Source organism: Hylobates moloch, unplaced genomic scaffold (genome assembly GCF_009828535.3).
Source record: "Hylobates moloch isolate HMO894 unplaced genomic scaffold, HMol_V3 SCAFFOLD_10, whole genome shotgun sequence".
In the NCBI taxonomy this organism is placed as follows: domain Eukaryota; kingdom Metazoa; phylum Chordata; class Mammalia; order Primates; family Hylobatidae; genus Hylobates; species Hylobates moloch.
In genome coordinates this window covers 9,040,049-9,182,374 of record NW_026652285.1, presented here as the reverse complement: position 1 = coordinate 9,182,374, position 142,326 = coordinate 9,040,049, and the positions used below count along the sequence as shown (strand labels likewise).

Below are 142,326 nucleotides of genomic sequence, written 5' to 3'. Positions count from 1 at the left end.
GGGTACTTCAACCCAGAAAATACTGCGACATACTGAACACAGAAGCATATATGAGAATCCAGCTGACTTCTATTAAGACAAACATTAAAGAGATCTGCAAAAATGTACAAATAACGCCACTCGTTACATTTTTGTCTTGGTTTAAATTTTTATTTCGGGAAAAACAAAAACAAAAATAAACTTTTATTTTGGGGCCAGCCACAGTGGTTCACACCTGTAATCCCAGCACTTTAGGAGGCCAAGTCAGATAGATCATTTGAGGTCAGGAGTTCAAGACCAGCTTGGCCAACATGGTGAGACCCCGTCTCTACTAAAAATACAAAAATGTGGTGGTGCACGCCTGTAATCCCAGCTACTTGAGAGGCTGAGGTAGGATAATCACTTGAACCCAGGAGGCAGAGGTTGCAGTGAGCCAATATTGTGGCACTGCATGCCAGCCTGGGTGACAGAGTGAGACCCTGTCTCCAAAAAAAAAAAAAAAAATCATTTCAGGCCAGGTGTAGTGGCTCACACCTCTAAACCCAGCACTTTGAGAGGCCAAAGCAGAAGGATCGCTTGAGGCCAAGAGTTCGAGACCAGCCTGGGCAACACGGCAAAACCCCATTTCTACCAAAAGGAAAAAATAAAACAAAATTAGATGGGTGTGGTGGAGCATGCCTATAGTCCAGTTACTCAGGAGGCTGAGGCAGGAGGATCACTCAAGCCCCAGAGGTTGAGGCTGCAGTGAGCCATGATCATGCCATTGCAGAGTGAGACCATCTCAAAAAAAAAAAAAATTATTTTGGCCTTCCATCACAAAAAAGGGTTTAGAGTCAATAAATAATTTAAACTTACTGACCTGTTAAATTAATTCCTATGGTCACATTACTTTAAGTCAACCACTGCTCCCACTATAGAAACTACCTTTTGCTTCTTGATGCCCACACTTTCCTTCTGGATTAACTTTTCTTCTTGCAGAGGCATATCCTTTAGTAATTTTTTTTTTTTTTTGAGACAGGGTCTCACTGTGTCACACAGGCTGGAATGCAGTGGTGCAATCTTGGCTCACTGCAGCTTCAACCACCAGGCTTAGGTGATCCTTCCACCTCAGCCTTCTGGATAGCTGGGACTACAGGCAAGCACCACAATATCCCGCTAATTTTTTGTAGAGATAGGGTTTTGTCATGTTGCCCAGGCTGGTCTTGAACTCCTGGGCACAAGCAATCCACCCGCCTCGACCTCCCAAAGTGCTGGGATTACAGGTGTGAGCCACCGTCCCAGTCCAAATTCTAGAAAATGTTCAGTTATTATCTTCTCAAATGTGATCTGTCATTCCTTTCTTAGCATTAAGTTTTTCAGTATCTTTGAATGAAAAGTTAAGGTTTTGTCTTACTTTTTTTTTTTTTTTTTTGAGATGGAGTCTTGCTCTGTCACCCAGGTTGGAGTGCAGTGGCGTGATCTCGGCTCACTGCAAACTCCGCCTCCTGGGTTCATACCATTCTCCTGCCTCAGCCTCCCAAGTAGCTGGGACTACAGGCGCCCGCCACCACGCCCGGCTAAATTTTTGTATTTTTAGTAGAGATGGGGTTTCACCGTGTTAGCCAGGATGGTCTCGATCTCCTGACCTTGTGATCCGCCCACCTCGAGCCTCCCAAAGTGCTGGGATTACAGGTGTGAGCCAGCATTCCCGGCCGCCTTCTTACTTTTTAAATCTCTCCCTTTTCTTTCTCTTACTCTACTTTATCTAGAAGATGTGCAGTTGGCTCCACCTGTTCCTCCAGAGCCTTCAATCAAGATCTAGGACTTCATAGTGTTTCGAACCTTCTGTGCTGATACACTAATATTACAGATTCAGTCACTTGAGCAGACAGACTACTTTGCTGTTTTTGGTCAAAAAGTCATGTTTTTCTCCCTCACCCTCACTAGGCCCACTTTCTTACAAAGCAATAGTCCCAGACAGACAGTCAAACCTTTTATCAGCCTGCTTTCACAGACTAGCACCCATCCTGGGCCTTGGCTTTGAGGAATACTCCCAGCTCCAGGCATCTCTGCCATGGAGTTCTCCTAAGGATCTGTTTTACAGAAAGAAGTCAAAGTCCCAGCAAACACTGATTCTCCACTAAGAGCTGGAGTCTCACTGTGAGCCTCACTTGCCACTAGAGCTTTCTCTTCTTTTTTTTTTTTGAGATTGAGTCTCGCCCTGTCACCCAGGCTGTAGTGCAGTGGCACAATCTCAGCTCACTGCAACCTCTGCCTCCTGGGTTCAAGTGATTCTCTTGCCTCAGCCTCCCGAGTAGCTGGGATTACAGGTATGTGCCACCACGCCCAGCTAATTTTTAGTAGAGACGGGGTTTCGCCATGTTGGCCAGGCTGGTCTCAAAGTCTTGACCTCAGGTGATCCACCTGCCTCAGCCTCCCAAAGTGCTAGGATTACAGGTGTGAACCAACGTGCCTGGCCTCTCTTCTATTTTTAGTCATATGTTTTTCCTTTTTAAACATTTATTTATTGCTACATGTTTGAGGCAGAGGAATTGTGTTGAAGTTGAGCTCACCTTAACAGCTCAATCAGAAGTCATATATCCTTTCCACATTTTATAAAAATAGGAATATATTTTATAATTTAATACGTTTTTATTTTAAATTTGTTTTGCTCCCTTTACTATATATGTATTATAACAGGGGCAAATAAATAGCAGAGTCGCGGAAGCAAGGAAGAGCCAAATTCTGATAGAGGAAATGAATTTCACAGAAGCTCTTGCCACATACAAAAAATAAAAGAAAAATAAAAGACTTCACATCATTTCAATCACTTGCTTGCCAGCATCCTAAAATTTTCTGTGGATTCACTGGAATGGGCAGATCACCTGAGGTCAGCAGTTCGAGACCAGCCTGGCGAAACCCTGTCTCTACTAAAAATATAAAAATTAGCTGGGCGTGATGGTGGGCGCTTGTAATCTCAGCTACTCAGGAGGCTGAGGCAGAAGAATCGCTTGAACCCAGGAGGCGGAGGTTGTGCTGAGTCAAGATTGCGCCACTGCACTCCAGCCTTGGCGATAGACCAAGACTCTGTCTCGAAAAAAAATAAATAAATTTTAAAAAATGATTAAGATGGTAAATTTTGTTATATGTATTTTACATAAACATAAGAAAAATATACCTGAAGATATCATCCAGGCAACCAACTTTTTTCTTTAATAAGAAAAAAACACTTTTGATTTGGAATTTGTGAGGTGAAAGGACTAACAGTTAATATTTAGACTTGCAAAGAAAAATAAGCATAGTAATAGTAATTGTGGCTACAAAGCAGAATGTAAATATGTTACAATTCATGAATAAAACCACAATAAACTTTCATACAACATTCACATAATATTATTTAATATTACTACAAAAAAGTAACCATGAATAAAATAAAAAGACACCTTACCATTTAACTCACCAGAAAATAGGGGGAATACGAAAGATGCATAGAGAAATGTGTGCAAGAACTTGTGTCAGTGGCTGGGTATGGTGGCTCACGCCTGTAATCCCAGCACTTTGGGAGGCTGAGGCGGACGGATCACGAGGTAAGGAGTTGGAAACTAGCCTGGCCAACATGGTGAAACCCCATCTCTATTAAGAATACAAAAATTAGCTGAGCGTGGCTGCGCACCTCTAATCCCAGCTACTCAGGAGGATTGCTTGAACCTGAGAGATGGAGGTTGCAGTGAGCTCAGATCACACTGTTGCAACTCTAGCCTGGGCAACACAGCAAGAATCCCATTTCGGGGGAAAAAAAAAAAAAAAAAAAAGAACTTGCGTCAAAATGTTTACATGGTAGCTGGGCACAGTGGCTCACACCTGTAATCCCACCACTTTGGGAGGTCAAGGCAGGCAGATCATGAAGTCAAGAGATTGAGACCATCCTGGCCAACACAGTGAATGCCCGACTCTACTAAAAATACAAAACATTAGCCGGGCGTGGTGGTGCACACCTGTAGTCCCAGCTACTTGGGAGGCTGAGGCAGAGGAATCGCTTGAACCTGGGAGGCGGAGGTTGTGGTGAGCCGAGATTGCACCATTGAACTCCAGCCTGCGCGACAAGAGCAAAACTCCATCTCAAAAAACAAACAAACAAAAAATGTTAACATGGTTATCTCTGGATGGTTGGATTAAGGGTGAGTTCTTTTTTTTTTTTGACTGAGTTTTCGCTCGTTCCCCAGGCTGGAGTGCAATGGCGTGATCTCGGCTCACTGCAACCTCTGCCTCCCAGGTTCAAGTGATTCTCCTGCCTCAGCTTCCTGAGTAGCTGGGATTACAGCATGCACCACCACACCCGGCTAACTTTGTGTTAGAGATGGGATTTCTCCATGTTGGTCAGGCTGGTCTCCAACTCCCGACCTCAGGTGACCTGCCTGCCCCGGCCTCCCAAACTGCTGGAATTACAGGCGTGAGCCACCGCGCCTGGCCTGGTTTCTTTTATATACATTTTTTTTCCTCTGAGATGGGATCTTGCTATGTTGCCCAGACTGGTCTTGACTCCTGGGCTTAAGTGATCCTCCCACCTCTGCCTCCCAAGTAACTGGGATTACAGGCATGCTCCAGTGTGCCTGCCTTCCTTTCTTCTTATTCTTTAATTTTGACCAGTTTGTTCCCCACCTCTTGACCTTTAGAATTCCTGCTCCTACTGCCTAAGACACTCGTCCTGTGCCTTCTTCACATGGCTGGCTCCTTTCGATCACTTAGATATAGCTCACACAAAATTCAATTCCTCAGAAAGGCCTTCCTCGATCATCTAACCTAAAGGAGTCCCAACTCCACCAACCACTATTATTTTACTCTGTTTTTTTGTCTTCATGGCACTTTATCAGTATCTGAAATTAAAAGTTATCTTGTTTAATGTTAATCTCCAAAACTAGAATGGAAGCTCTATGAGAGGAAGGGCTCGTCTGTTTTGTTTACCTAATGTATTTCCCTAGGACCCTGAAACATATTATAGCCCATAATATTGGTTGAAAATGAATATATTTGTGCTAATTTTGTAATCAGAACAACAACAAAAAAATAGCTTCTTTTTTTTTTTTTTTTGAGACAGGGTCTGGCTGTTTTGCCCAAACTGGAGTGCAGTGGTACAATCTTGGCTCACTGCAACCTTGACCTTCTGGGCTGAAGCCATCCTCCCACCTCAGCCTCGCCCATAGCTGGGACCACTGGCATGAACCACCACGCTAAGCTAATTTTTTTGTATTTTTTAATAAAGATGGGTTTTCACCATGTTGCCCAGGCTGGTCTTGAACTCCTGAGCTCAAGTGATGCACCCACCTGAGTCTCCCAAAGTGCTGAGATAACAGGAGTGAGCCAACACACCCAGCCCAAATTCTTTTTTTAATTTTATCAATCTAAGTCTAAATCTAAACCAAATTATTTTCAATAGAGAATAAAGAATAAAAGCAGAAAGACTGAGTTAAAAAAAAAAAACAAAGATTAAACCATAAGATACATTTTATGTACATTTCACTGGCAAAAAAATGTAAAACGTGAGAAACCTAAATGTTGGAGAAGATATGGGTCAATGAGAACTCTATACATTGCTGGTGGAGTAAATTTGATTCAACTACTTTGGAAAAGAATTTGACATTTTCTTTTTTTTTTTTTTTTTTTTTTTTGAGAAGGAGTTTCACTCTTGTTGCCCAGGCTGGAGTGCAATGGCACGATCTCAGCCCACCGCAACCTCCACCTCCCAGGTTCAAGCGATTCTCCTGCCTCAGCCTCCCTAGTAGCTGGGATTATAGGCATGTGCCACCACGCCCGGCTAATTTTTTGTATTTTTAGTAGAGATGGTGTTTCTCCATGTTGGTCAGGCTGTTCTCGAACTCCCGACCTCAGGTGATCCGCCCGCCTCGGCCTCCCAAAGTGCTGGGATTACAGGCGTGAGCCACCGCGCCCGGCGACATTTTCTTATGTTTATTATTTACATATTATCCAGCAATTTCACTCCTAGAAAAACCCTTTCACATATGCATCAGGAGACACAGATAATAATAATTTTTACAGCAGCACTTTTCATAAAGCAAAAGACTGCACATCCAAACATGCATCATAAAGAGAGTGGATACATTCTGGTACATCAGACAATGAAATACTATACAGTGGAAATGAAGGCACTGCAGCCACAAAAAATAACATGAATGAATCTTAGTATAATTTTGTATTATTCCATTTTTTTTTCAGACAGATTATCGCTCTGTCCCCCATGCTGGAGTGCAGTGGTACGATCTTGGATCACTGCAACCTCTGCCTCCAGGTTCAAGCGATTCTCCTGCCTCAGCCTCCAGAGTACCTGGGATTACAGGCGCCCGCCCCCACACCTGGCTAATTTTTGCATTTTTAGTAGAGACAACATAGGGTTTCACCACGTTGGCCAGGCTGGTCTTGAACTCCTGATCTCAGGTAATCCTTCAGCCTCAGCCCCCAAAGTGCTGGCATTACAGGCGTGAGCCACCTCGCCCAGAGCAATTTTTTTTCTTTTTTTTTTTTTTTTTGAGACAGAGTCTCATGCCAGGCGAGGTGGCTCATGCCTGTAATCCCAGCACTTTGAGAGGCTGACAGGGCAGATCATGGGGTCAGGAGATCCAGACCATCCTGGCCAACATGGTGAAACCCGGTCTTTACTAAAAATATCAAAAAAAAATTAGCCAGGCATGGTGGGGCACGCCTGTAATCCCAGCTACTTGGGAGGCTGAGGCAGGAGAATCGCTTGAACCAGGGAGTCGGAGGTTGCAATGAACCAAGATTGCGCCACTGCACTCCAGCCTGGCGACAGACTGAGACTCCATAACAAAACAAAACAAAAAAAGACAGTCTCACTCTGTTCACCCAGGCTGGAGTGCAGCCCAGCTAATTTTTTTTTTTTTTGTGTGTGTGTTTTTAGTAGAGGTGGGGTTTCGCCATGCTGGTCTTGAACTCCTGACCTAAGGTGATCCACCCACCTCGGCCTCCCAAAGTGCTGGGATTACAGGTGTTCCAGTGAGTAAACTGGAACAATTAAACTTAAATGAACACAATCTTCAATACAATTTAAACTTTTGAAGTTATGAGTATCACTTTTTTTCTTTCACATATTTAGATGTAGTCTGTCAGCAATAAAATTAAGGCAAATATATCAGCTGGGTTCACTTAAATTTTTAAAATTGTACCTGGTACCCTTTACTAATCTTCATTAACATCAAGAAAACATAAAAAGTACACAAGTTGTGCTGGAGAGAAGGAAATTACAAGGAAGACACTGGGTTAAATCTAACAACTTATTAGTAAATGAGTTGAAGATGTAAAGTATAATATATAGGCAAATAAGAGTTTTCAGGAAGACAGTACATTCTTGAGAAAATCCTAATGCATGAAAATTTAAGAAAAAGTTCTAAGACAAAATGGGATTAATACTTGTCTTTGGGCCGGGCATGGTGGCTCACGCCAGTAATCCCAACACTTTGGAAGGCTGAGGCAGGTGGATCACAAGGTCAGGAGATCGAGACCATCCTGGCTAACACAATGAAACCCCATCTCTACTAAAAATACAAAAAATTAGCCGGGCGTGGTGGCAGGTGCCTGTAGTCCCAGCTATTCGGGAGGCTGAGGCGGGAGAACGGTGTGTGTGCACCCGGGACGCAGAGCTTGCAGTGAGCCGAGATCGCGCCACTGCACTCCAGCCTGGGCGACAGAGCAAGACTCCGTCTCAAAATAAATAAATAAATACATACATACATACATACATACATACATACATACATAAATACATACATACATACATAATAATTGTCTTCGGCCGGGCACAGTGGCTCATGCCTGTAATCCCAGCACTTTGGGAGGCTGAGGCAGATGGATCACGAGGCCAGGAGTTCAACACAAGCCTGGCCAACATAGTGAAACCCCATCTCTACTAAAAATACAAACATTTGCTGGGCACGGTGGCACACGCTTGCAGTTACTCAGGAGGCTGAGGCAGGAGAATCACTTGAACCAGGGAGGTGGAGGTTGCAGTGAGCCAAGATCATGCCACTGCACTCCAACTTGGGCAACAGAGTGAGACTTCATCTCAAAAAAAATTTTTAAAAAAGAAACCACTGTCTTTGATGATTAAAATACTTTAGAAATCTGAATTACAAATCCCCAGTAGAAAGATGAAAAATGTCACTTAAGTAAAAAGAAATAAAAATTGATTCATGTACACGAGTAAAAATAAAAATAAAAATTAGGCCAGGCACGGTGGCTCATGCCTGTAATCCCAGCACTTCGGGAGGCTGAGGCGGGTGAATCACGATGTCAGGAGTTCAAGACCAGCCTGGCCAAGATGGTGAAACCCCATCTCTACTAAAAATACAAAAAAAGTAGCCAGGCGCGGTGGTGGGCACCTGTAATCCCAGCTACTCGAGAGGCTGAGGCAGAGAATTGCTTGAACCCGGGAGGCGGAGGTTGCAGTGAGTCAAGATTGCACCACTGCACTCCAGCCTGGGTGACAGAACGAGACTCCGTCTCAAAAAAATAATAAAAATTAAAAGTAAAAGTAAAATGTCCCATCACCTTAGGATGCCTCTGTCCTCCACCTTTTTTCTCTTTTTTTTCCTATTTTGGCTGTCTCACTCTGTCGCCCAGGCTGAAGTTCAGTGGTGTGATCTCAGCTCACTACAGCCTCGACTTCCCAGGCTTAAGTGATCCTCTGATCTCAGCCTCCCAAGAAGCTGGAACTACAGATGCACGCCATCGTGCCCAGCTAATTTTTGTATTTTTTTGTAGAGATGGAGTTTCGCCATGTTGCCCAGGCTGGTTTCAAACTCCTGAGCTCAAGCCATCCACCTGCCTGAGCCTCCCAATCTCCTCAACTTCTAAAAGTAAACAAGACCAAAGAGTAAGAAACATATATAGCTAAGTTTACAAATAAGGAGAGAAAAAAAAAAAAGTCCTATTGGTAAATAAACAGTAGCCTAAAATGTTGCATTTACAAAGAACTAAGCATTTTGCTGTTTTTGATTACACGTTTTTGTTTGAAACAGCGTCTTACTCTGTTGCCCAGGCTCAGGTACAGTGGTGTGAACACAGCTCATTGTAGCCTCCATCTCCTCGGGGTTAAGATGATCCTCCAACCTCAGCCTCTCAAGTACCTGGGACTACAGTTGCGCACCACCATGGCTTGCTAATTTTTATTTTTTAGAGATGGGGTTTTGCCACGTTGGCCAGGCTGGTCTCAAACTCCTGGGTTCAAGCAATCTGCCTGCCTCGGCCTCCCAAAGTGCTGGGATCACAGACATGAGCCACCGTGGCCAGGGTTACATGTTCTACTTTGCCATATCCTACAGGTATTACAAGCAAATCTTCTCCCTACAAAATGAGATTAGACTGATTAGACTAGATCTTTAAGGCAACTTCTGGTTCTAATTTCGTACGGTTTTACAAAGACAGTAATTTTAAGTAGGTTTTAAAAATTCAACTCTTAGGGCCAGGTGCATGGCTCACACCTGTAATCCCAGCATTCTGGGAGGCTGAGGATTGCTTGAGTCCAGGAGGTCGAGGCTGCGGTGAGCTGTGATCACACCACTGCACTCCAGCCTGGGTGACAGAGCAAGACCCTGTCTAAAAAAATTTCAGTCTTCAAACCAGATGCAATCATTCTGATCCTAATGTAAAACTTTTAACCCGTAAACCAAAATACAAGCTAAAAGTGTCTCCCTCTCTTGAGGGGAAGTTGGGAAGAACCAACTCAGGTGTCTTGGGTTTCCAGGACTACTAGGGTAGGGAACAGGGATGTTTCTTACCAGTGCCTCATTCTAGAGGGAACATAACAAAGTGAGCCAGAGAAAGTCTTGTGCAAAGAGGCATTGCAAAACCAGCAATCTGGATAAAGATAGAAATAAACTTCCTGTAATCCCAGATGCCCAGGAAGCCGAAGCAGGAGAATCGCTTGAACCCGGGAGGTGGAGGTTACAGTGAGCCAAGATCATGCCACTGCACTCCATCCTGGGGGACAGAGGGAGACTCCATCTCAAAAAGCAAACAAAACAAAACTGAGGCTGCCTAGATGAGGTCAATAAAAAAGTGTCTGTACAGTAGTTCTCCCTTATCTCAGATTTGGCTTTCCATGGTTTCAGTTACCCATGGTCAGCTGCGGTCTGAAAATAGATGAGTACAGTATCATATTTTGAGAGGAAGAGAGACCACATTCACATAACTTTTATTACAGTATGTTGTTATAACTGTTCTATTATTTATTAGCTGTTGGTATTGGTCTACCTTATAAAGTACATTGTATTAGGCTGGGCGCAGTGGTTCATGCCTGTAATCCCAGCACTTTGAGAGGCCGAGGCAGGCGGATCACGAGGTCAAGAGATCAAGACCATCCTGGCCAACATGGTGAAACCCTGTCTCAACTAAAAATACAAAAATTAGCCAGGCGTGGTGGCGCGTGCCTGTGATCCCAGCTACGTGGGAGACTGAGGCAGGAGAACCGCTTGAACCTGGGAGACGGAGGTTGCAGTGAGCTGAGATCGCGTGACTGCACTCCAGCCTGGAGACAGAGCAAGACAACGTCTCCAAAAAAAAAAAAAAAAAAAAAAAGTATAGCCAGGCACGGTGGCTCACACTTGTAATCCCAGCACTTTGGGAGACCGAGGCGGGCGGATCACGAGGTCAGGAGATCGAGACCACGGTGAAACCCCGTCTCTACTAAAAAATACAAAAAATTAGCCAGGCGTGGTGGCGGGCGCCTGTAGTCCCAGCTACTCGGAGAGGCTGAGGCAGGAGAATGGCATGAACCCGGGAGGCGGAGCTTGCAGTGAGCCGAGACTGCGCCACTGCACTCCAGCCTGGGCGACAGAGCGAGGCTCCGTCTCAAAAAAAAAAAAAAAAAAAAATACAAAAAATTAGCCAGGCATGGTGGTGTGTGCCTGTAATTTCAGCTTCTCAGGCGGCTGACGTGGACCATCTGAGCCGGGAAGTCAAGGCTACAGTGAGCTGTGAATAGGCCACTGCACACTGGCCTGGGTCTGGATGATGGGTGTGAGACCCTGTCTCATTTAAGAAAAAAAAAAATTTAGGTAATTTAGAGATGATTTAAAGTATATGGGAGGATGTGCATAGGTAATATCCACATACTACGTCGTTTTCATATCAGGGACTTGAGAATCTGCAGATTTTAGTATCAAAGGGAAGTCCTGGAACCAGTCTTCGGATAACAAGGGACAAATCTAGTTCTTCCTGGGGACTGTAGCTGGGAGCAGAAAACAATTTCTTTTGTTTAATCCACATTAGATTTTTACTTATATTTATTTTGAGATAACAGTCTCACTCTGTCACCCAGGCTAGAGTGCAGTGGAGCGATCTGGGCTCAAAGAGATTCTCCCACCTTAGCCTCCGCAGTAGCTGGGACCACAGGTACGCACCACTATGCCTGGCTAATTTTTGTATTTTTTAGTAAAGATGGGGTTTCACCATGTTGGTCAGGCTGGTCTTGGACTCCTGACCTCAAGTCATCCGCCTGCCTCGGCCTTCCAAAGTGCTGGGATTACAGGAATGAGCCACCACGCCTGGCCTTAGATTTTTAAAAGTAGCACGCAACATTTTAAACATAATGTACTTTTAAGAAAAGGAACAGTATGGACTTTGTACAAATTTCCAGAAAGCAGGTAAAATATTATATACTCTTGGTAATTATGAACTACTGGAGTTAAATATTTTACCTTTTTGTCTCACCACTATTTACTGAGAAACTGAGGACTAAAGTATGCCTTGCCAACACCGTGCCAGCTATCAGACATAGCTTTCTTTGAGGATGGCATCACAGAGATAAACCCACTCAATGTAACAAACACTTACTGCCCACTAGGTGCCAAGCACTACGAATCAGAGGTAAAATAACCTCTTTCAAACCCCACAGTAATAAACTTAGTCACCTATTATGACTATATCCAAGATAGGTCCCTCCCCATCCAAAAATGTTCATTGATTGTTCTGAAATTTTACTTTTGTGATCTCAGTCTGTTGGGATACTGCATTTCCCAAAAGCCTATCTAGGAACTGAAATATTGATGCCGAACACTAATTTATTTATTTATTTACACCTACAACCTGCAGCTCAATCACAATAGCCAATTACTGGATCAACTGCACCAGTCTATTCAGTGGCTTGTTTCCCAACATCATACTCCATCATCTACCTCTTGTCCATCATCAAACCTACCTCTCTGGGATTATCTGGCTTTCCTCCTGTTGATACAAATTTCCGCAAACATCAGCTTTCATAAAAAAAATCCCACACTGGTGATCTACAAGAAAAACTGTCCTGCAGGTGTGATTAGCACAGTGTTTAAATTCTCTTTAAATAAGAGATCTAACTTCTCTAGAAAAAAACTGAAAGCTGGCCACTGTGGCCAAGCAATGCACCCAGCATGAGCCTCATTTGTAAGAGTCACGAGTTCCCCACTCCCCAACTGGCTTGTTTCACCCATTTCTATAACCTATCTGGTTCTTGCAGGTGTTTCAGTTTGCAATCACTGGTCTAGCCTACCTCTATTCCAAACTAAAGCTATTCTTTCACCATAAATAAAACGAGAAACTTTTATTCTAGCAGACATGCCACAGGAAAAATTGCTTTTCAAAAATCCTTATCTTAAACAAATACAGATTTCATTGTTTTGTTGGAACAGTTCTGCCCAAGAGACCTTTGCTATTGTCAGGGGTTATTCTTTAGCCAATCACAAGTACCTGTTCTAAAGATCCTGCTCAAAAGGGCAGTATGACTGAGTCAGGTTTAAATTGCACAATATTCAAATAAAGGCACATCCCTCTAAACCTCTAGTCTGTTTTGATGAAATAAATTAACCCTGCCGGGCGTGGTGGCTCACGCCTGTAATCCCAGCATTGTGGGAGGCCGAGGCGGGCAGATCATGAGGTCAGGAGTTCAAGCCCAGCCTGACCAACATGGTGAAACCCCGTCTCTACTAAAAAATTACAAAAATTAGCCCAGCATGGTAGGGTGCGCCTATAATCCCAGCTACTCGGGAGGCTGGGGCAGGAGAATCGCTTGAACCCAGGATGCGGAGGTTGCAGTGAGCCGAGATTGCGCCACTGCACTCTAGCCTGGGCAACAGGGCGAGACTCCATCTCAAAAACAAACAAACAATACAAAAATTAGCCAGATGTGGTGGTGAGCGCCTGTAATCCCAGCTACTGAAGAGACCGAGGCAGGAGAATCGCTTTAACCTGAGAGGTGGAGGTTGTGTGAGCCGAGATTGCGCCACTGCACTCTAGCCTGGGTGACAGAGCAAGACTCCATCTCAAAAAAAAAAAAAAAAAAAAAAAATTAATTAACCCATTACTAGCAACTCAATTTAGCCCAGCAATTAAGTGCCTCTTTTTAAGTGTTGTGCAATGTGCCAAGTTTTAGGAATGCAACGAACAAGACACAGTCCTGCCTCCGAGGTTGCAGTCCAATATAAACACACAAATTGATGGTAAGTACATAATGCAATGAAAGCATGTATGAAGGTCATCACAGAGGATCAGGGATTTGTAAGAGGGAATTAACTCTAAACTAGTATTTGGCATGTGAGGAAGTGGAAGTTACACAAGTCAAAGTACTAAGGGGCAGAGAGGGTGTTGAGAGTTTAAGGAGAATGGCAAGAAATTATTTTGGAAAGATAAGCAGGAGTCAGATTATGAAGGGTCTTTGAGCCAAGACTTTTCAGAAGTAAACCCTGAGCCTCATTCTTGACTCCTATTTTATCCAAATTTTATCCTAGGAAAAAGGAGTCATTAAAAGAATGAGAAACAGGCCGGGTGCGGTGGCTCATGCCTGTAATCCCAGCACTTTGGTAGGCCAAGGCGGGCGGATAACAAGGTCAGGAAATCGAGACCCTCCTGGCTAACACGGTGAAACCCCGTCTCTACTAAAAATACAAAAAATTAGCCAGGCATGGTGGCACACACTTGTTAGTCCCAGCTACTCAAGAGCCTGAGGCAGGAGAATCGTTTGGACTCGGGAGGCAGAGGTTGCAGTGAGCCAAAACTGCGCCACTGCACTCCAGCCTGGGCAACAGAGGGAGACTCCGTCTCCCCACCGCCAAAAAACAAACAAACAAACAAAAAAACAGGATAGGAAGCTGAAGAAACACAAAAAGGAACAAGGAGACCACTACAATGGCAAAAGTTGGATTCCAGAGCATAGCGAGAGAGAGCTGTAAATGGATGCCTAGTACAATGTGATAAAAAAGGATGCAAATACAGATTTTATAGATATGGTAGGTATCTACAAGTTCACGGCCTTGGCTTTTACCATCTTCATGAATCAGAAAGCCATCAGACAAATGTGTTTATGGCACCAACGGATGAGGAAAAGCAGCGATGTGGAATAGCCAGGGGAATAAGTGAAAAGGGTAACTATCAATTGCTTTATAGCATCATGATCCTAGCAAATATTGAGACATACAGTTATACATTGCTCACTTCCATTGTACATGGTTATAATACATCCACAATGTATGAATATACATTGGTAGAGACTCAGAACCAGCTTTCAGGAAAGTTCCATGAAGAATTCAGAAAGACGGGTGTTCCGTTACTACAAAATACAAGTTTTGTGGTGATAACAAAGGTTTCTGGGCAGGGGAACAATGTCCTATAATTGTGGGGAATAGTAAAAAAATTAAGAAACTTAGTTTGTAAAGTGACCAAGAAAAACAATGGCCTCAGGTATATACGGCTTCCAAAACACTTTAAACTGGCCTTACTGAACATAAGATGGTTCTAGTCTCAACTCACCAAGTCAATAGCTGTCAGGCCCAGTTACAGTTTCTAAATTTTATTATTCCCTGTCACCCAGATGGTAGTGATATGGAAATATCCTGTGGTGCCAGCAAATAGTGGCAGGCTCCAGTGATACTCCGGGTGCTTCTCAAGACACATTGGGTCCAAAACCACAGCCACTACTACTCTAGTCAATGTGTTTTTGTTTTTTGAGATGGAGTCCCACTCCTTGTCCAGGCTGGAGTGCAGTGGCATGACCTTGGGTCACTGCAACCTCTGCCTTCCGGGTTCAAGCGATTCTTCTGCCTCAGCCTCCCGAGTAGCTGGGATTACAGGCACCTGCCACCACGCCCGGCTAACTTTTGTATTTTTAGTAGAGACAGAGTTTCACCATGTTGGCCAGGCTGCTCCTGAACTCCTGACCTCATTATCTGCCCACCTAGCCTCTTAAAGTGCTGGGATTACAGGTGTGAGCCATCACACCCAGGCAGTTGTTGTTTTTGTGCCAAGAATCCCAAGACACCCCAACTCCTAGAGAAAATGTATATGCCTAATGTGGTATTCAAGGAACTTTACACTTTAGACTCCAATGACCTCATTCTTTACAACTTCCCTTCATAAGCCTCATATTGTTGGGTTTTCTCATCTTTCTTCTAACACTTTTTTTTCCAATTTGCCCAAATCCTAACAATTCAAGACCTACTTCAAATGCCACCATCCTGAGATCACACAGATGGAATTTGCTTTCTCCAAATTTTACGTCCTTTGAGGGCATTTTCACTTTGTTACTGATGTATGCTTCTTAGACTGTTGAAGAAACTTATTTGCCTCTCAATGTCTTACTCGATCTCCAACAAACATTTCCTAAGTAAGTCTTACAGATTAAGTGCAGCCTAAACAGCGTCCAAAAAAATAAATAAAAAAACCCCAACCCAACCCACTGTATTCCCAATGTTTCCTTTTTGAGCTGGGGGGTCTCACTGTTGCCCAGGCACCAGTGAGTGCAGTGGCACCATCATGGTTCACTGCAGCCTTGAACTCATGGCCTGAAGCAATCCTCCCAACTCAGCCTCAGTTGCTGAGTTTACAGGCATAAGCCACTGTACCCAGCATCAGTATTTTGCTTTTTGCCTTTTCCTGTGTTTCACACATTCAAGGTTAGCATCTTCTAACTTCTCCCATGACTATCCAGTAAGTCATTACTCAGTTACTCTTGAGATGTTTGGGGCCAGGTTCTTCTTGCCTTCTAACTGATCCTCATACTGCCCACCAACCCACCCTGCCCCACTGCCAACCAACTTAGGATAATCTATTAATCATAAACCATGTATTACTCACCAGCTCCAAGTTCTTCAAAAGACTTCCATTAGAATGACATTCAAACCATGGTCCATTGTGTGACTTGGCCTATCTCTCTCTCCCATCTCCACTCACCCTACATGCACACACCCCCATTCATCCCACCCACCATTCAGAACTCATTTTTTGTTCAAGATGTTATGCTTTCCCATCTTATGGTTTCTGCACACCTACTACCCAAAACACTGTTACCCAATGAGACTTTGTGCAAAGACTGGCTTCTTAAATCCTCAGTTCCAAAGTCTCTACTCAGATGCACTTCCTCTCTACTATGTGCAAAGGATAATATCAAAGCACACTGTGGGCATTCATATATATGTGCTAAATGAAATTTTTTGATTTGCAATAACTGTCTGCTCCCACCATTCCCTGTCATCTAACAAGGTTAGCACAAATGTATAGTGTGTTAGTTCTTTCAAGTAAACATACAGACAATACTGAGCACTTACAAAGTGCCAGGCCAAATTCTTTTACACATATTAACTTGTTTCTCACAAACCTATGAAACTTATGACTACCATTTGAGAAGTAACTTGTTCCAGGTCATATAACTAATAAATAACAGAAAAGCAAGGATTTGGTTGCAAGCTCTAGTTTTATGCTCACTCTAAATCACTGTTTCTTCTGGCTCATCTACCTATCCAACCTCAACACACTATCACATACAAAATATGCACACTAAGCGTGCTCTTTTACCCCTTACTTTTCCTGTAGATATTCTGTATTTAATAAAGATAATTCTTCCTTACAGTTCCCAGGATACAACAAAAACTGCTCAGGACAACTGATGCATATCATAATACCTTCTTAATATATAACTGTTCTGGATACAAATTTAAAAAATGGGCTCAGACAAGTATCACAAATAATAAATGAAAGACTTTATTCATCTTTGTAGATAACAAGCACTCAAAGGTTAATGAGTGAAGGAGATAACCATCTCCTCCAAAGAGGCTCTTAATAACGCAGAAGCAAAAATCTTTCCACTTTTAGATGAAAACAAACTAAAAAATAACTTCAGGCTTCAGATATGGAAATAAAGCACCATTTTTCAAATGGTAGACTTGGCTTAAAGTAAGTAAATAGCCCCAGACCATCTGAAAAACATTTCAATGTCCCTTGTGAGTTCTAATTACATGGCTACATGTTAAGGAACATCTCTCTCTGAACCTACTAGTAAATAAAAAATTATACAGATATATATACAAATGTAGTCTTCCATTTTTCATTTGCACAAGCTTCCAGCTATTTAACCAGGTGAAAAATCAAAGTGACAAGATGCACTAATATTCGCGAGAACTTTAAATTTTAAAAGCTAGTATTTAATTACCCTTAGTGAGCTCGTTTACTTACATTAAAAATTATGCGATCAGTCATGATTTTTCTTTAGACCATTTAATAATATACATGGACTAACATTTATCATGCTTTGTTCAGGACCTCCTTACAATCATATCCCTTGTATGACTTACTCTTCACATAATCCCTTGCCAGTAAAAGTGAAGCCTAAAGATTGACCTGACAGACAGGTCCCTTTACTAACCTTTGCGATCTTGTACCACTTCATAAAATAATGCTTACTCTAAACCACTACAGACCAGTTTGGAAATAAACGGGCCTTTTCCTCAGAAATAATCAATCTTTCCTGGTGTAACAACTGAACACTTCACTTTAACCTTAATTTATTATCACTTTATTATTAATACAACATCCCAGGGAATAGACTCCCAAATCTTATCACCTGTTTTGTTTTTTTTTTGAGACAGAGTCTCACTCTGTCACCCAGGCTGGAGTGCAATGGCGCCATCTTGGCTCACTGCAACCTCCTCCTCCTCCCAGGTTCAAGCGATTTTCCTGCCTCAGCCTCCCCAGTAGCTGGGGTTACAGGCACGTCCCACCACACTCGGCTGATTTTTGTATTTTTAGTAGAGACAGGGTTTCACTATGTTGGCCAGGCTGGTCTTAAACTCCTGACCTCAGGCGATCCACCTGCTTCAGCCGGGCCCAGCCCCTTTTCTCTCAATTTAAAAACTGCTTTAAAAACTGCAAATCAAGTATTGGGTTAGTATCACTTTACTATTATTAACTGATTCCTCTAATATTCCAGAAACAGCGCAAGATTTTTTCCATTTTTGATAGCTGCCTATTGTCAGTTTTAACTGGAGCTGAAAAACAGAAGACTTAAGTAAACTGAAAGCCATCATCGAGTTTTAAAAAGGGACATTGAAATAATTCTTCTTGAAGGTATTTTCTTTAACAGCCACTTATTTCTACCCTGCAAAAAGCTTGAAATATAAAATTAGTATTTAAAGCACCATACAAAATAAAAAAACCAGACAAAGGAGTAAGGTATGTTCCAATTTAATCTTTATGCACACAAATTTGTAAAAAATGTTAAACACATATACATTAAGTCGCAAAAGAGATGCAATAATTATTGCTCACTTTTAAACATTATCTTATATTATGGAAATTTGGCTACTTACTCTCATCACTATTACATGCACTTAAATACTTACCAAATTTTCACTGTTTATTCCTGCTAGGAAAGGACACAATTCCTTAGAAATTTACTTCACTTTAAATCTTAAAGACACAAATTGAGGGTCCATACTTTGTTTAGTGCTTATCTAGGAGAATGCATTGCCACATCACATACTCAGGTATTGACTTTCAGATTTTAGAAAACTACCACTGTTCATACTAAAAAGCATCAGAGTTGACTGTTTTATTATTGGTTCACAAAGATCACAGGATGTAAAAACATTCTTAGCATATGCTGGTTTTAATCTAGGATGTAGTTTAAAACTAGAGGGAAAAAATAATCCATGTGTTACATATAGCGAGGCTAAATAAAGCAGGGCATAAATTAGAAATATACTCAGAAGCTAATTTTCACTGGTGTACGTGGTCTCGGAAACCAGTATTTCTAACTCCAATTTTTCATGCAGGGTTAGAGTGGCTTAAATACTACTTTTGAAATTTTAAGTCTCTCAAAGAAACCCTGTAAGTAACTGGTCTGCATGAAGAATTTTGGTAAACCCTTCTTCCACTCTAACTCCAGCTTACTGCTCATGAATCACTGCAATAACAGCTTCAACAAGAACAGAATGAAGTTCTGGTATCTTAATTTTACACCTATGCAGTGTCTCCAAAGCACTAAGAAAAATCTTTTGGCTGCCAACTAAAAAGAAAATGTTTAAGAACTTTCTTAAATACTAGTTTTAAACATTTATTCCATCTCACCAAAATGAAATAATTTATGTGTTAAAAGTTTTTGTATTTATAGTCTGTTAAGTGAAGGTCAGAAAAAAGTGAACTAGCAAATTAAAAGGGAAATGCCAGGTGGTAAAATAATTTTCTAATATTCTTGATTCAAGTAATATCCAAAGATGTAGAAATTCAGAGTGCTCACCTCTTTAATCAAAGTGTCCTATTTCAGTTAATTTCAGAAGGTAAAATTATAAAAGTATAAAATAGTACTCACCAGAATGGCAGCTTTAAAGAGATGGTTTTAAGGAAAACCATTTCCACTGTATCTACACCATTTCATATACAGATTAAACTGTGAAAGGCAATGAAACTTAAGCCCTTGTGCAATTTTACATTAAAAAACAAGTGGTTATCTTGTAAGATATATTTTATTATTAGTTGATAAATCCATGTTTTAAAATTTAGCAATATGCACAATTTCCATATAATCTGTTTTCACAATGGCTAATCACCATCCAGCTCAAGAGGAATTCAAGATTACTAGTTTTATGGCTAGATCGTCTCAAATTAAACATCACACAAGGTGAAAAGGAAGAAGCCATACATCCTACTATCAGATGAGGATGGTTCAGGCTTGCGAAAATTAGAAATTAACTTGTATGCTTTATTCCTCTCTCCTCAGTGCTTTACGTTTGTTATCAACCTAAAAGCACAACATTTAGAGGTTAAAGGAAATCTTTAGAGGATTGTTCAAACAACAATGAACTCGGGTAGAATAAAAATAAAAAATAAAAATGTTAAACACATCTTCCACGACCCATTATGTCCCCACTGCCCCTCAAAAGTGTTACATGAAGAATCTAGCTACATTTCTTGATGGGTAGTCAACTTTCAATATTAAAAAGGTATGTTATTCTTAGTTCACAGTAAAATAAACTCACTGGTACACCAACAGAATACGTTATAGTTTACAAAAAAAGAACAAAAAAAGGAGTACTTGTATTTACAAGTGTTGCTAAAAGAACAAAAAAGCATTATAAAAACATATTCTAGCTTATGACTGCACACCATTTATCATTTCTAGATGTGAGGAAACTTGCCTTTTTTCTTAGGTTGATTCATACTGTAAAAAGTTAAAAGATGAATGAGAGAACCACCATGAAATAGCTTAAGTAAAACACCCTGGACCCAAAGCCCTGGACTCCATATCATCTATCAGCAAGGGCATAGCCAACTCCAACTGTCTTTTCCTTTTATGTACAATGTATCTACTTAGGTTGAACCACAAGGAGATAACAAAGGAGCAGTATTACACCTTTATTACAACTGGGGTTAGCAAACCTAGATCTACTTTGGCCCAAGTACTGAGTGTTTAAAAGTGTCCAATGGATCTATTATTAGTTATATTAACATTTAAGTAACCGCACAGCTTTCTTCCTTGTGTGAGTTACATGGATATGTTTGAAAAAAATAGGAACATCAGGTACTTACAGATTAAACTAACCTGTACTGGCAGGGCTGTGGGATTTTTCTTCTCTACCAGTAAGTAGCAAATGCTGAAATTCTGCTGCTAGTTAACAAAAACACAAATTGTATTAAACTGAGGAGTTCAATCCATAGTTTAAAAAGTCAATGTGCATTAAATTTCCTCAGAGCCTGATATTAATACATTTAAAACTTTTCCCTATTTTTTTTTTTTTTTAAACAAAAGTTACCTTATATTGGCTATTTAGAATGAGCTAATTAACACTGAAAATCTCTTGGACACATCTCAATTTTACTATGTATTCCAGTATGTGAATTGTGATAGAAATTTTGATTACTCTACAAAGGGGATGGGCATATATCTTAAACATGTGGGGATTTCTAAATTTAAACGAATATGTAGACACACCCCTACAGACAAGCAATTTTTAAAAGTTTTTAATTCAACTTTCGTAAAAATTGATTTTGTCACATCAGAGATTCTCAATTTTAAAAACATGTACTGAGAAGCAAATTCTATTGTTTCTCCTTGAATAAGCAACCAGGTAAAAGGGGGCTTTGCTCAATAACTAGATGCTCTGTATTTTTTCTAACTCAGACTTACAGTAACGGTAGTAACTCTTCCCTTGCTCCACTTGGGTACTTAAGTAGCCTCATTTTATTAGTAAAGACTGGGATATGATGGTGCAAATTTTTTTTTTTTGACCTCTGTGATTGCTAAACTATTTATGAATAAAATTTTAATAAGAAGCTACATTAAAATACTATGGTGAGACCTCAGTAACAAATGCAAATCATGAGCAAGAATGCTGTTACTTTTCAATACATTTAAGGTTCTTAAGTCAAACAACACTACCCAGTGTTCTCTCCCAAATAATCACTATTGGTCCATGTGTAGTAAACTGGGAAAATACCATTCTTCATTTTTATCCAAGTTGGCCATCAATGAATTTCACTTAGTTCCTCAGACTTAACCAATGATGAAGGAACAGATTCAGCCCTAATGCAAACCAACCAACCCAGACACTAACAATGTCAGAGGGCTTAGAAAATGCCAATAAAGGACTTCACCTTTTTACAAACACAGCACACATTACTGAAGCTGTGCCAGATTACTACCTTACAGACCGTTACATCACTTAGAATTAATGGGGGGGTTCCAAGTAATCAACCATTAAGACAGTTTACTCACACGTACCTCCTCTGAGGTTATTTTGATAAAAATTAAAACATAAACATAAACATTCTCATAACTGATTGTATGCCTCTTAAAGAACCTAACCATCAAAGTTTCCATCTAATTAGCCAGTTTGGATTTATAATAGTGTTCAATTTGCTTCAAATAGGAATAGTTCAAATTAGTTTCAGCTAAGACCTACCTCGTTTGGGCTACAAATCTCTGCCTCAATATGACCACTACTTCTGCTTAGTAAAATAAAGACATTTTCCCCTGAGAATACATGAGACTAATTGAACAGATTAAAAGAGATGATTCAGATTTCTCAAACTAATTTAGTTCCAAACTATTACTTTCCAGAGTTAAGAAAATGAAAATTTTTTCAAGACGAAAATATTATGCAAAAATGTATAGAGCCGAGTAAGAAAAATATAGTACTTATTAAAAGCAATTATCTTACTGAAGAATTTTTTTAAATGTTACTTTAAAACTTAATCTATATTCTAACAAAAATGCCAGCTAAAAAAGTAAAGATAGATGTTTTAGGGCTTAAACACTTGGAAAAGGTGGATATATTTAAAGTTATTGGGAAGCTCAAACTGAAGTCCTACTTTCTCCATTTCCTACATATTGGTTTGAATTAGATCCATAATAGGGTGCCTAAGAGCTTAAGATACTAGTTTAGAAAATTCAGGACTAATCACAAAATTAATGAAAATCCATTATGTACATGACCATACATCAAGTGCTTATTTTGTCAAGAAACATCACACAGAAAAGTCAGATGATTTCTTTGCTATAAAAACAAAAAGTTATTATTTAAATGATTCAATGACAGAAATTAAAATACTGAGAAGGGGTTTTTAAAAATGAGTAAACTTTACTGTCATGAGACAGTTAGCATAAGTGGAATTGGGGGAATGTTTACTTATAAAAATCTGCCCTATAGCCAAATAGCCTTATAATTGAATCCCCTTTTAAAGGACTTTTCCATAAAAGTTACAATGAAGAGCAAACAAATTTCAATTTGGAATAACGCAGAAAGATTATTCAATATTAGGTCAATAACGACAACCTTTTAAAAAAGACATTCATGTCTGTATAAATTTTAGAGTATCTACTTCTAGGGTACATGTCTACTTTCATCAGCTTATTCAAACAAAATTTTAACTCAGTTAAAGTGGTGACTTCACCATTTTCTTTCATTTGCCAAGTTTTACCAGTGGATGTTACAGACACCTAAAAACTACATAATTCTCGAAATCTTATTTGTCTGAGTCACAGAATTACAAAAAAAAAATAAAATGGAACTACCTTAGTTCTCTATAGATATTACCTTCAACAGATTATGACATTACTAAATCTTTCCCACCCCCAGTACTCAAGCAGATAAGAGCCTGTATTTCCAGCACACTTTTATCAATTATCACCATTAGAATTAAGACAAGCAACTTAGAAAGATTTCAGCATATTGGGGGATGGTAGGTAATAAACAGATCTCCAATGAAGGACTCTTAAATGTTGATTACTGAGGTTATAAAATAGTCCAATGGAATATTTTGTCATGGAAGCAACAAAATTCTTTAAATATTAAAATCCTATTATAGTGAAAAACATGTTATTTAACAAGTCAAAATTTGTAATTTATTTAATGCATATTTTTTCTTTATGCTTCCAAGAATGAAAACCATATACAAACAATTCCAGGTTTGCTAAATGCTATACTGTTTATTCATTGTTACTGCTCAGAGTAAACTGCTATCTGGATAGAATCGTGGCTCAAACACAAGAAACAAAAGTAATTCAGGTTTGTTTTTGGCCTCTCTTCCAATTCCCTAATGATTCCCTATAACAAACACACACACACAACTTTTCTCACCAAATAAAAGCAAATTTTAGTTGGAAACAAATGTGGATACTTTTCACATGTGCATAAAACACACTGTTCAGTGAGGCTGAAAATGAACCTCAAAATAATCACTCCAAAACCATAGTTTAACATACTTTACCACAGGATCAGGTATCAAATTTCAGTTTCGATACCTGAAAATTAGTAATCCATCCATGCTGAAAGGTCTGTAACACCCAAATTCTGCTGTTATATCAACTATATGGTCTATACCCCCACATACACAAGCACACACATCGACACCACCTTCCCACCTTTACAGGGCTCTACATTAACATTTGCTCTAATGTGGTGAGGCTTGAAAATATTTTAAAATTAAGCATTTCCAGATGATCTTTTAGCCTTAACATTCAATGCATAAGTCGGTGATTAAGAATGCAGATTTTGGCCAAGCGCGGTGGCCCACGCCTGTAATCCCAGCACTTTGGGAGACCGAGGCGGGGGAATCACAAAGTCAGGAGATCGAGACCATCCTGGCTAACACGGTGAAACCCCATCTCTACTAAAAATACAAAAAATTAGCTGGGCGTGGTGGCACACACCTGTAGTCCCAGCTACTCAGGAGGCTGAAACAGGAGAATCGCTTGAATCCAGGAGGTGGAGGTTGTAGTGAGTTGAGATCGCGCTACTGCACTCCAGCCTGGGTGACAGAGCAAGACTCTGTCTCAAAAAAACAAACAAACAAAAAACAAAAAAGAATGCAGATTTTGGCCAGGCGCAGTGGCTCACACCTGTTACTCCAGCACTTTGGGAGGCTGAGATGGGTGGATCACCTGAGGTCAGGAGTTTGAGACCAGCCTTGCCAACACGGCAAAACCCCATCCCTACTGAAAAATACCGAAAAAACAGCCAGATGTGGTGGCAGGAGCCTATAATCCCAGCTACTCGGGAGGCTGAGGCAGGAGAATCGCTTGAACCCAGGAGGCAGAGGTTGCAGTGAGCCGAGATCGCACCACTGCACTCCATCCTGGGTGATAAGAATGAAACTCCGTCTCAAAAAAAAGAACGCAGATTTCAGTATCCGGTGGCATTTCCAATGATTAAACTTATCCTTGAGGTTAAATTTAATAGTTTATGGAGAAAATAAAACCAGTAAGATTTTCCTAGAAGTGAAAGTAGAAAATTTGAATGAAACATTTCTTGCCTCCAAATCAAAAACATCAAATTTTGTCAATTTACTGAAGTGCAATATAACACAAGCTTTACTGAAGTTGTTAATTATGTAACACAAAGCAAATTACATAAAATTGTGTATGAAATACTTATGTTTATTAACACCACAGTCAAACGTGAATATTAATATAGAGCCTTCTCTGCCAAAAGAGTATAAAAATCCTAAGTTTAATTAAATTTAGGGGCCTTCACCAAACTTGCTGCAAGTTTGGGGACATAAATATCCAACAGCCATAAAGCTGTGAAAGCCCCTATAAGGAATAAAATAAATCCCACTTGCCTCAGACTGAACAGGGCAACACTGAGACTCAGCCTCAGCCTGTCCTATGGCAGGGCTATAGGAAGAAGAAAATTTTAATTTTAGAAAAACAGTTCCCAATTAATTTAAAAGACATGCATTAAAATTTTTTTTAAAAAAATCCCATGATCAAGCAAGCAAAAGGAGCAGCTTTGTTTTTAACTACTGTCCACTACAATTCCATTCTTAGCCCGTACTTCTTTTTGTTGGGGAATCCCCCTCCCCAATTAATTAAATTTAATTAAGGTGAGTCTAAGTTCAAAATGTAACTTAGTGGAATAGGAGTACAGCAGGAATATTTTATTCATACCTAATGGCAAATGTGTGAGAGACTACTAAAATACTAAGTATTCAAATCAAGTAATTCCAGCCGCCACTCAAAAATTAATCCTCACCTGCTGTGGTCTTGTTACTGTTACACACTATGAAAACTTATACAACAGAAACTAGTGCCAGACAAATGTTTTCTTGTTTTTCTAAAAGGGGTGGATGTAAGGTAGAGCCAAAGCTGCCAGCCCTACTAACCTTACAGCTTCCTTAATTATGACAATCACAATGCCTGCCTGAATTATCAAGTCCCAAAAGTTGTCTTCTGTGAGGGAAGCTGGCATCCACTTTGACTCAACTTCATCTGTTACTTAAGGAAGGTTGAGTCAGTTAATTATATGAATATAATTTGCTCCGCTCATAATTCAACCACACTATGGACCCCAGAAGCATTTAGATAAAAGGTATTTTCTAGAAGCTTAATTACGTTTGGATGCATGCAAAAATTACACTTCAAATATATTAAATGGCTACACCACCTCTGAGACTATAGCTACAAACTCAGGAACTCATGAGCTTAAGTTTTATGTGTCAATGTCTAACACTTCCAATTAATTTTTAATTAGAATTCTATCCCATATTTAAAAGTTCCATTTTTGCCCATCAGACCTATACAGAGAGCAAAAAACCTTGCTATAAAGTATCAACCTTCTTTGCATAAAATGCAAATAAAGCTTCACATAATTTCTGAAACAGGTCTACTAACCCTATTGAAGTTTGTCAATAACCGTATACATGAAATTCTTGAGAATTTGGGAAAGCATCCCTTACTTATTCTAAATTTAATCACACCATTTTTTTTTTTTTTTTTGAGACGGAGTCTCGATCTGTCGCCCAGGCTAGAGTGCAGTGGTGCGATCTCCGCTCACTGCAAGCTCCGCCTCCCGGGTTCACGCCATTCTCCTGCCTCAGCCTCCAGAGCCTCCAGAGTAGCTGGGACAGGCGCCCGCCACTACGCCTGGCTAATTTTTTGTATTTTTAGTAGAGACGGGGTTTCACTGTGTTAGCCAGGATGGTCTTGATCTCCTGACCTCGTGATCTGCCCGCCTGGGCCTCCCAAAGTGCTGGGATTACAGGCGTGAGCCACTGCGCCCGGCCCATCACACCATTTTTATCTTCAAGATTTTCAACAGAGGTTTTCCTTCAGCAGTATATTAAGTGTGCTGCCAAATCAAAGCAGCATGTATTAATTTTGAAACCATTTAGGTAAGCAGAGGTTCAGAGGGGAAAGTGGTTTGGGACTTGGCTGCTGGCAGAAGGAAATACATTATTGGCAAAATATGTTATGTTTTATTTTCAAACTATGAAAATTTTTGTACCACTATGGTACCATAAGCACAAGAGCCAAAATCATTGAAGCCAAATAATCAGATATTTTAATTTATTTTTTGACAGAGTCTCGCTCTGTTGCCCAGGCTGGAGTGAAAGTAGCTCGCCGCAGCCTTGGAAGGAGGAAGATCCTCCTTCCTCAGCCTCTTGGGCAGCTGGGACCACAGACACACACTAACGCGCCTGGCTAATTTTTAAATGTTTTGTACAGATGGGGTTTTGCAATGTTGGCCAGGCTGGTCTCAAACTCCTGGACTCAAGCAATCCTCCCATCTCAGCCTTCCAGAGGGCTGGGATTACAGGTGTGAGCCACTGCATCCAGCCAATGTGAGTTAAAATAGCATTCAGCTTTATAATACTTGCAATGTTTTGCTTAAAGGTATGACTTTTATCTGTCACATAAATACAAACTCTTTTGTGATGGCTAAATCACTTTTCAATATATTTTCCTTCAAAGTTAAAGCCCTTTTTCTGTACAACTTCAGAGTTCATGTCTTTTATCTATACCTTCACAGGAAAGTTATAAAGAAATGTTACCATTTTCTTAGAAGTCTTAACTTTATAATGAGAAAAACTCAACTTGAGTTCATTATATTAATACTTTGCATAGGTTATTTGATGCCTAAAAAATCATAAAACTACCCTGCAAAAGTAAAGATCAGAAAAACAGATCCCAAAAAGGTCAACAAGAGCTATTATTTAGAGAGGTTGCAACACAAAATATTGAATAGCAGTCATCTCTACAGAAAAGCTCTCTGTAAGAACACAACATTCAAAATTTCCAAGGATAAAAAGTTGCACAGTAAGGCTACCTACGCTTAATAACAGAAGGTGCTCAAATGAATAATGTAATCTTCCAGGAACATAATAAAATTAAAAATTGCCAATCCATCTGTTAACCATCCCAACAGAGACACATTTAGATTCTCAGCATTACACTTAGAATATATAACCCATTAACAGCACAAGAAGCTATTACTGCATGCACCTAAGCTTCTAGAAGTTTGTACCTGAAAAGCTTCTGAGGTCCATGCAGTACTGAGTCTCAAAAATAATCAAAAGGAAATGAATGGGTCTGGCACTAGGCTCTAAACATCTCAGCAGGAAGGAAAAGTGTTAACAGTCGCATTTTAAGTATCTATGACACGTGATGTGTACTGACACCATAGAGGGTGGAAGGGTGATTATAAAGATTTCATACCCATTATGTAATGACTCATGTATCTAAGTTTTTCTCTTAACTGAAACATTAACATACAACTCTATGCAAATTCAGTTTAAAACATGCAGCTAAGAAATAACCTACAACTCAAAGACAGAATCCAATGATATATCAAAACTGCATTGGTAACTATGAATTTTATTACGTGGACATCTACTGTGGCATGCATCTGTACAAACCTTTCAGGCAGTGGTCCACAGCTGGGTTATGAATAAAAAGGCATAAATTTTTCTCTCATTTTATTACAATGAAGTTTAACAGTACAGAAAAGTCACATGACCTTGGTGGGTCAGATTTCTTAAACCCTGCAACATGAGGAACTCTAAATACATTAAATATTGTTACACATTCAGACTTCCAATGTACAAGTACTTGGAAACAGTTACAGCCCTCACCAAGCTAGGTTGGGGACATGAAGTCCAACAGCATCTGAAATGCTGTGAAGGCAAACTTTACAAATAGCAATGTAAGCTTACAGAACTTGCCTTTACTAAGGTGGTATGTTCATGTAATTCCAGCGCCTTCACAATTTAACGAACCAAATTTACTATACTTCACTTCTAAAAACCTAGATGAAACATGAAAAAGAAGCCATACAGTATAAATTGCAACTTTAGGAAAAGTTCCTGCTTTATTATTCCAAATAATTTTTCCCATGTAAAATAAATGTCCAATAGTTCCTGGTATGTGGGAAGATAATGTTTGTTAAAGTCACAATGAAGCCTTATTGACGGAAGCTTGGCTATATAAACAGCACAAGTTGAGAAAAGGTTTAATCTCCAAACCTATTAGACTGGATGAAGTAAGATCAGTAACGGCCACCTTGCGACATTACAGGAGGTCTCATTCCCATCGGAGGTCGAGGAGGCCCACCCTGGTAAGGGGGCACCATTGGCGGTCCCTGCCCATATGGGGGCATAGCACCAGGAAGATATCCTGGCATGCCTTGATGATGACCACCATACTGACCTAAAAAAACAAGAATTTCAAACACAAAAAAATAGATTGTTACGCATTGTACTTTTAAATGCAACATATACTGCAGATAAATTTAATATTTTATGCGTGAACTTAGAAAATCCACTGAATATGAAAAACATAAAAAGAGGAATACCATGAGGTGGCATTGGGGGTCTCATTCCTTGTTGCTGTGGGATGCCTGGCTGTGGTGGCATCATACCTCCAATTGGTCCAACTGGTGGATTACCGATGGGGGCCTGTCCTGGCCGAGGAAGATTACGTTGATACTTAGGTAACTGTGCCCTTCTCTCTTCCTGGGAATAAAAATAAGCGCAAGGCTAAATACTCAAATGCAGAGGCTCATCAAGCATAAAGGCATGCATCTAAAATCTTACAACGTTAAGAGTAATTTTCAAAAATTTACCCTTACATCCCAAACTATTTACTTTTGCCAGACAAACCAATCCAACTACTTAAACTCTAGATACCTTAAAACTTCACCTATTTGTAAACTTGAAGCATGGCTAACAACTTTCCAGGAATTACAAATTGCTTCAACAAGAAACTATCTAATGAAGTATTGTTATTAAATTTTTTTTTTTTTTTTTGAGACAGAGTTTCACTCATTGCCCAGGCTGGAGTGCAATGGCCTGGTCTCGGCTCACCACAACCTCCGCCTCCTGGGTTCAAGGGATTCTCCTGCCTCAGCCTCTGGAGTAGCTGGGATTACAGGCATGCACCACCACACCCGGCTAATTTTGTATTTTTAGTAGAGATGGGGTTTCTCCATGTTGGTGAGGCTGGTCTCAAACTCCCGACCCTCAGGTGATCCACCCGCCTCGGCCTCCCAAAGTGCTGGGATTACAGGTGTGAGCCACTGCGTGCCCGGCCAACATTCTATTTTTTCTTTCTTTTTTTTTTTTTTTTGAGATGGAGTCTTGCTCTGTTGCCCAGGCTGGAGTGCAGTGGTGCAATCTTGGCTCAACGCAACCTCCACCTCCCAGGTTCAACTGATTATCCCGCCTCAGTCTCCTGAGTAGCTGGGATTACAGGCGCCCGCCACTACACACCGCTAATTTTTGTATTGATGAGGTTTCACCATGTTGGCCAGGCTGGTCTTAAACTCCTGATCAAGTGATCTGCCTGTCTTGGCCTCCCAAAGTGCTGGAATTATAGGCCCGAGCCACCATGCCTGGCCATTATCAACATTCTAAACGTTAACTTCATATCAAAATTAATTCATTTATATGGGACTTAAAGGATCTGCAGATCTACTTCACACTTAACGTTTATTCAATTAACATATGCAAACTTATGTTTAACTAAAATGATTTTTAAGAGAGTTAAGAATCTGACTTACTGTCTTCTTTTTAGAAACAGTCTGGAGGAAGGGGAGAGAAAGCATCTAAGACCGAAACATGCAATATCCGTCCACTTTAAGTATTTTATGATTTCTTAAGAATCAGAATGGTAAAAACCACTTAGTAAGCATTAAACCAGATCACAGACCATGTGAGTTCAAATTAACACTTATTTTAAAGGGACGAACTGCTATAATGGCTTTAAATCGAGTGCTGCTCGTAGAAAACTAAAAGCAACTTACCAGGGATATATCCTCATCTGGATGGATCAACTTACTGGTTGCACTAGTTGTTGTAAGTGTAGCAGGCTTACTTGTTATTGAAGCCGCTGGTTTAGCTGCAGTACTATTTGTTGTACTAGTTGTTGAAGCTGTAGACTGTGTATAAGCAGGGAATGTAGGCTTTGGGGGTTCTGTAGTTGTTGCAGGGGTACTATTTAAGGGTTTGAAATCTGTACCAACAGGTCCTTGGACAGCTGCCTGAGCCTGTTAAAATACAATACTTCATCAACAAAACTTCAAAACCTTAAATTAACTATATCTACAACAGTTTAACTTAAAACAAGGCATCAACATTAAATAAAGGACCAAACTTTAAATGAAATTAAAACAAAGTTAACATGTGATAAACACTCCACAAAATTCGAGATAACCCATAAAAATATCAAAAGATGCTGGGTTAAAGTCACACCCACAACACAGCAGTGGAAATAAGATTGTATATTTAACTTGTTAGATGTCTTCTACCTCCTCACCAAAAATTAAATTTACAATGCTTTGTATTTATTCCAGATTGCTGAAATACAGTATCTTATAATAGAGTAGCATGTGTTCTATTTTTAATGTTCTATTAATAAGTTTAGTATTAATCTATCAAACAGCTAAAAAAAAAAAACTACAGAATATGAGTTTAAACTCCAGCTACTAAGTATAACATGAACAATGAGTGTAAATGGTGACACATTAAAAATACATCCTTTAGTAGTATTCTATAAAATCCCCTCCAGATTAACAATGACTGGATAATTATCACGGACAAAATGGTTAATTTAGCAGGATCTTTTAAAGTACCAAGTTATCAGTAACAAATGTGTTACTTTTCATAATAACACACACCTAAAACATGTAGACTAGGCCAACTTTAGAACAAAGCAGTATTAAATTTTCTTACATTAAATGTGATGCATTAAACAGCATAAATCAAAATAGCTTAATCATGCATCAGGCTAACCATTGGCCACTATAATGCATTTACTGCTTACATGCTTTTAACCCTTTAGAACCATAGGAGTTTGGGGTAGTTTTGTTCAGCATGAATTCAAATTTTTAAATACCATTTGACTTATATAGCATTAATTTTGCTTTAAAAAAGTAAACACAGTATATTTTTGGAAAAATATTCATTTTTTAAGTAGGGTCCAAAGGGTTAAGTTATAAAGCCATTTTAACAATTTTAAACTGCAACTTCCTGCGTACTTGTGCTGTGCTAGGAAACAGAGCTTTAGAAGATGCAGACAGACTTTCTGAATTGGATGAAGCTGTACTTGAGCTTGTGACAGGTGTCCCCATCTGTAGCATAAAAGAAAGGAAACAATGAAAAGTCTCCAAACAAATGGGTCAAAATAAGCCATGTGGTAGACTTTTTAGTAGATTGCATATTTGTAAATGCAAAATTTAATGCAATCAAATGTCACTTATTTTAAAAGGCAGGCAGTTAATGCATTTACAATAAACAAAATTAAAGTATGAGCCTCAAAATTTTAATTCTATACCAATAAAACCTAGTTAACTAGTTTCTTTTCTAAAACTACTGTTTTGCATTATTTCAAGAATGATACCTGAAACTGAGAATGATGTACAAATACTGACACTTCAATCCAATTCTGTATCAATGATTCTCTACAAAAGATTTTTGCCAAAAGTTTTACATCTCTCAATACATAAAATTCCCACCCACCATAAAAGCTAGGTTAATGTGCTTAACAAAAAGGCACTTAAAGAAAATGCTTTTAATTTAGCACCCACAAACAGAAAAAAAAAATTTAAAAAAATCTAAGGGATAATCTAAAAAAGAAAACGAATAAACATACATCCTGATCTAAATTCTGAATAAGTTAAATCTGAGTCTACTTAACTCTCAATGAAACAAGGAAAAAAAGCAAAGGTGTTAACCATTATGTGCACACCATATAGCACAGAAGCATCTTTCACTATGCTCTGGAAAAAAAGTTTTGAAAAAAGACCAGTAAGAAATACTAGCGTGCCTAGGTCAAAAGCCATTTACACCATTTTAGCACAAGTGCGGCATTGTAGCTCATCACTGTTCCATACTAGAGGCAGAGCCTGACAAATGATTTGCTACCGTCTTAAGAATGCTCATCTTTGGTGTCCTTCCATTCAGTTTAGTCAGTAAAGGAAAACTTCTAAACACTCCAGATATTAAACTTTCACTAGCTTAAAAAACAAAAACAAAAACAAAAAAAACTAAGAATAAATAGGGTTCACAACTATGAAAAAGTAACATACTAACTTTGGCTCCATTCAACCTTTTATGGGTAGAGGGAATCAGTGTGTAAACATGGAAGCGGATAAGCCACCTTTTAGTATATTTAATATTAAAAATATTGTAAACAAAAAAATTGACTTATGAAAATTTCAAAGACTTCTGTGAACAGTTAACTGTACTTTATCTTTAAATATAAGTGCACTCCTTTTCAGGATTTTCACCTTACCTGTCCAGCACTGGGGAAAAGAGGCTTAGTAACTGGAGGCTGTGGAGCAGGTACGGTTGCTGTTGGTGCAGGTGGTCTATTAAGAATACCTGGCGCTGAAACAGCCTGTGCTTGGGTCATTGGAGGAATTCCAGGACGTGGAACAGGTGGGGGCATACCTGCAGAGAAGAAATGTTTGGGGAAATTGAGTCACTGAAAAATTTAGTGTAGGAAAAAACGCTTCTATACTACAAAGTTATTAACAATTAACTGCTCAATGACTCGACTAAATCCAAGGAACTTAGGCATTTGCCCCATGCAACATTCTTACCTCAAATTTTCCCTTCCTTTGTACTGCTTCAGAATTTTACAAAGTGGAAGATAACACTAGACCCTGCTGCATGGGCAAAACATTTGGCAATTATGCTTACTGGTCCTACTGATTTAGCAAACTTCTTGCAATATATAAAAGAATTATTTCAATCATCTACAAGATACAGATATTTAAATGCTCCCTGAACCCTAGTGCAAATTACAGTAAAAACTGATGAATCAAATATCATGAACAATAAAAACTTTTCCAAAGTTAAACATATCACTACTACATACTTTAAACTTCCTCAACATGACAAAACTTTTAATGACTTCACATTCTCAAATGAACATCAATTATTATTCTATATTCTTTTAAATACCTAAATATGTGTCACAACATAATGTATATGGAACTGCCTGGCAATTATTCATAGTTTGTTGATGCTTTATTTTTCCTGTGTCCATTTACATCAACTATCATTTCAGTACTCTAAATATGCTATGGATTGCAAACACACCAACACAAAAAGCAGGCTAGGGCCAGGCACGGTGGCTCACAACTATAATCCCAGCACTTTGGGAGGCCGAGGTAGATGGATCAGGAGGTCAGGAGTTCGAGACCAGCCTGACCAACATGGTGAAACCCCATCTCTATTAAAAATACAACAATTTGTCGGGTGTGGTGGCACACGCCTATAATCCCAGCTACTCAGGAGGCTGAGGCAGGGGAGAATCGCTTGAACCCAAGAGGCGGATGTTGTGGTGAGCTGAAATCGCACCACTGCTCTCCAGCCTGGGCGACAGACCAAGACTCCATCTCAAAAAAAAAGAAAAAGAAAAAGAAAAAAAGAAAAAAAAAATCTGATAGCCTCGTGTGGCACATCTTGCTGGCCAACCAAATCCCTTTCCTTGTGCTGTATTTCCTGCTTTATAGGCCAAATTCTATATACTTAATTTCCCAGGTTCCCTCACAGCATAATATGTAAGGAGCTAAAGAGCTTCTGGGAAAGTTATTTTGCTTCCAAATAGAAGAAAAAGGAGGCCAAGTGCTGAGGTTCACTCACACCTGTAATCCCAGCACTTCGGGAGGCTGCGGCTGCAGTGAGCTATGATCGTGCCACGGCACATCAGCATGGGTATCAGACCAACACCCTGTCTCCAGAAAAAAAAAAAAGAAGAAGAAGAAAAGAAAATGTAGAGTGCACTACAACCGACACCCCTTCTTGTCTGAGCCGTCTTATAACCAAATGACATTTCTGAGGAAGAAAAGCTAAGGTTAGCAAAGTCAAAAAAGCATGGGTTAATAAATATCATCGAGCCACTGAATCTATCACTTTTTTGTTGACTGAGACAATAAATGCCTACACCTTTTAATATAGTTTGTTGGGGACGGGCACAGTGGCTCACGCCTGTAATCCCAGCACTTTGGGAGGCCAAGGCAGGCGGATAACCTGAGGTCAGGAGTTTGAGACCAGCTGGCCAACATGGCAAAACCCCGTCTCTACTAAAAATACAAAAATGAGCCAGGCGTGGTAGTGGGCGTCTGTACTCCCAGCTACTCGAGAGGCTGAGGCAGGAGAATCACTTGAACCCCAGAAGCAGAGGTTGCAGTGAGCCAAGATCATGCTCTAGCCTGGGTGACAGAGCGAGATTCCATCTCAAAAAAAAAAAAAAAAAAGTTTGCTGGATTTCTCTATTACTTGTCTAAAACATTCCTGACAAATACAAGCGCTCTTAAGTACATGAGATTCAGCACACAGGCCGTGACTCACTTTGGCTGCTTTGAAACCTATCTTAAGTACATGAGATTCAGCACACAGGCCATGACTCACTTTGGCTGCTTTGAAACCTATCATCTATTTCAAACTTCAAGAAAGGGCCAGCCAGGCGTGGTGGCTCACGCCTGTAATCCCAGCACTTTGGGAGGCCGATGCGGGTGGATCACCTGAGGTCAGAAGTTCAAGACCAACCTGGTCAACATGGTGAAACCCCATCTCTGCTAAATACACAAAAATTAGCCGGGTGTGGTGGCAGGCACCTGTAATCCCAGCTACTCAGGAGGCTGAGGCAGAAGAATCGCTTGAACCTGCGAGGCAGAGGTTGCAGTGAGCCGAGATATCTACTAAAATACATTTTTTAAAAAAGGGTCCATATAACACTTCTCACACGAACTTGCAACTTACAAAAATTTTTAAATTTCATTATACCAACGCCCACAGACGTCTAAAAAAACTTAAGAAATAAAGCCTGTACATCATATTAAAAGGAAATTGTCTAACATATCATACCTGGTGGCATTCCAGGCATCAGAGGTGGTATTCCTGGTCCAGGTGGCATCATTCCACCCATTGGCATCATTCTATTAGAAAGCAAATTTCAAGAAACAGTAAGTTAATGAACAACATAAACCATTAAAAAATATTCTGGCTAAAGCCTGAAACAACACTAGATAGAAGACTTGAATCTGACCTCTAATACTGAAATGAATCAAAGCTGAAAGAACACACAACACACTGTAACAATCCTATCAAAATAAACTGTCTAAAACCCAGCAAACTCTTTTGTTTACCAATAAAAGAAAAAAAAATGTTGACAAAACATTTAAAGTCATTGAGAACAAATATACTGTCAGTATGTACAAGAGGCCTCATCTAAAATATGTGTAATGGGAAAGCAAATTCACCACTTCTTCCATTTGGAAAATATCCACACAGAGTATTAAAGAAAAAGAAGAAATCTCTAGCTCAGAGTTGTGTTGGATTTTGAAAAGAAAAAGACTGAATGAACATACCCTGTGAAATGAGATTTTTTATTTGGCTAAGTGCAGCAGCTCACACCTATAATCCCAGAAGTTTTGAGAGGCCAAGGCTCAAGGACTGCTTGAACCCAGGAGTTCAAGACCAGGCTGGGCAAAAAGTGAGCCCGTATCTTTTTAAAAAAGCAAAAATTTTAAACATTAGCTGGGTGCAGTAGTGTGCGCCTGTAGTCCCAGATAGGGGGCTGAGGTGGGAGAATCACTTGAGCCCAGGAGGTCAGGGCTGCAGTAAGCTGTGACTGCACCACTGCACTGTAGTCTGGGCGACAGAGTAAGAGACCCCGTGTCAAATACATACACACACACACACATACTTTTTTTTTTTCTTTTTTAGAGAAAGGAAATACTACCACCAAAATTAAAGACACTCAAAAGTAAAACCAGATGGCCTATTTACAATAACTACCTAACACTAAACCATGACTTAAAAACACAACCCACTTATTTTTTTCCCCTAAAAGAGCTCACCTTCAAATATCAGTGTCCAATTCACTTAAAAAATGACAAATTGGTCAATTTTCTTTAAAATTTTTTAAATTTTTGTGGGTAAATTCAGTTCTTGATTTAAAATTTTTATCAGAAGATTAACTTCTATTAATAGATTAGAAAATTCCATTACATCCTATAATAATAAAGCATGTAATTTCATAGAATATAGTCTTTCTTAAATACTAACCCTTATTATCAGGTCCCATTACTTTCAATAGTTTGGAGAAAATCACTGCACGTTTGAAGTATGTTTATATGGGTCTATTACTATTTCCTAAAAGATGTTTTATTTTCCTTCTTTAAGAGACCTGCGTTAATTAGCTTGCAAGTTTTAGTGAGGAAGGTTAGAAAATTTCTCAAGTCAAATGAATAGATACCATTAAACACACACATAAAAAAAAATGACAGTATGATTATACCTCCTGAATTACATTATGAATGAGATGCTTACATGTTTTCACCGCAAAATGACTGGGTGTATTTTCTCTGATGATGCAATCTGTGAAAATGTATGACAAAATCAAAATCTAACTGTGATTTTCAAAATACAGTGGGAAAGTGTATTGTATACCTCTCACATCCAACAATATTTAAGTAAAAGTGATGGGCACAAGCACCTCATATTCATTTTAGTTTTGATGCTTTGACAAATAAATCATTTACAGTTTCTCTGCTTCTTGTCACAACTACAAAGTGTCACAGATAATTCTGAATCTCAGAAACGCAAATCTATAAATAACCAACTACTTTAATCACAGTAAATGCAATTGAAGTAGATGGTTGCTTACATATACCCTAAAACCCAAAAATCTATTACTCAGAGGCAAATTTATATTCCTTAAATTCATTGGTTGATCCCTTTATTAGACAAGATTTATAGAGCCCATACCTTCTAGAAGCAAAAAATGGAAAGTAACATTTCATTCATATAACATCCAAATTGAAAAAGATCAACTACTAGGCAAAAGCCTACAACACAATTAAAAGAATTTTCTTACCCAGGTGGCATGCCTGGCATAACTGGTGGCATTCCTGGCATCAGAGGAGGAACACCTGGCATTAATGGAGGTATGCCTACAAGCAAGAATTTCAATCAAAATAATAACAAATATTAAAGAGTTAGAGGAAAGAAAGTAATACTTCGATACAATATCAATAATGTCCTAAAAATGTTAGATTTTAAGCAATCCGATGTGCTACCTGGAGGCATTCCTGGTGCTCCCGGTACTGGTGGCAGTCCCGGCTGTGCCATTGGGGGAATATAACCTTGTTGAGGTTGAACAGGCTGTGGCTGAAATGAAGTAGAGGCTGCGGAGTCGTCGTCGTCATATTCATCAGAATCATCTTGTTGCTTCTTTTTTTGACTTTCTGTTAAAAAAAAATCTTAATTATTTCCATAGAGTAAAAACTAAGTAAGTTTATTTACAACATTCAATATTTAAAAACACGTATATGGGTAAAATTAGTTCATGAGATTTTTCTTCCCCAAAAATTCAATTAATACTGCTCTATGTTCAAATGTGTTTTCACCCTATATTAAACAAGGTTAACGTTCTTTCCCTGTCCTATAAAAGGTAAAATGATTATCCTAAATCAGTATTTTTTCTTTTAAATTTTTAGTAGGGTCTTGCTCTGTAACGCAGGCTGGACAGCAGTAGCACGACTGCAGCTCACTGCACTCTCAAACTCCTGGGCTGAAGTGATCCTCCCGCCTCAGTCTCCCAAGTAGCTGGGACCGCAGACACATGCCACCACACTGGACCTTTTTTTTTTTTTTTTTGTAAAGGTGAGGTCTTGAACTTTTGGCCTCAAGTGATCCTACGGCCTCAGCCACGTAAAGCACTGAAATTATAGGAGTCCTTCATTTTCATATGCCTTAACACTTGCTAATTCTATTTGGAATTCAATTATGAATAATAATGTAAGAAAATGGAATGATCCAAATGGTACTGCATATATACAAATCAAGCATGTCTTCAAAAACAGAGCTCAAATTTTAAATTCCAAATAAATCTATCATCTACCATTCAATTTTATCTACCTTATCTATCAAGTGATCAATCAATCGATTTATCTAGATAAGATCTCACTCTGTTGCCCAGACTGGAGTGAAGAATTCACAGCTCACTGAAGCCTCAACCCCCTGGGCTCAAGAGATCCTCCTACCTCAGCTGAGACTATAGGCATGTGCCACCACGCCCAGCTAATTTTTGTATTTTTTTTTGTAAAGACAGGGTGTCTTTCTCTATTGCCTAGGTTGGTCTCCCAATTTCTGGGCTCAAGCAATCTTCCTGCACTGCCTCCCCATAGTGCTGGGACTACAGGTGTGAGCCACTGCAACTACCCTACCATTAAATTTATAATTGAAAATACTAACTCTGGGCTTAAGTGAGGCTGAAAGAAGAATATTATCACAAGGGGAGAGAGATGGTGGCTCACACCTGTAATCTCAGCACTTTGGGAGACCTCAGCGGGTAGACTGCTTGAGGTCAGGAGTTTGAGACCAGCCTGACCAACATGGTGAAACCCCTTTTCTACTAAAAAATATAAAAACTAGGCCAGGTGTGGTGACTCACGTCTCCAATCCCAGCACTTTGGGAGGCCAAGGCGGGCAGATCACGAGGTCAGAAGTTCAAGACCAGCCTGACCAACATGGTGAAACCCCGTCTCTACTAAAAACACAAAAATTAGCCAGGTGTGGTGGCGCACACCTCTAATTCCAGCTACTCCGAAGGCTAAGGCAGGAGAATCGCTTGAACCTGCGAAGCAGAGGTTGTGGTGAGCCAAGATCGCACCACTGCACTCCAGCCTGGGCAACAGAGTGAGACTCCGTCTCAAAACAAAAACAAAAACAAACAAAAATCAGCTGGGTGTGGTGGCACACACCTGTAGTCCCAGCTACTCAGGTGGCTGAGGCACAAGAATCACTTAAGGCTGGGCATGGTGGCTTGCGCCTGTAATCCCAGCATTTTGGGAGGCCGAAGTGGGCAAATCACAACTTAGGGTCTGGAGTTTGAGACCAGCCTGGCCAACATGGTAAAACCCTGTATCTAAAAACACAAAAACCAGCCAGGCGTGGTGGTGCATGCCTGTAGTGCCAGCTACTCAGGAGGCCGAGGCAAGAGAATCGCTTGAACCTGGGAGGCAGAGGTTGCAGTGCAGTGAGCCGAGATCATGCTACTGCACTCTAGCCTGGCAACAGAGCAAGACTCCACCTCAAAAAAAGAAAAACACAAACCAACAATCACTTAAACCCTGGAGGTAGAAGATGCAGAGAGCCGAGATCACACCACTGTACTCCAGCCTCGGCTAGACAGAGTAAGCCTCTGTCTCAATAAAAATAAAAATAAAACTTATCCCAATATTTACCTTGCGTTTTCTGTTCAAGAAGTCGTCGTCTTTCATCCATGTCTTTTTCTGGAATACCTTCCATACCATATATTTCCAATTCTATGTCTGTTCTTCCAGGTATTGCATTTGGTACGGCATCTATTGTTTCTTTATGTACCTAACAACAACAATTTCCATTAGATAAAAGTCTTTTTTAAGAATAATTCCAAGTTAATCAAAGACTGCTTAGTATAAAGAATAAATGTTCTATAGGGAGGCCATGTAGAGCCAACTCCCAGTTTTGCCATTCACTAGTTCTGTGACATTAAGCATGTCAGTGGACTTCTAAGCCTCAGTTTACTTCACCTACATAATAGCTAATTTCTAGAGTTGTTTTTAGGATTAAATATTGTATATAAAAAACACTTGACAAGATGTCTAACACACAGTAAGCATTCAATAAACATTCTTTTACCAAATAATCTTGATTACTTCAATAATTAGCAGTAACTAGTAGTCCTATCCAAATCAGGGATGTTTCAAGTGTGAATTAAGTAAAGATTATGAAACAGCCTCATATTAAGAATTAGAAATAGGCTGGGTGCAGTGGCTCATGCTTGTAATCCCAGCACTTTGGGAGGCCGAGGCGGGCAGATCACGAGGTCAGGAGATCAAGACCACGGTGAAACCCCGTCTCTACTAAAAATAAAAAAAATTAGCCGGGAGTGGTGGCGGGCGCCTGTAGTCCCAACTACTCGGAGAGGCTGAGGCAGAAGAATGACGTGAACCCAGGAGGCGGAGCTTGCAGTGAGCTGAGATTGCGCCACTGCACTCCAGCCTGGGTGACAGAGCAAGACAAAAAAAAAAAAGAATTAGAATATAGCCAAGCGAGGTGGCTCACATCTGTAATCCCAGCACTTGGAGGCCGAGACAGGTGGATCACCTGAGGTCAGGAGTTTGAGACCAGCCTGGCCAACATGGCAAAACCCTGTCCCAACTAAAAATACAAAAATTAGCTGGGTGTGGTGGGGGCTGCCTGTAATCCCAGCTACTGGGGAGGCTGAGGAGGGAGAATCACTTGAAGTGAGCAGAGGTCGCACCACTGCAATCCAGCCTGCGCGAGAGGCAGAGTCCCTCAAAAAAAAAAAAAAAAAAAAATTAGCGGGGCGTGGTGGTGCACACCCGTAATCCCAGCCTGTCTGAGGCATGAGAATCACTTGAACCTGGGAGGCAGAGGTTGCAGTGAGCACTCCAGCCTGGGCCGATACTGCGAGACTGTCTCCAAAAAAAATAAATAAATAAAAAATAAAAAGTCAGGTGCAGTGGCTCACGCCTATAATCCCAGCACTTTGGGAGGCTGAGGCAGGCGGATCACGAGGTCAAGAGTTTGAGACCAGCCTGACCAATATGGTGAAATCCCATCTCTACTAAAAATACAAAAGTTAGCTGGGCATGGTGGCACGTGCCTGTAATCCCAGCTACTCAGGAGGCTGAGGCAGAAGAATCGCTTGAACATGGGAGGCAGAGGTTACAGTGAGCTGAGACTGTGCCACGGCACTCTAGCCTGGGCAAGAGAGCGAGATTCTGTCTCAAAAAAAAAATAATAATTAGAATAGCAAATTTTCTAAGTATAGATGTTGAGACAAGCCTCGGGTTACAAACTAGAAAAGTTACATTTACGAGCAGTATCACTTGTAACTAATGAGTTAGGTGAGGCATTTTACTTTTTTTTTTTTAAGACAGGGTCTCACTCTGCCACCCAGGCAGGAGTACAGTGGCATTATCTCAGTTCACTGGAACCTCTGCCTCCCAAGCTCAAGCCACCCTCCCACCTCAGCCTCCCAAGTAACTGGGACTACAGGTGTGCGCCACCATGCCTGGCTAATTTTTGTATTTTCTGTGGTGAGGGGGTTTTGTTATGTTCCCCAGGCTGGTCTCAAACTCCTGAACTCAAGGGATCCACCTGCCTCAGTGTCCTCAAGTGCTGGGTTACGGAGGTGAGCCACCATGCCCGGCCCTGAGGCACTTTAACATGTTTATTGCAACACACTGAAAATCTGGGATTTTTTTCATTATGTTGTTTTGCTACATAAGTGCTTCTAATCTTCAGATCTGGATAACTTTTGCCAATAATGTAATATCCCTGCCAGTCTTGGTTTCTTCAGGGAGCTATTTTGCTGAAGTAGATGTCAAAGTATTTTGCCTAGACTATCAAGCCTTTCTGGAAATGCTAATGCATGCTCAAGTTTGAGAAACACTCATTTAGGCTAATGACTTAGATATATTTGCCCAAATACTCATTTTTTCTTTCCTCCTAAGACATTTTCATGTATGAACAGAAAAGTAACTACAAAAAGCTAAGTATTTTCTTCTTAGCAATGTATCTCACTTAAAGATTTGAAACTGGGGCATGCAAATCAAACTCAGAAATTATCTTAATATCTGATTGTTAAAAGCTGTTCCTTATGTTGCAATTAAAACATTTATGGATAAAGCAGCTTAACAAGTGACTTAATTACCCTGTTTCCCAATATTTTGCTATTCTTTAATAAATGCAACAGGCATTCTATAAACAATGACATTCACATACACACTAATCTTCACTACATTTATGAGAAGGGCAACAATTAATTTAAAGGTGTATCTATTATGGTACAGCCAGAATTAGATTTCTTGGGACCTTGCCAAGCAAAGTCATAGGGTCTTGGTTGAAAAGACAGGAGCAAGCATTGATGAGAAACTGCAGGGAACCACCTAACTTACTAATAATGTCTTAGGGTTTATCATCTATAAAATTGGTATGATTTAACTGCCAGGCCTATCTCACAGGTTGCTGTGAAAATAGGACTAAATAAAGGCACTTAGACAATTAATAATGTTACTAAGTTTCTCAACTAACCTCCTTGCAGTTTCCACTCCACTTCTCTGCTCTTCATAAAGTGCAACTCCCTAAGAGTGCCTCCGCTTCCTCTCCCTTTGTCTCTTCAAAGCACGGTAATCACACTTCACCCTCACCACTCTTGGCAATCGCTGTTTGTCACATCACCAATGACCTTATTAACCCAGTCTCAGTCCTCTTACTGAACCAGCATTTGACTCAGTTAAATAACTCACTCCTTGAAACACATCATTGACTTCCAGGGCACTACTCTTGGTTTTCCTACCTTTCAATCTCCTTGGATGATTCCTTTTAATCTCCTGACCTTCAAATGTTGGAAGTGGCCCAGAGCAGAGAGCACCTAATTTCCATCCACGCTATAGTACTTACAAAGGACATCTAGTAGCACGGCTTAAACTATCCACCCTTACATTGTATGCTTCCAAATTTCTATCTCCTGTTTTAATTTCTATGAACTCCTGACTTGTACATCAAACTGCTTAGGTAACCTTTTCATCTGGATATTTAATAGACCTCAAACATACCTACACTCAAAATTAACAGAGGACTCCCTTATTCTCATTCTTAAGCCTATTATCCCTGTAGCTTTTCACATCTCGGTATATGCTCAGATAAAACATTTTTGAGACGGGGTTTCACTCTTGTAACCCAAGTTGGAGCCGAGTAGTGCTATCATGGCTCACTGCAGTTTTGTCCTCCCCAGCTCAAGTGATCCTCCTGCCTCAACCTCCTGAGTAGCTGGGACACAGGTACATGCCGCCATGCCCAACTTTGCATTTTTTGTAGAGACAGGGTCTCATTATATTGCCCAGGCTAGTCTCGAACTACTAGGATCAAGTGATTAGTCCATCTCGGCCTGCCAAAGTGCTGATTACAGGCGTGAGCCACTGCACCTAGCCAGACCATCTTGAGATCAACATCTTGAAACCATCCTCAACTCCTCACTTTTTCTTATATCCCATATCTAACCTATCAAACTCTGGTCTCTGTCACCATCTCCTCTTGTCTGGAATATTCCAAGTCTTCTAAACTGGTCTCACTGTACTCTGCACTTTACTTTCAACCCTGCAGCCAGAAAAATCCTTTTAAAAAGTGTTACAGGCTGGGCACGGTGGCTCACGCCTGTAATCCCAGCACTTTGGGAGGCCAAGGAAGGTGGATGAGGAGGTCAGGAGTTCAAGACCAGCCTGGCCAAGATGGTGAAACCCCATTTCTACTAAAAATACAAAACAATTAGCCAGGCACAATGGCAGGCATCTGTAATCCCAGCTACTCGGGAGGCTGAGGCAGAATTGCTTGAACCCAGAGGGCAGAGGCTGCAGTGAGCCAAGATCACGCCCACTGTACTCTAGCCTGGGCGAAAGAGACTCCGTCTCAAGGAAAAAAAAAAAAAAAAAGTCTAACAGAGGCCAGCTGCAGTGACTTATGCCTGTAATCCCAGCACTTTGGGAGGCCAAAGTGGACGGGATCACTTGAGGCCAGGAGTTCAAGACCAGCCTGGCCAACGTGGTGAAACCCATCACTACTAAAAATACAACTCAGGCAGGCACGGTGGTGCATACCTGTAATCCTAGCTACTCGGAAGGCTGATGCACGAGAATCACTTAAGCCCAGGAGGCGGAGGCTGCAGTGAGCATAAGACAAAGCAAAACTCCCTTTCAAAAAAAAAAAAAAGGTGACAGAGCATAGCATACATCTCTATTTAAACCCCCATTTCATTCAGAATTAAAGAAAATGGCTGGGCTCAGTGGCTCACAACTGTAATTCCAGCACTTTGGGAGGCCAAGTGGGAGAATCGATTGATCCCGGGAGTTGGGAGACCAGCCTGTGCAACACAGTGAGACCCTGTCTCTACAAAAATAAAACTTTAAAAATAGCCGGGTATGGTGGCACACAACTGTTCTCCCAGGTACTCAGGAGGCTAAGGTGGAAGGATCATTTGAGTAAGGGAGTTCAAAGTTGAGTTGCAGTGAGCTACGATCTGCACTCCAGCCTGGACAACAGAGTGAGACCCTGTCAATCAATCAAAATAAAATGTTCTTACCCACATAACCCAATATAATAGTTAGCTATGTGACAGAGAAACTGAGCATTTAGATATTTATATAATTTTAAATAGTCACATGTAACTAATGGCTGCAACAGTGAACAGCTGTGGGTCTAACATGTAGTAGGTTCTCTAACACTTTTTTTTTTTTTTTTGGAGACAGAGTCTCTGTCACCCAGGCTGGAGTGCAGTGGCACAAACTCAGCTCACTGCAACCTCTGCCTCCCGGGTTCAAGTGGTTCTCCTGTCTCAGCACCCCCCACCCTGGGGTAGCCAGGACTAGAGGCGTCTGCCACCACGCCCAGCTAATTTTTTGTATTTTTAGTAGAGATGGGGTTTCACCATGTTGGCCAGGCTGGTCTCCAACTCCTGACCTCAGGTGATCCACCAGCCTCTGCCTCCCAAAGTACTGGGATTACAGGCGTGAGCCACCACACCTGGTCAACATTTTAAAATGAGTATTAAATTGTTGTTAAAGTATCTGGAGTGAAAAGGATCTATATAAATTTATCTTTAAACCTGGAGAAACCACGTCTCCCTACCTCCCACCAATAGTAGTTTCCAATGACTGGGTATTTGCTCATCTCATATTTCTCTAAGGTCTAATTTAGCAAAAATTTAGACAGCTCTAGGACTAAGCAAAAGTAGAATAATGTTGAATGAGCCATGAAGGTACTTACTAGATCTTAAAAAATATAAATTACAATGCTCTATTAAAAGAACTTAAAAAACCTAGAAATTATTGTTATTATTATTATTTTTTTTTTTTTTTTGTTAGAGTCTTGGTCTGTCCCCCAGGGTTGGGTTGAGTTGGCGCGATCTCGGCTCACTGCAAGCTCCGCCTCCCGGGTTCACGCCATTCTCCTGCCTCAGCCTCTCCGAGTAGCTGGGACTACAGGCGCCCGCCACCACGCCCGGCTAATTTTTTGTATTTTTAGTAGAGACGGGGTTTCACCGTGGTCTCGATCTCCTGACCTCGTGATCCGCCCGCCTCGGCCTCCCAAAGTGCTGGGATTACAAGCGTGAGCCACCGCGCCCGGCCTATTGTTATTATTATTATTATTTTTTTTTTTTTGAGACAGAGTCTTGCCCTGTTGCTCAGGCTGGAATGCAGTGGCACGATCTCGGCTCACTGCAACCTCTGCCTCCAGGGTTCAAATGATTCTCTTGCCTCAGTCTCCCCAGTAGCCAGGATTACAGGCGCATGCCAACACACCCTGCTAATTTTTGTATCTTTAGCAGAAAAGGGGTTTCACCATGTTGGTCAGGCTGTCTTGAACTCCGGACCTTGTGATCCAACCACCTTGGCCTCCCAAAGTGCTGAGATTACAGTCGTGAGCCACTGCACCCCACCAAAACCTAGAAATTATATTATATATATATATATTTTTTGAGACGGAGTCTCGCTCTGTCACCCAGGCTGGAGTGCAGTGGCACAATCTCAGCTCACTGCAAGCTCCGCCTCCCGGGTTCACGCCATTCTCCTGCCTCAGCCTCTCCAAGTAGCTGGGACTACAGGCGCCCGCCACCACGTCGGGCTAATTTTTTGTATTTTTAGTAGAGATCACGATCTCCTGACCTAGTGATACGCCCGCCTCGGCCTCCCAAAGTGCTAGGATTACAAGCGTGAGCCACCGCACCCGGCCCTAGAAATTATTAAATGAAATACAATTCTGGGCTGGCACAATGGCTCATGCCCATAATCCCAGGGCTTTGGGAGAACGAGGCAGGAAGATGGCTAGAACCCAGGAATATGAGGCTGCAGTGAGCCATAACCATGTCACTGCAATCCAGCCTGGGCCACAGAGCAAGGCCATCTCTTAAAAACAAAAGCAAAAAGTACAATGCTGCCATTCCAAAAGAAGTCCAATAAATAAAGTGCTGAAATTAGCCTAGCCCCAAGCTACAGATAATAACAAATCCTTCAATGGCAGTAAGTAATGACTGCTAACTAAGTATTAATTCTTATGGCCAGACCACCTACAAAATCTAAATCGCTGATCCTTGTTCTCTGCTCCAAGTACTCAGGAAATATTTTGTGATTTCGATCTGTTACCAATCTAACCTAGTAAGGTACTATCAAACTAAATACAAATACAAACCCTCTTTAAACAGAAAAAGCCAGTTTTGTTTATTGTCTTGATGGCTATCGAACAAATTTGTTTTTTTTTAAGGCTGACTGGCTATCTTTTGCAGCAAGTAAATGAACAACAACAAAAAAAACTACAGTTGTCAGAGAAATAAATGATTATTCTTTCTGCCAGGCGCGGTGGCTCATGCCTGTAATCCCAGCACTCTGGGAGGCCCAGGTGGGTGGATCACCTGAGGTCAGGAGTTCGAGACCAGCCTGGCCAACATGGTGAAATCCCAGTCTCTACTAAAAATACAAAAAATTAGCCGGGCATGGTGGCGGCCGCCTGTAGTCCCAGCTACTCGGGAGGCTGAGGCAGAAAAATAGCTTGAACCCGAGAGGCAGAGGTTGCACTGGGCCGAGATTGCACCATTGCACTCCAGCCTGGGCGACAAGACCGAAACTGAAAAAAATAAAAAAGATTATTCTTTCAAGTTGTTTCCAAATCACAAGCGGACAATAAATACAAAAGAAAAATCCTTACCTGCATGCAATGAATAGCTAAGCCAGGTCCTGTATACAATTTCTTGTGACATATATGGCATTTAAAATGCTTTGCTTTTTGGTGCTGAATAAGGATCTTCTCATCATCAAAATCTCTATTACAATACCTGATCAATACTGTTAAGGCACAAAAACAGCCTAATGATGACACTGCCTATAATAAAAACATGGATAACATTACAATATGGGAACAGCTAAAACCAAAATGGTACTGTATAGAAACTCTGCTTTTTATATTTATTACACAATTAGGGACTACACTTGCCATGTTATTTCAGTATTTTCAATTTCCTAGAAGCCCAGCTCTCTTCACCACCCCAAAAAACACATCTCAGTAATCAGCAATACACTTTGTCAAATTCCTATGTTTAACAGAGATGTCGGTGAAACTTTTGTTATATGTATTTCAACATTTATAAATGCACCCTGAGGACAGGAAAGAGTTAAGAAATCCCCAAGGTTCTGTCAAGACAATTACTTCACTAGATATGAAGACGATAGCAATAACTGGATTAGAAATTTAGCAATATTTAGAATCTAAGATTAACTATATGGTGAACAATAATCACATAATTTCGAATGAACAATCCATAAAGTTGTTTCCAATTCCGTATGAATTTATGTTGCCAAGCAATGTATTTAAATTCACAGATCAATAAAATCAATAAAACAGAATTCTTACTAAATCAATAAAACAGAATTCTTACTAAATCAATAAAACAGAATTCTTACCTCACTACTCAGATTTTCCTAAAATCACACTACAAAATTCGTAACCGTATTTAAGCTATTTTTAAAACTGTTACATAAATAAACGCAGTACTGCAACAAGCCGCCTTTACGTACAAAACAGTAAATAAAATCAATTTTAATGTAAAGAATATTAACGCTTCCGGAAAAAGCATTAAATAATACCACACTGTAGTAAGAGTCTTCCTTTCTAATAAGATAGGCACTTTTTAGTCCTACAAAGTTGGGTAACAGAAACTCCACCCTGTGAGAACGCTTCCTGAAGATTAAGGCGCCTCTGAGTGAGACACGGAAGCTAGTTCTCCTCCCGCCCCGAAAAGAAAAAAAAAAAAAAAAAAGGTTCGAAACCGGGGTTGACTAACTTGGTTCTTTACTAAACCGCCAATTCGAAAAAATAAACACAAAACACACATAAAGTAAATAAAAACAGAAAAAGTGGGTGACAGACTGGGAAGCTGTCCCCAACCCTCCATGAAAGTAATAAGCCCATCGCACTCGAAGAAAAGTCCCTTTGTTGAATCGTCACCAAAACAACGGAATGTGGCTGAACAGTCCCTACGGGACACTGTCCATGGCGGAGGGGTCCAGGCCGCCTCCCAGAGTCCAAAATTCGCACCAAACAAGATCCTCCTGAGTCACAGAGTCACACGACCCACAACTGCAAGAGCCTATCGACCTCGGAACTCCGTCGACCTCGGAACCCCATTTTCCTAGAAGCCTTCCCAAGTCCAATCCCAGCCACCAGGCCACCCACGCAGACGCCTAAAATACAAACGCTCCACGCCGTAAGCCAAATCCAGGCCTCCCAGTCCCAGGCCCCACCAACCGGCACCCCAACGCGACCTCGACTTCAAACCGACAAAGGATACCAGCACCATGGCTTCAGCTGCTTCTTCTTCTTGCGACCCATAACTGTGTTCTACCGGCACAGTAAAAGGGAGGAGAAAAGAAACAGGAGACACGAGGCGAAAAAATCCCTCACTTCCCCGATCCAACGGCTACCACCACGTCCCACAGGAAGCAGACACAAAATGGCCGACGGCCTCGTTCCCCGCTCCGCCTCCCGTCAGGCACTGCGGTAGGAGGCGGAGCCAAGAAGGGGAGGGTCACATGACGCAGACCTCCGCCCTGAGTGGGTGGGACTAAGAGGCGCGAAGAGGTGGCAGCCATCTTGTCCGTTTGAGAGTCTTTCGCTTTCGCTGGCTGTGCTTGCGGAGCAGTTTGGGTTTCTTTTGAAAAGGAGCTGGAGCCTCTAGGTACGCCAAGGGGCATGCGGATGGAAAACAGAAAACAAAAAAAACGGAAAAGATTGCCAGTGCAGTTAGGGCCGATCACAAATAAAGATAGAGACAGCGCCCAATTTTAATTTTGTTTCAATTGAACAGTAAATGTTATGTGCCTATTAAATGCTAAACCAAAGAAGTTAGTCTCTGCAACTCGCAGATTGGTGACAGACGAGTACACAACGCAGAGTCCTCAGTGCGGCGTTGGGGGATATGCGAAGTGCTGTAGGACCTCAGAGAGCGGGAGTCCTAGGGCGGCCGTAGTGGTAGTGGTCGTTGGGTTGTCAAGAAAGGTTTTGTTTTTGTTTGTTTTATTTTTCTGAGACCAAGTCTCGCTCTGTCGCCCAGGCTGGAGTGCAGCGGCACGATCGTTGCTCTCTGCAACCTCCGTCTCCCGGGTTCAAGCGATTCTCCTACCTCAGCCTCCTGAGTAGTTGGGACTGCAGGCCCGCGCCACCAAGCCCTCTAATTTTTGTATTTTTGGTAGAATGGGGTTTCACCATGTTAGCGAGGCTGGTCTCGAACTGCTGGGCTCAAGTGATCCGCCCGCCTCCGCCTCCCAACGTGCTGGGTTGCAGGCTTGAGCCGCTGCGCCCGACACAAGAAAGGTTTCTTGAGGAGTCACAGGGAGCAAGCAAGGTAAAGGAAAGGGTATCTCAGTAAGGGAGCAAAGAGTTTAAGTCTTTGAGGTTGGGCACGTGAAAAACTAATCGTGGTAAGACTGGAGCTGATAGCCGGGCGCGGTGGCTCACGCCAGTAATCCCAACACTATGGGCCACGGCCGAGGCAGGCGGATCACTTGAGGTCAGGAGTTCGAGACCAGCCTGGCTGACATGGTGAAACCCTGTCTCTACTAAAAATACAAAAATTAGCCGGGCGTAGTGGCAGGCGCCTGTAACCTCAGCTACTCGGGAGAATGAGGCAGGAGAATCACTTGGACCTGGGAGGTGAAGGTTGCAGTAAGCCGACATCTCTCCATTGCATTCCAGCCTGGGTGACAGAGTGAGACTCTGTCTCAAAAAAAAAAAAAAAAGATTGGAGCTGTCAGTAAAGGTGCTGGTCACAAGAGATAATCCTAGGGAGGCTAGCAAAGGCAGGTTCTGGCGAACCCTAGAAGCATTCTCAGAAGTTGGATTTCATGCCAAAGTCTCTGAGAAGGCACAGAGTGGTTCTAAGAGGGCAACTGGGGGATCATGCAAGTGAGAGGTGGTTAAAAGCCCAGTGCTTGGGTTCATGGTCCACCAGTGCCACTGCCTAGCTGCCTGATTTTGGGCAAGGCACTTAAACTTCATCTGGCTGCACTTAGAACAGAGCTTAGCATATAGTAATAGCTAGTAATGTAAATTATGTGTTACTATTAAAAGCAAAAAATAATAGCAGACATCCATGGAGCACCTACCGTGTGCCAAGCATTGTAGTAAGTTTTAACATTATTTGTCTCAGCCTCTGGGGTATGAGCCATTTTCGTCAACTTGTTAATAGAGATGAGATAAAAGAGACTTAAGAGAGCTGGAATAATTTGCCCAAAAACAAAGCATGTGTGGAGCTGAATTAAATTTGAATTTTAAAGGATCGGTTTAGGCTGGGTGCAGTGGCTCACACCCATAATCCCAGCACTTTGGGAGGCTGAGGCGGGTGGATCACCTGAGATCAGGAGTTCAAAACCAGCCTGGTCAACATGGTGAAACCTGGTCTTTACTAAAAATACCAAAAAAAAAAAAATTAGCCAGGCGTGGTGGGGCACGCCTGTAATCCCAGCTACTCTGGAGGCTGAGGCAGGAGAATCTCTTGAACCCGGGAGGTGGAGGCTGCAGTGAGCCGAGATCACTCTGCTGCACTCCAGCCTGGGCAACAGAGCAAGACTCTGTCTCAAAAAGAAAAAAAAAAAAAAAGAAGTTCAGGCTGGGTGCAGTTGCTCAAGCCTGTAATCGCCGTGCTTTGGGAGACTGAGGCAGGAGGGTGGCTTGAGGCCAGGAGTGTGAGACCAACCTGGGCACCATAGTGAGACCATCTCTATGAAAAAATAAATTAAAAAATGAAAAAGTTTAAAACCATATTGCAGTGTGCTGAATATCCCCCCCAACTGCTTGAAACATAATCACCAATGTGATAGCATTAAGTGGTAGGACCTTTACCAGGTGATTAAATCCTGAGTAAACGGGGCAGGGGCGGGGGGGGGGGGGGGGGGGAGATTAGTGATTTTATTTTATTTTATTTTATTTTATTTTTTGAGACGGAGTCTCACTCTGTCACCCAGGCCGGAGTGCAGTGGCGCGATCTCGCCTCACTGCAAGCTCCGCCTCCCAGGTTCACGCCATTCTCCTGCCTCAGCCTCTCCGAGTAGCTGGAACTACAGGCGCCCGCCACCACGCCCGGCTAATTTTTTTTGTATTTTTAGTAGAGACGGGGTTTCACCGTGGTCTCGATCTCCTGACCTCGTGATCCGCCCGACTCGGCCTCCCAAAGTGCTGGGATTACAAGCGTGAGCCACCGCGCCCGGCCTAGTGATTTTATTAAAGTGCTGGAAGGAACTATACTCTCTCTTGCCTTCAACCAAATGAGGATGCAGCAAGAATGCCCTCATCAGACACGGAGTATTAGTGCCTTGATCTTGGATTTCCAAATTTCCAGACTATAAGAAAATAAAATTCACTGGGTGTGGTGGTGGCTCACCCCTGTAATCCCAACACTTTGGGAGGCTGAGGTGGGTGGATCGCCTGAGGTCAGGAGTTCGAGACCAGCGTGGCCAACATGATGAAACCCTGTCTCTACTAAAAAATACAAAAAAAAAAGCTGGATGTGGTGGCAGGTGCCGGTAATCCCAGCTACTCTGAAGGCTGAGGCACGAGAATCACTTGAACCGAGGAGGCAGAGGTTGTAGTGAGCCGAGATCGCACCGTTGCACTCCAGCCTGTGCAATAAGAGCAAAACTCCATCTCGGGATAAAAAAAAGAAAGAAAATAAAATTCTGGCCAGGTGTGGTGGCTCATGCCTGTAATCCCAGCACTTTGGGAGGCCGAGGTGGGTTGATCACCTGAGATCAAGAGTTCGAGACCAGCCTTGCCAACATGGCAAAATCCTGTCTCTACTAAAAATACAAAAATTAGATGGGCATTGTGGTGGGTGCCTGTAATCCCAGCTACTCAGGAGGCTGAGGCAGGAGAACCCGGGCTGAGGCTTGAACCTGGCAGGTAGAGGTTGCAGTGAGCTGAGATTGTGCCACTGTACTCCAGCCTTGGCGTCAGAGTGAGACTCCATCTCCAAAGAAAAAAAAAAGAAAGAAATACAATTCTGTTATTCATAAATTCCCCAGTCTGTGGTGTTTGTTGCAGCACCATAAACAGATTAAAACACTTTTACTATGAAAGCAATAAAATATTGCTGTTAGTTGGGAGGCTTAGGCAGGAGGATCACCTGAGGTCAAGAGATTGAGACCATCCTGGCCAACATGGTGAAACCCTGTCTCTGCTAAAAATACAAAAATTAGCTGGGCCTAGTGGTGTGTGCCTGTAGTTCCAGCTACTTAGGAAGCTGAGGCAGGAGAATCGCTTGAACCTGGGAGGCAGAGGTTGCAGTGAGCCGAGATCGTGCCACTGCACTCCAGCCTGGCAACAGAGCAAGACTCCGTCTCAAAAAAAAAAAAAAAAAAAAAAAAAAAAATTCCTGTTAGAAATTAAAGAAGGCCTGGTGCGCTAGCTCATTCCTGTAATCCCAGCACCTTGGAAGGCTGAGGTGGGAGAATCACTTGAAGCCCGAAGTTTAAGGTGAGCCTGGGCAACAAAGCAATATCCTGTCTCTATGAAAAAATTAAAAATTAGCAGGGCTTCGGTGGCCCAGGCTGGTAGTGTACAGTGGTGCAATCATAGGACACTGCAGCCTTGATCTCCTGGGCTCAATGGATCCTCCCACCTCAGCCCACGGAGTAGCAGGGACTACAGGGCCATGCCACCATGCCTTGCTAATTTTTGTATTTTTTGTAGAGATAAAGTCTTGCTTTGTTGTCCAGGCTGGTCTTGAACTCCTGGGCTCAAGTGATCCTCCTGCCTTAGCTTCTCAAAGTGTTAAGATTAACAAGCATGAGCCACCATGCTGTGCCTCTCGTTGTTCTAGTGGGTTTATAGCTAAGCAAGAGGAGGAGGCTAGAATGATCCATGCGGCCATGGATTAGAGCTGGAGACACCAGTATGAACTCGTGTTTATTTTAAAATAGATACATAGAGAAATATTTATGGATATGTGTATATACTAAAGTTAGTATAGATACATATATCAGCTGAGAGGGCCTAGAAGCAATAATGTCCCATATCAAGCATACTTGGCCCCCAGATCTTGGTTTGTAATACCATTCTCCAGTAAAAGCAACCTGAGGTCCTTGGAGAAATGGTTGATTTGGACCAGGCACAGTGGCTCATGCCTGTAATCCCAGCACTTTGGGAGGCTGAGGAGGGCGGATCACGAGGTCAGGAGTTCGAGACTAGCCTGATGAACATGGGGATTCTCCTGCCTCAGACTCCCGAGTGGCTGGGACTACAGGTGTGCGCCACCATGCCCGGCTAATTCTTATATTTTCAGTAGAGACAGGGTTTCACCATGTTGGCCAGGATGGTCTCAATCTCCTGACCTTGTGATCTGCCTGCCTCAGCCTTCCAAAGTGCTGGGATTACAGGTGTGAGCCACCGCGCCTGGCCAGGGGAATTCTTTTTGACCTTGAATTCAATGTCCGATCATATCAACCTAAAATTCTATTGCTTTTTTTTCCCCCTGAGACGGAGACTCACTCTGTTGCCCAGGCTGGAGAGCAGTGGCATGATCTTGGCTCACTGCAACCTCTGCCTCCCAGGTTCAAGTGATTCTCCTGCCTCAGCCTCCTGAGTAGCTGGGATCACAGGCATGCACCACCAGGCCTGGCTAATTGTTGTGTTTTTAATAGAGACGGGGTTTCACCATGTTGGCCAGGCTGGTCTCGAACTCCTGACCTTGTGATCCGCCTGCCTCAGCCTCCCAAAGTGCTGGGATTACAGGTGTGTGCCACCGTGACTGGCCCCTAAAATTCTGTTTCTAAGGAATATCCAATCAAATGTGAAAATACAATAAAGACGTGAGGATATATTTTCAGACATGCAAGGGCTTAAAAATTATTTTATATATACCCTTTCTTGGATAATATTGGAGGCAGTACTTGAGCAAATCAAGAGAATAAACCATAATCTAGAAAAAATGGGATTAACAGGGAAGAATGTGAAGAAATCCAGATAAGAATAGAAGAAGGCGTTGTTGGGGGGACTCTATTAGTTCCTTTCTTTCTTTTTTTCTTTTCTTTTTTTTTTTTTTTGAGACAGAGTCTCACTCTGTCACCCAGGCTGGAGTGCAGTGGCACGATTTCGGCTCACTGCAACCTCTGCCTCCCAGGTTCAAGTGAGTCTTCTGCCTCAGCCTCCGGAGTAGCTGGGACTACAGGTGTGTGCCACCACGCCAGGCTAACTTTTGTATTTTCAGTAGTGATGGGATTTCACCATATTGGCCAGGCTGGCCTCAAACTCCTGACGTCGTGATCCACCCACCTCAGCCTCCCAAAGTGCTGGGATTACAGGTGTGAGCCACCGCACCCGGCTGTATTTCTTTCTTTCTTTTTTTTTTTTTTTTTTTGAGACAGAGTCTGGCTCCATGGCCCAGGCTGGAGTGCACCCTGCCTCCCAGGTTCACACCATTCTCCTGCCTCAGCCTCCTGAGTAGCTGGGACTACAGGCGCCCAACACCTCACTGAGCTAATTTTTTGTATTTTTAGTACAGACGGGGTTTCACCGTATTAGCCAGGATGGTCTCGATCTCCTGACCTTGTGATCCGCACACCTCGGCCTCCCAAAGTGCTGGGATTACAGGCGTGAGCCACCGCACCCAGCCACCATATTAGTTTCTTATGGCTGCTATAACACGTACCACCTGGGCACGGTGGCTTACACCTGTAATCTCAGCACTTTGGGAGGATAGGGCAGAAGGATCACTTGAGCCCAGGAGTTCAAGACCAGCCTGAGCAACAAAGTGATACCCTGTCTCTATAAAAAATAAAAATACAGCTGTTTCCTGAGTGAGATTTGGTTTTTAGTCTGGGCAAATGAAGACCATTTTGGGGTTAAATGGGCTCTTTTTTCTCGATTCCTTGATATGGATCTGTGCTGGGGACTGGTCAGCTATTCAAGTACAATGCACCCAGTTTTGGTTCTGTGCCAGGATTAAACCCATGATATTTCACAATTTGTATATGAACCTCGATGAAGTGTTTCTAGGAGATGGTTGCCTTGTAACCTATGTTTTGCCAAATATCTACTATGAGTTTTTCTACCATCCTCATGACTGTGGTAACTCAACCTCTCCAGGAAGTTCTTCTGCTTAAAACTAAAATCAAGTATATCTCAGACTACTGTCCAATCTGAAATGCCTCTGTCATGTGTTGCCCGCAATCAGAATCCTCTTTTAAATGTAGTTGAAATGAGAGATAAGGAAACTGACAATGTTACTGAATGGGAGATAGAGGTGAGGATACCCATTGCAAATGAAGACATGGCAGTAACTTCTGCAATACAATCTTTTAAGAATCTGACTGCTATACTCCCTTCTTCATCAAATGAGTACCTTTATTGCAAGAGAAGAAAACTGTGCTATCCACTTTGATATTGAGAGGCAATTTGGAATCTCTGCCGTGATTCCTTAGGACTGAGGATTTAATGTGCTGTTTTGTGAAAATCTGAGAAGCAGGAAGGGGATTTAATGATCTCAACTGTTGTCCATCTGAAAAACCTAACTTGTAATTTTAAATGAAATGGCAGATTGCCTTCCACTATTCCTTTTTAAAAATAGGAACTGCCCCTGCTTTTAACTTTATACAGTTTTATTTATGAATAAAATTTATACTGCTAAAAATAAAAAAATACACACAAAACACATGCACGCACACACACACGGTGGCTTAAAACAATGGAAATGTATTATTTCACAGTTCTGGAGGCTAGAAGTTGACATGGAGGTGCTGGTGGGGACATACTCTCTTGAAGCCTCTAGGGGAGAAAGTGTTTCATGTCCTCTCCTAGCTTCTGGTGATGACCATCAATCCTTGACATTCCTTGGTTTGTAGACACATCACTCCAGTCTGCCGCCTCCTTCACGTGGCGCTATGGTTTGAGTGTTTGTCCACTCCCAAATTCATGTTGAAATGTAATTACCATTGTAAGACTATTAAGAAATGGGGCCTTTAAGAGGTGATTATAAATTGCCCAGTCTTTGGTATCCTTTTATAGCATCATAACATGGACTGAGACAGAAAACTGGTACCAGAGAATGGGGTGTTGCAGAAACAAACACCTGAAAATGTGAATTGGTGTTAGAACTGGGTAATGGGCAGAGACTGGAAGGGTAGCTGGGATTACAGGTGTGAACCACCACACCTGGCTAATTTTTTTGTACTTTTAGTAGAGACAGAGTTTCACCATGTTGCCCAGGCTGGTCTTGAACTCCTGACCTCAAGTGATCCGCCTGCGTCAGTCTCCCAAAGCACTGGGATTACAGGCATGAGCCACCGTGCCCGGCCTTTTAGTTTTTACGTAGTCATTTTTTTAAACGTTTTCCTTTATGACTTTTAAGTGTTTTGTTATGTTTGGAAAGACCTTCTTCAAGAATTAACAAAATTATCCCACATTTTCACTTTAACAAAATTCATTTTAAATTCTTAACTTTTTGATCAAACGGGTGTCTGTGCGTGCTGGCACTCGCGCAAGGAGGCAGAGGAGTAGCCTTATTCTTTTCCACGTGGCTAGGTAGTTGTGCCACCTTTATCACATAGAAAGTTTCCCAGATGTCTCAAGGGAAAATAAGTTCAAAATAAATGGTAAAAGCTTTTCAGTAAAGGCGAACTCAGTACGCCTGTCAGCACCTGTGGGGAGAAGAGCCTCCCTTTCCAGGCCAGTCCTTGCCTGCGAACCCGGGGAAACCAGCGGAACGCAGGTGTGCGAGGGCCGGGAGCCGGACGAGCCCTGATATCGACGGCTGCACGGCAGCAGGGGAGCGGTTTGGCGGAGACACAGGGCCGCTCAGAGGCCGCCGCGATGCTCCCTTCCTTGCAGGAGTCGCTGGATGGAGATGAAAAGGAACTAGAGAGCAGCGAAGAGGGAGGTTCAGCCGAGGAGCGGAGACTCGAGCCGCCGTCCAGCAGCCACTACTGTCTTTACAGCTACCGCGGAAGCAGGTGCTGGCGCCCAGCTCGGCCTGCCAGCCCGCCCGCCCCTGCGGCCCCGCCCCCGGCCCGCCGCCCGGCCTTGCACCCCACTCCCGGCCCAGCGGCCCGGCCGCTCCTAAAAGCCATCTTCTTCTCTCCCAGCCAAGGTCTCTGGCCTGAAGGGCGCTCCTCGCCTCCCGCTGCTCTTCCCGGCCCCCATTGTGGACTTGTATGCCTGGCCCAACCATGCCTGTGCCCTTCATCTGCCCCTATATCATCCCAGCCCCTTACTCTCGCGGCTGCCCTTTGTTTAGCGCAGTGCCCCGCACGCTCATTAATTTCAGTTCCCGTCCCCTCTCCTTTCTGTCATTATCTCCCCACTTCTCCCATTTCTGTCACACACACCCCCATCCCCACCCTCTGGTTTTCCTCTGTTCTTGCTTCCTCTTTTCCCTCCTTCTGACTGACTTTCCTGGAACCTTCTTGGCCTTGTCAAGTTTGGTTTTTAAAGGAGTTTCCTTGAACCTTCTGGGTATTTAGCCTTTCCTCCACCTGTTAGGTGGCCTAGAGAGAGAAGGGGCTCTTGTCAGCACTGCTGTATGGGTTTTCCTTGTCATGAGGATAGGCAGTGCACTTCCACATTGCAGCATTTTTAGTTGACTCCTTGCCTTACCCTGCTTGCAAGGCCCCCATACTCCTCTTGGTTTAGAGCCCAAAATTGATAGCACTATTGGTTTTGTGGCTTGCAGATTGGCACAGCAACGAGGGGACAGTGATGACGGAAGCCCAAGTGGCACAAATGCAGAAACTCCCTCTGGTGATGATTTCAGGTAAAAAGAGCTTCGCCATAATTCATGCATGTGCTTTCATCTTCCCTGCATCTCTGGCCTGTACATGTCAGTGGATACTCTATTTCCACTGAGCTTTCCCTGAGTCAAACCATCAATTCCTCCTATCCCCTAGGAACCTCATCCTGATTTCCTCATTAGCTGGTTCATTCAAGGCTGGGGCAAACAAATCCACATACTGATAGTGTGCTTGGTGATTAGCCAGAAAGAAATTCTTTTTTTTTTTCCTTTTAAATTGAGACAGGGTCTTGCGCTGCTGCCCAGGCTGGAGTGCAGTGGCATGATCTTGGCTCGCTGCAGCGTCAACCTCCCCGGCCTCAGGTGATCCTCTCACCTCAGCCTCCCCAGTAGCTGGGACTACTGACCACCATGCCTGGCTAATTTTTGTATTTCTGGTAGAGATGGGGTTTTGCCATGTTGCCCAGGCTGGTCTTGAACTCCTGGACTCAAGTGATCCGCCCACCTCTGCCTCCCAAAGTGTTGGGATTACAGGCATGAGCCACCTTGCCCAGCCCTGAAATTTTTTTTTTTTTTTGAGACAGAGTCTTCCTCTGTTGCCCAGGCTGGAGTGCAGATCTCGGCTCACTGCAAGCTCTGCCTCCCAGGTTCACGCCATTCTCCTGCCTCAGCCTCCCGAGTGGCTAGGACTACAGGCACCCGCCACCACGCCTGGCTATTTTTTTTGTATTTTTTTTAGTAGAGACGGGGTTTCACCGTGTTAGCCAGGATGATCTCGATCTCTTGACCTCGTGGTCCACCTGCCTCGGCCTCCCAAAGTGCTGGGATTACAGGCGTGAGCCACTGCGCCCAGCCCCAGCCCTGAAAATTTTAAATCATCAATTATACCTCAATAAAGTTGAAAGATAAAAAAGATAAGAATGTACGCAGGGGTGTGATTATAATGACTGACCATGGAATTAAGGCAGAATAAGGAGAGAAGTGAGATGAGAAACTTGAGAGACTGAAAAAGAGGTAGGGTCAGCGGATTGGGGGTTCCAGTGGAGTCACAGTATTGGAGAGAATGAGCTGGAAAGATAGGAATATTTTAAGCTATTTGATGAGGTAGATCATACTTAGTGACATACATTCCTAGAAGCCTCACCAATAGGGGTCATAAGGACAGCTTTCCCCAGTCCTTAAAAGAGCCCCTGGCTTTGGTACCATTCTGTCTGACTTAATGGGTGTGAATACACTAGTCCACTGGTAAAGAATGTGTGTCTTTCATTTGTCAAGCCTCTCCTTGGCAGATACTAATCTACCATCCGAAGTGGAGCCAGAGCTGCGCAGTTTCATTGCTAAGCGTCTTTCAAAAGGTGCAGTCTTTGAAGGGCTGGGTAATGTTGCATCTGTGGAGCTAAAGTAAGTGCAAAATGTGCTGTGTCCTGAGTTTTTATTTCTGAAATAAATATGAGAAGTGATGAGAAACTCCAAAAGATCAGCTCCTACTAGACCTGCAGAATTTGTCTTTATTCTCTGGCAGCCCGAGCACTGGGCCTCACACATAAACATTTGTGGAATGGAATTAATTGAATGGCAGAGACCCTGGCACCCAATTGCACTTTATTTAATTAGTTTATTTTTTTTTTGAGACAGGGTCTTGCTTTGTTGCCCAGGCTGGAGTGCAGTGGTGCGATTACAGCTTACTGCAGCCTTGACCTCCTGGACTTAATCAGTCCTATCACCTCAGCCTCCCAAGTAGCTGGGACTGCAGGCAGGCACTACTATGCCCAGCTAATTTTTTAATTATTTTAAATTTTTTTATTTTTAGAAATGGGGTCCTACCATGTTGCCAAGGCTAATAAGTTTTGTACTTAGAAGAAGAAAAGAGTTGATTATTAAAACTAAATTTGTATACAGTTGGTAAAGTATTTCCACAAACTTTTATGTAATTTTCCTTCCAAAGGGGAAATATAGCAGATACTCTTATTTTCATTTTCAGATGAGGAAATAAACTCAGAGAAGTTTATGTAAACTCAGGTCATGAGGCTGGTCAAATTGATGGAGTTCAGGCTTAAACATCAGCATTCTTAGTCCAATTCCAACTGTCTTTCCATTACACCTCTACTTTTTTTTTGTTTTTTTTAAGATAGAGTCTCACTCTGTTGCCCAGACTGGAGTACAGTAGCGTGATCTTGGCTTACTGCAACCTCCGCCTCCCTGGTTCAAGCAATTCTCCTGCCTCAGCCTCCCGAATAGCTGGGATTACAGGCATGCACCACCATACCTGGCTAATTTTTGTATTTTTAGTAGAGATGGGGTTTCACCATGTTGGCCAGGCTGGTCTCGAACTCCTGACCTCAGGTGATTCACCCGCCTTGGCCTCCCAAAGTGCTGGGATTACAGGTGTGAGCCACCGTGCCTGGCCTCCATTACACGTCTTTATTATAGTTCAACTCAGACCGTGAAGTTAGCATACAGGTCCCCTCAGGAGTTTGAGGCCACTTCCCAAGGATGAGGCCACCTTCAGACACATCTGCCTGAAACATCAATTTGTGAAGGTTTGGGACAGGGGAGAACATGCTTTTTTTAAATATAAACATGGGTATGAACTAGAGTGAAATTTGTGTGAATTTTTCGTGTAAGACAGGAGAATTCAAAGAAATTTCATGTATGGTAGTCGCTGCTTTAACTAAAGCCCTCCGGGGTATACATTCATTTTTCTTTGCTGCTGCAAGTACACCAACAAGAAGTCTGGGAAGCTCTGAGTTAGTGGGCAGTTTAATGGTGTTGCCAGATCAAGATGACTGGAATTCAGAGCAGTCCACAAAATTATAGATGCATGAGTAACCAAAATAATGCATTTTACATTTTCTTTCTTTTCTAGAATTCCAGGTTACCGAGTTGGTTGTTATTACTGCCTTTTCCAAAATGAAAAACTGCTTCCTGAAACAGTAACAATAGACTCTGAACATAACCCTTCAGAATATGTGGTCTGCTTTTTAGGAGGGTCTGAAAAAGGACTTGAGCTATATCCTTTCTTTGGTTTTTGAGAACATCAGGAAGGAAAACATGGGAAGGCAGGTGGAAGAATATTACTACCAACCTCCAAAAAGCTTTTCTACTCCTCGTGTATTTAGTTGAATTTCATATCTTCATGTGGCCATTTTGCCTTGGCTTGTTTGCATTTGCAGCTTACATTATTTGAGAGATTTTAAATTTCTCGTTGAGAGATGAAATACTGTCTTCATTATTCATCCTTTATTGCTTCCTTAAGAACATACTTTCAGGCTTGAATTGGACAAGTACATTCAAGGGCTGAAAAATAACATGAATTGTGAGGTAAGGTGACTGACTGACTTAATGGTTTTTAAAGACTGAAATGGGGCCAGGCTCGGTGGCTCACACCTGTAATCCCAGCATTTTGGGAGGCCAAGGTGGGCAGATCACAAGGTCAGAGACCAGCCTGGTCAATATGATGAAACTTCGTCTCTACTAAAAATACAAAAATTAGCCGAGCATGGTGGCAGGCACCTGTAGTCCCAGCTACTTGGGAGGCTGAGGCAGGAGAATTGCTTGAACCCGGGAGGCAGAGGTTTCAGTGAGCCGAGATCGCACCACTTGCACTCCAGCCTGAGCGACAGCGTGAGACTCCATCTCAAAAAAATAAAAAATTAAAATAACGACTGAAATGATTAATATACTGTGATTGCTCTACTTGTCAGATCATATAGGTAGACACAAAGACACCTTTATTCTAGAAACTTGCCACCTTGTGAGCTAGTAGAGAGGTGACTTTTTTTTTTTTTTTTAATTTTAGACAGGGTCTTGCTTTGTTGCCCAGGCTGCAGGGCAGTGGTGCGATCAGGCTCACGGCAGCCTCAGCCTCTTGGGGCTCAAGCAGTCTTCTCGCCTCAGCTTCCCAAATAGCTGGGACTACAGGCACATATCAACACGCCTGGCTAACTTTTGGTATTTTTTGTCGAGATGGGGATCTCACTTTGTTGCCCAGGCTGGTCTAGGATTCCTGGCCTCAAGCAATCCTCCCACCTCAGCCACCCAAAGTGCTGAGATTACAGACACGAGCCATTGTGCCCACCCTACAGGTGGTTTCTTTTTCTTTTTCATTTTTTGAGATAGGGTCTCACTCTATCACCCAGGCTGGAGTACAGTGGCACGATCATGGCTTACTGCAGCCTTTTCTGGGCTCCAGCGATCCTCCCACCTCAGCCTCCCAAGTAGCTGGTACCACAGGCATGCACCACCATGCCCAGCTAATTGTATTTTTGGTAGAGGTGGGGTTTTGCCATATTGCCCAGGCTTGTCTTGAACTGCTGAGCTCAAGTAATCCACCTGCCTCGGCCTCCCAAAGTGCTGGAATTACAGGTGTGAGCCACTGCACCCAGCCTACAGGTGATTTTAAAGGGATACAGGAAACAGTCCTGTAAGTGCTGAAAGTTTCACAAGACTGCTTCTGATGTTTTGTATCTATGAAAAATTCTATCTATTCAATGGCATGTAGTAACATGCCTGGCGAGGAAGAGGATGTCCTTTTCCTGATTTCTAGGCATGTAAGATTTATATTATGGTCAGAAGTACTGGGCCATGCAGCCTCTGGCTCCAAAGACATGCTATGCAATAGTATGGCTGTTCTTGAACTCAACATCAAAGGTTCTTAAAAACATTCTATTTTCATTAATTGATCTTTTATGAATTAGGCATATCCATATCAACTTATTCAAACCTTTGAAAAACTGGCTGGGTGTGGTGGCTCACACCTGTAATCTCAGCACTTTGAGAGGCCAAAGCGGGCAGATCACTTGAGCCCAGGAGTTCAAGACCAGCCTGGACAACAAGGTGAAACCCCATCTCTACAACAAATACAAAAATTAGCCAGGCATGGTGGCACGCACCTGTAGTCCTAGCTACTTGGGAGGCTGAGGTGGGAGGATCGCTTGACCCTGGGAAGTTGAGGCTGCAGTGAGCTATGACTGTACAATTGCACTCCAGCCTGGATGACAGAGTGAGACCCCGTCTCAAAAAAGCAAACAAAAACAATGCTTTCAGCTTGTAGCAGTTGTTAGTCATGACTCTCACAAATGTACTACCCATTACATATATAGTAGTAGTTTTACTTTTCACATACTTAGAAGATACTGCAGGAGAGAGGAAAGGATAGTGCAGGAGTGAGCAACTGATGCAAGTCTAATAGAGCTGTTCTCCCAGACTAGAGCTCTTCGTGTGTGACACTAGTCTTCAGGGAGCAGCATAGCCTAGAAAGCCAGATGTGCTCATGGCAGCATGTCTGACATCTGGAGTGAGGTGGAGTGCTTTGATGAGTTACTTGTATCCTTCCCCGTTCACATTCTGAATACGAATGAATCCTCTATCTACAAGCCGTTAGTCATTCAAAAGGCATTTAATAAGCTCATACTATGCACGTTTTAGATACTGTACCACAAGTGCCAGGGAAATGAGGATTATTGAGTTAGTATCTCCATTGAGTGCACAGTATAGTGGGGGGAGAGGGACTTGTGACTGCCCAACTCTTCCCTGTGAAGAAATAGCATGGAACCCTATTCAGTCTCTTCATTTTATAGAATGCATTTCTTGGTGTGTTTTAAATAAATTCAGTACAGATTTAATCCTCACCCTGCCCAACAAGCCAGGAAAGGTATATCGCAATTTCTTTTTTTGAATTGGTGGTGTTAGCTTTAAAAAGGGAGGTGTCTATCCTGGTCTTTTTCACCATCAAGGATATGATGAAGAAAATATGAAGTCCTCTAAAGGAAAGGCTTATATTAAAGCAAATGATGTTCTTTCTTGATTTAGGAAAGGGGCCTGGAGAGTCACATAAAATCCTATCTGAGCAGCTGGTTTGAGGATGTTGTATGCCCAATCCAAAGGGTTGTTCTTCTCTTTCAGGAAAAGCTTACCTTTCTGCTACATGCTGTAAGTACTGCCAAACAAGAGGATTTCCTTAACTGAGAATCACTTTGGATGATTTAGAAACATACTCATTTTCTCTGAACATGACTCCCATCCCTCCCCAAATATTCAAACTATGCTTGCTATCAAGATAGACCACACTTTATTTTCTCAGATCTAGAAAGTGATATTACTAAGGTAGAGTTGAATTTCAAATGCTGAGTCTTCCTAATAGGATAAAACATTTTAAAATAATTACTTTTCCAAGTGATCTGGGAAAGGTATGGTTTCCAAAACAATTTGAAAAGGAAAACAAAAATCCAAAGCAATTTTAATTCTATAAAATGTTAATGAGCAGTGGCTGAACAAGGCTCTGGAGAGCTTGTGACCAGTGCCCGTCAATCGTTGTCCAGTGTGGTAGGGACTTATGGGGACATTTAGTCATGAGTAGCTGCTCAAGAAAAACTGGAATGTATGTACCAATCAGGCTTTATTTTTCTCTCATAGGCTTTGAGTTACACTCCTGTTGAAGTTAAAGAATCAGATGAAAAAACAAAGAGAGACATTAACAGGTAAAGAACAGTTTTTTCTTTTTTTATTATTATTTTTTTTTTTTTTTGAGACAGAGTCTTACTCTGTCACCCAGGCTGGAGTTCAGTGGCGCAATCTCGGCTCACTGCAAGCTCCGCCTCCCGGGTTCACGCCATTCTCCTGCCTCAGCCTCTCCGAGTAGCTGGGACTACAGGTGCCCGCCACCACGCCCGGCTAATTTTTTTTGTATTTTTTAGTAGAGACGGGGTTTCACCATGGTCTCGATCTCCTGACCTCGTGATCCGCCCGCCTCGGCCTCCCAAAGTGCTGGGATTACAAGCGTGAGCCACCGCGCCCGGCAGGAACAGTTTTTTCAAAGAGAAAAGCTTTTCCACAGCAAGATTGACATCTATGTTTGTAAACTGCTCCTCTCATCCCTTCCCCACCAGCCCAGTGCAAAATAAATTTGTTTTCACCCTTCCATCCTGCAATATTATTTGTGGAAATGGACTTGTGTGTGTGGCAGGTTTCTGAGTGTGGCCAGTCTTCAAGGACTTATTCATGAAGGCACCATGACTTCTTTGTGCATGGCCATGACAGAGGAGCAGCATAAGTCTGTGGTCATCGATTGCAGCAGCTCCCAGCCTCAGTTCTGCAATGCAGGTGAGCTACAACCTCTGAAGCAGCCTTCCTACATCTCTTGCGAGTCCCCATCTTTGCACTGAGAGCCTATGATACAACCTTATTCTTCCTGCCTTGTGCAGTTTTACATGGTTATCTCAAACCATGAGAAACCACTTGCTGAAAACAATATAATTCTAGAAACATGGAAATCATGCCATGCCTAGCAATTCCACGCCTAGGTACATAAAAAAATTCCAGTATGTGTACACAAGGAGACGAATTTTAAAATGTCCATAAAGGCATTACTTGAAAAAGCAAGGAATTGGAAGCAATTTAAGTGTTTATCAACAGGAAAACTGATAAGCTGCTATATTCATGCAATGGAATATAACAGAGCAGTGAAAATGAATGTACTAGAGCTACTTGTGTCAATATAGCTCTCAAACATACTATTTAGTGAAATAGCCATAAAAGAAAAAATACATATAAGTTTTAACATATGCAGAATAATGTAGATAAGGCTTACACGTGCAAAGGTATATGGGAAAAGTTTAAAGACGTCTGTGGGAATGATTATCCTCTCTGATGGGAAAGGAAGGGGGATGTGATTGGGAAGGGGCATACAGTGGGCGTCAGCCATTTTGGTATTCCTTAGCCATGTGGTGAGCACACTGTTTTTTTAGGCCATTATACATGTCTTAAATAATTCATTAAAGATGTTTTTATAAAGAAATAAATGGGGCCGGGCGCGGTGGCTCACGCTTGTAATCCCAGCACTTTGGGAGGCCAAGGCAGGCGGATCACGAGGTCAGGAGATCGAGACCACGGTGAAACCCCGTCTCTACTAAAAATACAAAAAATTAGCCGGGCGTGGTGGCGGGCGCCTGTAGTCCCAGCTACTCGGAGAGGCTGAGGCAGGAGAATGGCGTGAACCCGGGAGGCGGAGCTTGCACTGAGCCGAGATTGCACCACTGCACTCCAGCCCGGGCGACAGAGCGAGACTCTGTCTCAAAAAAAATAAATAAATAAATTAAAAATAAATAAATAAATAAATGGGTCGGGCACGGTGGCTCACACCTGTAATCCCAGCACTTTGGGAGGCTGAGGCAGTGGATCATCTGAGTTCAGGAGTTTGAGACCAGCCTGGCCGATATGGTGAAACCCCGTCTCTACTAAAAATATAAAAAAATTAGCCAGGCATGGTGGCAGGCGCCTGTAATCCCAGCTACTCAGGAGGATAATCACTTGAATCCAGGAGGTGGAGGTTGCAGTGAGCCGAGATCGCGTGATTGCACTCCAGCCGGGCAACAAGAGTGAATCTCCATCTCAAATAAATAAATAAATAAAGCTTTGTAAAATTTCATTTTATTTAGTCTCTGAAATGTTTTATAGGAAGTAACCGGTTTTGTGAGGATTGGATGCAAGCTTTTTTAAATGGTGCTGAAGGAGGTAACCCTTTTCTTTTCCGACAAGTACTGGAGAACTTTAAACTAAAGGTAATTAGTTGGCTGTGTGCCAAGTGCCACATGAAATTTTTGTCTGAATTTTAATTAGTACCAGTGACAGAGTAACAAATTGCTTTATAGCTGTGATGTCTGTTAATTAGGATGTTCTCAAAACTGGAATTATCAGAAGACATTTACTTTATTTTTTGGTAGCTCTATACATATCATTTCTAATAAATTGGGTTGAATGCTTGCTTATATTTAAGGAACATCAGTCTTACAATCTGTGACTTAGTTGGAAAGCACAAAAAAAGTGGTTCAGTGCCTAAGTTTTCAAAATTCTGATGGGGGCTGGGCGCAGTGGCTCACGCCTGTAATCCCAGCACTTTGGGAGACCATGGCAGGTGGATTGCTTGAGGCCAGGAGTTCAAGACCAGCCTGGCCAACGTGGCAAAACGCTTTCTCTACTAAAATTATAAAAATCAGCTGGGCCTGGCGGTGCATGCCTGTAATCCTGGCTATGTCAGGTGGCTGAGGCACGAAAATTGCTTGAACCCAGGAGGCAGAGGTTGCAATGAGCCCAGATTGTGCCACTGCACTCCGGCCTGGGTGACAGAGTGAGACTCTGTCTAAAAAAAAAATTCTGATGGGGACGTGTTGTCACCTTATTTAGTTTTGTTTGTTTGTTTTAAGAGACAGAATCTTACTCTGTCACTCAAGCTAGAGTGCAGTGGTGCAGTCATGGCTCACTGCAGCCTTAACCTCCTGGGTTCAAGCAGTCTTCCTGTCTCAGCCTCCTGAGTAGCTGGAACTACAGGTGTGCACCACCACACTCAGCTAATTATTTTTATTTTTTGTAGAGACGGGGTCTCGCTGTGTTGCCCAGGCTAGTCTCAAACTACAGGCCCTTAGGCAATCCTATTGCCTGGGGCTCCCAAAGTGTTGGGATTACAGACATGAGCCACCATGCTAGGCAGGAGATTATTTTAAAGTATTTTTATTTTGTGTAAGAGATTTTTGGCTGTGCGTGGTGGCTCACGCCTGTAATTCCAACATTTTGGGAGGCCAAGGCGGGTGGATCACTTGAGGTCAGAAGTTCGAGACCAGCTTGACCAACATGGTGAAACCCTGTCTCTACTAAAAATAGAAAACTGGCCTGGTGTGGTGGCGCACACCTGTAGTCCCAGGTACTTGGGAGACTGAGGCAGGAGAATCACTTGAACCCAGGAGGCAGAGTTTGTGGTGAACCGAGATCGAGCCATTGCACTTCAGCCTGGGCAACAAGAGTGAAACAAGAAAAAAAAGAGATTTTCTTCTTCTACCAAGGGCAAAGCATACTGCAATTTAAATTTTGGAAATATTTAATATGAAAAGCAAACAATTCAGGAAGACATGTTGAGTTCTCAGCTGGATAGGAGTTATTTTTTGAGCTTCATTATTATTTCACTTAACACATTTTTAACTGGGTAATCTTTTTCTAGGCCATACAAGACACAAACAATTTGAAGAGATTTATCCGACAGGCAGAAATGAATCATTATGCTTTGTTTAAATGTTACATGTTCCTAAAGAACTGTGGTAGTGGAGATATACTTTTGAAGATTGTTAAAGTGGAACATGAAGAAATGCCTGAAGCCAAAAATGTGGTAGCTGTCCTTGAAGAATTCATGAAAGAAGCTCTTGACCAAAGTTTTTGATCGTATGTTTTGAGATAACTATGATCAAATATATTTGTATATTTAAGTCTTAGTGTTTGAAATTGCAGTTATAATTGTTCATAGGATTGCTATTTAAGATGATTTGAAACTCAATACAGATTTTCTTTTCGTATTTTACCAATTTAACTTAAACAAAAATCTGAGGAACATCTTCACTGAGTCCTAGATAGATATGTATGTGAGAGTTGTGGAATTTTAGTGTCTCACTGGCCTCATAAATTCCAGGCTTCAGGAAGTTGTTGCTTAAAAAATTTCAGAGATGATTTTGTTTGTGGCTTTTCTCAGGAAAAGCCTGAGTTTGCTGCAGTATTTAGCAACTTTTCTTCTCCAAAAAACCGTAATACTTCCTTTTTAGTGGATTGTAGCTTCTTAAAAAAAAAAAATGTAATCCTAGTCTTAGAACAGATTAATACCATTACACCATTTCAGAGATAGATCTGTGCATCCTGTGGGTGCTTGATACATTTTTTTGTCTAGTTGATAATGGCATGGATGATAAAGTCAGATTTTAAGTCAATATGCAAATCCTGAGTATGTAGAAAATTAAATGAGCTTTAAAAATCGATGCACTAGCTTCAAGATAAAATATTATCTTTGAGCTGGGCGCAGTGGCTCAAGCCTGTAATCCCAGCACTTTGGGAGGCCGAGGCGGGCAGATCACGAGGTCAGGAGATCGAGACCATCCTGGCTAACACAGTGAAACCCCGTCTCTACTAAAATACAAAAAATTAGTTGGGCTTGGTGGCGGGCGCCTGTAGTCCCAGCTACTCTGGAGGCTGAGGCAGGAGAATGGCGTGAACCTGGGGGGCAGAGCTTGCAGTGAGCCGAGATCGCGCCACTGCACGTTCTACCCAATAAAAAATTATTCTGGAGAAAATCTGCAGAAAATACCCTAGTCACCTTTCTCGGCCTCTCAGGTTTGAATTGGCAGGCTGACCACCCTTTAGGTGAAAATGCTGGAGTTTTAAAACAGTGTTGAGAAAAGAAACAAAGTACATACAGTTTACAAGGAAACTGTAACATAAGGAATGCAAACAGGTTCTTCCTATTAGAGTTGCTCATTGATTTTAGTTTTTTGTACATTTGTTACAAGCCTCAGATTGTTTTACTCTGAATCAATTGAAAGTGCCCTCAGCTAGCCATTTACAATTCCCATGGAAGCCTATGTAGCTACATACATACAATTGCAATTTGCTCGGCATAGCTCTTTAATAAATTCATTTGATAATGATTTTTGCTTAGAAGAACAGAAGTCTTGTGTTCTCACTTCCCTGAGGATGCTCAGAGGAGCACAAACCCATAAAACTGAGGAATCCTTTCTTAAATGGATCTAAATTCACATTAAGTGCTGAGCTTTAACTTTCAAAATGACTGACAATGGCCTTCTGCTTTCTTCTCTACATAAGCCTCGGGACATGACTCACCAAGCATTTCTTTTCTTTTAATGAGAAATACAATTCAGAATCTTCATAAATGCTTTCATATGGTTTTAAATTTTAATAACTTGGATTGTAGGCAGTATAGAAAAAAATCTAAGTAGCATTTTTCATAGTATTAAAGTGAGAGTGGCTGGGCACGGTGGCTCATGCCTGTAATCCCAGCACTTTGAGAGGCCGAGGCGGGTGGATCATGAGGTCAGGAGATCGAGACCGTCCTGGCTAACACGGTGAAACCCTGTCTCTACTAAAAATACAAAAAATTAGCCGGGCGTGGTGGTAGGCACCTGTAGTCCCAGCTACTCAGGAGGCTGAGGCAGGAGAATGGCGTGAACCTGGGAGGCGCAGCTTGCAGTGAGTCGAGATCGCACCACTGTACTCAAGCCTGGGCGAGAGAGCGAGACTCCCGTCTCAAAAAAAAAAAAAAAAAAAATAAGTCTGACAAACTGTGTATCACTACTATAGACAAGGAAAATGTTGTCATGGAACTGAATATCTTGGTCATGAGAAGAAACCACAGAGTTCATGACTAGAAACATGTACTGTATTCTAATAAGCTACTATCTTGGCTTTTAAAGTTTTTTTGTTTGTTTTTGTTTTTGTTTTATTTTTTGAGACGGAGTCTCACTCTGTCGCCCAGGCTGGAGTGTGGTGGTGCAATCTCGAATCACTGCAACCTCCGCCTCCCGGGTTCAAGTGATTCTCCTGCCTCAGCCTCCCGAGTAGCTGGGACTACAGGCGTGTGCCGCCACGCCTGGCTAATTTTTTGTATTTTTAGTAGAGACGGGGTTTCACCGTGTTAGCCAGGATGGTCTCGATCTCCTCACCTGGTGATCCACCCACCTTGGCCTCCCAAAGTGCCGGGATTACAGGCGTAAGCCACTGCGCCCAGCTAGCTTTTAAAGTTTTAAAAAGGATTTGTTCAGACATGGAATATATTTATGTATATTACTTGTGTGCTGTACACACAGAGGAAATGTATGTTTGTCATGTATGAATGGCTTCCGTTTCTCTGTAATTGATTTGTAATTATAATAATAAAACTTAGCTTCTCATCAAGACAGTTGTTTTTGTTTAATGAGCTCAGTCCTCAAGCCTAACATTTGTATTCCCAACAAGGTTGTGAGGAAATTATACTTGTTATACTAAGGAATTTGTTGAAGAAAATCAAATCACTTGCTGGGATACACACCTTTCTGCTTCTTGCAGGAGGCATCAAGCAGAGTCTAAGAGCAATTATTTCCCTCACAATGTTTTATTCATTGTCCAATAGAGTTATACCCATAGAACTCAATAACCCAAGTTACTTCCTTTCACTCTCATTCATTATTCACCATGACAGAATGCCTGTCCTCTACCAGAGGATCCCTTAGACCAGGTGCCAGGAAAGCCTGCGGGTTTCTTGGAAATAAGATGCAGTTACTAGGACCACACTTTCCTAACAAACAGTGTGTCTTCTCAGTTAATGGAAACCCTGCTGACTTCAATGAAGTCTTTCCACTTGGAGATCTGAGAGGGCAGTCCAGTTCTCTTAATTGCTACAGTTCCTAAATGTGGCTGGGTGTGGTGGCTCAGGCCTGTAATCCCAGCACTTTGAGAGGCCAAGGCAGGAGGACTGCATGAGCCTAAGAGTTCGAGACCAGCCTGGCAACACAGTGAAACGCCATCTCTACAAAAAATAAAATTAGCAGGACCTGGTGGTATGTGCCTATATCTCAGCTACTCAGGAGGCTGAGGCTGGAAGATCGCTTGAGCCCAGGAGCTCAAAGTAACTGAGCTATGACTACCACTACGCTCCAACCTGGGCAACAGAGCAAGACCCTGTCTCAAATGTAAAGAAATAGGCCAGGCACGGTGGCTCACACCTGTAATCCCAGCACTTTGGGAGGCTGAGGCAAGATCACCTGAGGTCGGGAATTTGAGACCAGCCTGGCCAACATGGAGAAACCCCATCTCTACTAAAAATACAAAATTAGCCAGGCATGGTGGCCCGTGCCTGTAATCCCAGCTACTCGGGAGGCTGAGGCAGGATACTTCCTTGAACCTGGGAGTTGGAGGTTGCGGTGAGCCGAGATCACGTCATTGCACTCCAGCCTGGGCAACAAGAGAAAAAAATACATATATATGGAAGCAGTAATGAATCGACAGCTGTGGTTTTTCTTGTAAACTACTACGAGGGCTGATCAGGTGACGGTCCTATTACACGAACTCTGAGTGAATGTTCCAAGGTTCATTCCTGTTACTGGATGGCCCTAGGCCTAATGCAATGAGATGGATCTTTAAACAAAGACCCTGAGGCCTGCACATGCTTAGAGCCCTTACCGTCCTGTGCAAATACCTGAGGGCTGACAGCATGAACTTTGATACCAGCAGTCTTGGGTGTGAAGCCAGCTGTGCCACATACTACCAGCAAGTAACTAAATTTCTCTAACCTTTTCCCTTGTGTATAAATAAGGGGATATTTATACCTAGTTCACATAAAGTAGATGTGGAAATGCCTACCTCAGTGCCTAGCACATAGTAGGTACACAGGAAATTGTCTTCTTTTTTTTTTTGAGACGGAGTTTCACTCTTGTTTCCCAGGCTGGAGTGCAATGGCGCGAACTCGGCTCACTGCAGCCCAAACACCCGACCTCAGGTGACCTGCCCACCTCAGCCTCCAAATTGTAGTAGGAGCCATGACCTGGTTTTTTTTTTTTTTTTTTTCTTGTTGCCCAGGCTGGAGTGCAATGGCGCAATCTCGGCTCACTGCAACCTCTGCCTCCTGGGTTCAAGTGATTCTCCTGCCTCAGCCTCCCGAGTAGCTGGGACTACAGGCATGCACCACCATGCTTGGCTAATTTTGTATTTTTAGTATAGACGGGGTTTTGCCATGTTGGCCAGGCTGGTCTCAAACTCCTGACCTCAGGTGATCCACCTGCCTCAGCCTCCCAAAGTGCTGGGATTACAGGTGCGAGCCACTGTGCCTGGCCCTTCATTTCTTAATTACCTTATTATTGGGAAGTGCCTTATTAATGTATGGAAGAATGAGAATCTAGTATCAATAGAAGGGAAGAACCAGGAAAGTAAAAAAGGGAGAGGAGGCAAAGGCAGAGAATTCAACAGCTTCTGGCTCTCCAAGAAGCTTGCCTTTTTTATTGATTGATTGATTGATTGATTGATTGATTGAGACAGGGTCCACTCTGTCACCCAGACTGGAGTGCTGTGGCAGGATCTTGGCTCACTGCAACCTCTGCCTCCCAGGCTCAAGCAATTCTGCCTCAGCCTCCTGAGTAGCTGGGACTACAGGCACGCACCACTACCGCCTGGCTAATTTTTGTATTTTTAGTACAGACAGGGTTTCACCATGTTGGCCAGGCTGGTCTGGAACTCCTGACCTCGTGATCTGCCCGCCTCAGCCTCCCAAAGTGTTGGGATTACAGGCGTGAGCCACTGCACCTGGCAGTTTTTTTGTATTATTAGTAGAGACGTGGTTTTGTCATTTTGGCCAGGCTGGTCTCGAACTTCTCACCTCAAGTGATCTGCCTGCCTTGGCCTCCCAAAGTGCTGGGATTACAGGCATGAGCTACCGTGCCTGGCAGGACTTGCCTTTAAATGGCTCAGGTACTTGAGCCTGAAGTTGACCTATAAGAGCACTGATGCTCAGAGAGGATCCTGATTTCTCTTTCTAGGGAAGCTGGATCTCCACACTCTAAACCGAAGTGGGTTCTTTGGCCTTTAGCCTTAATGGCACTCTAAAGTTTGTTCTTGGATAGATTCTGCAGCATTTACATTTTCTTTTCCTTTTTTTTTAAATTTTGAGACAGAGTCTAGTTCTGTTGCCCAGGCTGGAGTTTAGTGGCATGATCTTGGCTCACTGCAACCTTCGCCTCCAGGGTTCAAGCGATTCACCTGCCTCAGCCTCCTGAGTAGCTGGGATTACAGGTGCCCACCACAACGCCCAGTTAATTTTTGCATTTTTAGTAGAGACGGGATTTAACTGTGTTGGCCAGGCTGCTCTCGAACTCCTGACCTCATGATCCACCCACTTCGGCCTCCCAAAGTGCTGAGATTACAGGCGTGAGCCACTGCGCCTGGCCTGTTTTTTTGTTTTGTTTTGTTTTGTTTGTTTTTTTTTTTTGAGACGGAGTCTCACTCTGTTGCCACACTGGAGTGCAGTGGTGCGATCTCGGCTCACTGCAACCTCTGCCTCCCTGGTTCAAGCGATTCTCTTGCCTTAGCCTCCTGAGTAGCTGGGATTACAGGCGTGTGCCACCACACCCAGCTAATTTTTTTGTATTTTTAGTAGAGACGGGGTTTCATCATGTTGGCCAGGCTGGTCTTGAACTCCTGACCTCAGGTGATCCACACGCCTCGGCCTCCCAAAGTGCTGGGATTACAGGCGTGAGCCACCATGCCGTCCTACATACACATTTTTATGGGAAGAGAAATCACAGCTTTCATCAACCACTCAAAAGAGTTCAGTGATTTGAGAAAAGTTAAGTAAGATGCACACAGCTACAGACTGGTGCTAAGCACTGATGCCCCAATCTGTATTTTATAGAAATCCTAGATCCACCATCGCTGCTGTTCACCCTCTCCCACCCATCCTGACCCAGACCCAGATGAAATAGGCCCTAATGCCTGCCCTTCAGGTCACTTCCTGAATAACCAATGGCTTGGAAAAAAAAAAATCTTTAATGGAATCTGTGCTCAAATAATATGTTACAACAAAAATATACAGAATGTACACAATACAAAAATACTTAGAAACAAACATTGCAGTTTGCGTTTTGTTTTTTCCACTTACTCAAGTCCTCGGAGGGGCAGTTCACCGTTGGACACTGTTTTTAAGGCAGAGGAGAACCGTGCTTTCCAGCCAGCACGGGGAGCAACATGAGTGATGCCAGGAAGGGCTTTCACGGCACCCAGGGAATCTGCATGACGTATTTGCAAATGAAACTGGACGCTGGGGGAAGATCCTGGCTTGGTGAGCAATGGCTCCCCTAATCCTCTGGGCAAGAATGGTTCTCATGGAAATCGACAGTCCTATTAGCTGGCAAAGAGCCTCATTAGGGAGCTTTTCCTAATGAAAAAATGAATGATGAACGGTGTCATTCAAGCGAAATTTCTCCTTTGAAGGTTTGTTTTCCCTTCCCCAGTTTCTGTGATTCCTCTCCTGTTTAATGAGAGCCAGTAACTCTATGGCTGCTGTTTGGGGATTCCCCAGCTTTCAGTTTCTGTATCCTGTGGATAAAAGGCCAACCTACCTCCACCAGCCTGAAGATTTATACACCACCCTCTGGGCCGGCAGCCACCTCAGACAAGGAAAGAGGCAGGGAGGACACGGCCAGCCTTGGCCATGGGGAAGTGCTGCTGAGAGGGTGGTGGGACCTGCTGAGGAGAAAGCCAGAGGCCACAAAGGGAACCCCTCTGACCAGACAGCTGCCTCCTGACCTGGGGAGAGGCCTGGGTCAGGTGAAGTGACCCTATGACCCCGCCCTGTGGCCCCGCTTGGAAGTCATGGTTGGGAGAGGGGGTGGAGGTGGGTGTGTTGACAGGGAACAGCTGGGGCCGGTGGTCTAAGGTGTAGACGAGGGTCCTTGGCAGCAGAGGACACACTTAACATGGTGGGAGACACGATTCCGCCTCCACTGTCCTTCTCAGTAACAAGCTTCCCTGGGAGTCCCCGAGGGAGCTGAGTGCTTCTGTGAGGGATTTCTAGAGTCTTCTAGTTCAATGCTTTCTCACCCCTGAGAGAGGAAGCCCCCTCTCCAGGTCATACCAGACAAAGGTGGAACTCTGCTCATTCCACCCACACCACAGAAGCCCCAGGGGCCAGGACAGGAATCTGGAGGGGATTCTCCATCCCTCCAGGAAAGGACCTCATCACTCAGCTTAGTGCGGCTGCAGCCCAGGCAGAGGCAACAATGTCCTGGCTCCTTCTGCGTCTTCCCCCGGTCTTCCCTGAGCCCAGCCCCACAGCCTCAGAGCCTCCTCCTCTAAGGCACTGACTTCCATCTACATCTTTCTATCTCTAGGGCAGAGAACGGTGGGCAGGGCACACACAAGACGCCCCAGGCTGACGCAACACCACCAAAGACGTGGGCCCACAGTGCCACAGGCTGTGGCCCTCAGCACGGCACTGGCGCGAGGGAGCAGGACCTAGGGAACTACATATGTGGATGAGGCCAGGGCAATCTATTTAGCAGTGGGCCAAGATGGGGTATGGCTGGGGCTCGCCTGCCAGTAAGTGAGTGAGGCCATTTACATGTAGTCACCAGGATGGGAAGCCACTGTGGCCCAAGACCCCAAATGCCTGGCCTGACTGACCCTGGACCCCGCTACACTCAAGTGCCTGGATGGGCACGAGGCTGGAGGAAGACCGTTCCCACACTCCTGCCCCTGTTTCGGGACACGCCCAGCCCCCTGCCTCCTCCCAGGCCTGGCGTTCTTTGTTCTTCTGGGCTGTCAGTGGTCGAGAATTCCAAGAGCACAATAAAGGGAGTGTCATCTTTTGTCAAAGGTCATCCTCATGCCCTCCATTCGGGGCCTGCACCAGCTCCTATTAGGAGGGTCATTCCCCCCATCTTGTTTTCCCACCTGTAAAATGGGGTGGGGTGGATTTGATAACCACTGTGTTCTCTCCCGCATCGAAGCCCCTGAGGTTACTGGCTGCCCTCCCTCTGAGGTTCATCCACGCACCCAACAATTCTCCCAAGGCAAAGTTTTCCAACTAAATTTGACTTCCTCTTCCTGTAGCCTCCTGTCCCCCTAACTCAAAGTGATACATGGCCTCAACATTCCTACACCAGCCTCTCTTGCACCCCCAAAGCTCTTTCTCTCCTAAGGGAGATAGGATGGAACCTTTTTGGATATGAAGGCCATCTCAGAGGGAAACAAGAGCTGAACCTGGCAAACCTCAGCATCCAAGGATCCCCGGAGGCCTTGAGCTCTCCCTCCAGCAGCGCCATTCTGCCACCAGTCAGTGATGCTCAGGGGCAGGTGTGGAAGGGACAGGAGATGCGAAGGAAGGGGGCAGGCTTTGTCAAAGCAAGGACACTCAGCAACCATAGCACACCATGGTCTCTTACCTCTCACGGACGCCCACGTGGGCCCCCTGCATCCGCCATGCCTTCTCTGCCGGCGCTGACTTGCCTCAGTGACCTTTCCCGTCACACACACACACACACACACACACACACACACACACACACACACGCATGAATGTTTCAAAACACTGTCTCCATAACCAAAGAGAGGCACAAAGTAGTGTTAGGGCAGCAAAAGGAAAGAAAAAGACCCTAAAACAAGGCTGGGCATGAAGGCTGGGGCACCGGTGTGAGATGCCAATATCCTGGAAGAAAGGGAGGGAGAAGTCTGAAGCTGGTCCTGGGTCGTCTTCTCCAGGGTGGAACTTGGAATGAAGTTTATTCCCCCTGCTTGGGTCCCTCTCACTGGGTACCCCCAGCACAAGAGGGGGCCTAGAGCCTACAGCCTCCCTGCTCTGCCCAACCCAGGCACAACAGATCATGCCCCAGTGCCCACCAACCAGCTCAGGAGGGCACCCTGGTTTCAGCCAGGTCACAGCTGACATGTCCAGTAGGCCCTCTTCTTACTGGAGCTCCAGACCCAGCAGGTGTCAAGGAGACACCACACGGCCTGTAATTATCTCTGAGCTAGAGAGGGGCCATGCCTGGCTGCAACAACCCTCGAGCCTTCCCATGTCTCTTAGGGTCTCTGAGGGTAGAGGATGAGGAAGAAGCTGCTGCTCAATCGCAGCAGCGAGGCCCCATGGAAGAAGCCCAGCCCAGGTGAGGGAGGGCCACTCTCACACCCCACCCCAGACCTTCACCCTGGCCCGATGTCATCAGAGCAGCCGAGAAAAACAACAGCAGCCACATCAACTCCTCCGCCAGGTGCCTTTCAGAAAAGGGTCTCCACTGTGTGTCCAAATCTAAACACAAACATTATAGCGGCCCAGAGTCTTCTGTCCTCGCCTGCCCGGCCTAGTTAAGCTGGTGATGAGAAGAAACCTCGAAGGCGCTCCCTGTGGGTGCTGCTTTTCCCTCCCCTCCCCGACCTTGGGCCTCCAGCCCTCAGGGGGGAGGCGGCAGCTTCAAGTCCAGCAGGGTGTAGGCAAAGATGTTCCAGAAGACGGCGAACAGCACGAAGACGGTGTACATGGCCACAAAAATCCACCACAGTGACTGGTCCTGGAGCCTCTGCTCGTAGTTCCTCAGGACCACCACGCCCAGGGTGATGCCCACAGCCACGCCACCCAAGTGCGCCATGAAGCTTGGGTGAGGGCACGGGGGATAGGCCGATGGGTGGAAGCGGAGCCACACGGCCCGCCCGAACTCCATGCTCACTGCAAGGGGAGGAAGCAGAGAGATGTCACAGGAGGGCCCTGAGCAGGGGCTGAGGGCCTTCACTTCATCACCCACCCATGAATTCATTCCCTATTAGGCCAAGCACCATTCTCTGCACTGGGGACACAGTAGTGAAGGAGGCAGGTAAATCTCTTCCCCCAGAGCTTACAGGGTCTAGCAATAAACCAGTAAGCGATCACATACATAAGATAATTTCAGGAAGAGAGACATCTATGGGGGGAAACAGGTGATGTAAAAGCAATGCCTGGTTTAAGGAGGGAAATTCTTTAGCTCAGGGAGTCACGCAAGACCTCTCTAAAGAGGTGACATTTGGCCGGGCACGGCGGCTCACACCTGTAATCTCAGCACTTTGGGAGGCCGAGGTGGGTGGATCACTTGAGGTCAGGAGTTCGAGACCAGCCTGGCCAACATGGTAAAACCCTGTCTCTACTAAAAATACAAAAATTAGCTGGGTGTGGTGGTGGGCTCCTGTAATCCCAGCTACTTAGGAAGCTGAGGCAGAATTGCTTGAACCCAGGAGGTGGAGGTTGCAGTGAGCTGAGATTGCGCTACTGCGCTGCAGCCTGGGCGACAGAGCAAGACTGTCTCAAAAACAAACAAAAAAAGAAAACCCCGACCCCAACAAACTGCTGAATTGACCGCTTAACAGATTCTTTTTGTTGTTCTTGTTGACACAGGTCTCACTCTAGGCTGGAGTACAGCGGCACCATCACAGCTCACTTCAGCCTCAACCTCCCGGGCTCAGGTGATCCTCCCATCTCAGCCTCCCAAGTAGCTGGGACTACAGGCACCCACCACCACATCTGGGTAATTAAAAAAAAATTTTTTTTTTTTTGTAGAGATGAGGTCCTACTATGTTGCTCGGGCCTGAACTCCTGGGCTCAAGTGACTCTCCTGCCTCAGCCTCTCACAGTGCTAGGATTACAGGCATGAGCCACCACACCCAGACCCTTAACAGATTCTAAGATGCCTTCATCCTGATCACCAATCCACGCTTCTTGTGTGAACTTCTTGGGTCAGCCAGTCAAGTGGGGATGAGTCTCTTGAAACGACGGGTGCTAGGAAACTGCCATCCCATTATCCACTACCAAAAGAACACTGAGGGTAGGTATTATTATTCCCATTTTACAGATGAGAAAACCAAGGCAAATTTGACGTTGAGGATGGGCGCGGTGGCTCACGCTTGTAATCCCAGCACTTTAGGAGGCCGAGGCGGGCGGATCACGAGGTCAGAAGATCGAGACCACAGTGAAACCCCGCCTCTACTAAAAATACAAAAAAATTAGCCGGGCGTGGTGGCGGGCACCTGTAGTCCCAGCTACTCGGAGAGGCTGAGGCAGGAGAATGGCGTGAACCCGGGAGGCGGAGCTTGCAGTGAGCCGAGATTGCGCCACTGCACTCCAGCCTGGGCGACAGAGCGAGACTCCGTCTCAAAAAAAAAAAAAAAAAAAATTGACGTTGAAATAAAGCCCTCTGAAGGGAATTTTATACCTATTTAGGTACCAGTTAATCAGCCAGGGCATTTCTCTCCACCCTAACCACTGCAGGGGGTGCCAGAACCTCCAGGGACCTTCATTTCCCTTGGGGTTGCCCAGCCTTCTGGGCTGAGCCCTGCAACTCCAAGGATGGCCGATAGATGGCAGAAAAGGCGCATCCAGGGACCGACCCTCCGCCCTCCGCTCCCCCCACTCTTGCCCTGGGACAGCCTTCCAGCCTTGGCTCCCTAGGTCCAGGGTTTGATAAAGGAGGTTTGAAAGATGATGGTCTCCAACTCCGATACAGCATTTTAGTTTTTATGATGTTTACGGTTGGATTTTTTTTTTTTTTTTTTGAGACGGAGTCTCGCTCTGTTGCCCAGGCTGGAGTGCAGTGGCGCGATCTCGACTCACTGCAAGCTCCGCCTCCCGGGTTCACGCCATTCTCCTGCCTCAGCCTCCCCAGTAGCTGGGACTACAGGCGTGTGCCACCACACCCGGTATTTTGTATTTTTAGTAGAGACGGGGTTTCACCGTGTTAGCCAGGATGGTCTCTATCTCCTGACCTCATGATCCGCCCGCCTCGGCCTTCCAAAGTGCTGGGATTACGGGCGTGAACCACCGTGTCTGGCCGGATTTTTTTTTTAAACAAGACTCATGCTTCTCTTTCCTTCCTCAAAAACGAACAAACTCAGAGCCTAAGCAGACGCAGAAGCTATGCCATACCCACTGCCACCCCACTGCACCCTAATGCCCTGACTCAAGGAGTCCTCAGGTTTTAAGGCTGGAAGGTCCTTCCTGGGATGAGAGATCCTCCAGCTTCTTCCAGGAAACAGATCCAGAGAGACCCACAGAGGGTCAGGGGCAGACCCAATTTCTTGAAAGCCATGGGGTAAGAAGTAAGGAAGGTGGACGTGAATTGAAGCGAGCTCTCCCAGGCCTGACCCTCCATCCCAGGTTTGTTCGGACTCAGTCTTCCTCTTACCTACACGGCAGGTGGCTGACCCAGAGAAAGCCCAGGTGCTGTCTAGCTTGGCTAACATGTGGGACATTTGAAATGGCACACGTTGGCTCTGAATTCTGGCTCTATCACTTCTTAGCTGGGTGACCTTGGGCTAGGAAACTAACTGTCTGAGCCTGGAGTTTCTACCTATAAATTAAGCTAATAATAATACCCTTTTTAGGTGGGTTTGGAGGACTGGATGAGAAAATGCGTTCACTCCCTCTTCTATCATTGCTTTTTTTTTTTTTTTTTTGAGACAGTCTCGCTCTGTTGCTGAGGCTGGAGTGCAGTGGCATGATCTCGGCTCACTGCAACCTCCGCCTCCCAGGTTCATGGGATTCTCCTGCCTCAGCCTCCTGAGTAACTGGGATTACAGGCGTGTGCCACCACACCCGGCTAATTTTTGTATTTTTAGTAGAGACAGGGTTTCACCATGTTGGTCAGGCTGGTCTCGAACTCCTGACCTCAGGTGATCTACTTGCTTCGGCCTCTCAAAGTGCTGGGAGTACAGGCGTAAGCCACTGTGCCCGGCCTTTTCTTTTTTTCTTTTCTTTCTTTTTTTTTTTTTAAGACAGGGTCTCGCTCTGTCACACAGGCTGAAGTGCAGTGGCATGATCATAGCTCACTGCTGCCTCAAGCTCCTGGGCTAGGACTATAGGCATAAGCCACCATGACTGGCTAATTTTAATTTTTTTTTTTTTTTGTAGAGACAGGGTCTTGCTCTGTTGCCCAGGCTGGTATTGAACTCCTAGGCTCAAGAGATCTTCCTGCCTCTGTCTAAGTAGCTAGGACTACAGGAACAAGCCACCATGCCTGGCTAATTTTTTTGTATTTTTTTTTTTTTGTAGAGACAAGGTCTTGCTATATTGCCAAGGCTGGTCTTGAACTCCTGGGCTCAAGTGATCCTCCCACCTTGGCCTCCCAAAGTGCTGGGATTACAAGCGTCAGCCACACTGCCCGGCCCCTACCTTCACTGCTTCTGTTCAGACTCATCTCTTTCGATCTCAGAAAGAGCCCTTTGGCCTCTGGTCTTATCCCCCTTGTCCCCACAATCTATTCTCCACACTGCAGCCTGACTGGTTTTCTAAAACTCTGGTTATCCATCAATAAGTCTCTTGTTGAAAGCCCCCCAGTGGGATCCCAGGGAATGCAAAGTGAAGTACATTTTCTTTTCTTAGCATTTAAAGCCCTTAACAATCTGACTCATACTATTTCACTAACTTTATCTCTGATCAAAATCACACACAGTCCCAAAACGAATTTCTTGGTTTTGCTAACCAACTCACTGGCCATGACCCTTCACCCATCTATGTGTTAGTTCAGGCTGCAGCTTTGCCTGAAATGTCCTCTTACACTGTGTTTACTTGGTGGACACATGCTTGCCTCTAACACTCAGAATGACCTCTGTAGGTAGAACTGAGCTCTCCCAACTAGGGCCCTGAAGACATCTTGTTCCTAGAGGTTCTTGGACTAGTTACAGTTTGTGAACCTGCTAAAACTGCAGCTTTTGATATATGTGTGTATGCACGAGTGCACATATATGTATTTTTCTGGCGACAGGGCCTTGGACTTTCAACAAGGGATCTCAAAGGATCAGTTCCATGACCAAAAAGGTTACGAAGTTATTTGTCTTGATCTGGGTGCTGGTCCTTAAGCACTTTTCTGTTTGTATATTATACGTCAATAAAAAGATGAAAAAATAGGCTGGGGCCAGGCATGGTGGCTCACGCCCATAATCCCAGCACTTTAGAAGGCCAAGGCGGGCAGATCACCTGAGGTCAGGAGTTTGAGACCAGCCTGGCCAACATGGTGAAACCCCATCTTTACAAAAAATACAAAAAAGTAGCTGGATGTGGTGGCACGTGCCTGTAATCATAGCTACTTGTTGTGGTGACTGAGACCATCCACTGCGTCTACCTGGGGACAGAGGGGGCATCTCAAAAAAAATAAAATAAAATTAAAAAAAATTAAAAATAATAAAATAAAATAAAATAAAATAAATAAAATAAAATAAAATAAAATAAAATAAAATAAATAAAATAAAATAAAATAAAATAAAATAAAATAAAATAAAATAAAAATAAAATAAAATAAAAGGCTGGGCATGGTGACTCACACCTGTAATCCCAGCAACTTGAGAGGCCAAGGCAGGAGGATTGCTTGAACCCAGGAGTTCAACACCAGCCTGGGCAACATGACAAGACCCCCATCTCTGCAAAAAATTTTAAACAGCCAGGCATGGTACCACACATGTGTAGTCCCAGCTATTTGGGAGGCTGAAGAGGGAGGATCACCAGAGCCCAGGCAGGAGTCTGATGCTGCAGTGAGCTATGATTGTGCCACTGCACTGCAGCCTGGATGACAGAGGGAGACACCCTGTCTCAAAAAAAAAGATGGAAATATAATTTTAAAAAATAGATAAATAAAAGATGAATGGTTACGAAGCAGCACAGCAGAACAAACAGCTCTCACAATATCCCTACATTTTTGCACATCATTATGTCCCACTTTTTTTTTCTTGACCACAAGCCCGTGAAGGGCAGGGACTGTGCCATCTTTGAACCCCAGGGCCTGGTGCCAGGCTTTGGTCCCCCAGTGCCCCATCAGTACTTACTACAGATAAGGGCCACAGCCATCCGCAGCAGCTTGAACTGGCACTTCATGCCTGACCAGTTCTAGGGAAAAAGGAGAGTTCAGTCAGTTCCAGATTAGACCACTCTTCTGCTGGTGTGTCTTGCTTAAGAAAACCTGACATTAAAATAAGGATCTCCACGAAGTCCTGAATGAGAGGGTTGTGGCTTAGTAGCAGAACACACCACATGGCTTTGAGATTTTAGGCAACAGCAAGTTTACTCCTGTCATAAAAGTTCTTGAGCTCGACTAACAGAGGAAGGGACTCCAGATCTAGGAAGAGGAGAGGCCCTGTCTCCTCAACATGAACAGAGAACATCCCAGAGCTGCATTCATTGCTGGGCTCCATGGTTGCAAAGGATGCAGGATAGCCAACCAAGCAAAGTCAAGGCAGAACCACCAGGATGATAAAAGAGCTCAAAATCCTGCAAATGAGGAATGAATGGGGAAGCCAGGATCTTTTAGTTCAAAAAAGAGGAGACTCAGGGGTCAAGTTCATTGTTGTCAAATATCAGATGAGTCAACACAAGGAAAGGGCACATTCGATTCAGTGTAACCTGCAAGCAGAAGATGCAATGGATGAAAACTTCAGAGAGAGACTTTTTAGCTCAGAGTAAGTTTCCATTTCTAGTAAGCAGAACTCTCCAGAGATAGAATGGTCCGTCTTGCAGGAGTCGTGAGTTTCCCACCATCGGGAGTTTCACGTCACTCGGAAAGGATGCTCCAGTGGAGAATCAGATGCTGGAGAGGGGGTGGGCCAGGTGGCCTTCAAACAACTCCCTCTCTCCCCTGAGAATCTCGGAAAACTTGGAACCTCCAAAGCAGATAAACAGTACAATTATTCACTTTACAAAAGGACTTTTCACTTTACAAAAGACTTCACCACAGGGTTCCTTTGAGAGGCACTCCTGCAGTGCATTCAAAGCACTATTTCATTTATACAGAGGTGCAAATGCACAGAAATGAGCCCGGAATCTTCCTGGAACACATAAGCCCCAGGGAAGGAGGGCACAACCAGGGGACTTTGGTTCCCTCCCACCACCCAATCTGCCTTTGCTGCCTGGCCCAGGCCCAGCTCGGGGGCATGTCTGGCACTTCTTTGAGGTTGCAGGAACACCCGTGTAACTTTACGGAGGCCCTGAACACTGGCATGGACGCTAGCACCTATGAAAGCTTCAGTCAAGCAATTAGGACACAGAGCAGATGCCAAAGAGGGGGAAATCCTCACAGCCTTCATTTCTTGCCCACCTCCTCCCTTCTCTCCATCCTCCCTCACTGACCGGCAACCCCTTCTTCACAGAAAGTGAAGTGTGGGCCACCCGCGGTCCCGCTTTAGGTGGAAAGCCTATCTTCGCTTGCCGACATGTTCCATGCTAGGAAGCAGATGGCAGGATATCGTTGTCATCTGCTGGTGTCTGCCCACAGAGGAGCCTTGCCAGGAGACGAGGAACAAAACAGGAGTCAGTGCCCTCCCCTGAATCTAGCGACCCAATCTGAGCTGGCTCAGTTAGCGGATGGTGGGCACCACAGCCCCTTTTCAAGCTGAAAGGATGGGAGGAAACTTGGGAATCATCTAATGGGACATCTCTTCCCAAAGGCAGACACCCACTGCCAAGTAGCCAACAAGATGGCCCTCCATCCCATGTGATGGGGTGCTCCCTGCCTCCCTGGGAGCCCTGGGAAGGGCTCTCATCCCTAACGGTTCTTCTTGCTGTTGCTTGCCAGGCTTTCCTTCCCTATAATGTCCCCTCCATGGGTTTCAATTCTCCCTTAAAAGTGATACCCGGCTGGGCGCAGTGGCTCATGCCTGTAATCCCAGCACTTTGGGAGGCCGAGGCAGATGGATCACTTGAGCCAGACTCTGTCTCAAAAAAAATAAAAAATAAAAAAAGCGGTACCCATGTTCATAGCAGCATTATTCACCATAGGCAAGATGTGGAAGCCACCCGAGTGTCCATGGATGGATGGATAAATGCAATATACATACATATGTCTATAAATTTGGTTTCTTGCCCACCCCCTCCCTTCCCCCACTCTTCCTCACTGACCAGCAACCCCTTCTTCACAAAAGGTGACGTGAGCCACCTGCCTTCCCCCTTTTTAGGTGGAAAGTCTAATCTTCACTTGCTGACATGTTCCAAGCTAAGAAGCAGATGGCAGGATAACGTTTTCACCTGCTGATATATACATACAACAGAATACAATTCAGCCTTAAAAAGGCGGTGGCTCACGCCTATAATCCCGGCACTTTGGGAGGCCGAGGCGGATGGATCACAAAGACAAAGGAGATTGAGACCATCCTGGCTGACACGGTGACACCTCGTCTCTACTAAAAATACAAAAAAATTAGCCGGGCGTGGTGGTGGGCGCCTGCAGTCCCAGCTACTCTGGAGGTTGAGGCAGGCGAATGGCGTGAACCCAGGAGGTGGAGCTTGCAGTGAGCCGAGATCGCGCCACTGCACCCCAGCCTGGGGGACAGAGCGAGACTCGTCTCAAAAAAAAAAAAAAGGGAGGGAATTCTGACCCATGTTACAGCACGAATAAACCTGGAGGACCTTATGCTAAGTGAAATAAGGCAGTCACAGAAAGCTAAATACTGTATGATTCCACTTAGATGAAGTATAGAGTAATTAAATTCATGGAGACAGAAAGTAGAATGGTGGTTGCCAGGGGCTGGAGGGAGGAGGGGGTGGGGAGTCATTGTTTAGTGGGTACAGAGTTTCAGTTTTGTAAGATGAAAAAGAGTTCTGGAGACAGATGGCGATGATTGTACAACAATGTGAATGTATGAATGTACTTAATGCCATTGAACTGTACATTTAAAATGTAACTGTATATTTTAAGATGGTACATTTTATGGTATGTACATTTATCACAATTAAAAGCAAAAGTACAGAAGACTTTTTCTTTTTAAGAGACAGGGTTTCACTTGCCAACCAGGCTGGAATGCAGCAATGCAATCATAGCTCACTGTAGCCTCAAACTCCTGGGCTCAAGTAATCCTCCTGCCCCAGCTTCCCAGGTAGCTAGGATTATGGGTATGTGCCACCACACCTGGCTAAATTTTTTATTTTTTGTAGATATGAAACTTCACTATGTTGTCAGGTTGGTCTCGAACTCCTGGCCTCAAGTGGTCCTCCAGCCTCGGCCTCCCAAAGTGCTGGGATTACAGGCCAGGTGCTCACGCCTATAATCCCAGTGCTTTGGGAGAGGCCAAGGCAGGAGGAATGCTTGAGCCTGAGAGTTCGAGACCAGAATGGGCAACATGGCGAAACCCTGCCTCTATAAAAAATTAGCTGGGCATGGTGGTGTGCACTTGTAGTGCCAGCTACCCAGGAGGCTGCGGTGGGAGGATTGCTTGAGCCCAGGAGGTGGAGGTTGCAGTGAGCTGAAACTGCACCAGCGCACTCTGGCCTGGGCAACAGAGTGAGACCCTTTCTCAAAAACAACAACAGGCCAGGTGTGGTGGCTCAGGCCTGTAATCCCAGCACTTTGGGAGGCTGATGCAGGCGGATCACTTGAGGCCAGGAGCTCAAGACCAGCCTGGCAAACAGCGAAAACCCATCTCTACTAAACATATAAAAAAATTAGCTGGGTGTGGCGGTACATGCCTGTAACCCCAGCTACTCTGGAGGCTGAGGCACAAGAATTGCTTGAACCTGGGAGGTGGAGGCTGCAGTGAGACGATATTGCGCCACTGCACTCCAGCCTGGGCGAAGGGTGAGACTCTGTCTCAAAACAACAACGAAACAAAATGTGCTGGGATTACAAGCATGAGCCATTTGTGTTCGGCCCCCTCTGAGTAAATATCTTATTATTTTTCTTTTTTTTCCTTTGAGACAGGGTCTCACTCTATTGCCCAGGCTGGAGTGAAGTGGCATGATCACGGCTCACTGCAGCCTTGACCTTCTGGGCTCAAGTGATCCTCCCACTTCAGCCTCCCAACTAGCTGGGACTATAGGCACACTCTACCACACCCGGCTAATTTTTTAATTTTTTGTAGAGATGGGGTCTCCCTATGTTGCTCAGGCTGGTTCAGAACTCCTGAGCTCAAGCAATTCACCTTCCTCGGCCTCCCAAAGTGCTGGAATTGTAGGCGTGAGCCACCAAGCCTGGCCTAAGTGAATATCTTATCTGAAGACTGTCTCTTTCACTATGTCCTGAGTGATAATATCAGGCAAAGTAAGTTAGAATGTGTGGACAGCTCTTTTATCTGAGGTCTCCTGCCTCCATGCCCCTCCTGGGCCCTATCTGGGATAGATGTTAAATGCACCATCCTTATTTTTGGCCTGGTTGGCCATCAGTGGGGTGGCTCAGAATTCCTTCTTCTCTATTGTTTTCATTTGTGAATTTGAGATAACAATAGCACCTTATCTCAGCTACCCACCTCATCAGGTGGTTGTGAGAATGAAATGAATATATGTAAAGCACTAAGACCACTGCCTGGCACACAGTAGGCATTATCTAAATGTGTGACAATATCTTGACCTGAGACAAAGACGGGGAGTTTGCCCTGCAGAGTGGCTTGAAAAAATCTGAATCCGAATGACTCCAGTTTTGCTACAGCACTTCCCAGGCCCGCTTTATCGGTTTACAACATCTGCCTGGACCCTGACAGCCCTGGAGCTTGCCAAGCTGATCCAGTCCATCCCTCTGCTGCACACTTTAGGGAAGAAGAAACTGAGGATTCAGGAGGGCTGGTGCAAGGTCACAGTGAGTGAATGGTGAGCTGACTGGGCTCCTGGTCCAGGGCTCTGTCCACCCAGACTTCAGAGGTCACATTCCATGTGCCTGTGCCGTCTGTCCCAGCTGCCCACTAATGGGGCGAAAGAACGCCAGTAAATATGACCTGCCTCCCAGCAGCTGAGGGGTTAAACTAGAGAGTCCCCGCTTCCAACCAGCTGCCTTACTTTCCCAATCCAATATTCCCGCCAATAAAATCAGTGCACTGAAACAACAGGAGAGAAGAAAAAAAATCTCACATGCAGCCAGCACTGCTGCTGCTATAAAAGCTGAAAAGCCTGCAGATCTTTGGGGAATACAAACCTTTTGCAGGCCCTTTAATTTCATTCTCTCCCAGAGCCTCAAAGAGTGAGATAGTAACTCACCCACAGCGAACAAGTTGGTAAGCAGTCCCCTCAGCATCTTGCTCACCCAACCGGGTTAAGAGTGCAGAGGCTCAAAGCCAGGCAGGGAGCTTCCATTCCAATACAGCTTTCTTTTTTTTGAGACGGATCTCTCTGTCCCCAGGCTGGTCATGGCGGATTCGACTGCTCGCCATTCTCCTGCCTCAGCCTCTCCGAGTAGCTGGGACTACAGACGCCCGCCACCTCACCCGGCTAATTTTTTGTATTTTTAGTAGAGACGGGGTTTCACCGTGGTCTCGATCTCCTGACCTCATGATCCACCTGCCTCGGCCTCCCAAAGTGCTGGGATTACAAGCGTGAGCCACCGTGCCCGGCCACAGCTTTCTATATCTATCCCTGGTAGAAACGGTTTCTTGTGAAATGACTTCAAGAAAACCCAACACAGGGAATGTGAAAGCATGACACAGATAAATTAGGGAGTGATTCTTTGTCCTACAAAAAGATTTTTCCTTAATAAAGTAAATCTTTTTTTTTTTTTGAGATGGAGCCTCACTCTGCCGCCCAGGCTGAAGTGCAGTGGCGTGATCTCGGCTCACTGCAAGCTCTGCCTCCCAGGTTCACGCCATTTTCCTGCCTCAGCCTCCCGAGTAGCTGGGACCACAGGCGCCCGCCACCACACCTGGCTAATTTTTTGTATTTTTTTTTTTTTTTTAGACAGAGTCTCGCTCTGTTGCCCAGGCTGGAGTGCAGTGGCACCAACTTGGCTCACTGCAACCTCCGCCTCCTGAGTTCAAGCGATTCTTCTGCCTCAGCCTCCTGAGTAGCTGGGACTACAGGCACCTGCCACCACGCCAGGCTAATTTTTGTATTTTTAGTTGAGATGGGGTTTCACCATATTGGCCAGGCTGGTCTCGAACTCCTGAACTTGTGATCCGCCTGCCTCAGCCTCCCAAAGTGCTGAGATTACAGGCATGAGCCACCGCACCAGCCAATTTTTTGTATTTTTTAGTAGATATGGGGTTTCACGTATTAGCCAGGATGGTCTTGATCTCCTGACCTCATGATCCGCCCGCCTCAGCCTCCCAAAGTGCAGGGATTACAGGGATGAGCCACCGTGCCTGGCCAATAAAGTAAACCTTATAACAGAAATCTTTAGTGTCTGTTAGGCAACCATTTTCCCTTGTGCTTTGACAATGTGGTTCAGTTTGTGAAAATTCAGATCTCGAACATTTTGGGAAAACATCAATCATACAGAGTGAAGTGTAAGTAAATATCTTGTAGATTAAAAAATGGAACTCTGGCCAGCAGGAGGCAATTAATAAATTATTCAATTAGGTGTATCTGCATTTTTTTTTTTTTTTTTTTTTTGAGACGGAGTCTCGTTCTGTCGCCCAGGCTGGAGTGCAGTGGCGCCATCTCGGCTCACTGCAAGCTCCGCCTCCCGGGTTCACGCCATTCTCCTGCCTCAGCCTCTCCGAGTAGCTGGGACTACAGGCGCCCGCCACCACGCCTGGCTAATTTTTTGTATTTTTTTAGTGGAGATAGGGTTTCACCGTGGTCTCGATCTCCTGACCTCGTGATCCACCCGCCTGGGCCTCCCAAAGTGCTGGGATTACAAGCGTGAGCCACCACGCCCGGCCTTATATTTCTAATGTTTAAAATAAGAAGTCTTGGCGGGGCAAGGTGGTTCACACCTGTAATCCCAGCATTTTGGGAGGCTGAGGCGGGTGGATCGCTTGAGTTCAGGAGTTCGAGACCAGCCTGGGCAACATGGTTAGCTGGGCATGGTGGCACGAGCCCGTGGTCCCAGCTACTCGGGGGGCTGAGGCAAGAGGATCGCTTGAGCCCGGGAGGTAGTGGTTGCAACGAGCCGAGATCGTGCCACTGCACTCCAGCCTGGGCGACACGGCAAAACCCTGTCTCAAAAAAAAAAAAAAAAAGTCTTGATTATAGGGCCTTTTGCATTCTAGATCTTTTGTTGAAATATTTTGTCCATTTTCTCGTCTCCCAAACAACCGTTTTGTGAAGATGGGATTACAGATGAGACAACCGGGGCTCCAAGAAGTTGAGTAATAGACTCATAGCTATTAAGATGGTGACACTGGTACTCAAATGTGGATTTTCTCTCAAGTCCATGCTTTTTCTTTTCTCTCTCTTTTTTTTTTTTGAGACGGAGTTTCATTCTTGTTGCCCAGGCTGGAGTGCAATGGCGCGATCTCGGCTCAGCACAACCTCCACCTCCTGGGTTCAAACAATTCTCCTGCCTCAGCCTCCCGAGTAGCTGGGATTACAGGCATGCACCACCACACCCAGCTAATTTTGTATTTTTAGTAGAGACGGGGTTTCTCCATGTTGGTCAGGCTGGTCACAAACTCCCAACCTCAGTTGATCTGCCCACCTCGCCCTCCCAAAGTGCCAGGATTACAGGCGTGAGCCACCGTGCCTGGCCCAAGTCCATGCTTTTTCTACTTTTAGTTCTGATGAGGTACTTTACTGTGTATCTCTCTCTCACACACACATACACACACACACACACACACACACACACACACACTCCAAACCTTCATTTTGAAGCTGAAAACAATAGTATATCTATTAGGTAGATCCATATGAAGTTGCCAATATTCAAATGCTGATGGCCCATAGAAAGGGCAATTTTTTTTGAGACAGGGTCTCTCTCTGTCACCCAGGCTAGAGTGCAATGGTGTGATCTTGGCTCACTACAACCTCTGCCTCCTGGGTTCAAGTGATTCTACCGCCTCAGCCTCCTGAGTAGCTGGGATTATAGGCACTTACTACCACGCCTGGCTAATTTTGGTGTTTTTAGTAGAAACAGGGTTTCACCATGTTGGTCAGGCTGGTCTCGAACTCCTGACCTCGTGATCCGCCCGCCTCGGCCTCCCAAAGTGCTGGGATTACAGGTGTGAGCCACTGTGCCCAGCCAGAAAGGGCAATTTCATATGGGTCGACCCAACGCGTCTCTGAATTGCTTAGCACTAAACTAATTTGAGTAAAGGTAGCCTCTTGACAAAGAGAAACCAGCCTTTTTAATGAGACGATGAGTTTTCTTTCATCGTCAATAAACACCACATAACTTTCTTTCTTTCTTTTTTTTGAGACAGGTCTTCACTCTGTTGCCCTGGCTGGAGTGCAGTGATGCAATCTCAGCTCACTGCCCTCTGCCTCTCTGGCTCAGGTGATCTCAGCCAGCCTCTGGAGTAGCTGGAACCACAGGTGATCTCACCTCAGCCTCCAGAGTTGCTGGAACCACAGGTGCATGACACCACACCAAGATAATTTTTTGTATTTTTGGTAGAGATGGGTAGAGATGTTGCCCAGGCTGGTCTTGAACTCCTGGGCTTAAGTGATCTGCCTGTGTTGACCTCCCCCCTAAAGTGCTGGGATTACAGGCGTGAGCCAGCGTGCCCAACCCACACAACCTCCTAGAGAAGGGCTCCCCATGTGTCATGCTCTGGGGACTGCACAGCTCCCAGCTGGCCAAGGAAAGCCGTTTGCTTCTGGAAGGCACTGGGCTTTCAGATGAGGCTGCTCATCTCCACAGCTGCAGGCCATGGGCTACTTGACAGAGAGAAGCGTCAACTGGAACAAAACTGCTCTCACACCTCTCTCGACAAACATGCCCTACTCCATGGTCCTTCAGTGGTCTGCCTTCACCATGGGAACTTCTGGGCCATCAGGGCTGTTTCTCATGAGGTGGGGAAGAGGGTGGGAACAGGGCATCGTTCTGAACGCCAGCGTGTTTCTTCCTTCCTGTGTTCTCTTTCAGTTGAGCTTGTTCATCACCCCTACACACACACAAGTCTTGGGCAGAATGGGAGGGAGGAGGTTAGCGTTTCCTTCCCCTACTGAAAGGAATTGGGGCAGGGGGAGGGGGGAGTGGAGGAGGCAGAATTCAGAGGAAAAGCTGTGTCTGGGGAAAGATGTGGCACTGATACAGAATGACCCATTTAAAAGGGCCATGGGAGGCAGCCCATGCACTCAGGTTTTCAACAAACTGAGCTGTGTGCATGTGCAAACACACCTGCACACACACACTGAGAGGCTCACCGTTCCACGTTTCCCAACACCCACAGCCTCTCTCTGAGCACTCACCTGAAGGTGCCAAAATTCAGGCCAGTAGCAAGTATAGGCAGGTACTCAGTGTCTGTCTGTCTCTCCCCCTCTCTTCCTTTCTTTCCCCCTCCCTCTTGTGCTCTCTCTTCTCTTGCTTAATGTGCAATGGGCATTTTGATGAGAACAAAAGGGACAGGGTTGGGAGCAGGGTGGGTGACAGAAAGATTGATAAGGAAGAAAAAAATGGGATAATTCAGGAACGCCAAGCCCTGTGCACTGCGATCACTGAGCATTCAAACATCTGCCACGTGGGCAAAGACACTGATGGAGGAGTGGGTGAGAACAGGAGGATCCCAAAGTAAAGCTATGCCTTTTCTGGACATTGTTCCTTCCTTCCATCATTCACTAAAATCTAGTGGGCACCATCTACCATGCTCCCAGCTGTATGCCAGGTACTGGGAAATAGACAAGTAAGACCTGGAGGCTCCCAGGCCAGCAGAGGGATTGGGCAGGGTTAGCCACTGACTCCTCCATCAGCCCTCAGACTTCAGACTGCCTCCAAAAAAAGGATTTTGATATCCTCTAAGACTATCAGATCCCAATTTCTGGCCTTCAAGGCTTTGTCTAGTCTGACCCCATCCTGGCCTCTTCTGTCAGGAGAAGGAAATTAAATTTACATTTATATAGGTGGTTATTTGTACTTCATTTCATTTACTGTATACCATTCCATTTCTTTTCTTTTTTTTTTTTTTAATTGAGACAGGGTCTCACTCTGTTGCCCAGGCTGGTGTGCAGTGGTGCAATCTCTGCTCACTGTAACCTCTGCTTCCCAGGCTCAACTGATTCTCCAGCCACAGCCTCTGGAATAGCTGGGACTATAGCCATGCACCACCGTGCCCTGCTAATTTTTGTATTTTTTATAGAGATGGAGTTTCACCATGTTGCCTGGGCTGGTCTTGAGCTCCTGAGCTCAATGCAATCTGCCCACCTCAGCCTCTCAAAGTGCTGGGATTACAGTCCTGAGCCACCGTGCCCAGCTCCCATTCCATTCCACAGATGTAGAAAGTGAGGTGCAAAGCAGTTAAGTAATTTGCCCAGAGTGTAGCGGGGATTTGGACCTAGGCTGACTGGCTCCACAGACCATGTTCTTCACTATCACACTGTACTGCCTTTCAGGAAAAGGCAGAGGGTGAGAAATGGAGTGGCGCCCCCCTCCCATGACAGACTGGGACAGGGGAACAACTCTTTTTTTTTTGAGACGGAGTCTCGCTCTGTCGCCCAGGCTGGAGTGCAGTGGTGAGATCTCGACTCACTGCAACCTCCGCCTCCCGGGTTCAAGCAATTCTCTTGCCTCAGCCTCCCGAGTAGCTCGGACTACAGGAGCACGCGCCACCACGCCCAGCTAATTTTGGTATTTTTTTAGTAGAGATGGGGTTTCACCATGTTGGCCAGGATGGTCTTGATCTCTTGACCTCATGATCCGCCTGCCTCGGCCTCCCAAAGTGCTGGGATTACAGGCGTGAGCTACCGTGCCTGGCCGGGAAACAACTCTTGAGTGGTTGTCAGGAGATATGGGTTCAAGCCCTAATTTTGCCACAAACTTGACTGTGACTTTGGACAAGTCACTTAACCTCTCACAGCCTCCTTTCCTATTTGAGAATTTTGATGAGATAATCTCTAAGGCCCTTTTACTTTTAACAATCTATGATAAATAAGCAATTCCAATGGCCATATATGCTAGTGACCAAATTTTTTTTTTTTTTTTTTTTTTGAGACAGAGTCTTGCTCTGTCACCCAGGCTGGAGTGCAGTGGCGTGATCTGGGCTCATTGCAAGCTCCACCTCCCGGGTTCACGCCATTCTCCTGCCTCAGACTCCCGAGTAGCTGAGACTACAGGTGTCCGCCACCACGCCTGGCTAATTTTTTGTATTTTTAGTAGAGACAGAGTTTCACTGCGTTAGCCAGGATGGTACCAAATGTTAACTCTTTAATGTCGGTGAATGGGAAAGAGGCAGAAGGGGCAGATGGGCATGGTCCTAGGCCAAGCCGTGACTGGAGAAAATCGGAATCGCATCCGGAAGGCACCCATTTGAAATGGGCCTGCAGAGTGTGAGGAGTGTGTGAGAACTCTGCTCCATGTCACGTGTGCCTGATTTTTGGTGAGCCAGCTCCAGTGGGTTAATACTCAGGCCCAGTGATGGCAGAGGACAGGGCCAGAAAGACACATTGAGAACGGGAGGTGCTCACCATGACGATGTTGGCCAGATGGGCAGAGACGAGAGCATACACCCCTCCAGAAGAGCCCACGACTGGAGCGGTCATGTCAGCCACAGACACCGCCAAGGACCCTAGTACAGAAAGACAGCGAGAATGCTCAGGAATGCGGGACTCGGCTCACCCACCCCAGCCCCAGGCCTTGGATTCTGCAGGCTGCGTGCTAAGACTCCAGAGCAAGATACTCCACCTCTTCCTCCTTTGAGTCCATGTTGCCTGGGAGCTTCCCCTCCTCTCCCCTCCCCCTCCCTCCCTCCCTTCCTTCCTTTCTCTTTTTTTTTTTTTTTTTTGAGACAAGGTCTAACTCTGTCACTTAGGCTGGAGTGCAGTGGCACGATCAGCTCACTACAGCCTTGACCCCCGGGCTCAAGTGATCCTCCTGCCCCAGCTTCCCAAGTAGCTGGAACTACAGTCGTGTGCCACAACGCCCAGCTAATTTTTGTATTTTTCTTTGTAGAGACAGACTCTTACTATGTTGCCCAGGCTGGTCTCAAATTCCTGGACTCAAGCAATCCTCTTGCCTCAGCCTCCCAAAGTTCTGGGGTTACAGGTGTGAGCCACAGAGCCCTGCCTCCAATGCATTTCTTAGAGGATTAATTTCTGGCTGAAAGAACCATTTGATTCTTTGACTCAAAGAGGGAAGTGTCCTGCCCAAAGTAAAATTCAGACTTCTATCTGGATTATCTGCCTCTCAATCCAACGTCTGCCTGACATGGTGCTATGTCAGGGTTCTGGAACCATAACAAAAATAGTAGCAGTAGTTATTGCAGAAACAGTTGCCACCTAGGTGACACGGATACCAAGCAAACATTTTACAGACTTTCTTCCCTTCAATCCTCAAGACAGCCCTCTGAGGCAGGTGCCAGTAGCCTCATTCCTGAGATGAGGAGACTGAGCCCGGAGTCTCCTGGTAGGAAGTGCTGGAACCTGGATCTGCATCTGGGTCTGCCTGATGCAAAACCCACCCGTGTTCTTGACCAAAGCCCGCACCCTTGGCCTCTCTAGCAGCCACACCCCAAACTGGCTCAGAGGTTAACCTCCACCTTCTTCCATCCCTCCCTCTGTTCAACAGCATCTGGAAAACTGCTTAGGGTTACGTCCACCCTTCCTTCAGCCCAGCTAAGTCACAAAAGGCCAACAGCATCACTCAAGTGGGGCTCCTTTGGAGGAAACATGTCCTTGAAAAGTCACAGGGAAGAGAGAGAGATGATGTCATACCCTCTGGGGGAAAGGAAGGGTATTCGAGGCTTGGTCTGGGGGATGACAAACTTGTCCTGGGAGGGAAGCTGAGCAAAGAGAAGAGGGGAAATTTATTGTTCTGGTCTCATTTAAGTGTGATCAATGCTTTGGCTTCCAAGGGAGGACATGGGAGCCTAAAAATAACTAGGAGGTAGAGCCCAGGGCTCAGAGAATGAGAGGTGGCTGGCCTGGGTGAGTGTGCAGAAATTACCACTGGAAAATGCCCAGGGGCTCAAGAGCCAATTAGCTGTTGGAGAAAGGAGGGACAGGCAGAAAGCCAAATTCTGCAGGCTCTATGGGGTACAAGATCCACGGGCTTAGGAGGAGGCTGGGCCCAGCCCAGCAACCACAGCACCCAAGGACCTGGCAGCAGAGCCCCCGATAAACTCCTCTACCTCCCCTGCCGCCACCTCCGTCAAGGCCTCCCCTACTCACTGAGATCCTTCAAGAAAGAGAGTCCCCACAACCAATTCTTGGTCTCAAGGGGGATGTAATCTCTCAGAAAAAAAAAACCAAAAAAAACAAAAAAAACCTGTCATGAACGGAGGACTCCCAAGTCCTCCTCCCCTCCCAGGGCAACTATAAATCTTTCATGCCTTCCCTCTGGCTTTAATTAGGTATTGATCTATTGTCAGATAACTTTTTTTTGCTTTTGCTTTTTTCACTGCTTAGCCACAGGGTCAGCCATATATAACAGGAAAGAAAAATCCCAGGGTGGCAAACAAACAGGAAGCAGGATCTGCATGACAAAGGTTTCCCACGCTCTCCTGGTGGGGCTGTCTGCGAAGGCTGCATTGCAGGGCTGCAATGAGGGCTGGCTGCCCAAGCTGCTCCTCATTAATCACCTTTTGGACAGAGGAAGCCCCAGCCTCCCTAGGCTGGCCTCTCTTCTCAGAGCAGGTCTGTACAAACTGGCCCAGAGTCCACTCCCTCGCCCCTGCCCCAGCACAGTCCACCAAGGCAGAGCCGCCCCAGGGCAGCCCCAGGCAGGGACGGGCCCCTGCCAGGGTCAAGCTGGCACACACTGACCTTTCCCTCACCCTATCCACAGCTCAGAGTCCTGACCCTAGGGTCAGGGGTCAGCGTGGGATTGTGGCAGGAGTATGGAAGGGGCCTGGTCAGCTAGCTGTGTGACCTTTGGGCATAGTCCCTGAATTCTTTGGGCTTCAGTTTTCTTTCACGTCTATAAAATGAGGTCTAAGGCTTTCCGACTTTTGAGCAGCAAAACTCTCTTCAAAGGAAACCTTTCAGGGATGCCCTAACCCATGGAGCAGAACACAGGCAGCAGCTCCGGCTAAGTGGGGATGGGGCCTAGAGAACAGTTTGCCAGTGCTGGAGGGGACCTCCCTGGTTCCTTCCAGATCAGAAATTCAGTGACCTGAGTCTTGGCCTAAGATCCAGGGGCTGCGGCTCGGGTCCCGGTTCTGGAACCTCAAAGGTAATGGCCTGAATCCACCTGCCCCCATTGGTGATATAAAGACTTTTGGGCCAGGTGTGGTGGCTCACCCCTTATGTAATCCCAGCACTTTGGGAGGCTGAGGCAGGCAGATCACCTGAGGTCAGGAGTTCAAGACCAACCTGGCCAACATGGTGAAACCCCATTGCTACTAAAAAAAAAAAAAAAATACACAAATTAGCTGGACATGGTGGCGCACGCATATAGCCCCCCAGCTACTCGGAATGCTGAGGCACGAGAATCACTTGAACCTGGGAGGCAGAGGTTGCAGTGAGCTGAGATCGCGCCACTACACTCCAGCCTGGATGACAGAGCAAGACTTCGCCTCAAAAAAAAAAAACCCCAAAAAACAAAAAAAAGCAAAGACTTTCAAGTGACTGCAGGTGAGGCCTGGACTAGAGCAACTGGGAGAGACCAAAGACGGACATGGGGCTGTGTACACATAAACACAGTAATAAAGGCCCTCCCCGGGCGGAAGTGTGGGCCAGGGAGGAATCCCCTCAAGAGCTCTGAACAGTCCTAACAGGTACAGGCAGATAAGACCAGTGTGAATTCCACAGAGGTCATGGGGGCAGAGGACTAGGAGAGAATGGCAAACTGGAGAGACATGCCACACCTCTGCAGAGAGGCAAACCATGGGCCTTAGTTCTCATCAGGATTACAAATTCTGTATCCTGCACCCCAAATTCCAAGTTCATGCCAGCACACAGATAAACTGGCAACTTTGCCATAAGGTACAGCTGTGATAATTTTAGCCCATAAAATTTTAAAGCAGGTGTTCTTCAACATCTTCTTTGGCCTTAAAAAAAGTCCAGGCTGGGCGCGGTGGCTCACGCTTGGCCGAGGCGGGCGGATCACGAGGTCAGGAGATCGAGACCACGGTGAAACCCCATCTCTACTAAAAATACAAAAAAATTAGCCGGGCGAGGTGGCGGGCGCTTTGAGACGGAGTTTCACTCGTTGCCCAGGCTGGGGTGCAATGATGAGATTTCTGCTCACTGCAACCACCGCCTCCTGGGTTCAAGCAATTCTCCTGCCTCAGCTTCCCGAGTAGCTGGGATTACAGGTGCCTGCCATCATGCCTGGCTAATTTTTGTATTTTCAGTAGAGACAGGGTTTCACCATGTTGGCCAGGCTGATCTCAAACTCCCCATCTCATGTGATTCACTCGCCTCGGCCTCCCAAAGTGCTAGGGTTACAGGTGTGAGCCACCACGCCTGCCAACTTTCCTTTATTCTATAAATATTTATTGCCTAACATGTGCCAAGCCCTGTGCTAGGCCCTGGGGATGCACACGTGGTTAGTAATCTATATAATCTATAATATAAGATTGGTGATATTGATTTTTTTTTTTTTTTGGTAGAGATGGGGGTCTCACTATGTTGCCTAGGCTGGTCTTGAATTCCTGGCCACAAGCAATCCCCTCACCTCAGCCTCTCAAAGTGCTGGGATTACAGGAGTGAGCCACTTTGCCCGGCCCAAGATACCAGTTTTTAAAATACCTACATTGTGTGCCATATAATTGCTAGCCATAAGTGATTTTCACATTGGCCTCAAGCGTTGGTTAGAAAGAAGCACAGGGGGCTGCCGGGTGCAGTGGCTCACGTCTGTAATCCCAGCACTTTGGGAGGCCAAGGCGGGTGGATCATGAGGTCAGGAGTTCAATACTAACCTGGCCAAGATGGTGAAACCCCGTCTCTACTAAAAATACAAAAAAATTAGCCGGGCGCGGTGGTGGGTGCCTGCAATCCCAGCTATTCAGGAGGCTGAGGCAGAGAACTGCTTGAATGCAAGAGGTGGAGGTTGCAGTGAGCTGAGATCATGCCACTGCACTCCAGACTGGGTGACAGAGTGAGATTCTGTCTCAAAAAAAAAAAAAAAAAAGAAAGAAGCACAGGGCTTGGGAAGGGCTCCTTCCTAGTTCTAGGACTTTTCTGGTAAGCAAATCTGCAAGTCATTTCACCTCCCTGGGCTGCCTGTAAAATGGGAGTGATAGTACCCATCATATAGGACAGCAGTGATGAGTATAGCACCCACGATCATCCGCAAACCCCTCATCATATGCCTGGAGCGTGTATATGCCCCATAGAGGTTAGCTATCCTCGTTACAAAGTGGGTTGGAAACACTTTCACTGGGAAGGAATTAGAGAGTAAGGCTGCCAGACACCTATTAAGGTCTCCTTTGTTTTTTTTCTCTCTTTCTTTTTTGAGACAGGGTGTTGCTCTGTCACCCAGGCTGGAGTGCAGTGGTGTTATCACAGCTCACTGCAGCCTTGCACTCCTGGGCTCAAGTGATCCTCCTGCATCAGCCTCCCAAGTAGCTGGGACTACAGGCCTACACCACCATGCCCGGCTAATTTTTTTAAAAGTTTTTTGTAGAGACAGGGTCTCCCTATGTTGCTCAGCCTGACCTCGAACTCTTGGGCTCAAGCGATCCTCCTGCCTTGACCTCCCAAAGTGTTGGGATTACAGGTGTGAGCTACTGCACCTGGTCTGCCTTGGTTTCTGACAATAAATTAACTGCAAAAAGGACAAGGACCACCTTTTGGTTCTTGTCATACTATTATAGTGGTTGAGATCACAGCCTTGGGGGTCAGACCCTGCCCAGCTCCATCACTTTCTAGCTGTGTCTTCTTGGGCAAGCCACTTAGCCGTCTAAACCTTGGTTTCCCTATCTGTGCTGGGGGAGAGTAACAGTGCCCACCTCGTAGCATTGCTGTGTGGATGAATTACGGCCTGCATATGGTAGGCACTGATAACTGCCACCCGTCCAATCTAGGGCTGGCTGGCTGTAAACCAGCTCCCCTCTCAGAGGAGAGCTTGGGACGACAGGAAAGGGTAGACAGCAGAGGCAGATCAATCAACTCAATCATGGAGATCAATGACATGTGTGGTGACCAGAGTGCCCTCTGGTCTTAATCAATGACTCAGACAGAACAGTGCATGCCATGTGCTCAGTGATACAGCCCTACATGCTCACATTCAGGTGATGAGCTCTGCTTCTGTCTGAATCTTCCCACTCTACACTGGTGTCACTGGGGAGGTGACACCTACACTGTCTCCCCACTGCATGTCACCTGGTTTGGGTGAGGTCTGAGTCCGTTTGAATCTCATTTTTGTCTTCTAGGTTATTGGCATTCCCATCTAATTGAATACTAACTGCAAATGTTATTAATGTCTTCCCTGTTCCTTGCTATTTAACATCTGGGTCTCTGGGTATTGAGGTATGGAAAATGGGGCTATCAATCCTCAGATGTCAGGATTAGGGGGTGTGTGGGTGGCTGAACAAGTCTGGCACTTAGAGATGCTCATTAGCCCTTTGTTCAAGGACACGGTGAGCCTTGGATTCTGGGAGGGGCTTGCAGGGGTGCTGTCCAAGGTGGCCAATGATTTTAACCTCAGCACATACAGGAGTGAACGAGACGGTGCAGGGTGAATCTCCCAGGCCAAGCGTTCATGCACTAGCAGACCAGCCTCGTGTGGGTGGGGTGGGACCCTTCCTCTTTGATTTCTGAAACCACTTCAGTTACTCCCAGGGTCCCTGCCTGCCTGTTGTTTACAAGGCTGATGCTGCCCAGCTCTCCTGATGACAACTTTAATACCACTCAGAAAGGATTAAGATCTTACTTAAACATACACACAAAGCTCCCTTGGGCACAGCTGTCAAGCTGAAGAGCTGAGGCGGCAAACCTTGTTTGAAAAAAAAAAAAAAAAAAAAAAAAGCAGCCAGCAATAAAGTTGGAGACATCACGAGGGAGATCCTCATGTTCAGAGGCCTGGCTGGCAGACTCTTCCTACAGAAATCCACGCTCTCCCCGGCTCACTTCACCCACCTCACCTCCCACTGGGGAGGGGGCAGAAGGTGGAAGGCTCACTGGAAGTCACTCTGGCCACTATCCATGAAGGATGATCACTGGCCACACGTGTGCCCAGTCAGCTGGAGGCCCAGATGCCTTCAGATGGAGCCAGGGCTCACTGCCTCTTAGGCCAGACTCCCTGTCAGCAGTGGGTTAGGCAAGGGGACTGCAGTTGGTCTGGGTAGCAGCCAGCTCTCTTTTTGGGGACAGGTGCTATGTGGCCAGGGTGGTACCTGGGTCCACTCACCCCTTTGATTCCCCTGTGGGGATCTCACTGTGCCCTTGCAGTTTTCGGAGCACTATTGTTCCATCTGTTGCCTTACTCACTCCGCCCTCCTAGCAACCCTACAGGCAGATCTCATTAGTTCCCTCTTAAAGCTTAACATGGCCAAAAGAGGTTAGGAAATTTCCCCAAGCTCAGAGCTACCACATGGTGGTGTGAGACCGAGAGTCATTTGGCCAGCCTGTCCCAAATCCAGTGCTCTCCTCCCCGGTCCTGCCACGCACCTCCCTCTCCGGGCAGCAGTCCCCTCTCCAGCCTCATGGGGAGGTGGGTGTGCCTGGAGGACAGCCCGGTAAGTCAGGAGCCTTGGAGATGAGGATCTTCTGTGTGTCCTGGAAGCCTGGGGCTTGCCCCGCCCCACAGGGTCTCCCACCCCACCCTGGGGCAGTGTGCCTTTGTGGACACGGGGCCTACCTGCCTACCTGCCACAACACCGGCCACGTAGACAAGCCCAATTCGGGTGGCTCCGTGCACCATCTCCAGGGGCACCCCCACCAGCAGCTGCAGCACCACATTGAGTCCCAGGTGTTCTATCCTGTGACAGAGAGACCACACTCACTCATTCATCTATTCATTCATTCATTCATTCATTCATTCAACAAACACCTGCATCCCCCAAGATGCCAGGGATCCAGCAGTGAACAAGACCACCTCTGCCTTTGAGGAGCTCATGGTCTAGAGGAAGGAATGACAATTCAGACAGACCATCTTGGAAAGAGTGTTCCTTCCAGATGGGACAGGAACACATGTGCAAGGCCTGGGCGGTGACTGGCAGCATTTCACTTGGCACAGTGAGACAGACTAACCACAGTCAAGATCCAGCAACTAGGCTGGGCACAGTGGCCCACGCCCGTAAGCCCAACACTTTGAGAGGCCAGGGTGTGAGGACCACTTGAACCCAGGAGTTCAAGATCAGTCTAGGCAACATAGTGAGACCCCAGCTCTAAAAAAAGAAAAAAAAAGATCCAGCAATTCCATCAGTTAACATGTGAAAAACCAAGGCTCAGAGACAGTGACCAGCCACAGTTAGTGGCCACACTGAGACAACAGTTCAGGTCTCCAATCTGCCTGAGCTATTCCATTCACTGGGCCATGTGGTCATTCTGGCTGTCTTTGTTTTTTGTTTGTTTGTTTTTGTTTTGTTTTGCTTTTTGAGAAGGAGTCTTGCTCTGTCAACTAGGCTGGAATGCAAGTGGCATGATCTCAGCTCACTGCAACCTCTGCCTCCTGGGTTCAAGCGATTCTCCTGTCTCAGCCTCCCAAGTAGTTGGGATTACAGGCCACCATGCCCGGCTAATTTTTGTATTTTTAGTAGAGATGGGATTTCACCATGTTGGGCAGGCTGGTCTCGAACTCCTGACCTCAAGTGATCCACTCACCTCGGCCTCCCAAAGTGTTGGAATTACAGGCATGAGCCATTGCACCTGGCCATGTTCTGGCTCTATTTGTAAGAGCTACAGATGTAAGCTGGGCGTGGTGGCTCATGCCTGTAATCCTAGCACTGTGGGAGGCCCAGACAGGTGGATCACCTGAGGTCAGGAGTTTGAGACCAGCCCGGCCAGCGTGGTGAAACCCCGTCTTTACTAAAAATACAAAAATTAGTCAGGCATCATGGCAGACGCCTGTACTCCCAGCTACTAGGGAAGCTGAGGCTGGCAGGTGCCTGTAATCCCAGCTACTCAGGAAGCTGAGGCAGGAGAATAGCTTGAACCCAGGAGGTGGAGGATGCAGTGAGCTGAGATCACACCATTGCACTCCAGCCTGGGCAAAAGAGCGAGATTCCTTCTCAAAATAAATAAATAAATAAATAAATAAATAAATAAATAAATAAATAAATAAATAAATAATAAATAAATAAATAAATAAATAAATAAATAAATAAATAAATAAATATTAAAATAAAATAAAATAAAAAAGAGCTACGGATGTTTAAAGAAAAATATGTTCTCAAAACAAGTATAGGCATTAAAGATACATCTTATAACTTAATAATTCACAGCTTTCCCTTAAAGTCTCATAAGGGAGGTTTCTCTTTACTGGTATAAGAAGAGACCTAGGCCAGGTGCGGTGGCTTAAGCCTGTAATCCCAGCACTTTGGGAGGCTGAGGTGGGCGGATCACGATGTTAGGAGTTCAAGACCAACCTGGCCAATATGGTGAAACCCTGTCTCTACTAAAAATACAAAAATTAGCTGGGAGTGGTGGCATGCACCTGTAGTCCCAGCTACTCGGGGGCTGAGGCAGGAGAATCGCTTGAACCCAGGAGGTGGAGGCCGCAGTGAGCCAAGATCGCACCACTGCACTCTAGCCTGGGTGACAGAGTGAGACTCCACCTCAAAAAAAAAAAAAAGAGACCTATTCTGCTCCAAAACCCTCAGGACTAGGATATGGGATCCCAGGTTTTCTGTTTTTTTTTTTTTGAGATGGAGTCTCTCTCTGTCGTCCAGGCTGGAGTGCGGTGGTGTGATCTTGGCTCACTGCAAGCTCCGCCAACTGGGTTCACACCATTCTCCTGCCTCAGCCTCCCAGTAGGTGGGACTACAGGCACCCGCCACCAGGCCTGGCTAATTTTTTTGTATTTTTCAGTAGAGACGGGGTTTCACGGTGTTAGCCAGGATAGTCGTGATCTCCTGACCTCGTGATCCGCCTGCCTTGGCCTCCCAAAGTGCTGGGATTACAGGCATGAGCCACCGCACCCGGCTGGACCCCAGGTTTTCTGACCCTGTGAACGTCTTCCTCCCTATACTACCTGTGACTAGATCTTGCTGCTAAAATCGTGGGGTATCTAGCTGTGTGCATGTTACCAGAAAAGATTGTAACATGACTATTACTAAATCAATCGGGTGCTTCCAACTTTATACAGCACTTTAACACCCACTGTCTCATTTAAATTGAGCTGACATCCCCTGGGAAGCTCCCGGGACAGGGCTCAGATGCCCCCAACTCACTGCTTTTGGCTCCAGGAGGCAGAGGATGGAGCAAGGAGGCTTTGGCTATTCTCCTTCCTCACCCTGAGGCACCAAGAGAGGTCAGGGGGCAGTCCTGGAAAGAAGGCAGACAGTCCCAACCCAGGTGCAGCCACTGGCTTGGGATGCCTGGGCAAGGATGCCCCCGTGTCTGTTGTCACCCCTGGCTCATGAGTGGATGTGAGTGAAGCATGACAGCCGTCCTGCTGCTCCTTAGCCCTGTAAGATCGAAGCCTGGGGCAAGCCAGACAAGGTAAGTAGTGTGTACCAATGGTCCTCTTTGGCCCGAGCAGAGGCGTTCATTCAGGTCTCTTCACCCGAAAGCGCCCTCCCCCGCAGGTGCAGCCAATTCGGGATTAGCTCTTGCACCTGCTTTAGAGGCTAAGGGAAGGGAGGCTCATGGGACAACTCCCTCTTGGCCATTGTGGGTCTTTCTGCTGAGCAATGGGAATTATGGTGTCATTGGGGCCAGAGTCACCCCCTTCCCAGTTCCCACTCCAGGGCCAGGCACCCCCACGATTTTCCCCAGGCTAACTGTGAGCTCCTTCACTTCTCTGGAGAGGCTACAGAAGAGAAGACACCACAGAAGCCTGGTGTCTGGGGTCTCTCCTCTCCCATCAAAGTGCTTCTACCATATAAAAGCCTCCAGACTGCTCTTCAAGGGATATGGACCTGGGTGGTCACCCGGCCAGCTGGTAGGCCCTTATCATGAAGTGGGAGGCACCAATGAGAAGTGATTGTGCTCCAGCCCCAAAACAGGCTACAGGGCTCTATAAACAGAAACTATAATTATCACCAGAGTTCCTCAAGAAGACCCTCTGTATGTATGGAGAACACACTGGGAGGAACTCACACACAGTTCTGGACAATAAATCTGGTGGCTTGACATCCCTTTTTGCTCTAGTGGCCAAAGCAAAAGCTCTAGGAAACCACTAGGAAGCACTAGAATAAATTTTCAAGCCACCTCTAGCAAGTACATAGAATCAAATGCTGTATATGTGTGTGCTGTACTCACTGCTGGCTTTTAGCATTTTCCTTCTTATATATTTTTCCCTTTCCCATTCACTCTCAATAATTTACTTGTATATTTTGGTATTAAATGAGTTTCAAGCAGCCATCCCAAATCCTGTGTCCAAATAGATAAAAATAAACTAAGAACTATATTTCAATCCAGGCTATCTTGACCACTTATTTTTCTGCAGGGTCTTTTGACAGAGCAAAAGAAGACAGGTACTCACCCTGCATGCATGAAGATGTATGTCAGGTAGCGCCAAGCCTGTGCTCGCAGCTGTGGGTGGTAAACCAGGGAGTTCTTCAAGTAACGTGGATGAGTTACCTGCAGTACAAATTGACCTAGCGACACCCCATTGTAGAGGAAAAAGGCAACCTGGAAAGAACAGAGAGAGTCTGTTACTAGGTGCACACTGTCCAGGAAACTTCCTGCCGTGCTGACTAGCACTGGGAGTCCCTACAGGAAGTTATCAACTGAATTTTTTTTTTTTTTTTGAGATGGAGTTTCGCTCTTGTTGTCCAGGCTGGAGTGCAATGGCACAATCTCGGCTCACGGCAACCTCCACCTCCTGGGTTCAAGCGATTCTCCTGCCTCAGCCTCCTGAGTAGCTGGGATTACAGGCATGTGCCACCACGCCTGGCTAATTTTGTATTTTTTAGTAGAGATGGGGTTTCTCCATGTTGGTCAAGCTGGTCTTGAACTCCCAACCTCAGGTGATCCGCCCGCCTTGGCCTCCCAAAGTGCTAGGATTACAGGCGTGAGCCACCGCGCCCAGTCTCAGCTGAGCTTTTAACCACCCCTCACCCACTTCTGTTTGCTTATTTTGCGTCAAATGGCCACAACATGGTCCCGGGGTCTCTTTGCCCACACTTCCTCCGTGCTAAGCAGAAAGGATTTGGAGGATTTTGAACTTTAATTCCAGTAATAACTCACGCACCCACTTGGGAGATGACAAATTCCACATAGGTTGATTTCTTAAAAAACTATAGTGAAATAAACATAAAATTTACCATCTTAATCAGTTTTTCAGGTTTTTTTTTTTGAGACACGGTCTTGCTCTGTTGCCCAGGCTGGAGTGCAATGATACAATCTTGGCTCACTGCAACCTCCACCTCTCAGGTTCAAGCGATTATCCTAACTCAGCCTCCCAAGTTTCTGGGATTACAGGAGTACAACACCACGCCTGGCTGATTTTTGAATTTTTAGTAGAGATGGGGTTTCATCATGTTGGCCAGGCCAGTTTAGAACTCCTAACCTCATGTGACCTGCCCACCTCGGCCTCCCAAAGTGCTGGGATTACAGGCACGAGCCACTGCGCCTGACCTTAATCAGTTCAGTGGCATTAAATGACATTCATGTTGCTGTGCTACCATCACTACTGTCCATCCACAGAACTCTTCATTTGCAAAACTGAAACTCTGTACCCACTGAACGATGACGCCCCACCGCCTCCTCCCTCCAGCCCCTGGCAACCACCATTCTACTTTCTGTGTCCATGAAATTGACTACTCTAGCTACCTCATATAAGTGGAATCATACAGTATTTGTCTTTCTGTGTCTGGCTTATTTCACTTGGTATATACTATTTTCACGGTTCATCCATGTTGTAGCATGTGTCAGAATGATCCCCCTTTTTTTGAGACAGGATCTCACTCTGTTGCCCTGGCTAGAGTGCAGTGGGGCAATCTCAGCTTGCAACTTCTACCTCCCGGCTGGTCTTGAACTCCTGGGCTCAACCGATCCTCCTGCCTCCTCAAGTGCTGAGATTATAGGCGTGAGCCACTGCACCTAGCCTTCCCTTCCTTTTTTTTTTTTTTTTTTTGAGATGGAGTCTCGCTCTGTTGCCCAGGCTGGAGTGCAGTGGCATGATCTCGGCTCACTGCAACCTCTGCCTCCCGGGTTCAAGCAATTCTCCTGCCTCAGTTTCCCAAGTAGCTGGGATTAGACGTGTGCCACCATGCCCAGCTAATTTTTGTATTTTTAGTAGAGACAGGGTTTCACCATGTTAACCAGGCTGGTCTCGAACTCCCGACCTCAGGTGATCCACCTTCCTCGGCCTCCCAAAGTGCTGGTATTACCAGTGTGAGCCACCGCACCTGCCCTCCACTATAAACACAGACCACGTTTTGTTTCTCCATTCACCTACTGATGGACACTTACGTTGCTTGTATCTTTTGGCTACTGTGAATAATGCTATTATGAATATGGGTGTATCAGTATCTCTTCCAGTCCCTTTCAATTCCTTTGGGATATATTCAGAAGTGGAATTGCTGGATCATATGGTAATTCTATGTTTAATTTTTTGAGGAAATGCCAGACTGTTTTCCATAGCAGCTGCACCATTTTACTTTCCCACCAACAGTGCACAAGGGCTCCAATTTCTCCACATTCTCACCAACATTCCACAGAAGTTGATTTTGCACACGTGACTGAAGCATACTTGTTTAATCTCTAAAACGGTATTTATCTTGAGTCTTTTTTTTTTCTGGGACTCCTTCTAAAATGTATCATTTACATCCCTGTGTTCTTAATCAGGGCATATGCATAACTGTTTAAGAATATCTCAGGTATGGGCTGGGTGCAGTGGCTCACGCCTGTAATCCCAGCACTTTGGGAGGCCGAGGCGGGCAGATCACAAGGTCAGGAGTTTGAGACCAGACTGACCAACGTGGTGGAACCCCGTCTCTACTAAAAATACGAAAATTAGCTGGGCATGGCGGCAGGCACCTGTAACCCCAGCTACTCAGGAGGCTGAGGCAGGAGAATCGCTTGAACCCAGGAGGCAGAGGTTGCAGTGAGCCAAGATTGCGCCATGGCATTCCAGCCTGGGTCACAGAGGGAGACTCCGTCTAAAAAAAAAAAAAAGAAAAAAAAAAGGAATATCTCGGGTATTGATCTGGGCTATAAGAGTGATTTTTTTGGCTGGGCACGGTGGCTCAAGCCTGTAATCCTAGCACTTTGGGAGGCCGAGGCAGTGGATCACGAGGTCAGGAGATCGAGACCATCCTGGCTAACACGGTGAAACCTCGTCTCTACTAAATATACAAAAAATTAGCCGGGCGTTGTGGCGGGCGCCTGTAGTCCCAGATACTTGAGAGGCTGAGGCAGGAGAATGGCGTGAACCCGGGAGGAGGAGCTTGCAGTGAGCAGAGATCCCGCCATTGCACTCCAGCCTGGGGCACAGAGCTAGACTCCGTCTCAAAAAAAAAAAAAGTGATTTTTTCTCCAGCAACCCCAGGAAGATGGCATTTTTTGTTTTTGTTTTTAAATAAGAGTCTTGTTCTGCCACCCAGGCTGGAGTGCAGTGCACTGCACAGTCTCGGCTCACTGCAACCTCTGCCTCCTGAGTTCAAGCAAGTCTTATGTCTCAGCCTCCTGAGTAGCTGGGATTATAGGCGCCCGCCACGACACACGACTAATTTTTGTATTTTTAGTAGAGACGGGGTTTCACCATGTTGCCCAGGCTGGTCTTGAACTCCTAACCTCAAGTGATCCGCCCACCTCAGCCTTTGAAAGTGCTGGGATTACAGGTATGAGCCACCACATCCAGCCAAGCCCCCAGATTCTTGTATTTTCTTCTCTTTTTTTTTTTTTTTTTTGAGACAGGGTCTCGCTCTGTCACTCAGGCTGGAGTGCTGTGGCATGGACACAGCTCACTACAGCCTCGACCTCCTGGGCTGAAGCGATCCTCTTGCCTCAGCCTCCCATGTAGCTAGGACCACAGGCATGCACCACCATGCCTGGCTAATTTTTTGATTTTTTGTAGAGACAGAGTCTCACATTGTTGTCCAGACTCGTCTTGAACTCCTGGGCTCCAGAGATCCTCCCACCCTGACCTCTCAAAGTGCTGGCATTACAGGTGTGAGCCACCGCACTCAGCCAATTCTTACTCAGCCAATTCTTGTATTTCTTTTTTTTTTTTTTTGAGACGGAGTCTCGCTTTCTTGCCCAGGCTGGAGTGCAGTGGCACGATCTCCGCTCACTGCAAGCTCCACCTCCTGGGTTCACGCCATTCTCCTGCCTCAGCCTCCCGAGTAGCTGGGACCACAGGCACCCGCCACCACACCCGGCTAATTTTTTGTATTTTTATTAGAGACGGGGTTTCACCGAGTTAGACCAGGATAGTCTCGATCTCCTGACCTCGTGATCCGCCCGCCTTGGCATCCCAAAGTGCTGGGATTACAGGCGTGAACCACGGCGCCCGGCCCAATTCTTGTATTTCTTTAAGATTCAGGTCTGCTTTAAACTTTTCTTTTGTCACTTCCTTCACTGCCAGGCTGTCGGCTACTGTTTCTTATTGCTTGCTGGTAGTGGACCCATTTGTTGCTTCGCACCATGTCCCTCCTATTTTCTATTCATTATGAAATCCGAAAGCCAGGTTACCAGAACTGTATAGAAGACAAAAGCCTTGGGTGTTATAGCCCAAGGGCTTTAAGATCGTTATTTCAGCTATTTCAGCACTTCCCAGTTTCTTCTAGATTGGTGGTTCAGGTTTACATAGCTGAGGTTCATCTGAACCAATCTGGACACAAAATCACTCCTCTTGATCAACCTGGGCAAACTGAATTCTCTGGCCCTCAGTTTCTTTATCTGGAAATGGGTACCGATACCTAGACTTCCAGAGTAGCCATGAGGTTTAAAAGTGATAAACTATACACAAAGAGCCAGCCCCCTGCCCGGCACACACTTAGAGAAGGAAGCTATAATTAGTGTGGGGTTAAAATCTGCTGGGCTCAGCCTGGGAATGGCTTAGGCCCCTGGTAGCTGTATTCTCCTGGGCTCTCTGAGGAGCCATTCTGTCCACCTAATACCATGAGGGTGGCCTGGCTGCAAATCCTGCTTCCAAGGCATCTCGTTATTATTGGGCCTCAAATAGAAGTTAATAAATAGACCAACACAGTAAGCGTTTGAAGAACGAGTCCAAGAATATCTCAGAAAAAATCGCAACTTCAACATGTACTTGGATGAAGGCATAACAACAAACGGGAATGCTGGCCTGCAGACCAGATATTCTGACTTAGAAAAAAAGAAGGATGCCGTGAAGCTTAACGATCCTGCCGTTTGATTAGGCAGGAACTTTACCAGAACATATGCAGAGGCGGTAATTAGGCCCGTGGCTTTGGAAGAGAAACAGCGGAGATCATAAAATCCCAAAGTGAAGCCAAGCATCCATTCAGAAGCTGGAGCTGGGGTGGGCTGCACAGGTTCTTGAGTGGAAGAGCCAACAGAATTGAGTTTTATCACACATGGGCACCAACACAGCAAGGGGTACCTTTGGATTCTGTTGCATAAGCAGTAGAATTCAGCATAACAATAGGGACAGAGGATTCCCTAAGGGGAGAATGTTCTTTAAAAATGTTAAGCCCATATTTACCTGTTCACACTCCCTCCCAGATGTGTTTGTGTGATGCTTTTGTGTTCAGAAAGCACCAGTAGCCATTCTCTCACTTTAAATAAAGGTGTCCTGGGAGAGGGAGGGCAGGTCTGGTTATTTCTGATTTTCAGGCGGGAAAATGGAGCAAATGACTGGTCCACATTACCCACCTAGGGAGGAACTAAATAAACCGGCTTTAATGAGTTAGCCTGGCTAGATCTCCCAAGTCAATGAACTTATTACATCATTTTTGTTGCTGTTGTTTTGGGGTGGGTGGGGGCCAGTGGTCCTATGGGGATTTGGCTGCAGTAAGTATTGTTTGAAGTGATAATCTTTGGAATATCTCTTTGCAGTCCAGGGTTACAACACCGGTATGCACTGCAACAGAGTCTGATGTGCGATACAACTATTATTTGATCCTCAACCATTGCCCTTCAACGGAGAAGAAATGTCCCTCTTCCCCCATGATCTGTGTCATCCTCTTGGCTCCTCTCCCCATACTCGCCACTCCCCAAGACAGAGCAACCCCCTCCCCACCCTTGTCCTTGCCTCCAGCAGCGTGACTGTGATCATGAACCAGGGTGGGGGGCAGCAGGTGTAGCTGTCATAGTACCACTTGCGGTCAATTTCCCGGGGCAGGGTCTCATAGGCCACATGGCGGATGAGTCGCTGCGAGAGGCTCAGCCCCTTCTCCTCCAGCAGGGCCTTGCTGCTTAGCCTGCGGTTGCCCTGCAGGATGGCTTGGCGGAAGCTGTTGGAACGCTTGTTGCTCATCTGTGCAGGAAATGGAGTGGGGAGAGGGTCAGAGCTGGGGCCCAGCGAAGCTCCCCACCCATTTCCCAGCCAGCATGTTCCTTGCACCAGGCCTGACCCCCCTGCATTTCCCTTTCTCCTATAATAGTTAATAAGAGGCAACATTCACCAAGGTCTTGTTAGCCGCCAGGGGTTATTCTCAGCCCTTCACATCTTTTGGCTCATTTGATGATCACCAGTCTTCCCGTTAGATAAGGACTATTAACATCCCCATTCTACTGGATTAGGAAACTGAGACACAGAGAGCTTTAGGAATCCATCAAGTTCACACCCAGTAAGCCTCCAGAGCCCGTATTTGTGTTCACTATAACTTCCTTCATCCACTCACTCATCATCCGTCCATCACAATTTACTGAGCAACTACTAAGTGTCAGGCTCATTACCAGGCACAGGGAGGGATACAGTGGTGCTCAAGACAGATTAGTAACCAGCAATCACAGTTCAGAGTGATGGCTGCTGTGGGAGCACACAAGAGGGAGCCCAATCCAGTCCCAGGGAGGTCAGAGGTCAAGGAAGGCTTCCTGGAGGAGGTGAAGCCTGAGTGAGAATCAAAGGATGAACAGCAGGTAGCACCCTCAGACACACTAGCTTGGGAAGAGGCAGGCAGCCCTGGGTTAGATGGGTTTGCAGAGAGGCTCCCAGAGCCAAAACCCAAGCTGTGCCTGGGGAAGGTCACCACTCCCGAGGGCCTTCACAGGACCTGGATTGCCCAGCAAGCCCAAGGACCGGCTGCAGAGCCCCACCTGGGGACCAGCTCTATCCTCAGCAGCCTGAAGCTTCCCTGACACTCACTGGGTAGAGCTCTGGCAGCCTCACCCAGTGGTCAGCCTGACTCGGAGACCGGAGGTGGCCTTGCTGACTCCTGGCCTCCCAAGGCCTGTTACCTCCCACGTGCCTTCCAAGGCCAACTCTAGACCCTTCTTACGGGGAGAAATCCTAGAGATATGGCTCTCCCAACCCCACACCTCAGCTGTCCCTATGTTTGTTGGTGTGGGGATTATCAATGTATTCCTGGGACTCTCGGCCCAGCAGTAGACATCAGGCTAAACCCGAAGGCAGGAACCCAGTGGGCTGGTGAGGTGAACCAGGCCAGACCACGGCACAGGGGTTGTAGGCCCTGTCAGAGGGCAGATGGCTGGGGAGGATATAGGTTCAGACCAGGCCAGGTGCTGTGAACTTCCATCTATAGGGTCCCCCCACTTCGCATTCCTGAGTTCTGCCGTCTCTCACAGTCAAAATCTAGCTTAAAGCTCGCCCCCTCCAGCAGGCCGTCCCAGATGAACCTTTTCCAACCATTCTCTATCCCCATTCTCTCCATGCCTACAAAGCTTGGATCTAGTTCTTCTCAGTGGCCCAGGAGCTCTGTAAATGTAGGCCAGGGTTAGGCGCCTTGTGCACATTGTGAGCCCAAGACAGGACCACGATGTCAGATTATCTTGTGGCCACTCTTACCTGCCTCTCTCCCAGTCCCTGAGGCTGCACCTGCACAGGGGCGTGCACAGTACACACACACACACGGCTCAGAGGCCCTGAAGACCCGTGGTGGGAGCTGGCTCAGCAGCAGTACACACTCACCATCCACCTGCGTCCCTCACATGCCCAGTGCTGTGCCGGGCACAGTCATGACCATGGTCCCAGGCCTCATGGAGCTTACAAGGGGAGACAGAAGTGTAAAAACAGCAAAAGAGGGTGCCATCATAGTTATTTGGCACCCCGTATTATTCTGACGTTACAAATATGAGGACTGAAGCTTGGAGACGGTGAGTAGTTTCCCCAGGTACTCATACTTAGTAAACCACAGAGTCAGGATTCAAATATGGAACTGCCTGACTCCACAGTCCATGCTAGCCCATACGGAGCTGTTGTGCCAATCAGATAAAGGAGGCTCTTCTTCTGGATGGGTGCACCCATGCCAGGCCTTGGTGGGCAAAGTCCAGGCCAGATTTCAGTCTCCATCATCTCTCAGCTAGGCACCATCGTACAGTATACAACCCGGACACTCATACACGACTACCCGGGCTGCTGAGCTGTAATGCAGTGTGGCGGTCTGTATTACGAGAGAGGCCTGGGCAAGGCACTGTGGGAGCTCTGAAAAAGGCTGACTCACTCTGCCTGGATTGGGCAGGTAAAGGCTCACAAAGGATGCAGAGGAGTTTATCTGGTGGAAGAACATTAAGAGACATCAAAAATATTCAAATACTTTATCTGATCCCTGCAACAACCTAAAGAGAGGATCCTTTGGATCCATTTTACAAATGGGAAAAGGCAGGCTCAGAGGCTCTTTCCCAGTGAGCGGCAGAGGCAGAGCCAGACCAGGACCCAGGTTTGCTAGACTCCAGGTCCTCAGCTCTCTGTCCTACTCAGAGCTTCCCCTCTGGTGAGTCCCTTCTTTGTCTGCTCTTCAGGGCAGCCCTGCTCATACAGATCCAGTGCAGAATTTGAACAGAGAAATCCCAGAAATCCCAGCAGTAACAAGTAACTTGCTGTCCTGAGCTCACACAGAGGCTCCATTGACCCCTGGCTGGAGAGAAGCCACTCCTGGGCCCCACGTGCCCTACTCTGCCCTATGACCCAGCAGGGCATCTTGCAGCAAACACACAGGTGCTGGGGCTGGGGCTGTGGATGAGCCTGGGCAGGCTCAAATCTTTGGCCTGGTCTTTGGTGGCACTGCTGGGTTCCAAGTCACAGGACTCACCCTCACTACTTATCCTATGAATCCTCACTGTCCCCCTCCCCTGCTCAGCTCAGCTCTGTCCCTTGCCCTCCACGAGGTCTGCTCCCTGGGTCCACTCTGAACAGCAGTCGATTCCTCCACTCCTAAAAACCCCACAGCAGCTCCCTGCAATCACGCCAACCCTTGGACCAAGGCTGGACCTCAGCCAAGAGGCTGTTGAAACATCTCCCCTGCCTGGGCATCCACATCAGAGCGCTCATGTGGCACAATGACAGGCTCCAGTGGTGGCGGCTCCCCCATCACTGGTGCCTTTGAATTCTAGGAGCCTGGGGCGCTTCACACAAGTCATTTCACTCTCGCTCCCTCCATGGGTGACAGGAAGAGAGGTGACCAGCTCCATCTCACCAACAGGGAAACCCAGCAAAAACTTTGGGTCTTATTTTCAACCTGCTTGTTCACCCCGCTTTTCTACTGATGTCACCTGCATCCCATGGTGAGTGAAATACCGCCTGCTTAACCCCACTGAACCCCAGTCCACAGCAGCCCCTGAAATAGCGCAGCACTAACCCTCAGTGAGGGGAAGTCTCTGCTCCGAGATACAGGCCGCTGGGCAGGATCCACGGGCCTCTCTTCTCCAGCCTCTTTGGCAGCCCAGGGCATCTGCTGAGCAGATCTGCTGAGCTCTGGCTCTACCACGTGCTGCACTGACCCTCCCGGCCCCCACTCCCTTCTCCTACTACCAAGACCCTACCTACTCGCAGCCCTTCATTTTGGTGGAACTGACCCCACTCTCAGCTACAGGGGTGGGGCAATGATTGGTTTAACTCAATCTACCCATCCTACTGACCCAATCTAGGCCAATGAGAGGGAGAAAATACCAGGCCTTGTGCAAGAGCTACCCCAAGAAGGATCTCTCTCTCTCTCTCCTCTCTCTCTCCCCTCCCCTCCTCTTCTCTCTCTCCCTCCCTCCATCCCTCCCTCCCTCTCTCCCTCCCTTCTGCAAGGTGCAGCCTGAGGGTATGAGGGCTGGAACAGCTGCAGCCACTTTGCTGCCACAATGGAAGGGTCTGAAATTGCCAGGTGCTGCCTTGAGGATGGGCTGACACTGCGGAGGGCAGAGCCTAGAGACAAAGAGAAGATGAGTCCTTGGTGGCACCCTTTCACCTGCAGAAGCCTGGACTTTTTCAATGCTGCAGGCCAACAGATCCTTTGAATTGCCTAAATCCTTTAAATGTGTGGAAGCCACAACCCTCAAACAGGTCCCTCCCAGTACCAAGGGCCCCAGAGCACTCACTAGGCTGACAAAATCCTGGTAGCAGATCTGCCCATCTGCATGGCTGTCGGCAAGAGCCAGGAGTACCTCCCTTTTGTGCGGGTCCAGCTTGGAGCTGTGGCTCTCCAGAAGACTCCGGAACTTGCCTGTGCTGATGTAGCCTGTGTTCCCAGGGTCAAACTGAGGGAAAAGCAGACAGCAGCAGGGTCAGCAGGGCACCACCTCCTCTTCACACTGATGTGGGTGCCCTGATCTCCACCACTATTCACTGGCTTTAGTCCTCAGCCCCTGGCAAACAGAGGCTCAGCCAGTGTCTGGGAGGTTTCCAAGGACCCCCTTGGGAAACAGCTAAATAGGAATGACAATCACTTAAAGTCCTGGAAGACCTGCAGACCTTCAGGATCACCCAATCCAACCATCTCGTGTGGATAAGGAAACTGAGGCTCAGAGAGGTTAAACTGCCTCCTCTCACCATGGAGACGGAAGTGCGAATGAAAAGGCAATGAGTGGAGGAAGATGAGAAACTTCTGGGGCCTGGGACAGGGGAGAGGGCAACAGGAGAAGGACGTTTCAGCTGCGACTGGCAAAGGGAAAGGAAACTGGGCCACAGGGACTCCAGGGGGGATGCCAGAGGGCCCCGGGGAGCAAGAAGCACTGCCTTGCAAGTCCTTCTGTCCCTGGCCGCCCTCCCATGGCCCCTCCCACACACCCAGGCAGGGAGGATTGGGGCTCCCCAGAGACACTCTGCTCTGTGGTTTTTGTACTGTTTTGGGGGGTGTTTGTGCGCGCACATGAGTATGAGTGCACATCTGTGTGTTTTACACCATGCTCTTCCATCGTTTGCAGCTTTGCACCACGTGGGTCCCTCTGCCTGGGATTCCCTTTCTTCCTTCATCTCCCTGGAAGACTCCAACTCACCCTTCCTGACTACTCAGATGTGCCCTTCTCTTGGAAGGCTCCCCTCAGGCATGGCCTGTTCTCACTGCACCCTCTGTTCTGTCCAGACCTCTGGGCCTCCAGCCCACACTGGTGTCTGTCTGCTTTTGCGTCCTCCTTGGACCGCGGCGCGTCGCAGGTTGGCATCACAACTTATCCCCGGTACTTAGCACACAGCCTGGCATTATCAGCACTCAATCAAGATTTGGTGGATGAATAAATAGTGGGTGTTCAGATGAACAGACAGGCACTGATTTTCCATGAAAAGCCTCATCAGTTCAGTTAGAAAAGGCAGGATCGGGCCAGGCGCGGTGGCTCAAGCCTGTAATCCCAGCACTTTGGGAGGCCAAGGTGGGCGGATCACAAGGTCAGGAGATCGAGACCATCCTGGCTAACACGGTGAAACCCCGTCTCTACTAAAAATACAAAAAATTAGCCGGGCGTGGTGGCGGGCACCTGTAGTCCCAACTACTCGGGAGGCTGAGGCAGGAGAATGGCGTGAACCCGGGAGGCGAAGCTTGCAGTGAGCCAAGATCATGCCACTGCACTCCAGCCTGGGCGACAGAGCGAGACTCCATCTCAAAAAAAAAAAAAAAAAAGAAAAGAAAAGGCAGGAACTTAGTCACCTCTCCCAGAGAAGACCTTATCATTTCTATCCCTTTCCTCACGGAGCCCACCCAATGCCCATGGCAACACTTTTAACACCAAGCATCTCCTGGATGCCAGGAGCTTTCCTGTTCACAAGGTGCTTCCCTACATAAGACTCCACTGCATCCTGAAGATGCAGCTGTGAGTTGTTTAAAAGGCAAACAGACATTGAGGGTGTATGTGTGTGCATGACAAGGGAGTCCGGAATACCAAACCCATGTTTTCGCCTTTTCTAGATGGTCAATGAAGGCTATTTTAGGAAAGTGGATTCTGTGTGTAGCATTTCCTTTTTTTTTTTTTTTTTTTTGAGACGGAGTCTCGCTCTGTCGCCCAGGCTGGAGTGCAGTGGCGCAATCTCAGCTCACTGCAAGCACCGCCTCCCGGGTTCACGCCATTCTCCTGCCTCAGCCTCTCCGAGTAGCTGGGACTACAGGCGCCCGCCACCACGCCTGGCTAATTTTTTGTGTTTTTAGTAGAGACGGGGTTTCACTGTGGTCTCGATCTCCTGACCTCATGATCCGCCCGCCTTGGCCTCCCAAAGTGCTGGGATTACAAGCGTGAGCCACCGCGCCCGGCCTTGTGTGTAGCATTTCTGAGAAAATCAAAGAGCAACAGTCAGGAGTCCCAGTCATGGGCTATTTCAATTCTCCACAGAAGGCCGGGCGCAGTGGCTCACGCCTGTGATCCCAGCACTTTGGAAGGCCAAGGTGGGTGGATCACGAGGTCAGGAGATCGAGATCGTCCTGGCTAACACGGTGAAACCCCGCCTCTAATAAAAACACAAAAAATTAGCCGGGCGTGGTTGCAGGTGCCCGTAGTCCCAGCCACTTGGGAGGCTGAGGCAGGAGAATGGCCTGAACCCGGGAGGCGGAGCTTGCAGTGAGCCCAGATCGTGCCACTGCACTCCAGCCTGGGCGACAGAGTGAGACTCCGTCTTAAAAAAAAAAAAAAAAAAAAAAATCTCCACAGAATTCAAGAAAGGACATCTCCAGTGAGGTCTATTGTTTTTTGTTTTAGACAATATCTCGCTCTGTCACCCAGGCTGGGGTGAAGTGGTGCCATCATAGCTCACTGAAGCCTCGACCTCCTGGGCTCAAGAAATCCTCCCACCTCAGCCTCTCAAGTAGCTGGGACCACAGTTGTGTGCCACCACAACCAGCTAATTTTTAAATTATTTACGTTGCCCAGACTGGTCTTGAACGCCTGGGCTTAAGCGATCCTCCTGCCTCAGCTTCCCAAAGTACTGGGATTACAGGCATGAGCAACCACGCCTGGTCCCGAGGCATATTTTAAAATCTGTATATCTCCCACCTTCAAGCCAAAATGCCAAGTTTCATGGATGACATCTGTTTGGTTCACAACATCAAGTATTTCAGGAAACTCACCTACTCGTTGCTCAGTAAAAATCTTGAAGAATAAAAACACCTAATATTTGCTAAGTGTTTTCATGGAGCCAAATACTGTTTAAGCACCTTATGCATCTAATGTCTTTGACTCCTGCACAACCTTATATAGCAGATCCTATCCATGTCCCCATATTACAGTTGAGGAAATAGAGGCACAGAAAAGTTAGCACAGAGAGGTGAAGTGATTTGCTCGGCAAGCAGCAGAGCCAGGATTCCACCTCCAGGAAGCCGAGCACTCCTCGAAGCCATGGCCAGGTGCCACTGACTTCCAGCTCCAGGGACTGCTCTGATGCCCAGGAACAAAATTTAAGGACCAAAGAGGTGAGTGCGGGCCCAAGAGAGGAAGGGGCTCCAGGAGTCTCACAGCCCTACCATAGGCAGAGATTTTTAAATCAGGAAACAGCCCCGGACAGCAAAAGCTCCGACCTCCTTCATTGCTCAGCTAAGGAAATGGACCCTGGAGAGGGAATGTGGCAACCGCAGCCAGGGAGGGTCTGTTTCCTTGGTGCCTGGGACCTCTCCCATCTCTACAAGCCACCTGTGCCAACCCCTACTCCATCACAGGGTCTCACTAGCCTGGCCCTCCTGTGCTGGGTGGACACATAGGGGGCGGGGTGCGGGCTGAGAAGGAGCAGGTGGAGTCCTGGGAAGCCCCCCAGTGGGAGCTGCAGGGGGGCCATTGGTCTGCAGCACAGCTTGTGCAGTCTCTCCTGCCTGGGCCTGGGGGAGGGAGCTCAGTGGCTTTGCGTGCCCTGGGAGCAAGCACCAATCCCCTCCTAGGGGCTGCCTCCCAGGCTGGGGAGGGCAGTGGGGTGGGGGTGCAGTGGGGGTGCTGGGATCAGGCTCCAGACAAAGAGCCACCTGCTCTCCCCCTCAATCTCCTCCTCCAGCGCTCCCTGCTGTTGTCCTAGTGACATGGTTGCCCTGTGGCTCCTCAAGCCCCCACCCCCCACCAGGGCCTGCCTGCCCTGCCCCGAGCATAGTAACAGGCTCCAGGCTCCAGGCTCCAGACAGCAGAGAACAAGCTGGAAACAGGCCGAGCCTCGGTTCTCTGCCAAAACTCTACCTTTCATGGCAGGGCCAGACAGGCCAGACAATGGGGGGTCACCGCTACCCTAATAATGAGGCCTTGGGGATGCCCGGAGGACGGCTGGGGCAGGGGGAGGGAGAGGCAGCAATGGGCCGGCTGCCTGGGCTCCATGAATGCACAGGACACCTTTCAACCCCCACCCCCACCCCCAGGAAGACGACAGCAAGGGCAGGTGCTGACAGTGGGTATGGGGCGTGGAGGGGAGAGAAAGGGAGGCAAAGGGAGAAAGAGACAGAGAGAGCCAGAGAGAGCGTGAGTGCCCAGAAAGCAGGAGAGAGGTGCATCCCATTGCCCCAGAAGGAAGCTGGGAGCTTCTAACGGAGGCTGCATCCCTCACTCAGGGGTAGCAAGGAACAAGGCAAACCTCATGCTTGTCTCCGCCACTAACCAGGGTTTGTATAATTTACAGTAAACTCCCGAGCCACAACTACCTCATTACAAAGTGGGCTACCTTCCTCTCGCAGGGCAGCAGCTCACCAGGGCCTGGGCTTGGAGGCCAGACCAGCTTCCTTTGCTGCAAAGCTGGGAGCATCCTACTGTGAGGGAGGTGTGGCCCACCCTCTCTGGGCACGTATCCTACCCTTCCTCCTCCTTCACAGCCTGTTTAAGGGGGATTGGGATCATTAGGCAGATCCAAACTGTGGTTTGGAGCTTTCGGGAAAACAAGCCCCATCAATGCAATTCCCTTGTTAATACCGTGCCGCTGGTCCTGAAGCTCCCCTCCGCCAGGCACTGTGCCCCAGATTCACCCACTTTGGTAGTGAGGTGCTCCTGATGGGGTCTGGGCTGGGTGGGATTGAGGTGGCCTGACCAGGGCTGCTCTGGGGCTGTTCGGGGCAGCCGTTAGAATGTGGGCTGTGAATGGGCCGTAAGGGCCCAGCAGGGATCCAGGAGCCTGGGAGCATCCTGGAAGCTGCCTCCTGAATAGGGCTCAGCCTCTTGGAGGGAGGGGCGGCGAAGTCCACATTCAGTCTGAGCGGAGGACACAGACGCACAGAGGAGCTGGCCCGCCCACCTGCCTTGGCCTTTAATCGCACCAGCACCCAGCGTCCGACCCTAATCCTCTAGGTCACAGCTCGCCCCAGCCTGAGGCCTCCCACAGTCTGCCTTCTCCTATCCTCTATGCTGCACCCCTTCCTGGGGCGCTCAGCCCATCTAGGTGGGGGAACTGACCCACCAGATTCTCTCTTTGTATTGCTGCCATCTGGGGCTGCTTCCCCAGTCTGGGGCAAGGGGAGGAAGAGAGTTCCAGAAGGAGGCTCCACTCGCAGCTATTGTGCCACCTTGGGTAGTTCATTCAACCACCCTGCCTCAGTTTCTCCATCAATCAAGTAGAAACTTATCAGGGAGATGTAAGGGCCACCCACCCCGTGCACATAAGCGTGCCATATGGAAATGGGGGGTAGAAAATGAGAAATCCACAACCCATGCAGCCCACGAGGGCAGCTGATCTTCTATTTGGAATCTTTGCACAGTCAAGGGGCTACGGGACGTTCGGGATCAGAGCAGGCAGTTCCACATGGAGTGAGGAAGGGCTGGGGTCATTTGGGTCTGTGCTGTCGGAGGGGCCTGGCAACACTGGGAGAGGGACAGCAGGTCAGGGAATCAGAAATCACGGTGCAGGAGAGCAGGAGGGAAACTCAGTGGTTTTCAAACTATGCTGCAGAGTTCTAGGGGCTATGGGGCCTCCAAGGCCCAGAGGCGCTGGGGAGGGGACTGAGGAGCAGCCCCCAGCCCTCCTCAGGCAGGGCCACTCCATTCGGAGCTGGTTTATGTGCTGGCCTTCTGCATACTATCCCGGTGAACAGCAACACGATAAGGGCTGATATGTGTGGAAAGTTTGCTGTGTATCAGGCACCCCTTGACTGAAACCGCAGGCCACCATACATCCTGGTTTTTCTGTGTTAGTCCTGGCATATACCTGTTGTCCAAGCATAATAATTATTATTGTTCTTAAGAAACAACAGGATCTTGCTCTGTTGCCCAGGCTGGGGTGTAGTGATGTGATTGTCGCTCACCATAACCTTGAATTCTTGGGATCAAGCAATCTTCCCGTGTTTGCTTCCTGAGTAGCTGGGACCACAGGCATGTGCTACCATTCCTGGCTAATTTAAAATTTTTTTTTGTAGAGACAGGGTCTTGCTATATTGCCCAGGCTGGTCTTGAACTCCTGGCCTCAAGCAATCCTCCCACTTTGGCCTCATAAAGTGCTGGGATTATAGGCGTGAGCCACCATGCCCAGCCTTGAGTGTGATTTACAGTGGCTCCTTCACTCTCAAAGTGTCCTAACTTGGTCACTTTGAGAGTGGTCCCCCCTATTTAAATCTCACAGCAATCCTAAGAGGTAGACACTATTGTGAGCTCCATTTCATAGGAGACGAAACCGAGGCACCAAGAGCTGGGTTGCCCAAGTGCGAATGGCTGGTAATCGGTGCAGATGGATTCATATCCAGGCAGAGGGGCGAGAGCCTGCACTCTCTCCCATCACTAGAGTGCTGTAGCTAAAGAGAGTTTGAGAGACCCTCATCCAATCCTCTTACGTGTCCACCTAACACATATTCACTAAAGATCAGCTGTGGCCCAGGCATCACACTCGTTTTATGGGGAAACAGGTGCATGGGGCAAAAGGAACAAAATAAACTAGTCCAGGTCAGAGAGTGAGTTTGCCATCAAGACAGAAATAGTTCAGGATTCCTCCACTGTGCTGTCTGGTCCCATCTTGCCCTCCCTTGTCTTTCTCTGTCTTGTTCAGTTGAATGAAACATAGCCCCTGAGTTTATTTTTATTTTTATTTTTTTGAGATGGAGTCTCACTCTATCGCCAGGCTGGAGTGCAGTGGTGCGATCTTGGCTCACTGCAGTCTCCACCTCCCAGATTCAAGCAATTTTCCTGCCTCAGCCTCCCGAGTAGCTGGGACTACAGCACCCACCACCACACCCGGCTAATTTTTGGTATTTTTAGTAGAGACTGGGTTTCACCATGTTGGCTAGGCTAGTCTCAAACTCCTGACCTCAAGTGATCTGCCTGCCTCAGCCTCCCAAAGTGCTGGGATTACAGGTGTGAGCCACCACACCCAGCTGATTTTTAAGGGTTCCCCAATGTGTGTTCTGTGGAATACCAGGTACCTGATGGTACCTAAAATAAGGGTTCTGTGGTCCTACAAGTGGAAAAACCTCTTGGAGGGTCATAATGCACCATATCAAGGACTCTGCAAGGTCTTAGGCTGGAGAAACCTGTCTGATTTTGTTCAGCCCAGCATTCTTCAAACTTATTTGACCTTTGGTCGTAGTATTTTTTCACAGTAACACTTGATGGAACACTCTTCGGGAACAAGGCATGAGTCCACAGCAGTCACGTTTCCCTTTGGTGAACCCAGCCCCTTTGCCGCTGGTTCAGAACCAGAGCCTTTCACTTCTGCCCCATGAGTAGAACAGGCTCTCCGAGCCGCTGACACTTTGCTGGAGTCTTCCAGCAATGCTAGAAGTCTGTGGGCTCCAGGCCCAGCCTGAGGGTTGACTGGGGACACCAGGCCCCAGGAAAGGCTGAGGAGTCTGTGACTGGCCTAATGGGGCCACTGAGCTGAGTTCTCAGGGAGCAAACCCCGCTGGAGCTGGGATTTGCCTGCTCAGCACCCAGGACAGCAGCACTGCTTCTCCCCTCCCAGCTGCAGGCCCATGAGCCAGGCCAAGGCTTCAGAATTTGCCCAGCAGCAAGGAAGCATGAGAGAAAGAAGGGCATATCTCTATCTTCTTGTGTCTATGATGTATGTGTGATTTTCACCAGCTGCATTTCCAGGACAAATATATGTCTGGTATCTGCCTCCAAGCCTTGAATTCTCTCTCCCAGGAGGACCCTCTCCCTGTCCATGATCTAGACAGGCCCCGGACCTCAGTGAAAGATGTGAGTACTTTCAAGGACCTCAAAGGCAGTACCCAGGGCCAAGGAACCAGCTGCCACTGGGGTGAAGACCTTTTGGGTCAGGAAGGTAGATACCTGGGATCTAGAGCGGGTTCCCACCCGGATCCCCATTATCTTCTCCCGTGCACACACACCAAGGTAGAATGAGCCCTGGGAAATGAGCACAGGCACGTGTGCTAGGGCTGGAGTACGGTGCTGGGGCTGGAGTATGGTGCTAGGGCTGGAGTACGGTGCTGGGGCTGGAGTATGGTGCTAGGGCTGGAGTACAGTGCTGGGGCTGGAGTATGGTGCTAGGGCTGGAGTAGGGTGCTGGGGCTGGAGTATGGTGCAGGCAGCTGTCCCTCCCCTCTGGTGGGTTTTGGTAAAGGTTACCATGGCTCAACTGCTGGCCCCCTGCCTCATTACCCGTTTTCTGAGCAGAGCAGAATTAACGAGGCTGCCCAGGGGTTTATGGTTCAGCAGAGCTCTCCCCACCCAACAGCCAGAGCCCACCAGGGAACTCTGACCCATTCATGGATATTTACAGCCCCGTAAATTAGGTCCAGGCTGCAGCTGCTGAGGTCAGCGGGGAGGTTAGGGGAGTAGGAGCTTTCTCTTCCAGTTCTGCTTTCTTGCAAATGAGGATGCTAATTCACCCATAGAGAAAACCACCTCACACCCTTCCCCTGACCTTTTCCCCTGACTCTTTAAAATACTGACTTTCACAATTTTTTTGCTTTTTTGTTCTCATGCCAACCCTATAAGTCTGGTTCATCCCACTTAACAGATACAAAAATTGAGGTACTCAGAGACACGAACCCTGCCTGTGGCACTCTGGAAGGGGTGGACCCAGGCAGTCTGGCCTGCTTCAAGCTGGGGCTGGGAGTGGGTTTTCAGAGACCTCAAGCCCCTGTGGGAAGGAGAGAGACCAGATGGAGGCATGAGGGGCCCTTGTGACCCCTACTCCCCTGGGATCTGGCCAGGCCAGGCCCCCGACAGCTGGAGAAGCCTCCACGATTCCGAGATTCCCAGTTGTATTATTTCTGCTCCCTCAGCTGCCACCATAGAGGGGTGGGGGAGGCAGCTCAGCCCTCTCATGGTGCTCCTCCCAAAAGCCCCAAGCGGCCTCCTGAGCATCCCCCTTGCCCAAGGTCAAACAGCCGAATCCTAGGACAGGGGCAGGGAGGCTGATTAGGGAGAGACAGGCATCCTGGCCTGAACTCAGGCTGAACCCTTGACAATCGGCATGCTTCCAGAAAACTGCCCAGCTCTCCCAACACCTGGGCAGTGAGGGGAAGAAACAACCTCACACCTTCCCTGGAACGCATGAAGCTGGGGATGGGTGGGGTGGGCAGCACGGGTTGGGGGACTGCCTCCTCCACTGGGCCTATTCCTTCCCACCCCTGGGGGACTCCTGCAGCCCCTTCTCCTCCTTCCAACCTCCTCACAAGGCCTCCCAGGCACACAGACGGCTCCCTTCCCATTCTAGAACGGCCCCTGCCTTCAGCAGGCCACTGAGGGGGCTGCCAGGGGCTGTGACTCACAGGCCCTTGGGTACCCAGGAGTAGCAGATGTAACATCCATGCTGACTCATCGGGCCCAGCCTGACGCGCCGCCTGGGGACTGAAGCCGAGTCATGGCCATGAAGCCCAGGAGTCTCAAGGGAGCTGCAGGCAGGGAGTGGGGAGTGAACGTCAGCAGGGAGGGATCTGACATCGCCCCATCCCTCCCCTTCAGTCTAAACCGCTGGCCGCTGCTGCTTCTCCTGGCAGCCACCAAAGGGTCTCTCTGGTCCCCCAGAGGAGAGAGAGCCAACAGATCCAGGGAGAAGGAGGGGAGCAAGATGCAGAGGGGGTGCATGGCAGGCAGGATAATGGGCTGGAAGGATAAAGGGTGCTCAGCTGCTCCTGCATCTCCTGGCCCATTTCAGGAGCCACCCAGAAGCCTTGTGGGGACACACACACATGCATGCGTGCACACACACACATGCATGCGTGCACACACACACATGCATGCGTGCACACACACACATACACGCACACTCACGCACAAACACACGTGCACGCATACACACACATGCGACTGCCGCAGAAGGTCCTCACTGCTGTCTTTGGGCAAACTCCACCCCTCAAACCTCACTTTCCTTTTTTATTTTAAATAGAGAAGGGGTTTTGTTATGTTGACCACGCTGGTCTTGAACTCCTGGCCTCAAGCAAGCCATCCTCCCATCTCAACCTCCCAAAGTGGTGGGATTACAGGTGTGAGCTACTGCACCTAGCCAGTTTCCTCTTTTGAGGTGCAGCACCACACACCTCACAGGGCTGCTGAGAGATCAAAATGAGACAACAAATTTATATGCACACAGTTAGACATTCAATGTTTGCTCCCTCAAAGAATATTTACTGACTCAAATATACTGATTTCAACCTGTACCTTGCTTCATTAAAGCCTGGAGAATGGTGATGGGGGCTAACTCTAGTTGTTCACAGCTTAAGACACACATGGACTCGTTTCTCTAGCACAAGACAATGGCCCCAATGTCACGATAGACCACTAAGTAAAGCTCCAGCAGGAATTGCCAGATCAGAACACCAGACAGAGGAGTGCTAGCCCTGTCTACCTGATGGCCAGATGCCTCATCTCACCCTTCACTCTTTGCCATGCACAACACTCCCCAGGCAGCCTTTGTCCAAAACCTTCTCTCCTTTCTCTCTGGAAAGTTCAGGGGGAATGTGATTTTTCAGCTTCTCTCCTAAAGCAGGCAGCCTGATATGGTGGAAGGAACCCCAACTGGGGTTCTGAACACTTTGATTCAAGACCGAGGTCTGGCCAGGCACGGTGGCTCACGCCTGTAATCCCAGCATTTTGGGAGGCTGAGGCAGGCAGATCGCTTGAGGCCGGGAGTTCAAGACCAGCCTGGCCAACATGGTGAAACCCCCGTCTCTATAAAAAATACGAAAATTAGCCAGGTGTGATTGCACACGCCTGTAATCCCAGCTACTTGGCAGCCTCAGGCAGGAGAATGACTTGAACCTGGGAGACAGAGGTTGCAGTGAGCCGAGATTGCACCACTGCATTCCAGCCTGGACAACAGGGTGAGACTCTGTCTCACAAAAACAAAACAAACAAACAAAAAAACCAAAAAAACCTACTCTATCTTTTTTTAATTTCTTTAAATTCCTGTAACACAACAGTATTTATGAGGTGCTCACTACATACTGTGCCAAGCACTATACACATGGCATCCTGTCTTCACAACAACGTGGACGGGAAGGTACTAGGCTGGCACTTTACGGATGAGAAAACTGAGGCGTGAAGAGGTCACCTGGCTTGCCCATTGCCACACACCGAGTAGAAGCAGAACTGAGACTTGACCTAGATATGTGTCCTCTCCACCTGCCTTGGTTACTCAAGGCACCAACTAAGTGAATGGCCTGGTGGCAGGAACACAGTTCAGATAGAAAGCAGAGTTGGGATCTAGTCTCAGCTCTGGCTCTATTGCACCAAATGACCTCAGTAGGCCACTGACTTCTGTTTCCTCATTTGCAAAATGAGCAGACTGGGCAGGGTGCGGTGGCTCACGCCTGTAATCCCAGCACTTTGGGAGGCCAAGGCGGGTGAATCACCTGAGGTCAGGAGTTCAAGACCAGCCTGGCCAACATGGTGAAACCCTGTCTCTACTAAAAATACCAAAAAATAGCCAGGCCTGGTGACAGGCACCTGTAATCCCAGCTACTTGGGAGGTTGAGGTAGGAGAATCGCTTGAACCCGGGAGATGGAGGTTGTGGTGAGCCGAGATCGCGCTACTGCACTCTAACCTGGGCAACAAGAGCGAAACCATGTCTCAAAACAAACAAACAAACAAAAACAAGATGAGCAGACTGGACAAGATGCCTCCATCAACTTTCTAATAACCTATATTCTTTGAGGTGGCAGCAGCCATACGGTGGCAGAGGGGCTGCCATGAGTGTGGTAGCCGCACAGTCAGGGCCTGCTGCTGGAGAGGATATTTTAACCCATGACAATGCATGCAGAGCTGTAGTTTGACCTGTCATTCGCTCAAATGTGTGTATCTATTATGTGTCAGGCAGGCAGCCAGGCGAAGTTCAATCTCGGATCCCTCGGCCCTGTTGCCCAAAGCAATCAAATGCATTTCTGTGAGTGGTCAGGAATAAAAGGGTTAATGTCAGTATAGCTGATGGGGTCACTGGGGCAGGAGCAAGGTAGGGAAGCAGGCTTTGTGGTGGAGAGGAGTCCACAGCCTCAAGGGTCCTAGAGGCCACTTGATAAGGAGTTGGGGGTGCAGAGCCCAAGGGCTCCAGTTAAGCCCGTGGCTTTGTTCCTCTCTGGGAACCCTGCTCTGCGGGCTAATTGTGAGTTCTGGGGGTGGCAAACATCCTGTCTCTGGGGCAGAAGTTTTCTCTGCAGCTCCTTGCTAATCCCTTCAGGGGTCTTATCTGAACCTCTTTTCGGCTCCCAGAACACCTTTAAGCCAGCTTGCAGGGGGGACTACAAATGAAGTCAGGCCAAGGGAAGAGCCCCAGGCTGGAGGGCAGGGGACTGGGAAGGGGAGACACTGGAAGACAGAAAGCAGAAAAATCCTCCGGACTCAGAAGTGTCGAGGAGCTGCCTTCCCTATGGGGCCTGGATCTCAGAAGTGGTCCTTGTGCTTCTCCAAGCAAATTCTGATTCTCAATGAAGACACTTTTGTTGAATGTTCACTGCGAATCAGATATTGCAAAGGGAGTTTCCACTTCCATTTAATTCTCATAGTCACCCTGGAGTTAAACATTACTGTCCCCATTTTACAGAGGAGGAAACTGAGGCTCAGAGAGCTAATGTAATTACCTCCAATCACAAAGTGAGTAAGACTTGAACCCAGGTCTATCTGACTCCAAATCCAAGTTTCTGACCCCAGCAACCCACCGAAGCAGCAGCCCCATGCCTTCTGTTCATCATAGCACATGTTTATGTTTACAATTTTGGTGAGATAGTACTTGTCTGCTTTCCTTCTGGGAGATTAGCAAAATTGGGGATCTCTTTTGGGGGTCTAGGAAATACAGGCTCCCAGTGAGAAGGGAAAAAGGAAGATAGTCAAGTTACTTTGAATTCTGCCTTTTCCCTCTTGTTCTTTTGAGCTTGAAAGCAATTGTGCTTTGTTGACTTAACAGAATTCTGCTCCAAACCCTTTTGTTCATTAAACATTCACAGATCTTGGAGGCATTTTTAAGGGTAAACCTGGAAATGACTTTTTCAACCCAAGAAGCCCTTTGTGGGTTAACTGGGCTCCAGTCCCATATCTGTCACTGCCCTGCTATTTGGCCTTTGACTAAATATTTAACCTTGAATCAAAGCTCCCTGGGATTCAGGAAGGGACTGAGAATAAGACTATCAAAGCATAACCCGAAAAAGGGAGGCTTTTCAGAAACCTATGGAACAGATGTAAAGCGATAACTAAAGGGGACATTACCTGTGCAAAATTATAAATATCAGTGGCATAAATCAGAAATAAAATATCAACCCAACCACACAAAAAAATTTACCAAATAACATTTCTCAAACAATATAATAAAGAAGGCTTACTTAATAAGTGATGCTAGCATAGCTGGATAGGAACCAGATGCAGAGTACAGGGTTACATGATGTTTTTAATCATAGAAAAAGTAGTAGGAAATAAAAGGGCATATTTATGAGATCTGGGGAGGGATGAAAACTATCTCAGGTCTGAAGCAACAGAAGGAATCATGAAGGAAAAGCTCAACAGATTCCACAGAAAATAAGACTTTTTTCTTTAACAATTTTTTTTTAAACTTTTAAAAAACAGAGATGGGGTCTTGCTAGTTGCCCAGGCTGATCTTTAACTCCTGGGCTCAAGCGATCTGCCCACCTTGGCTTCCCAAAGTGTTGGGATTACAGGTGTGAGCACCCAGTCAGAAAAATAAAACATCTTTACTATGATATTATACTATAACAACAGACTAATATTTATGGTAAATTTTAAATCTACTTAAATATTTAAGAAAACCATCAAGATCTCCAAAATATGAAAAGAAGATTCCCTCAAGAAGAAGTTTGAACAGGACATGAACACGTGGAACATACCGAGTTGAAGTGATGACCTTCAGGTCTCCCACCTGCTGTAACTTCTGGGACCCATGGGGAAGAATCGGGGGAGTGAGGGTGTGTGGCATGGATTGGCCCTGCTACACTCCTGCTTGAGTGGGCCAGATGCCAGAATGCCAGGGAGGGGGATGCAGAAGCTTCCATGGGACTGGGGTCACCTGCTTTCATCACCTCCAATCCCCACAAAAGGTATCCGGTCATTTAGTTTGAGGGTGACCATATAGGACCAACAAGACCAACACCATGGCTTCTAGCCCTTGGGGTCCAGTTGGCGTCATGCTAGATCAAGGCTACTCCACATGCTGAAGAACCAGACAGTATGGAGGGACTGGTCTAATCCAACCCTAACACCTGGAAAACAGACCCTAGCAGATCCCAGTTTGAAACTGGGTTACCACTGGTGTCCACTTGACCCAAGAAGGGAGGGAGGAGATGCTTGACTGGTTCTAGCCTCCCATGCCATCGATCTCTGGAAGGTGAACTCCAGAGTCACTTGTGCTTACAGGGACTCTGACAGGCGTCATGTCCCATCCACGACTGCAGTTTGACCTATCAGGGTTGCTTTTTTTTTTTTTTTTTTTTTTGAGAAAGGGTCTCACTTTTTCGGAGGCCATCCTCCTGTCTCAGCCTCCCAAAATGCTGGGATTACCGGCGTTAGCCACTGTGCCTGGCCTAATTTCTTTCCTAGAATTAATTCTGGGCAGGCCTCCCAGAAGCAGGGGTATGCTCTTTGTGACACTCAGGACCCAGGACCTACCTTCAGTTGGAAAAATTGGATTTAATAGACCACTAGCTACTATTAGGTGCTACACATTCTTTCTGCTCCCTTGAGTTCCAAATTCTTCCTACTAAAAGCTCTCTTCCTTTCACCCAAATGGTTTGTTTTAAAATGTACACATACACACAGGGACTGGCAAAGGAAATTAATCAAATGAGAAAGATAGACACAGACAGAGAGAAAAAAGAATGATACACTTTGTTCTAGGTTCTGATTCTAAATCTGGCAGGAGGTGTGAAGGGCTGGCAGCTTGGTGGTAGTGGTGGCAGTGGCGCAGCGGGCTCCCTCCTGCCTCAGGGCATCAGGCCAGCAGCTGCTGTACTCTTAGGAGCCAGAGGGAGAGATGCTCTACCCGTCAGGACAGGTGCCAGTGCATGCTTTGAACTTCAAACCACAGCCAGGCCCCGTGGTTAATGTGGATGATAACCCCAAATCCTCACCCCAGGCCTTTAACACTGCAATTCCGTGTCATCACGCCCACTCCGGTATCTGCAACCGGCTGGCTCCTCTAACTGAACTTGTCTCAAACCAAAGTTGTCATTTTTGCCAAACGTCTCTCCTCACTCCAACTTGTTTTTTGTTTTTGTTTTGAGACAGGGCCCCACTCTGTCACTCAGGTTGGAGTGCAGTAGCACGATCGTGGCTCACTGCAGCCTCAACTTCCTGGGCTCAAGCAATCCTTCTGCCTCAGTCTCCCATGTAGCTGGAACCACAGGAGTGTGCTACCATGCCTGGCTAATTTTTAAATTTTTTGTAGAGATGAGGTCTCACTTTGTTGGCGAGGCTGGTCTTGAACTACTAGGTTCAAGTGATTCTCCCGCCTTAGCCTCCCAAAGTGTTGGGATTACAAGTGTGAGTCACCACACCTGGCCCCACTCCAACTTCTTCTTTCCCTCCTAGGTTCAGAATCTCAAAGATACGTGGTTCCCCTCATCTATGGTCTATTAAGATCTTCCAATTATTCCATCACCATGTCCCTCTTTCCGTCCATCCTCATTGTCACCTTCTTGCCTCCGTTCATTGCTGCAGCTCCTGCCTAGCTTGCCTCGTCCCCATAGCCCATTCACCCCTTATCCCCTAAGACACTGGAGCTTTCCCAAGCCTGGCTTGGATCACGTAACAACCCTGCTAAAAAAACTTTCTAAGGCTTCCCCTGCCTACAACGAAGTCCTGGTTCAAGCTAATTTTTCAGCTTTATCTCCTTCTCCTACCCAACACATTCCCTCTGGCCCACTCACACCAATTTCTTAAAGTTGCACAAACTTCATGGCACAACCATTCTCACTCCAGGACTACGGCACTCAACTATCCTCCAACACGGGGCAAAGAGGGAGAAGGAAGCACATAACAGCACCCACCACGAATGCTAAGAGGAGAACCATTTCCTTGCTGAAGGTCAAACGTCCATCTCCAGGTTCAAAAGCCAATACTTGGCACCCCCAACTCCATTCTGTACACCCAGACTCCAGGCATTGCAAAGAATCACATACAATTTCCCCTCTGTAACCTCCCAGCACTCCCTCATCCCTATGACAGAATTAAAGACATTTAATTAGCCTTCAAAAGAGTCCATACTGTGAGTCAGCCCCCAAGGATGGCAGAGATTTGACTTCAGCAGTGGCCATGGACCCTCCATATTGGAGGTAGAAACGGAGAGGGATTGTCAGCCCAAGCCGTTCCCCCACCTCTCCAGCCCCCTACTGCAATCCCCTGGCATATGGAGGATTTCCCAGGCATTCAATATATAACGTCCAATTTCTACATGGTGTAAACCCAGCTCTGGTGCAGCAGAGTAGGGAGGAGGCGGAGGCGGGAGGGAGATCCTCTCAGGGGAGCCCATCTCTTCCTCCTGATACCTGGAGAGAAGTGTCGTTCAGCCCCAGAGATGCACAAAGCCACACCCCCACCCCACGTCACCATCTCAGGAGCGCGGAGCTAGGGAAGCCCACGCAAGCAGGGAGACTGAGACCGATTTCAGGCAGGGCTGGAAGGAAGTGGGGGGTTAACTGCTCACATACCTGATCAAACAGGACTTTCCAGTGCTGGCAGAGAGGGAGGCCATGCAGGAGAAGAGGAAGAGGAGAGAAAGAAAGACACACTTATCACCAAGGTCTCTGTAGTCCTCGGCTGTTTCTGACATAGCCTCCCAGCGGCTGCCCAGGAGTCATGACCAGGCTCAGGGACTGGCCACAGGAGGGCAGGGGGAGTCTGGGAGGAGCTGCCCAATGAGTCCACACTGAGCAGAGGGAGGAAACTCACAGTAAGGGATGGGGTGGGGGCGGGGACGGCAAGGTGGGTGTTGCTGGTTCTGGAACTGGCAGAACAAGTGATTCTCAACAATTACTAAATAAAGGCGTCCAAATATGTCCAAGCGCCTCTAATAATTTCTGCTGCCTAAAGCTTATGTCCACAGCTACTCCCAGGCCTGGGAGAGCATGGCCAGGTGCAATTCCATCAGACCCCGTCGCAATGGGTTTCACCTGCTGGGGGCTAGAGACCCGCCCCCCCCCCCCCCCCCAGGAGAACTCACCTCTGCATAAACACTAACATTTTGCCTGCAGTTTTTGTTTGTTTGTTTTTTTGTTTTTTTGCGGGGGAGGAGGGGTGGTGAATGCCGAATGCGGCGAAGCCCACCCATTCTCTTCCAAGGCTGAGTCTAAGTAGTGACTACATCAGATTCTACCAGGGGTTTAGGGCCAGGAGGAAGTGATAGATTTAACCGCAGACGCCAAAGAGAGAAGATCGTAAACTACCCCCAACCCCATTCAGACTTTCCCGCTTTGGTTGTGTGGGTTGGGGGCCTGGTTTCACTTCCATCTCCCCACCCTGAGGGAGGGGTGGGCAGGGCAGGGTGTCTGCCCGGTTTTTCACCCCTATGTGTAGGTTAGCCCCGGGAGGTTAACCCAAGAAACTCCAGTTCCCAGGGCTTCCCAGGGCCGGCCCGCAGGACCGGAGGGATGGAGACCCGAGCAGCAGACGGCGGGGAAGCCCTCGGGGCAGCCCCTCCCTCTCCTCGTCCAGGGGACCGTCCCCTGGCACCGCCACGGTCTTGGACTCCCGGGCCTCCTACTAGGAGCAAAGCCGCTCCCAGCACTCTTTCCCTCCCTGCTCCGGCCGGGGTCAGAGGCGGGGGCCGGCTTGAATTTCAATTAGTGTCGTGGCAAGGCAGGTGCCGGGCGGGAGCTAATCCGGGAGCGGAGGAAGGGGTCGCCAGACCGGCCTGCACGGCCAGGGACGGGGACTCTGCGGCGTCCGCTCCTTCCCCAGCTCCGGGAGCCCGCAGGTCGCGGGCGTGAGGGGAGGGGGAGTCACTGCCGTGACGCGGCCGCCTCTGCGGGAAAACGCCGTGTCCCAGGCACTGCACCAGCGGCGGGGAGGGGGCTCCGGCGGTGACAGGTCCGCGGCGCGGCGGCGGGGCTGTGTCCCGCAGGGAAGCCGCGGGAACCAGAGCGGGGGAAGCAGTGCGCGCGCGTTTCGGGGAGACCGGTCCCTCCGCCCCCTCCTGCCCGCGGGGACCCGGCCAATCCGGGGCGCTCCCGCGTCACCTTAAAACCTCCAAGTTGCCCGGCGTGGGGCGAGACAGGGGCGGCTTTTCCCCCCGGCGCCCCCTAGAAAGTTTGCCGGGCGGGGAGGGGGCACTCACGTCCTCGGGCGCCGCGGGCAGCCGCTCCTCGGCCTCGGGTTCCAGCTCCTCGATGCGCTCCGCCTCGGCGCAGGCAGCCACCGCGGGGCCCGGGCTGGGGTGCTCGCCCATGGCCGAGACGGGGTCCGGGGGCGGCGGCGGCTGCTGGGCTCGTCCCGGGGCGCCGGGCTAACTTTGCGCCACGGCAGCCGCGCCGCTCCAGAGGCTCAGTGCGCGCCGCGCCGCCTCCGCGCCCGCCCCCATGGCCCCGGTCCCCGCGCCGCCGCCGCCGCCTCCTCCTCGCGACCCCGGGACGCCCGGCCCCTCCGCCGCCAAACTTCACTGCGCTCGCTGCCCCGCCGGCCTCCGCCTCCGCCCCGGCCCTCGCGCCCGGCTCCGAGGCGAGGGCGCCCTTGGGCCGGCCCCGGCCCCACCGCTCCCCGCGCTCCCTTCCCGCTTCTCGCGGCCCCCGCTCTGCGCCCGAGTCTCCTCCTCCCCGCGGAGTCCTCGGGGGCGGCGCGCGGGCGGGGGCGGGGCTGCTCGCGGGGAAGGCCGGCCCCCGCCCCGCACCCCACCCCCGGCGCCGCCACCCGGGCCCAGTCGGTCAGAGCGGCGCGGCCCCGGAGCGGGAGGGCTGCGGCGGGGCTGGCGAGGAAGTGGCGGCGCTGCCCGGGGCGGGGATGGGGACTGCGCCGTCCCCGGTCCCGTCACCACCGGCCTGCACTCCGGGCCCGGGCTTGGCTCTTCCATCGGCTTAACCATCACTTGGAGGTGGCAGATATGTGATGGAGACACTATGTTGGCGACGTCAGGGTTGACTAGGAGTGAATTGGGGGCGCGATGTTGTAAGGACGGGATCCCTCACCCCGGCCCCATTATCCTTACGCCCTATTCATTGCGGTCTCAGATTCTGGGAGGTCTCGGGAGGCCCAGAGATGGGAGAAGTCAGATTGCGGGGTCCTGGGCCCCAAAGCCTAAATCTTGCCCTTCCTACGCCCAGAACTAAGTGACCATGCCCAGGCTTCATTTGACCACGTGGACAAAGGTAAGCCCAGGGAAATGCCCCATCTGGGGAGAGGGACGGTGAAGAAACTAAAGCAATCAGAAAGGAAGTTAGCCAAAAAGGAGTAGGGGATCTTTTAAAGAAAAAAATCGATGCTGTTTCCCTGCAGGAAAGCGCCCCCAAGAGAGACCATCTCCCGAAGCAGAGGTTCTGGCTGTAAATGGTGCTAGTGGCCGGCCTCGCAGGGGCCAGCTCTCCCCAGAGGCTCAGGGGCTTCTCCAGGAGGCATCTCACAGTCAGTCCCCAGCCCACACCAAGGCTGTGCCCTTCCACTCCTCTTCCTTTCCTCTTCCCACCACCCACTCACTCACTAGTCTTTGCCCTCTTCCTTCCTCTCGGAAGCGAAACAGGCTCCTTTCCATTAGTGAGAGCTGCAATTAATGCAGTCATCTTCAGAAAGCAAACACATAAACCCGTGCCCAGGATCAGACCTGCGACCATCTCACCCAGCAATGACTGCTCCCCTTAAACACCGAGAAGGGAATTCACTTGATTCTAATTAGGTGAGTTTGCTACAGACACCAATTTTCATCTCTGTTTCAGAAAGTGTGATCATTTCAACTATTTTTGTTTCTCACCACCCTCCTCCCCATCCCTACTCTGCTAACAAGTCAAGATCCTGCCAAGATTTCCTTGTAAATAAAACTGTCTGCATGGGGTGTGATTTTGAAAACAGCCTTCAGGGGACAGAAGAGAGGCTGATTCCTTTGTGGAGTGGAGCCCAGAAGGACAAGTGACTGCTGGGGCCCTGGGGTCTGTGTCGCTGCCTCCCACATCCCTTGCTGTCATTTGCATGACCGGTATGGGTGTTGGCTCTGTTATACTTAGATCTCTGGGACTAGAGAAGTGGGCCAGGAAGCCTGGTTCCAGGGGAACTGGAAGGAGAAGGGCACAGAAAAGGGTTGGCCACTCTGCTGGGATGCCCAGCCGCCCTGGACAGTGTTCTGATACCAGCTACCCATGGGAGCTGCCTCTTCATCAACCCAGGGACAGCTGTTATCAACATATCCAATTCTATCATCCCTTCATGGGGAAAGGAGCTTAGCAGGCTCAGTTCTGTTCCTGAACATGTATTAAGCTCCTACTAAGTACCAATGACAGAGCTTTGAGAATACAGAGGTGGATAAGAACCAGACCCTGCCCTCTAGAAATGGATAATTGGGGGTGACAGTCACATTCAACATAAGGGTAAGTCCTGGATTCAAGGAAAGCCCAGAGGGTGTAGAACTCCAAAGGAGGGGGTCGCTGTGGGTCCAGGAAGGCTTCCCAAAGGATAAGCCTCCAGAACTAGGCAACGTGGAAAAGGTGAAGGAGGTGTTCCAGGTAGAGGGAACAGCACGACCAGGCTTGTGGAGCGGCATCATATGGGAGGCAAACGATAAGCGGTTTGGCATGGCTGGAAACTGGAGCACGATGACCAATCTAAAGAGCCCAGCCTGGACGGGAAGGTTGTGAGGGGCTGTGAGTTTCATGGGAAAAGAGCTTGGACTTTACCTAAGGGCAATGGGGAGCCATTGAAGGATTGCGAGCAGGAGAGTAATATTTAAAAGATCCCTGGCCAGGCGCAGTGGCTCACGTCTGTAATCCCAGCACTTTGGGAGACCGAGGCAGGCGGATCACGAGGTCAGGAGATTGAGACCATCCTGGCTAACACGGTGAAACCCTGTCTCTACTAAAAAATACAAAAAATTAGCCGGGCGTGGTGGTAGGCGCCTGTAATCCCAGCTACTCGGGAGGCTGAGGCAGGAGAATCACTTGAACCCGGGAGGTGGAGCTTGCAGTGAGCAGAGATCGTGCCACTGCACTCCAGCCTGGGTGACAGATTGAGACTCCATCTCAAAAAAAAAAAAAAAAAATCCCTTTGGCTGTAGTGTAGAGTCTAGACAGGAGGGAGGTTGGCCTGAGCAGAGGGACATGAGAGGTGCTGTCCCAGGAAGGGGTCACAGGGCAGCAGCAGTTAGAATAAAAGGGAGAGGGAAGATGGGAAACATGCAGAAGGCTATCTTGTTCCTCCTTCTGTCCCTAGGAACATTTACCCCGCCTTGGCAGGCTATGTTTCCAAAAGTCTCCTAAGAAGGAATTCCTGATCTCTCACCAGGATTCTTGCTTCATGGGGCAGCTTCATTCACCTTGGCCTTTGCTGGGAGGTGATGGTGTCTGGACTTGGAGACTGTTAGGACAAATTGTTACATCCATCATCCTCCATGAGCCTGAGGCGACCCTTTACCTGTTGTCCTCAATGTCACCTACGCCCAGCTGGTCGGACCACTCTGCCCCTCAGCCCCAGGCGAATCTGCAACCCACTCCCCAGCAGGCGGTAGGACATGGGGCCTGGGGCCCAGGCCTAGAAAGCTCCAGGGGATAGGAGTGGCTGGGCACCCTGACACCTTTTGTTCTACTCTCACCTGAGACAGCCTAAAGACTGGCATATTCTGCAGCATTTTGGGGGCAGAGGAGGGAATGGGCATGGTGTCACTTTCACTGACCAGCTGCAGCGGGCAGGCACTTGTCGATGCCTGGAGGTGTGCCATGCACAGGCCCCTCCCTGGGAGAACCTTTGGCGCTAATGAGAAGTGACACCGAACTGGGCCTATTGGCACTTCTTCCCTGCTCTTCATTTTGCAAGTGCACCACACCATGGCCTCTTTTAAGGTTCCTAACAAGACACTCGAAGGCAACGCAGAGCAGGATGAAGGGCTGGGGAAGAGTGGATCAAACTCGGTTTAGAAGGGCAGGAGCGTGATGTTGAGATGAGCCTTGAAAGGGGCAAGCTTGCGGTAGAGAGCGTGGAAGGGTTTCTAGGTGGAGGGAACTGCTGCGGCAAAGACACAGAGATAGGAAAGCTGTTGACTGTGTTGGGAACCATGAAGTGGCTGAGCACAAAGTGAGGATGGCCAGGCAGGCTAGGAGCACTGTGTCACCAGGGTCCCCGAGTGCCAGTCTGAGGAGGTTGGACCTCGCCCAGTGGGAGATAGAGAAGCGGTGATGGCTTCTAACTGGAGCAGCATTTTAGGAAGATTAAGTTGGCGACAGCTCAGCAGTGCCATTCAGCTCACAGGTGCTGAGGGTCCATTATGTGCCACACCCTGGCCAAGGTGCTGATAATACAAAGGGGATGAGACCCAGGCCCTGGCCTCCTGGGGGAAAATGAGGTCATCCTCTAATGACAGTCCAGTGGGATAAGGGGGAGGAGAAAGGGAAGAGCCTTTCGGGGGCTGAGTCTCTCAAATGTGCCCTCCAAGAGAGGAAGGAGTTTTTTAAGGACCCAATGTTCTGGTCCTGGGAGCTGGGACAGTCGGCTGCCATGGAAAAGCCAGGAGTAGCCGGGCACGGTGGCTCACGCTTGTAATCCCAGCACTTTGGGAGGCCAAGGCGGGCGGATCACGAGGTCAGGAGATCGAGACCACAGTGAAACCCCGTCTCTACTAAAAATACAAAAAATTTGCCGGGCGTGGTGGTGGGCGCCTGTAGTCCCAGCTACTCGGAGAGGCTGAGGAAGGAGAATGGCGTGAACCCGGGAGGCGGAGCTTACAGTGAGCCGAGATTGCGCCACTGCACTCCAGCCTGGGCGACAGAGCGAGACTCCGTCTCAAAAAAAAAAAAAAAAAAAAAAAAAAGAAAAGCCAGGAGTAGCTGCTGGAAGCGGGGAGAGGAAGGCAAAGGGGGCTGAGGAGTTGTTTGTGGACACCTTGAGCTAATGAGAAGCCAGGGAAGAAACATGAAGGGCTGTAATTATTGCTCAAAGCAATGGCAATGCCCAGAAGGGGGGCAAACAGGGATGACTTTTTCTCCAGAACCTCTTTCACTTGGGGTTCATTCTGACATCTCCCTCTGCCAGACCCACACCCTCCGAGCCCCTTCTCTCTCTGCAGCCAACTTAAACCTAAACTGAACTTCGTGGCACCCTGTCCCCACCTGTAGCTCTAATCTTCTGAGAAACCAGCCCTGAGCTACCACTGTTTGCCTGCCTGAGATGAAGACGTAAGTTATTTTTGACTGAGATCCAAGCCCCGGCCCTGAATTCTTTTGTCTTCCAGGAATCCCCCAGCCATGTTTGAAGTCTGCAAGTCCAAACAGCAGACGTGGCTCAGGATGGCAGAATCCGACCACCCTCCACCTCCATCTCCAGCATTCTTCCATTATCGCCCGCTGTCTGCCAGATCAAACAGAGCAAGACTGCTACATGGATTTCCTTCCCTTTCGTCTCTTCCTTTCACTCCAGGGCTCCCAGTTTTCTGAGTAACTTAAATCATTACTGAGAGATGTGTAGGTTCACAGACCAAACCCTTTCAAAGCAAGGCGTGGGCACCCAAAAGTTGAGCTCAGAAAAGCACAGAAAAAAACTTTCCCAGTCCCAAGATTTAGCCAATCACACATTCAGGGAAACAATCAGCTACTTTGCCAGGTCTTACCTTCCTTTCCTGCCACCTCCTTGGGGTGTGGCTGGTCCCCAAGGTCCCATTTCCGAATTCTCTTTGGGCCTCAAGACTTCCATATGACCTTCACTGTGCTATAGGCAGGTCCTATCTCTTCAGTAAACCACCTGTTCTATCTTACCCATCAGCCAGTCACAGTGGCTCACACCTATAATCCCAGCACTTTGGGAGGCCAAGGCAGGAGTCCAGGTTTTGAGTCCAGGAGTTCAAACTCAAAACTCCTGGTTTTGAGTCCAGGAGTTCAAAACCAGCCTGGGCAACATAGCAAGACCCTGCCTCTACAAAAAAAATTTAAAACTGGCCGGGCGCGGTGGCTCACACCTATAATCCCAGCACTTTGGGAGGCCAAGGCAGGCAGATCACAAGGTCAGGTGATCGAGACCATCCTGGCTAACACGGTGAAACCCTGTCTCTATTAAAAATACAAAACATTTGCAAGGCGAGGTGACGGGCACTTGTAGTCCCAGCTATTCGGGAGGCTGAGGTGAGAGAATGGCGTGAACCAGCGGGGCAGAGCCTGCATTGAGCCAAGATCACGCCACTGCACTCCAGCCTGGGCGACAGAGCGAGACTCCGTCTCAAAAAAAAAAAAAAAAAAAAATTAAAACCTAGCCAGGTGTGGTGGCATGGGACCTATAGTCCTAGCTACTTGGGAGGCTGAGGTGGGAGGATCCCTTAAAATAAAGAAGAAAATCTTGCCCATCTCTCTGATGACTGCTGTCTCCTCCACGAAGCCTTTCCTCGACTCTCCAACCCAAATGAACCACTCCTTCCTCTGAACCCCTTTTTCCTTTTGACTTTGAATTATATCTTCTAAGTTTTATCTTCCTGATACTAGAACGTACATTCCTTGAAGGGGAGGATTATGGCTTATTCAATTCTGCATCCTTCGCAGTGCGCAACATTGCACACTGTAGAAACTGAACAAATGTCTGTTTAATGAAAAACAGAGGATGCCTCTCTTGATATGACACAAAGTCTAATTATATAGTTATTACTCTCAGCCTGCAACAAGATGCAACTTTTATGTTATAGAGAAAAAATTCTTCTGCATAATAATAATGCACCTGTATGCCTGCTGCCTTTATTTCAAAATACTTCCACATTTGCCATTGCATTTCATCCTCAAAAAGCCAGCCTTTCTGAGGTGAGCAGAACAGATAACAATTGCCTCCATTTTACAAATGGGGACACTAAAATCCCTGGGCCCCAGGGAGGTTTCATTCTCCATGCCTGTCACCAAAGTTCTTATTTAAAGAGTGAAATACAAAAGCCCCTGATGGTAGTGAGTGCCCTTGGCCCCAACCGCTGACCACTGTCTACAGAGACTGCTTTCCCAGGGCAACTGGACAAGACTGAATCTCAGCGCACAAATAGGGCTTGTCCAGCTGCAGGCTTGTATGAGTCAGAAACTTTGGGGGTTGTCTCTGGCTTTGTAGCTAAAGCTTCCATTGGTCTATTTACTGCTTTGTTTCTCTCATCGTAAGTGTGCAATCAGTGTCCCCAGAAAAAAAGAGAATGATCTAATTTTCTTACCCACTGCACAGAACCAGGCACCAGAGTGTCCAACAGACTGTGGAGGGAAAGAAATGGTGCGAGTCTGGCACAGCCAAGGATAATTAGCTGTAAGATCTGTGGCAAACCTTGACATTGGAGCTCACTGTCTATGAGGGGCAAGGATTGGTTTTGTTAGTTTGCAGTATTATTATTATTATTATTATTATTTTGGAGATGGAGTCTGGCTCTATCAGCCAGGCTGGAGTGCAGTGGCATGATCTCAACTCACTGCCACCTCCGCCTCCTAGGTTTAAGCCATTCTCCAGCCTCAGCATCCCGAGTAGCTGGAACTACAGGCGTGCGCCACCATGCCCAGCTAATTTTTGTATTTTTAGTAGAGACAGGCTTTCACCATGTTGGCCAGGCTTGTCTTGAACTCCTGACCTCAAGTGATCCACCCA

At 46.6% G+C, this 142,326-nt stretch overlaps 3 protein-coding genes, 1 long non-coding RNA gene and 1 pseudogene across 13 annotated transcripts in view; 2 read left to right on the top strand and 3 right to left on the bottom strand.

The window, feature by feature from the left end:
• Positions 1-476, bottom strand: part of LOC131384378 (uncharacterized) — an 11,048-nt gene extending 10,572 nt beyond the window's left edge. Inside the window, exon 1 of the long non-coding RNA XR_009215179.1 lies at positions 1-476. This exon is cut by the window's left edge and continues 9,101 nt beyond it. This is a non-coding gene — a long non-coding RNA (uncharacterized LOC131384378).
• A 6,516-nt stretch (positions 477-6,992) lies between these two features.
• Positions 6,993-49,633, bottom strand: ZNF207 (zinc finger protein 207). Of its 6 annotated transcripts, XR_009215178.1 has the most exons (14): positions 49,421-49,633; positions 47,782-47,908; positions 40,260-40,398; positions 38,091-38,258; positions 37,889-37,964; positions 37,342-37,389; positions 35,875-35,945; positions 33,293-33,450; positions 32,037-32,129; positions 30,804-31,046; positions 29,355-29,514; positions 29,026-29,209; positions 25,345-25,399; positions 6,993-20,887 (listed from the first exon to the last, which is right to left on the bottom strand). XR_009215178.1 is itself a non-coding variant. In XM_032162941.2 (13 exons), exons 1-12 carry the CDS (start codon positions 49,459-49,461, stop codon positions 29,049-29,051), a joined length of 1,485 nt encoding a protein of 494 aa, XP_032018832.1. In that variant the 5' UTR covers positions 49,462-49,633; the 3' UTR covers positions 28,467-28,808; positions 29,026-29,048. The 6 variants fall into 6 exon arrangements, 5 of the variants coding, with proteins under 5 accessions (XP_032018832.1, XP_058301161.1, XP_032018836.1 ...); XM_032162941.2 differs by lacking the exons at positions 6,993-20,887; positions 25,345-25,399 and adding an exon at positions 28,467-28,808; XM_058445178.1 differs by lacking the exons at positions 6,993-20,887; positions 25,345-25,399 and having other exon boundaries at positions 28,467-29,209.
• On the top strand, positions 49,604-69,188 carry CUNH17orf75 (chromosome unknown C17orf75 homolog). 2 transcript variants are annotated; one of them, XM_032162940.2, is made up of 11 exons: positions 49,604-49,807; positions 57,949-58,070; positions 58,790-58,870; positions 60,136-60,247; positions 61,713-61,856; positions 62,110-62,167; positions 64,658-64,777; positions 65,261-65,325; positions 65,811-65,947; positions 67,301-67,404; positions 68,835-69,188. In XM_032162940.2, the coding sequence occupies exons 3-11, from the start codon at positions 58,816-58,818 to the stop codon at positions 69,048-69,050; spliced, it is 1,011 nt and encodes a 336-aa protein (XP_032018831.1). In that variant the 5' UTR covers positions 49,604-49,807; positions 57,949-58,070; positions 58,790-58,815; the 3' UTR covers positions 69,051-69,188. The 2 variants fall into 2 exon arrangements, with proteins under 2 accessions (XP_032018831.1, XP_032018829.1); XM_032162938.2 differs by lacking the exon at positions 49,604-49,807 and having other exon boundaries at positions 57,906-58,070; positions 60,122-60,247.
• LOC131384405 (putative oocyte-secreted protein 1 homolog) lies at positions 55,947-56,424 on the top strand (annotated as a pseudogene).
• An 8,555-nt stretch (positions 69,189-77,743) lies between the features above and the next one.
• On the bottom strand, positions 77,744-135,347 carry RHBDL3 (rhomboid like 3). Of its 4 annotated transcripts, none has more exons than XM_032162933.2 (9): positions 134,891-135,347; positions 133,266-133,289; positions 116,391-116,549; positions 112,159-112,383; positions 106,462-106,610; positions 102,681-102,793; positions 95,397-95,497; positions 83,972-84,032; positions 77,744-78,857 (listed from the first exon to the last, which is right to left on the bottom strand). In XM_032162933.2, exons 1-9 carry the CDS (start codon positions 134,999-135,001, stop codon positions 78,586-78,588), a joined length of 1,215 nt encoding a protein of 404 aa, XP_032018824.1. In that variant the 5' UTR covers positions 135,002-135,347; the 3' UTR covers positions 77,744-78,585. The 4 variants fall into 4 exon arrangements, with proteins under 4 accessions (XP_032018824.1, XP_032018825.2, XP_032018826.1 ...); XM_032162934.2 differs by lacking the exon at positions 134,891-135,347 and adding an exon at positions 133,778-133,817; XM_032162935.2 differs by lacking the exon at positions 133,266-133,289.
• Between the last annotated feature and the right edge of the window lie 6,979 nt (positions 135,348-142,326).

Excerpts from the sequence above, each read along its gene's own strand:
- CUNH17orf75 (XM_032162938.2), top strand. The coding sequence starts at position 57,931 with ATGCTCCCTTCCTTGCAGGAGTCGCTGGATGGAGATGAAAAGGAACTA. Across the intron at positions 65,326-65,810 it reads ACAAAGAGAGACATTAACAG|GTTTCTGAGTGTGGCCAGTC; the intron begins GTAAAGAACAGT and ends TGTGTGTGGCAG. Across the intron at positions 65,948-67,300 it reads GCCTCAGTTCTGCAATGCAG|GAAGTAACCGGTTTTGTGAG; the intron begins GTGAGCTACAAC and ends AATGTTTTATAG.
- RHBDL3 (XM_032162933.2), bottom strand. The coding sequence starts at position 135,001 with ATGGGCGAGCACCCCAGCCCGGGCCCCGCGGTGGCTGCCTGCGCCGAG. Across the intron at positions 116,550-133,265 it reads GGAAAGTCCTGTTTGATCAG|TTTGACCCTGGGAACACAGG; the intron begins GTATGTGAGCAG and ends CTTTTCCCTCAG. Across the intron at positions 102,794-106,461 it reads TACATCTTCATGCATGCAGG|GATAGAACACCTGGGACTCA; the intron begins GTGAGTACCTGT and ends TCTCTGTCACAG.
- ZNF207 (XM_058445178.1), bottom strand. The coding sequence starts at position 49,461 with ATGGGTCGCAAGAAGAAGAAGCAGCTGAAGCCATGGTGCTG. Across the intron at positions 37,390-37,888 it reads ATGCCAGGCATGCCACCTGG|ATTGCATCATCAGAGAAAAT; the intron begins GTAAGAAAATTC and ends ACATTTTCACAG. Across the intron at positions 29,515-30,803 it reads CAGATGAGGATATATCCCTG|GAAGAGAGAAGGGCACAGTT; the intron begins GTAAGTTGCTTT and ends TTTTATTCCCAG.